Consider the following 140,209-nt stretch of genomic DNA (forward strand, 5'->3'; position numbering starts at 1 on the left):
GAGGGTTCCCTTGTAACTCACTCTTTTTCTCTTTATGACATAGGATTTTGAATGCTTTTTTCCCTAGAAGGCGTTTCATGTACAGCATATATGTGAGCTGATACTGGTTGTGGTATTTTAATGGGAAAGAATTTCCCTGCTGTTGTAGTTTAGAGGGAGGGAGGACAGTGACCCCTCCTGCTGTGTGGGTCACAGAAATGACTAGAGAACAGGAGGTGGCCCACCTGTGTGCCCGATCTGTCTTTTTGAATACTTTCCCTGGAGTACAGCCACGTCTGTTTGTCATTGTCAATGACTGCTTTTGTACTATGGACAGCAGAAATGTGCAGTGGTTGCCTCAGAGGGAGACCATGTAGACAGTGGAACTGGGAATCTTTGTACCTGGCCCTTTTCAGAAAATCCATGCCAGTCTCTGCTGCAGAATATGGGGAGCTTTCAGATAACCCAGAGATGCATGGAGGCAAGGAGGGAGGCTTGGTGGTCTGAGGAGTTGATGTGAGCATCTGCTGGTGGCTACATGCAGGAATACTTTAGCCTTCACCTTCAGCATTTGACAGGACGTATGAATCACGGAGAGAGAAAGAGAAAGAGAAAGAGAGAGAGAGAGAGAGAAAGGAGACACTAGATTATGAAATTACCAAATTATGAGTCGACAGGCAAATCATTTCCTCATGAGCCTAAGTCAGCTTTGAATGTGCAGCTTGAGAAAAACTTGGCTCAGAGGTGACTAAAAGGTCCCTAAAGGGATGCGTGAACCAGGCCAGCAAGTGCTGAGCAAGTCCAGTGAACTCCCCACCCTCACTCCCTGGGCGGGGCACCTCCCCAGGGATCTACACTGGGCTGGACCTACTCCCTGAGCCCCCGGCCTGAGGCATGTGGCCGTGGCGGTCGGTGCGGGGTGTCCAGCTCATCTCAGGCATTGCTCCGGACATCTGGGCCGGCTCGGTGGGAAGGCAGTGGAGGAGATGGGTCAGCAGGGCTCCGCCTGAGTCAGGGCCTCTCTGCCTCCTGGCTTGGTGGGGTCCTGGGGTGGCGTGGTTGGGGGGAGAGGAGAAGGAACCTTGGCTGCAGAGGAGGCATGTTGGGGAGCACACATTTCCCAGGAAATCCCCCAAACACCTGTGAGGTGTCCCTAGACAGTAGCCCCCAAATCCAAAAGCAGCTTTGTTTTCATATTTTAGAGCCGAGAAAGGGCTTTTCAGGCCTGTGATTAAACAGTGAGCAGACAGGGAGCTTCATGGGATTGAAGTGTCTAAATATCACCTACTCTTGCCCGATGCCTCCCAGCTCGGCCTCTGTCCCTTTGTGTCTCATGGGCCCAGGCCCTGCTTGTCTCCGCTGTCCTGCCTGGTCATGGACTTCACCCTATGGTAAATATTGGGATGGGTGGCTTTCTTTTTAAGACATTCAGATGGTAAAGTACAGCCTCTGAGCGCAGTTACCAAGTGTGAACGTCTTCCCCAGGCTGCCAGCTCACTGGTCAGAGCCTGGAGCTGTGAGCCTGAATGGTGGGCCCTGCAGGGCTGGGTCCCCACAGCTTGGGACCCTGTTTCTGGAACTGCCTGAGAAAGATCTTTGAGCAACAAAAACTTTATTTGGCAAGATCAGACTCCAGGCTGCACAGCCACAGGGGTGAGAGCAGGCGGTCATGGTGACAACCTGAGGCGGGGCACTGAGTGTCCACCCGCTGTGTCCACACCCCTTTCCTCCCTGTCATCTGTTTCTCCGCTGTTTCCAGACTGCTGAATCCTCAACTGTCCACGTCAGGCTGACCACTCACCAGGTGGGCCTTATCCTTGAATCCCAGGGACTGCTCGATTGCTGCCCCAAAGCCCACAATTTAAGTTCAGAACCTTTATCACGAGGGTCTACAAAGCACTGGCTATTCTGTGCCAACTTGCTAATGCACAGAAGGAAGAAAATTCAGGATGTGGAGAGAGCTCTCCCCAAAAGCTTCCTCTGTGAGATGGACACCTGCCACAGCCAGTCACCCCTCCTCATCCCCCTGGGATCCCTCTGAAGAGGTGCACAAACCAGCCTGTCTCTGGGGAGGAAGAGCCCACGTTGGGCCCTGTGCTGGGCATTTGACAAGTCCTGGGCATCTTGCTTGATCCTCCAATCATACCCATTTTACAGATGAAGAAATAGGCACAGAGAGGTTGGGGAACTTGGCCAATGCCACACAGCGGCGAACGGATAGCACAGAAGCCACAAGAGGTGGGACAGACCCAGCAGGGCAAGCATGGCGTCCTGTGCAGACAGGCCGCTGGCTCCTGCCCAAGGGCTGTGAGGTAACAGGAAGGCGCCCAGCCTGCCCAGAGGGGCCAAGCTGGGTGACATGGGTGGGCAAGACCAGGATGACGTTGACAAGACCCTGCTCGTGACCCCTCCCCGACTGTAACCGCCCCCTCTCCAGCTTGTGCTTCCACTAAAGCTACCAGCCGCCCCGAGGAGGCCGGGCCAGGCAGCTGGGGGACAGAACCCACCTGCTGGGCCAGCGCGCCTGCAGTGTGGGCAATGGCGCGATGTGGCCGGCCCCGAGGGCTGTGATGGGCGGGGTGCACCCCAGTCTTCTCGAGCTGAGTCACACGCTGGCCCCAGGAAGCCTGGCCACATGACCTCCAGAATGAGGCGATTTGGACTTGCTGTTGAATGTGAGCCAAGTCACTGCTGCTTCTGGAAGCAGAAGGGAGCTGAGCTTAACTGAGCATCCCCTCCCAAGAAGGGGCACCACCTCTGGGGCACATCCCGGGTCAGCGGGGGTGGTGCCCTGATGTCACACGAAGGGCGGGGCATCGCCTGCAGACGCTGCGCGGGGAAACGGCTTGGCCCTGTCTTGTGGGTGCATTTGTGAGACAACTTCTCTGAGGATCTTAGGCTGAGGAAGAGATCGTAACAGGCTCAGATAGACCCAGAAACCCCCCACACGCTCAGATACACACACACGCACCTCAAGACACACTCACCACAATTAAACACTCACAGACACTCAACAGCACTACACGAGCCTTCAGCCTGGTGGACGGCCTGAAGCCCAACAGCCCCAGGCAGACCTGCGACCCCAGGACTTGGGGAAGAAATGGCAGGAACCACCCAGTACAAGGCCCTGCAGGGCCCATGCTGACTGCCCACCTCAGCCCCTGCCTCACGTAGTCCTGCCTTATCCTGGGCCTGCCCTTTCCTGGACTTGCCTTCACATGGTCCTGCCCTCTCCTGAGCCTTCCCTCACCTAGGCCTGCCCTCTCCTGGGCCTGCCCTCTCCTTGTCCAGCCCTCTCCTGGTCCTAACCTCTCCTGGGCCTGCCTGCACCTAGGCCTGCCCTCACGTTGGCCTTCACTATCCCGATCTGCCCTCTCCTTAGCCTGCCCTCAGCTGGGCCTGCCCGTTTCTGGGTCTGCACACACCTGGGCCTGCCCTCTCCTGGTCCTGCCAAAAGCTCCAAAGTGCTGGGTTTTATTCCCTCTGCTTAAAAGTTAATCAGATGCAGACAAATGTGGTTTAGAATACTACATCAATTTTAATCATGCACATATAATATAAAATATTTTCCTTTAATAAACAGTGTCAATATCTTGACGGGAAGTAACTAAAATGTGAGGCAAACAGCCCAGCAGGTAAATGTTTACTTTTCATCTTGTAGATCAGACACTTTTTCTTCATCATCTCCACATGTTCTTCACGTGCTTTCGAAACCAGATCTTGACTTAGACTTGACTTGTCCATTAAGCCTACAAGAGAGTCTGTAGGACTTAGATTCAAGTTCAATAGCAGCTGGAAAGAAAGTGAAAGAATTAGATTCTTAAAATACTTCATAGGTAACTAAATGTCAGTTTATTTTTTAAGAAAAGCTGAGACTTTTCTAAGTTTTAAGAAGAATGAAAAATACCTATATACGATTACAACACAAAACCCAAGATTACTACTCTAGACTTTGCCCAGGGCTGCATGTTGAATTAACTGCTCCTGTGGCTAAGGATCAGAGCGCCTGGTTTTCTCACTCTTCATTCATTTACTCAGCAACCATGTGCTAAGGCACTGTGACAAGCACTGGAACCACAAGATGAAGATGACAGAGTCCACCCTGAAAGATCTTGTACCGTAAACTGGAGAAACAGATGAACAGGCAGTTTCGGTACAGAGACATAAATGCCATGACAGGTATAAAAGAGGGCAGAGTTGGAACACTCAGAAGGGACGTCCAGCTTTGTGTCAATATTGTCCCCTCTTTGGTGGCCGTGATGTGTAAGCAGATACCTGAAGGAGGAGGAGAAAGTGTGGGAGGGAGAGGCAGGAAGGGCGCCCGCGGAGCTGGGCGCAGTCTGACCAGCCGCTGGAGCACAGGGGCAGAGCAGGGGAGTAAAGAGATATGGCTGAAGACTTTGGCAAGAGCCAAATCGATGTGGGTGTTTTTCTTCCAAGCTAAGGAATTTGGAATTTTTCCTGAGGGCAAAATGTTAACCAGTGACAAAGTGAATGACAGGAAATTAATTGTCATCCACCAGGGGACAGGTACATGAACTGTGATTGCTTGAGTCTGGGTTTTTTGCCTCAGTCACTACCAGAAACTCGAGAAGCTGATGACCTCCATGCTTTCTGAGAACAGGTCTGTGCACAGGTGACAGGCCCACAGGGACAACAGGAGAGGAAGGGCACAGCCAAAAACATAGAACACAGACTTCTTGAGATTTTTTTAAAGCTATGGATCACGAGGAATAAATGAGGAATCAGTGTATTTATCATTATGAATGAAATTAAGCTTTGACAGTTTTCATTAGCTATGTGTAAGGAAAAAATTTAACATAGTATGTTATTCAAACAATAGAAACAGGTGCCATTTACTGTTTACAGTGTAGATCGGAAATCAATGTCTAAATTTAATTCAGAAATGTTGGCAACATACCTTCTTTTAATTCTCTAGCTATATTATTCTCCAACTTCTTCCGCATCTGAAATAAGTCAAATATGATTTTTAATGTTTAAGTTAAACAAGAAACACTATCATAGGAATGACAGCTAGCTTATGAAATGTGGCTTTTAAATAATACTTTGAGACTTGACCTAACTTGGGGGTTGCTTAAATAGAAAAACAATCACAGGAATAAAATAAATTCCTACTTACTTTCATTTTAGATAATAGAGAACATATATCTGTAAGGTTATTTAGATTCCCCTGATGGAAAGCACAGTAAACACTGCCCTGTTGGATACACATAATCTCAGAGGGCGATGCCTGATCTTATTAGCACAAATATTTAAACAATTCAAGTCATGTTCTACACTGAATACATTACTTTGCAGCTCTCAGAAAAACTGCCCTTTATAAAAGTTTAGTTTTTTTTAACGTTAATGGATTTTTCCTTAAAGTGAGCTTTCCATTCCTGCACTTTTAGAAAACTAAAATTTTAAGGTCTGTTCTATGCTAATGTTTTTAGCACAGAATCGTAGATGCATAAAATGAAAAAAGGGTTCTGTTATAATGTCAAGTGAAAATTCTACTGGCAAACAAGTTAAACAAATGTATTTTGCTCTCTGTACATGACTAAAATACTTATATCAGAAAATCTGCTTGAAGAAAAGAAAAGGAGAGGCTAGTGCCAGTTTTCAAAGTTGGTTTCTGATTCACAACTTCCTAGAGTCAGAAACAAGGAAAACAATACATAATTCTTTAACTGTAAATTTGTTTCCATTCTAGAAATTAGGGCCAACTTTTTGAAACTCGACTTAATTAGTTACGTATTTAGTTATGAAATGTGTGGGGACATTTCAAACTACAAGTGTCCCCATCTAGAGTGTTCTTTTAAAATCTTATAAAAGTCACCCGCTCACTAAACAGGGTCTAAAATAGTACATGAACATAATAAACACTGTGGTGATAACAGCGACACGAGAGCTGAGGCCTTTGTAAATGTTAGGTGCAAAGACAAGATTTTGGACTACCATTTGCCAGTATTTTCAGGGACTGTCTTCCATAACTGTCTGACAAGAGCATTCTGGAGAGGCCTTATGCCATCAACAACGTGACAACAGTGCCAGGCGGGTCCTGTGAAATGAAAAACGCCTAACAGATGAAGGGAGAAGCCTTTACCGAAATAATTTCATATAAACATTAATGTAGATCACACTTTTACATGAGTTGAATGTAAGATTACTACCTTTTCCTCTGCAAAGCTATTTTCCTAAGTAGGTACTTCTGAGACCCTTATGTTTATTTCTAGGTGAGGACCCCCATGTCCAGATGGTGGAAGTGGGCTGAAGTCCAACGTTAATAAGGAGAAGGCACCTGCAGTTTTACTTAAACTTTTCCATTTAACAAAAACACAGAAAGGTGAGAAAATCATACACAGGAAGACAATGTATCAGCCAGTTTCAACTCTAATGGTTTTTAATTAGGAGGATTCTCTCATAACTGGCAGTTTGCAGTCTATGTCCCATAGAAATGGAAGGTCCCACTGGGGACACTGCAGGATTGAGGTCAAAACTGAGGTCACAGGCTGGAAGATAATGCTGCCCTCTCTTTCCGAGATCAATTAGATAACAACACACTGGCTGCACACATATACACAGACGTTCATTTCCAAAGTGAATATATTTTCAGATTATTGATAACTTTAAGTTAAAATTTGGTATCATTCTTATTTTAAATGTTATAAAAATAAGTACAATTCCAGAAATGTAATAAAATCAAGTCATTTAACCACTTTGATTCATTATCCTGTTGTAAATAGGTTAATGTATGAAGGAAATGACACTTGTCAGTTTGTAACTATTAAATACATGTATTTTGCTGCAGAGAAAAGAAATGAGAAAGAATTTGTTGATCAAGGAGCTAAAAAATTAAGTACAGAGAAAAAAGTGAATGAAAGAAAAAGAACTGGAAGAAGTTGAGTGATTGTCTTTCAAAAGATAACACGCTTCCTCATTTGTCCATTCAGACAAAATGAAATGAGGGCAGGAGGGATTCCACAGAGCAGAGAACTGACACCAGAAACAAGGTTACTGAACTCTATCTCCGCCTTATGAGAAGTGAGCTTAACTAATGTGATAGTTTGATTCGAATTAAAATTCAGAGTGGACGTGCCCTGCCTTGGAAGCCTACTTTTAAAAGAAATGTGACCAGATTCTGCTGAGATGCAGTGCTGTGTCATGTAAAAAGTTAAAGTCTTAGGAATATTAATCGTTTTAGCTCTGGTGCACTGGTATAGTCCCATTAAGAAAAAGGGCTGCTAAACTGAATGGACATTTGAGAAGTTTAAAAATTACTTAAAATAAATCATTAGAAAAGTTTGAAAGTATCAGTAATGCACCAAAAGTCCAAAATCAGTGTAAAATTTAGTCTTCCAATTTAAAATAGATTTGAAGGACATTTATTAACTATTGTGGCCATGCTTCATGTTAGGCACACCAATACTTAAAAACTCTTGAACATAAAAAATCTTTAAAACAGAAATTTTGCCTGTTATAATATTGTCTGGAATCCATTTTTAAGTTTTCAGTTCTCAGAAAACAATTCTATGTGCAAGAAAATCTAACAGTGATGTATCTGCTCAGGCTAATTTTAACTTTTTGTATTTTATAGTAATATAATTAAATAACACAATTGAGTAAAACTGTAAAATTGCTTCTGACATGTAGGACAAAACATCCCAGAAATAAACTAGAATGTGAAATCTGAGGGTAAAAATTAGCAAAACAGATACCGGGTCCATCTGTTACCACTACAACGATATCAAGGGACAAGGCTGTACTTCATGCAGCAGTAAGAGAGGCAATAAACCCAAGTGTTATGAGCTGGAAAAAACTTGCTTCGACAACCAGCACGACTGAAATCACAGACTTAGAGCAACAGTTCTGTCAAGTTAGAAAAAAATGCAGAGTAAGCTGGAACTTCACAGTTAGTAACAGTCCAAAATGTTAAAACCTTGCAAATAAAGGAGAATGTTAAAGTCAATCCCAATGCCATTTTTAACATTTTGCTTTCTAGAACCATAGCTGAAAAGCTCTGCAAGTCTGTTCTTTTGTTAATCCCCATGCAAAAACCCATCCCTTCGTCATTTTAAACAGTATGTTCACACCTCTCATAGCATTACTTTATGTTTTCCCAGCAGAAATAATTACATCCCTAGCAATTCCAGAAGGCATCTTCTTTCTCTAAGTCTGACTAAGAAATCTGTAAACAGTAACTGTACAATAGCTCCTGTGAGGTGCCCGGTAGTGCTGAGGAAGCCGTGTCTCTGCACCCAGACAGAGCGGGGCTTGTTAACCTCCCTGCCAAACCTAGCATGATTCGGCCCCACGGCCCCACAGAAGAACTACATGTACCTTGGAACTACAACACTGAGTTTAAAATAAATCATTTTCCAGTGTACCTAGAAGTACTGAAAAATAGACACCTCTTTCCTCCAAAAACATCAAATGAAAAAACTGTCCTCAGGAGTCTTCTCCTGCATTGCTTTTGCACTCACACTCTTCCACCATCATCCTGTAAAGTGACCCACTGTCGACTTTTTGGTGACAACTAATGAAAACATTTCGAGTTTGCATCATGCTTAGCCGCTGACAGAAGTGTTAGCCATGCATTTTTTTTTAACACCACGCAGTCTGGTTTCATGACTCTGAAGCACTTAGACTCAATTTACCCACAACACTGTCTACGAAACCTGAGCTTTTTTCTTCTTTGATTTATTACGACATGAGCCAAGTGAGAAGAAACAGGTTGAGACCTCACTTAACAAGGGCCCGTGCTACCCTTCTCTGCATCAGGAAGATCATGAAAACACCATCAAACCATAAACCAAATCGCACCGATTTAAATGGCTATTTTAACAACGATACACAATGAAAACTACTTGTAATTTAAAGACTCCCTATCATTGCCACCTCGGTATTCCTAACAGGTGAGGGAAAGACAGAGACATAAGTGAACTTCATTTTAAAAATTTAAATATTTGCTTTACTTGACTACGTATTTAGAAATATTCTACAATTGCTCAGTAAGACATTTTATAACAATTAAAATAACTGCTATAAGTAAAATAGCAATTAAGGATGTACTCTTACAGAAGAAAATGATAAAAGTTTTAAACTTAAAAACAGAACTTAATGTTTTTAGTGTTACAAATTTATTGAATTCATAAAAAGAATTCATCTTGGATTACTTTAAATAAAAAACATCTGTATGTGGTTAAGTATCTCAATGCCAATTATTTACTTATGCTTAGGGGTAGAAAAACTGGGGTGTAACAAAACTTGAAAATGACTATGAACTAATGCCAAACCGAAATCAATCAGAAACTAAGCCAAACATTGGAAAGTGTATCTCTAGTTATTAGGCAATAATACTTAACTTCTAAAATAGAATTTAAAGTGGAGCTTTTTAAGAAATCTAAAATTTGTCAGGTTAGTTCCATTTATTGAATAAAGTTAATGACAGGTGTCTCCTGAAAATTACAAGTCCAGGGACTTTAAAAATAAAATTTCTGTCTCCTTTCTTTATTAGCACAATTAATTATGGCTTTTACTTAGTGTGCAGAAGTCAAATAAACAACTCAGAATTTCATCAAATTAAAAACAAGAATTGTATCAGAAATCTGAAACCCAAGGGAAAAAAGATAATATAACTAACCCTGAACAGATCGCTCATGCTAGTTGAAGGATCTGAAAAATTCCTGAAGTTCCTTCTTCGAGTAAGACTCCTTTCGGGCTCCAGGCTAGTACTAGAACTTTCATCAGAAGGCGGTCCGTCAACAGGCCGTGCAGGAACAGAGCCGAGGAGGGAGCTCTGGTGCTGCTGCTCCAGCTGAAGCTCAGTGCTCACTGCTGCCAGCCTCTCATTAGCCCTGCGAGGATCGCAAAGCACAGATTTCATTCGTTTCATTTTCTTCCTAAGTGATATGTATTTCTAAAGTTGCTATAATAGTAAACAGATTCTCCCATTAAACTGTTTTGACACCAAAAATACATCAGCGCAGACCTACTGTAAACAATTACAGTTTAAAACTGTCCTAAAGAAGGACGTATATGCCTGGGGGGCCCTTAACTAACAAGTACTTCAAAGTGGGGAGAATCAGAGATGGAGACGCCCCCCCAGAGGATCCCCGCTGCCTTCTGCACTGGCTGCATCTAGACATGTTCACCCTCAGGAAACCAGTTTAGAAATAAAAACTACACCATCCCTTAAAGCCATTTTCAAGCATTTGCTTTCACTCCCTCTTATATACACATTTCACTCACTACCTGGGAGACATTAAGCATGCGGCACTGAGGAACAGTTTAGAGCCACCACCTCTGGGGGGCACCAGGCGGCAGAGTCGATGGTGGGAAAGTACTACGACAGTGCCAGGGGCAATTTCAAGTGTCCCCCAATGTCCCAAAGCTCACTTTGTTACTTTGCTTTTACCAGGGGTCTACATCAGCACCTGTTTTCCATAACCAAAAAAAACCTCAAGTGGATTTTCACTTTTATAAAAAAAAAAAGCAAAAAGCCAGAATAGCACTGGGTGCTTGTTTTAGCCCGAGCCATCAGAGGGGCAATGAGCACCCCGACCAGCGAGAGGCCCCACCGAGCTCCTTCCCCAGAACCACACTCAGTATCCCGGCATCACGCCGCCACCGCTTTGGACTGTGTCTGTGAGCGCCTGTGCTTTATGCATATTTATTTCATGCATCCACCAGCAAGATGTGTCCTAAGGTAACTGCCCCTTTGCTTTACACCGACAGCTTTCATAGGAACACTCTACTTTTGGATAGCGGGGAGACGTGTAGCTTGTAACACTGTTACTCAGTCACCGGAGTTGGGACCTGCCCTTTCTGTCAACCACACACCCCCTCGGGCAGGCCACCATATTCTTTTTAGCCACTTTGTGAACCACTATACTACCCTTCACCCCGATGTTAATTTCCCTGTTTCCCAAGCATGCCTTGACGTAGCGGAGACAAACTTAGAAGGATACAGCAGTTCATCTCAGCGCCCACGAGCGGTGACACCAAATATCACAATCAAGAAAGTAAATTCACCAAACACCAGAATGGGGCCCCTTGGGTTTAAGTTGTACTCTTCCAAAATACAGTTAATTCTAAACTCATTAACATTTCTATTTATGGGAATTTCAGCTAGAAATTTTGTGATAATATGGCTGTCTAAATTACAAAGTTTGCAAAACCCCTAGCTTAAAGACTAGATCAGGTTAAATATATGCAAATATAAAACATAAAGTCATGTAAAAGCAACAAAAGGCAGCGAGATGCAAACTGCCCTGGACTGACATTTTAAAGGGGAGTTCATTTACTAACATTTTCCAAAATCACACTATCTATCTAGTCAGCTCTCACTTGCTGCTCACCTCAGGAACCTGGCTCAACAAGAATGATGCCTTAGAGGCAAATTAGTGACCTAAGTTATTTCCTATAATTCTACGTTTTGACTTACAAGTTTAGTTGACTTTCCAATGACATTCTATTTTCTAGCTCTGCCAGGTACAGCTGCCTGTATTTTTCCAATTCTTTTTCATTAGCAATTTTCAGTTCAGGCTCCAGACCTTTAACTTTGTGTTCCACTTGACCTACTGAAGCACGTTTATACTCTCTTAAGATTTCTTGAGAAACTGCTTGTGCCTACAGAGAATTAAAAGGATACAATTTTAAAAATAATTATAACCTGAGTAATTACACTATATTTCTTCCCTTTAGTTTTGAGTCAATGATTCAGAGAGCAATTTTAAGTGTGAAAAAAGCGCTGAACATTAAAATACCTATCATCAATGTCAAGTGAATTAAATCTGGATTATGAAATTAAAGTTGAATCACTCTTATATTACTACTCATGTAATGTGATAGTTCAAAGAATAATAGGATCAATCTAAACTTTTAAAAATTGAACAATACAACCTAAGAGTAATCCAAGAGTGTGGTACAGTATTTGAATCACAATATATTCTTTTCCTCCTAGTCATCTTGATTTACACCAATTGGTCTTAAAAGTGATTCTCTAGTGAGAGATGTTCTGAAAGATAAATTTAGTGATAGTAATGATGGAAACTGAATTTAAAGGGAGTAACAAATGCGGCCCTCCTTCCAGAAATCTACAAAACAAACTGATATCTGGGAAGTAGAGGAAACACATAAAATGTACACATCAGAACTGTAATTCTCAGCGAAGTGACTTAGAGCATGTTACAGATCAATGCTTCACCTGTAAGAACTGGCTGATTTCTTCCAATTTTTCTGCAATATCCTGTCTTGCTTGCTTTTCAGTCTCCTGTTTGTACCGCATGACTTGACTGAGTTCTTTCAGTTTTTCTACTACATCCCATCTTGCTCGCTCCTCAGTCTCCCGTTTGTACTGCTCCACTGGACTGCGTTCCACTGTGTTCACTTTTAGGTGATGCCTGAGGTGCACTACTTCTTCTTCCAACTTCTTTTTCTCCTCCTCTAGCGTGTCAGATTTCTTTTGCAATTCTTTCGTAGATAGTAACTCCTTTAGAAAAAGTTGAGTTTCTGCACTCAGATGGAGAAGTACTGGAGATGTAGATTTCACTTCTGCTGGAAGATCAGCATTCTGCATGAAGATAAAATTGTTTGGTAATGAGGTTAGCAGACTGAGAACAGCCTAACTCTAACCCAGCATCAAAGGTTGAAATAAATTCAGTTACAATAAAATGGTATCTGCCTTGTGGAATGGAGAAACACAAATTACTCAGAAAATCAAGAAAAAAGTTCAAACCACCAAGAGTCACAAAACAATACTGTTTACTGTCATCGTCTTTGTTATACATTTGTACTTGATTTCACTCTTCTCTGTAATTGGTTCATGTCTTTCCTACATAAAATGACACAAGGCACCTCTTAGTAGAAAATCTCTTACCCCTTCCTCCCCCAAGTCTAAACTCTCCATGATTTTTAAAGTTTTAGGGAGATCATATTGAGTTACTTAGGGCTGAATTAATAAATGCCTCCCAAAACAAGCCTTTCAAAAAATGACTGCAATTAATACATCTTACAAATATGGGTTCTCATGCCATAAGCCTTTCTCTGAACCACAAATATTTTATGCTTGTTTGAATTGCATTCCAAGCAGCAATGAATGATTTGCAGAGTTAAGGAGAAATCCATCTCCTAGTGTAGTGGTTTAGTAAGGTGATCCATACATTTTTCTAAAACAAACAAACAAAACAGCCTTAATTCTTGTAATCCTTTGTGGCTCTCCACAAAACAAGAGAATATACACAAAAATAAACAAAAAAAATTTGCTGGAATTTCAGTGACACTGACTTGGGAAGAACTACTTTCCTTCAGATAGAAGGATTATTTGGTAAGACAAGGCAGGCGGAGTTGGTGGTTGTAAAACATCTCTGACACTTCCCCTGTGAAATTCCCTCCCCTGAACTATGTACTGGCCTCAGTCAACTGGTTTCTAGGGGACAGAATGTGGGGGCACTGCTGTGTGATTTCTAAGACTACATAGCTTCTGACTTTCACTCTGTAGGGACGCTCACCCTTAGAACCCAGTCACCACGTTGTGAAGCCCAGGCCACCTACTGAGTCCCTGTACACACAGCTGTCCCAGCTGATGACCCCAGGGAATGTCCTTAACCAAAGCCAGCTCCAACTTCCAGATATGAGCATGAACAAGCCTTTAGATTATTCTAGTGCCCGCTTGATGCCAAGTGGAGAAGAAATGAGCTGGCTCCACTGAGCCTTGTCTAAACACAGATTTGTGAACCAAGCAGATGCTGTTTTGAGTCACCAGGTTTTGAGGCAGTTTATTATATAAGTTATTAGCAATAAATAACTGGCACAGACACTGATATTAAAAATGGGGCACAGCCATTAAAAAAGAACCCAAAATGTGAGGATGCCTTTGAACCTGGAGGTAGGTGAAACCTGAACAGATGTAGAGAAGAGTAAGAGTGAAAATCCAAAGTGTCCCCGAGACTGTTAGTGGAAGCCTGACGGCTCTTGAAGGGCTGAGACTGACGGCTTCTAGGCCAGGGAAGAAAATGACACTGAAACCGGAGGAAACGGGACTCGCTACCAAACAGCTGAAAGTAAAATTAATGAGAGATAAGCTAAAACAAACAAAAAGATTATTAAATATAAAGGAACCAGGATTCACTGGGTTCAAATATCTGTATCCCATTTAAAGCATCTCCACATGCCCAACTGTCACATAAATGGGTAAGCAGAGAAATGGCTTCCGGGCTAAGATCAAATCTAGGCTGCTGCCAGGAAAACAATCTAAAGATGAAGCCAAGACTTTGTTAAGACCTTGGAAAGATTTAAGGTGCCGCCTCAAATTCCTTTAAAGATCTTAAAAGCATAAGAATTTCAAAGGCATGGTCCCACAACAGCTTCACAGGAAGCCCAACGTGAAGTTTATCTCAAAAAGACATGAGAGTAGCTTTTCCAATGGCATGAACCCCAATAAAATTCACAGGAAACTCAAAAGTTTTAAAGAGAACTGTGGTAGCAAAAACACTGCTTGCTAGCTTGGACTGAAAGAGACAAAGACAGTGCAAAACAGGAAGAGGCCTTTGGGTTTTTCTTAGAAGGTCTACAAGGAGGAAGCTGGCTTGAGAGAACTACTCAGCTGCAAACACAGGTCACTGCTCATGAAAGGGACAGAACAAAGAGCTCAGAGAGGGCAGCGAAGGAGAACCCCTCCCAGGGTTAGGACTAAGTCCTAATCAAAGAGCCAGCATCAGGCTGCATTTCAGAACTGCTACGGACCAGTGTGCCTCCCATCTTGTATCTGTGAGTGAGGGAGTCCTTAGCAGTTTAGCAGAATGTTGGGTGTGTGGTGGCGAATAACCCGTGTCTCCTTATCCTCAAGCCTCAGCACTGAGAGGAGTGTACCCAAGGGGCTGTACTCCAGAAACCATGCCCAGGAACCTCACCCTACCTGAATCCGGTGAAGATGGGAAAGTAAGACCTTGGACTGGAGCCTGAGCCTACCACCACAGTGACCGAGACCTGCTCAGGGACTGAGTGGGGTAAACGGATTTCTCGTATGGAAGCAATAAGAAAACATTGTGGCTAGTGAGCAGATTATGCTGGTTTTTGAATGTCTCCATAAATTTTCAAAGTTAATTCCATAAAAAAGGTAGAATGGGGGCCAACCTTAAGTGCCCTCCTCGTAAAGAACAGAAAACGGTGAAAGGGGCACCGAGTGAACTGCAGGGCAGGTTTGAAAAGGCAGTTCAGCTTCTGCCTCGCTCTTAACCCTGGAACCCAGTCTCATGAGGGCAAGCTCAGGCCACAGAGACAGCTTCGGTGTTCCGGGGGAGGTGGTCCACCTGCCCGCCCCACCAAAGCCACAGTCCAACGCCAACATCAACCATCAGACATCAATGGATGAAACTGCATGCGATTCCAGCCCCCCGCCTTCGAGCTGCCCCACCTGAAGCTGAGAGGAATAGAGGCCAGCTGTCTTGGCCACACTTTTCCTAAGTGTAGGTTGTGAACAAAATAAATGCTTACTTAAGCCACTGAACTTTGGGGAGTTTGTTAGGCAAAAACAGATGAACAGAAAAGTGGATGAAAAACGATAGTAAGAAATGTAACTTGAATATAGTAGAAATTGGTTTCCCATAAACTGGAATATAACAAACGTTGAGATTAACTTACTAATGACAAAGTGCTGATGAGAAGCAGCAGGTAGCTGAAAGAAAGACCTCAGAACTAGTGAGAAGGAAGGTACTTCAGAGTTCCCCCCAATCACAGTTTCTTACAAATTGACATGTATTTCACAATTTCCCCTCAACTTTGAGGGTAAGGAAGACTGGTAAGCAAGGAGACATAGGATTTGAAGTCTAATAACTGAAAAATAACTAGAAACAGTCAGTTTACCAAAATCAGACTTTTTACCTCATTTCAATTAACTGAACTTCTAAGAGACAGGCAGCTTTGAGAATTTATTAATCTAGCACTCACTCTTCATTTTCCTTTCCTCAGAGAGAAAATAAAATATTATGGAACCATAAGTATAGTGTCCTTTAGCAGTATTTAAATTAAATACAATTTTTCCTTTACCTGACTTCAAAGCTGGTTGGTAAGGGAAGGTAGGACTGTCTCAGCTTCATGTTGTAGCACAATGCTTCTCCGTATCACACAGAGTGGCTTTGAACTTTTGAAATTCAAACTACTAGTCTGTTATCTGTTTCTGATAAACTGATTGAATATTATCTAATTTTTAACAGCTGTACTCTTGAAAAATTTTCCTTGGATGGGATGAAATACTTATTTCATTAATTATGCATTCAGCTATAGATTACAGCTAGGCATCTCTCTTTTTAAGTAAAAGGAGGTAGACACAGGGAGCTGAGAGTGCAGGATCTACACCAAGAACAAGATCGGCACCAGTGTTACACACAAGAACCAAGCCAAAAGAGGACTTGATCGTGAACCGCAAGATGATGGATTAGAGAGGCTTCCAAAGAGGAAAGTTGAATTAATCTTTTCCAGGCTTAATCTTTTGCCTCTAGATAGTGAAACCTATGGATGAGTCTATGAATTATAATGAGTGCAACATAATGAAGTATATTGCAGACTGAGTGAGCAGATCCTGTGACCATGATTTGATGGAAACTGGAGTGAAGTGGGAGGCAAGGGTGAGAAACTAAAGGTCTGAATGGGGGCGAGGGATGGACTTTATCTTTGCAAGCCTACTTTCTGTCAGAGTCATGTCAGAGTCAGCAAGGCATAAGCTGGCCACAGGCCCCTTCAGGAAGCAGCAGATCTCCACAGAAGTAGTTACAGATACCCCATGACACTGACTTTTTGTTATTATGTAAAACAACTGGTACTATGCAAGATGACTCGGAAAGAGTTCTCGTAACATCTGACTTGGTACCGGCATAGGACAGACATAGATCAAGGCATCACCACTGAGAATCTAAAAGAAACCCTCACATTTACGGTCATTTGACTTTCAATACGAGTGTCAAATAACTGAATGAGACAATAATAGTCTTTTTAACAAATGGTACTGGGACAACTGGATATCCACAAGCCAAAGAACAAAATTCGACCTCTACCTCATACAATACATACAAAATTAACTCAAAATGAAAGAGCTGAAACTACAAAATTCTTAGAAGAAAACACAGGTGTGTGTCTTCATGACTGGATCTGGCACTTGTTTCTTAGGTAGGACAGTAAAAGACAGAAATAGATTAACTGAACTACATCAGTATTAAAAACTTCTAGTCTTCAAAAGACACCATCAAGAAGGTAAGAAGGCAATCTCCTGAATAGGAGGAAATACTCGAAAATCCTACATCTGATCAAAGACTTGCACCCAGGATACAAAAAGAACTCTTACAATTCAATCATAAAAAGACAATCCAATTTTAAAATGAGCAAAAACCTGGACAGGCCTTCAAAGAAGATACACAAATGGATAAGCGCATGGAAAGATCCCCAACATTCTCAGTCATCAGAAAAATGCAAATCAAAACACAATGAGATGCCAGTTCACACCCACCAGGAGAGCTAATCACCAGTGTTGACAGGGATGCATAGAAACTGGGAGAATTACACACTGTGGATAAAAATGTTAAATGGTGCAGCCACCCTGGGAAACAGTATGGCAGTTCCTCAAAAGGTTAAACACAGTTACCGTATGACCCATATGACAGCATTTCCATTCTTAAGTCTATTCCCCAAAGAAATGAAAACATGCTTACATCAAAACTTGGACAGAAATGTTCGCAGCATTATTAACAATAGGCAAAAAGCAGAGGCAACCCAAAGGTCCATCAACTGATAAATAGATAAACGGTTCAGCCCCACAACCGAGTAATGTTCGACAATAAACAGAAATGGAAATACTGACAAGCGCTGTAACATGGATGAACCTTGAAGACGTTTTGTCAAATGAAAAAAGCTAATCATGAAGGACCACACAGCATGTGATTCCATCCATGGGAAACACGCAGAACAGGCACATCTATAGAGACAGAAGTCAGCCTGGTGGCTGCCGGGGGCTGAGGGGGATGGCGGGCTGGGGGTGATGGCCAAGGGATGCAGGCTTTCTTTTTAGGTTGATGGGAATGTTCTAAAATTGACTGTGGTGACAGCTGCACATCTCTGGATATACTAGGAGATACTAACTATGCATCCTAAATGGGTGACTTATATGATACGTGATTTTTTTTTTTTTTTTTTGGTGCAGGAAAGTAATCAGGTTTTACTTCTTTATTTTTAGAGGAGGTACAGGGGATCGAACTCAGGACCTTGTGTACGCTAAGCATGCACTCTACCACTTGAGTTATGCAATCCCCCCTATAATATGTGAATTATATCTCAATAAAGTTAAAAAAAATCCAAAGGCAGGATCTAGACAATTTTCTTAATTGTCTATTTTGGGTGTACATTCATGATCTGAACTCCTCCATGCTTTGACAACATGTCTAAAACGAAGAGAAAATGAAGGCAATGTCTAACTTCAACTGGTTAGTATAATGACCTTTCTGCACAAGGTATTCTGAAATCCATGAAGTAAATACACACAGATTCTATATCCATTCACAAAAGTGAAGATGCGTTATGACAATTTTCTGGAACATGCCATGAAACATTATCCTCTGATTTTATCTAGCTTGCCTCGTGGTGAGAGATCACTAAAAAATACTGTTTAGTAGGGAAAAAAAGTTAACTTCTGTGGGGAAAGGTGTGTAATTTTCAACTTCTCTAAGGGTAAATATCATAAGAAAAAATATATAAAGAAATGGCAGAATGAAAGTCAAAGTTTAAGAAACAAGTGCATTATAAAGATAATAAAAGTGTAATTATAATGAAGATACAAAAGAAAGCTGTCCCTGAGAAGCTAGTGTCCTGCAATGCTCTGCGCTGCACTCACGGCTGACGTGCTAGATTTCACACGTACTGGGTTCGCAGCTTGATGTGACCTCCTCTCTGAGTCCTGTGTCTCATTTTCTGAGTTAGTGTGATGATGTGCTGTCACCTCCAGGGAAGCTTCCAACATGGACACTTTCTTTCGGGTGTCAGTCAGCTCTTGCTGAAGCTGTCTCATACAGGCCTAAAGAGAGAACTCTGTTACTGATTTTTAAGTCACCTTATCATTAAGTTACATTAATAATATATAACTCCAACATATGGACTTTGAGAACTATCCCCACAGACATCAATTCACCTCCTTTTCCTCACAGGCACACATTCCTGTTTACTAAATTTCATTAAAGACACAGAAGGCATGACCCTCCTGCCTTACTGATAGTAAGTTAACTTAGACAATGGATGCAGCCCCACCAGCCATTCCCTGCCCCTCCCAGGAAGTGGCCAAGCTTTACCCCCACTGAAGTCTCAAACAGAAATGGGCGTGTGGGTGGGATGAGTGGTGGTAAGTTCCACACTGTGGAACACTCTCCCTCTTTCTCATTAGAGGCTAAGTTCAGAGTCCTTCACATGTTCAATCTGGTGTTTAAATCCTTCCAACAGACTCCTATCTCACAATAAAAATGAGGTTATTCCAATGGCCTCTGGGCACCCGCGACAACCTGGCCTCCCCTGCCTCCTGGACTGCAGCTCCTACAGCTCCCCCCACCCCTCCCACTCACTCCCTTCCTGCCACTCAGGACTCTTAGCTGCTCCTCCTCAGTCTGAAAATGGGACCCCAATGCCAAACTCGTACATCACAGAGCGCTCCAGTTCCTCTGTACTGGACAAACTTACATCCAAATGACAGTAACTGAGCCTTGAACTGAGAATTGTGAGCAGATTATTTAAAAAAATGTTCAAAGTAAATTATAAATAGAACAGGGGAGACTAAGTCAAACAGTTTTGCTAAAATTTACATTTGTCTCAAATTATGGCTGAATGAAAAGTAGATGCCTTTAAGGAGTGGCGAGGTCGTAACAATACATAATTTGAGATGGAAATATTTCAATTTAATTCCAGTTGACATGAATACAAATAAAATTATATCAAGTAAAAATATATGAAAAGCTACTGAACGAAAAGTACTGCAAGATACAGTGTTTACACATCAGTTCATCTGGGAAATCTGGATTTGACTGTCAAGGTAATCCACACAATTGAATCTTTTCTCTCTCTTTTTTTTCTTTTACTTTTTTTGTTCACCCAACTGAATCTTAATTTCAAAATACTCATTTTAGGTCTGAGCATTTCATTTATCTGCTTCATCACGACACTAAAATGTGGTGACAGGAAGATTAAAATGATTTGGGCAGTATAAGAGGAAATTACTAAGACCTGCCTGTATCTGTCAACAACTTACAGCTTAATCTCTTAGAATTTCAGGTGACACGGCATCTTTACTCTAAGTAAAGCACCTCTCAGGCCTAACTTTTGTTTGCTGGATACAAGGCATGCTTTTAGGCTGCTTTACAATGTACATATTTACAGCCCACACATTTTTTATATTCAACTAGTTTCAACACTCAGCTTTCATCGGATACTACTTTGAACTTTCTTTGAGGAAGTCTGAAAATCAGTTCCCTTTCTGGGTACTTACTTCCATTTCTGCTCTGTCCGTTACATACTGATACAGTCTGTCCTTTAAACATCTGGATTCATCGATTAACTCCTTGTTTCCTTCCTCCAGCATCAGAACTCGTCTGCTCATGGCTTCAAGTTTTCCCAGGTGATCCAGAAACGGCGCTGGGATATTAAGTATTGTCTTTTTACTTTTGGCCCCACTTTGAGCAGCTTCCAGTTGCTGTCGAAGCAACACGTTTTCGCTTTCTAGTTCACATACTCTCTCCTCCAAGAACGCCTGCTTTCCAATGTATCTGTTGCCTTCCCCTTGTTTGCTCTGAGACAAGGATTCAGTTTCCTTGTTTGAACGCTGGGCTTGGCCTCGGTCTCTATGCACACATTCAAATACCAACGTCGTTGGTCTAAGAGCATCTCTCCTGGGATGGAGCTCAATTTCTTGGCCACGGAATTGACGTTCAGCTTCAGGAAGTTGCTGAGGAAGCACCTCGCTGTTATCTTCTGGGTCAGACAGCTCAAAATCCTTTGTGTCCTGTAAGTGAAACCCCTTATCTCTTACTCTTTGAACTGTACTCAATAAACTGACATATCATAATTTCCTTTGAAGTGAAAGACTAATCTCTAAGTTTATACAACAAAAAGTTTGCAATATCTGGGTATCCAACTGGAAGAACTTAAGGTGGATACAAATCTCAAACTTTAAACAAGCAGAAATCCCCAAAAGTTTAAAAATTTAATTAAAGACAGTGAGTCCATGAAAGTAAAAAAGAAACCACAAAAGGATATTTAAGAAGCTCAGAACTGAGAAGGCCTTTCTCTGAAATACAACAAACCCAAAAGGCTTAAAATAAACAATGAATAAATCTGACTACACTTAAAAATTATATCTGACATTTAACCTTTACTGCTGCCCCCAAAGTAAGAGCCTTAGCTCTGTATATATTTGGACAGGTTAAATTTCCTAAAAAAATTTTTCCTGAGAATACTCCATAAATATTCTCCTTTTCTAACATTTTTAGAGCGAGTTATAAGAATTACATCTACAGATAAGTGATAAATCTAAGCACTGTACTAAGCACGTCTACAAACATCAGTTAACTCAGTTAGCTGTGACAATTCTGGAATAAAGGGTTAAAAACACAAGCAAGCTGCAGGGTTTCCCCCAGGTCTTCTGACTCTCTGACTCTTACACCAAACCAACACTACTTCTCTAGGACAAATATATAAACACAAGAGAAGCCTTCTACTTCCCTAATGGTGAATACACTAAAGGTAAAGAAGCTCAAATTTACAGAGCTCTTCTTAGAAAATCAGGAGACTATTTGCTTCTGCAATAATTTTTATTTCTTCTTCATGGTGTTTATAACAGTAATGGATGTGAAGTAGCAGGGAAATACAGTGAACTGTTTTATTAAAAATAAAATACTGATCAATAAATTATCACTAAGTATAGATTATGGTATGTCACTATATTCAAAAGCTCCTTGTACTGAAATCGCATACCACATGGAGCAGAGCATTACTTTTTATCACACGTAGGAGAACGACACCCAGACTATGGTTTCTGAACCGGCTATACTTTTTCCTCCTTACCATCAGTGGAAATGATAAAGTAACCTCTCCATTCATCTATCAAAGGAGTGAGATCACTGCTAGAAACTAGAATGCCTGCTGTTAGTAGCAACAGTTTTGAGATCATGGAAAGTTCATCAATTCCTATAGGAAATATGAACAGCCTCTCCTCGGATGAGGCCATCTTGAATGTCACTATGTCACTTTTGCAGGCAAATGGATTTGAATTCAAAATATTGCTTTATCCAATGAACCAGAAATGAAACCCCCAGAAAATATATTTACATATATAGGCTTTTAAAACCCTCTATACTTTCTATACCTATAGTATTGGTTTTTAAACTATGTAAGTATACAAATTCATACACACACGTGTTTGAAGATGACTAAAGAAAATACCTCAGCATTCATTTTCTTGTTAGTCTTTTCTGCCTCCTTTTGTTGGGAAAGATGACGGGCCAGGATTTCATCTTGTATTACTCTGGCATTCTGCTCTCGAGAAAGTTGTCTCTCAGCATCATTTTGCTCTTCTAAAACCTGGAGACATATTTCATTAGGTTTGGGGTTTTATACCATGAAAAAAAGTCAAAAAAAGGTCAGGAGGGGAATCTTAAACAAAAAATTTTTTAAACTGTTAAAAAGAAGTAGCCTTTTTAAGCACAGGGATCTTTACTGCACATAAATAACTCAAATTCTAATATATATGACAGCTAAATTTATCACAGAGCAAAAACACAAAGGATGCAGTATCATGAAAGAAAAAATTTTTTAACACTTTTTAAATTGAGTTATAGTCATTTGACAATGTGTCAAATTCCAGTGGAGAGCACAATTTTTAGTTGTACATGAACATATATATATTCATTGTGACATTTTTTTTGTTGTGAGCTACCATAAGATCTTGTATATATTTCCCTGTGCTATACAGTAAAATCTTGTTTATCTATTCTGCATATTCCTGTCGGTATCTACAAATTTTGAAATCCCAGTGAAAGAAAATTTCCTTATAAGGCATTTAACCAATTCCATCACAGTCTCAAGGCAATTCAGCCTGGATTTTAACTTCAAAAAGCCAGAATTAACACATGGATTTGAATTAGACTTGTTACTCTGTTGAATGGACCAAAACCGTCAATCCTTATGTTAATGACTAAGCTCAATTTAACTTTCATTCCTTCATTCAGAAAAGACACAGAGCATCTATTAGATGCCAAGAACATCAAGAAATTAGTAAGTTAAGCTCTAAATGTCATAGTTCATGTTTAGGATGAGATAACTTTTATTTGTTTTAAATGAAAATACAGATAAATTCAAAAGAATATTATAAATAATATTGATGAAACAGTGTTAGAGATACGCAATTTTCACCTAAGACTAATTTACCTGGTTTGGTTTATTCCTTATGCTCTTCCGTTTGCATTCTAGTGTCCGGGCAGTGCTTTCAAGTTCTTGGTTCGCGGAAACTTGCTCATTGCACTTTCTCTTTTCTTTTTAAGTCATCCTTAGTGTTTTCATATAATATATAAGCATTTTTCTTCTTCTTTGTTTCTTGTTCTAATGTTAATCTGCAGTGAAATATGCTTACCTTAAAATTTATTTTGTTAGAAAATAAAAAGTTCATTTTATGATCTGGTTCTTCACATGCTGATTTATTACCCCAATGGAATTTCTATGTTCTCAATTTTTTTTTTCATTTTTAAGTCTCACATTTTAAATTCCTCACTTCAATCTCTTCATAGACTATATATATGTATATATATATATATATATTTGAAAAGTAGCAATGAAAAGACATAATGCTACTGAGTTTCAGTCAAGAGTAACTCTGGTCAATAGTGTAGGAAAGAAAATTTGCAATTATTCAGTAAGGTTTGAATTGAAAATTACCCTTTCCCCCCCACATAGTCATAAATTACTCCTTCATTAGGACAGAGAATTTAGTTATTAATTAAAAGAGAAGTTGCTATTTAGAAACAGGTTTATAATTTCATGAGAAATAAAATTTCAACTTCATGAGATATTACAGGGACTCCTACATGATCTCCAGGGGAAGGTAACATCTGCAGATGTCTTTTCCAGAACACTGACCCACTAATTAGCATAATCCAAGGCGAGGCTGGGGAGTCTACTCCCTGATGCCCTACACTTTATGTTTCTTCTTTTGCAGCACTTTGAACTTACCTTGTTGAATATTATTTATTTTAGTAAATCATTTTTAAATCCCTTTTGGTACAAGGCAGGATCCCTATTAAGTAATTAAGAAATAAAGAGTAACCCGTGCTTTCAGCACAGACCTTTGAACTGATCTTATCTCTGCATGAGAGAGATGCTGAAGAAACTAACCAGTAATCACTTTCCACTTTACTTTTTAGTCCATCCATTCATATGTTAAGAGTCAAACTGCATAAATTTTTTTGAAGTTTCTGCCTTGAGAAAAATGGTCATTTCATAATTCTGCAAGTGGGAATGTAAAGTAACATAAACTTTCTGGAGGACAATTGAGAGATAAGGACCAAAGATTTTTTTAAAGAAATATAGAATGAGTGTGTGTGTATATATATATAGCTGTTATTTCCAAGAGTCTCATATTCCACAATATTAATGAAATTTTCTCCCCTGTAAAATCCCAAAAGGTAAGTTAGCAATTTTAAGACTTTTCCTACATACCTACAGTATTAAAGTAAATATAGAGTTCAAATATTTCTTTAAAACCAAGAAATTCAGTACCTCATGCTGCAGAGCTGTCGTTCCCACTCCACATTTTGAAGTTTTAACTGTGATTTTGCTTCTCTTGTTTTCAACAGCTCTGCTTGTAGCCAGTTCACCTTATTTTCCATTTCTTTAATTTTTCCTGTAAGTAGTGCACAGTCAGATTCTTTCAGTTCTATTGATCTGAATGAATGAACTGGATCCTCAATTTTCAATAACCTATCAGAATCTGCATTAGGAAGAAAACAAACATAGAAACAAAATATATGAGTAATTTTTGTGTATAAAGGACTGTGCATTTTCACATTCATTCATCCATATATTGAACAAATGGATATTGAGCATCTATAACATGGAAGACATTCTTCTAAGCTCTGCAGATATTAAAAGAATGACAAAATAATATTATGAACATTATGCAAATAAATTTGACAATTCAGATGAAGTGGGTAAAATTCCTTGAAAGAGAGAAATTACAAAAGCTCAATTAAGAAAGAACAAATAAGCTAAAAAGCCCTATATCTTAAAAACCAAAACAAAAGTCCTATTTAAAGACCTTACGACAAAGAAAATTCCAGTCCCAATGGTTACACTGGTGAATTCTACCATATATTTTAGGAAAATTTAATACCAATTCCACACAAAGTCTCCTCGAAAAACGAAGAGGAAGAACTATGTCCTCATTCTATAAAACTAACATTACCCTGAGTCCAAAACCAGACAAAGGTATTACAAGAAAGAAAACTAATGTTATGAAAATGGAGATAAAAATTCTAAACAAAACATTAGCAAATTAAATCCAACAATACAGGATAATTCATCATGGCCAAGTGGGGCGTATCCCAAGAATGCAGGGCTGTGTTAACACGTAAAAATCAATGTTATTCATCATATTAACAAACTAAAGAAGAAACCATATGATCATGTCAGCAGATAAAAAGAGGCACTTGCCAAACCTCAACATCTATTCCTGATAAAAAACTTCCAGCAAACTAGGAACCAAGGGAACGTCTTCACTATGACAAAGATCCGTGCTAACCCTACAGCTGACACCATACACAATGGTGAAAAACGGAATGCTCTTCCCAGAATGTGGTGAACCGGACAGGAGTGGCTTCTCTTACTCCTATTCAGCACTGTACTGGAGCCAGTGCAATCAGGCAAAATGAAGAACCAAAAGACATCTGGATGGGAAATGAAGAGGTAAAACTGTCTGCTAATCAGCGGGGAATGTGATTACATGGTGCGAGTCAGCTAACTCCAACCTGTGGGCTGGGTTGCTTGCTTTGGTAAATAAAGTGTTACTGAAATACAGCCACGTCCATTAACTTGTGTATTGTCTATGGCTACTCTTGTTGCAACAGTGACAGAGCTGATTAGCTGTGACAGAGAATGTATTTATTGGCTGCAAGTCTTAAGTGTGAACTATCTTTAGTAAGACAGTAGTTTAAAGAAGAAAAATCTTGACCACCTTTGGTTACGTAGAAAATCTGAGAGAATCCATAAAAAGGCTACTAGAACTAATAAATGTGTTCAGCCAGGTTGGAGGGCACAGACTCAGCATACAGAAATCAACTGTATTTCTATCATCAGAAACTAAAATTTAAAATATAGTATTTTAAAACAAACAAACAAATAAAAACACACTATTTACAACTGCACTGAAAAATAAGAAATACAGGTAAACATAAAAGATGGAAAGACCCAGACACTAAAAACTCTTAAAATATTACTGAGAAAATCAAGGAAGACCTATATAAATGGAGAAGTGAACTTTGTTCGGGGTTAAAAATTCCATTTTGTTAAGAAGTCAATTCTCCCCAAATTAATCTACAGATTCAACATAATCTACATCTCATTTCCAGGACACTAGCAGACTTTTTTTTTTTTTTACATTGACAAGATGATTCTAAAATTCATGTGGTAAGAAGGGTAATAAAAGGAAACAAGATGAAGCCAGAGGACTGTGGCCTTTAACCATGGAGCTACGAGAAGCAGGAGCTGGATTTTAGGCAAGGAGGTAACAAAGACCTGAATTTTAAGAACTATCTAGTAATCATGTTTGCGGTGTAGACCAAGGTTCCAGGAGGTGGAACGGCAGAGAAGAAAGTCCTGAGGTGATTTCAGCATTCTAGGAGGGAAGTAGTGATAACCTGACCTTGGGTGAAGGCGTAGGAGCAGCAGAGTCATAGAAAGCACAGGGAGTGGGAATGGTCACAGCCCCTGGCTGGCAGCGCAAAACACGTCTGCTTCTGCTTTAACACAAAGCAGGTTTCTAAGACCCAGCGGACTGTAACGTATCCGTGCTCCGTGGGGCAGTACTAGGTGTGCACAGGTTACCGCCAGATAACTTAAAAAGTCTGTGTAGTCATACGGGGGTCCTAACTTTACTCTCCGGGCCAAGTTGTTCGATTCGCCTCAGGGTATTCTTACAGTTAGGGTAAAGTGACTTGCGATCCTCAGAAGCTGTTTCCGGTGCCAGAGTTAAGTCATCGAGGTCATCCACAGAATTAAGCTGCTCTTTGACCTACAAATAAGTAATGCTATTTCACAGTGTCTCCAACATAGTTGTAAAATATGCTCAGTGCACAGAGGTGATAAATATCCATCTTTTTATCAGAGCAAAAACACAGACACTTGTCAAAAGAACTGATTTTTGTCAAAAGGCTAATTTTATCAATGTTTCTAAATTATTTTTAAGTAAATGTCTCTACAACAAAGAAGGATTTTCTGTTTTTCCACTCTTTTATAATTTTTTCTAACTACAGGAAAATATTTTTGATTCATATTTTACTATACCTTGTCCTTTTTAGTAGATATTTTCTTTGAAGACCTGGAAAAAAAAAAAAAAGCAATTCCTTTAAGCCAAATACTAAATATTGAAAATACAAGAAGTATGTAAATCTATTTTTTATATAAAATCTTTGCATTGATAATTTTCAATAAAAGGGATTAAACAAAAAATGGAAACAGTAACATTAAAGGACAAAGAGAGCATATCGATTATATTATTAACAAAGTATTAAATTTAAATCAAGCACACAAGGAAAGGAAAAGGAAGAACATAAAATTACTTGTATTATTTTATAGGAAAAAATATACCAGGATTTTCTTGTTGTCTTTTTCAACAAAAACTGGCTTTTATGGTAATAAAACCTATTTGGAAAGTATTACTTAAGTCCTTATACGAAAGAAACCGTTTTCTAATAACCATGACATCAGCTTTTTTGAGGACTTAGTGTGCAACTGCTGTGCATTATTATCAGCACTTTACGTGTCTTAAAGACATTTTAATCCTCAAAACAATCCAGAATTCAGTACATATTTTTTGAGTTCCATGTTCTTCTATTCCACCCTCTTGAAGCCCCTCCCATATGCTTATTTTCTTTCTACTTGTTGCACCAACTACTTAGAGAAGAATGTTGGAATCTCCAGCTATAATTGTGAAATTTTAAATTTATTCCTTCAGTTCTGTCTTCCCTTTGTGTATTTTGAAGCCCTGTTATTAAGTGAATATACATTTAGGATTGTTACATCTTCTGAAAGAAGTAATACAGCCAGCCCTACATTTTTATGATTAGTGTTTTCATGGTATATGTTTTTCTATCCTTTACTTTTAACTCAGGTTTGCTGTGTAGTGTGTTTCTCCAATAAAAAGCAAGTAATTAGGTCTTCCCCACCCCCACGCTGGAAATGTCTTTCAGTAATATAATGGCTTTTAGATTTTGTTAGGACTAGATTATAGAACATTCAAATTCAAGAAATTTTGCAATACTGAAGTGAGTTTTCTTTTTTGCCATTTGGATACTGGTGAAGGTATGTAGAAAAAGTTACTTTGAAAATAAATATAAAGTTTCCACTGATGTCTGTTTCTGCATTGGCTGATAATTTCTTCCACTGTAAGAATCTGATTTCTTCTTGCCTTCTGTTGTCAAAAAGAAAACTTAAGAAAATGAAGCTCTACTTGCTTTCTTCCAGCGTCAGTAGTTTTGAACGCAGTGTTCCCTCGTATATTACAGACTAGTGTCTCTAAGGAACATGCCAAGAAATGCAGACACACTGAAACTATGGAACAGCTGGTGTTGTCCTAATGCCATATCCCAGACATCATCTGCTGAACTATTTTCTAAATGCAACTTAATTGTAAAACACAAATAAATGAGTAAAGATGAATGAATGACAAATTCACTTGAAAGTCAATTTTTTCAAGGAAATTACCAGGTTACCATTCTACATGGATGTGTAGAATGATATCTATATTTAATTATATATGTATTATATATATTCATATAAAACAGATCAGCAAAACATGGCATATGATAAATACGGCTGAGTTAAGAATGGTTGTTACCGGGCGGGCCCCCGCGGGTGGCTGCCAGCGCTTCCCACAGCTGGCTGGCTGTCTGGCCCCGGGAGACAGACATGCCTGGTGCAGCACACCCAGGGATGGAGCCGGGCCCCTAGCGGCCCACAGGAGGAGAGCACGGAGCGGGGCATGAGGCGCGGGGGTGGGCCCGGCCCAGCCCGCCAGGACGGGCCACGGGCACTGGCCCCGGGGCGCCCGGGCTCAGGTGCCCGCCGAGCTAGGACAGAGTGCGCCAGCGCGTGGAGCCAAGGCGCCGGGACGTGCACCGCGCGGGAGGCGGCCGGTGCGGGCTCTGGGCGCCGGCGCAGCGCCTTTTCCCTTCGATGAGTGGCAGGGCGGCGAGCTGGGGGCGCCAGCTGCGCCGCAAACTTGGGGCTGGGCTCAGGCGCCCCCCGGCAACGAAAATGGAGGCAGACGCGGGACACCAGGGAGAATCTGGCCAGCGCAGCGACCCCGAGGAGGGGGCGGTCGGGGGACCGAGACTCTCGGGGTCTGGGCCTTGGGTTTGGACCGGGGCGGCCAGAGAGGAGGTGAAGAAGAGAGACCCAGGTGACAGGCACACGGCCCTCCAGCTCCTCCCGGCGACACGGCACCGCGGGGGAGGGGGCGGTGCTGGACGCGGGAGTCTGGGCTGCCGGCCCCGCAACCGTTGCTGCTGGAAGCCGGGGGGTTGGGGGTGGGTGTGGAGGGAACGGGGCTGTGAGCTGGGGCCATGGCCGGATTTGCCAGACAGAAGCGAGCTGGAGAGGGCACAGAGCAGAGAGGACGAAGAGGGCTGTCGGCGGCTCCAGAAGCCTGGTCCCCTGCTTCCAGAGGTTTGCTGAGCACCTACTGCGCACATCTGCCTTCACACCCCTGCCCTTTCACCCGCCGTGATTCCCCCCAGGTCCTCCCCTTCCAGCTCTTCCTTTTCTCCGCTGCTCCGCATACTGCTCCCTCCTCTGACCTCAGGTAATAAGCCTGGGCTTCACCTTTTGTGGGATCTTCCCAAGTGCTGACCTCGCTCCCAGGCGGACCCAGGCTCCGAGGATAGGAAATTACCGGTGGGCAAAGAGGACCCGGGAGAGCCGTGAGCCCCTGTGCTCTGGGCCCTGGCTGCCGCACCAGTGGGTTGGCTCTGGTCTGCCGGGTCTTCCATCAGGATCCCTGACGGCGGGGAAGGGAAACCCCGAGCCTCCTGCTGCGGAAGGCTGTTGGTGCCTAGGCCTAAGCGGGCAGGGCCAGGGCCATGAGAAGGCAAAGGCACCCAGCAACCAAAAAATTCCAAAAGGTGCGCACCACGATCCATCCAAAGATCCTGCTGGGTGAGCGAAGGGGAATCCCCACTGGGCCCTGAGTTCACCCCACTGGGCCCTGAGCTCACCCCACTAGCCCTAGCCCTGCTCACCCGATAGGACTTCTGGCTCGGGTCCCAGCCCTCCGATGGGGGCACTGCCCTGGCTTGGTCCTGATTCAGGCCATGGAGAAACTGAGGAACTTGGAGGGGACTCAGCAGATTCTAGTTTGGAACCCATGTAGTTTCTGGCTGTGCCAATACTAGAAACTCAAATAGCATTGTTCAGGGGATTGGGTCAGCAGGGGTCCAGACCCCTGGGTTTGCCCCAGGGCAGGCCCGGGGTGGTACCCGCCCACAGCTCTGCCTGTCAGGAGAGCTCCGCAACCCCCACCCTCGGGGCTTGGGGTGGCGACCAGCTTGGGGCAGTGGGGAAGGGGGCCTGGCAGCGAGGACACGCCCCCCCCGCAGAGGGTACCTGTGAGGCGAGGGGCGTGGAGTGCGTGGTGCCCAGCTTGGCCGCCAGGAGGCGTGGCGCGGGTCCCGTTACTCGGAGTCGCCACTGCTGCCTCTGCCGCAACGCCAGTGTCCCTGAGCCGCGGGTGATGGTGGCTCTCGCCGCACACACCCCTTCCTCACGTGGGGGTAGCCTGATGCCACTTTCCCTATGAATTATTTATCGCTGGCCTAAAAATACCCCGAACTTCACAGGCCAAGAGTAAGAGGTTCCCTGGGGGTTCGGCGGAATCAGCGGGGAGGGGGGAGTTAGTCTTGGAGGAGGGAGATCTCCGTGCCCGCGTCAGTGGGGTCATGATGGAGAAATGGTTGTCTCCCCTGACACCTGGGTTTGGGTTTTAGCTCAGCCAAAGGGAGGGAGGAAAACCCGACGGTAAAGCAGAGTCCGCTCACTCGGAGGGAAGTGGATCCAGAGGAGCCACCGAGCCTCGGTCCCTCGGCTCCCCCAGAGACAGCGTGGCTGGTGGGTGGGGCCAACTCCTGGGACCAAGGCTTCTGGCCTGGGAGAGGGGGCAGCCATCAGATGTCTGGAGTGTGAGTGTGTGTGCATGTCCGTGTGTGGGAGCCTGCCTGAGATTGGGCGAGCACATGGAGATGCTCAGGCGGTTCAAGGTGATGCTGAGGGTCCTGGAATACTGACCAATGCCATCCTCTCCCTGGACCCTTTTTGGGCCCGGGTGTTCATAAAATATTAACAGCTCACTTGTGAAAGGGGTGGACCCCAAGTGGGTGGGCAGAGGTCTGTAAGACAATAGTCCAGTGTGGGTCGGGGGCATCTTGGGCTGGCAAATAACCTGCCACGGAGCAAAATAAGGGAAACCCTGGCAGAGGAGCTCCCCAACCCAGGAGAAGTGGGGGTGTGGGGTGGGGGGAAGGGCAACCGGCCTAGAGCCAGACCCAGACCCTCTGTCTTCTCACGCGTGTTTCCAGAGCCTGGATGAACTAAGGCAGGTGCTCTGTGGGAGAGGGATTGAGGTTGGGCTCTGAAAATTCGGGGATCTGTTGTGCAGACAAGAGAGAGGTGGTGGGAAGAGGACATTCTAGCCTGAGGGAACAGCAGAGCAAAAGCCAAGAGACGAGGGTAGTAGGGTCACCCCTAAGTGACAAGAGTGTGTGGTCCACGGAAGGGAGGACAGTTGGTTGGGGTCAGAGTGTGTGGGGCTCTGTCCATGAGACCCAGTGTCTGGGCTTAATTTGTGGGCACCAGGGAGCAGCTGTGCTGTTTGAGGGTTGCAGTGGCCAGAGGAGTGTTTCAGGCCAGTGGGTCCCCCTCTCCTGCCTTTGTGGGAGGTTGGATGCCATGTGGTGCTAACATTCTGGAGTCTACATCTCTTTGAGTCTGCCCATTGCTATTTTAAGTTCAAAGACTTGCCTGATTGGGACCCCTCCCTCCAGAGGCATCCTGAGATCTGTTTCTGTGAGAGGCAAGACCTCCCTCAGCTTCCTCTCCTCAACTCCAGTCCTGGAGGACACATTCCCATCAGAGAGTCTCGGGGGACAGCGCCCCGTTGGAGCTGAGGGAGGACCTGGGACCTTCATCTACAGCCACGTTTTCCAAAAGAAACCACATGAGAGCTCACGAAGGCACAGTAGAAAAAGTAAAAAGAAAGGTGAAATGAATTCTAAGGCTATATTGTGTTTAACTCTATGTATCTAAAATGTTCTTTTGTCATGTAATCCATATAAAAATATTGAGATATTTTCCTTTTTGAACACTAAGTCTTCAATAGCCAGTGTGTATTTGACACGACACACCGCAATTCCGACGAGACACATTTAAGTGCCCGATAGTCACACGTGACTGGAGGCTGCTGTTCTGGGCAGCAGAGATCTGGAGCTCAGAGCTGGGAGGCAGAGGTGGGGGAAGCTTTGGGCTTCCCAGAGGGTGGGGAACCTACAGGTATGGGCAGAGAGGAGCACAGAGAGGCCTTGCAAAGTGTGGAACAAGCACGGCAGTGCCCTTTTCAGGTGTAATTTGAAACCTCTGGTTGGAGCTAGCTGTGGGCACAGCACGCTCAGGCTCGCACACAAGACGCACACGCGCCTCCAGGCTGACATTGGAAGTCAGTGTACGAGGAAATCACACACAGGGGGAGTTGCAAGGGCAGAAAAGTGAGCACAGTATTCCCTCACCCGCCAAAACACCAGTCTCCTCCTCCTGAATTCAACCAGGCCCGGCCTGGTCGCACTTCCACTCTCCCCTGTTCGGAAGTTTTTTGGGGATGTCATGGAGATGGAGAGGGGGTAAAGCTGTGGCTGATGGCCGGCTGGGAGGGAGAACTGCATGCATGGGCACCACTCACCAGTGTGGCTGTTGGTCCCAGTCCAAAGCCATGATGCTCATTTAGCAGGGATACACATCAGGCCCTTGGCTTATGGTAAAAATCCCCTCCCATCAGTGATGGCCTAGGGAGGCAGCTCATATGTGAGATACCTCAGGGTTTCAGGTGACTCTGAGCTCCGAACAAATCAACTGGGTCACACACCTGCTGTGGAAGAGCGGCTACTAACTGAGGCAATGGGGGGAGGGTAGGGATGTCCAGTGCCCAGGAGGAGGGGGCTCTGAGACAGGCAGGGTTATGCAGAGGAGGTTCCTTGAAGATGTTAGGTCCAGTTTAGGATGGAGAATGGTGTGTGTGTGTGTGTGTGTGTGTGTGTGTGTGTGTGAGACAGAGCTGCCTGCCTTCCCCTGGCTGTGGGGCTGTCACCTGTAGGATAAGGATGCTGATAAGAGCGGGCACCCCTCACACCATTGTGAAGTAGGTCCTGTGATTGTTGCAGGCAAGAAAACATGGCTCAGAGAGGCTAGGCAACTTCCCCAAGATCACACAATTAGTAAGTGGCAGAACTGGGACTTGAACTCAAGCCTCTCCACACAAATCCATGCACTTGGCACCAGATTAGCATTTGCTGTGTACCTTCCTGGGGCAGAACCCAGATGGATGAGTTTCCAAGCATGGTGTTCACCCATAAAACGGAAGTAATGAGCACCTAGCCTGGCATCTTCTTCCCAGCCCCCGCCCTCTGGGCTGCGCTTGGATGCTCAGCTAACCTCTGTCTCTTTTTCTTTGTCTGTCTGTGTCTGTCTGTCTCCCTCTCTCTCTGCCTCTCTTTGAGGAAGGAGGCTCCCCCCCTTCTCTTTCATCCTCTGGATGCGTGCCCCTGTGACGCTGGCCTTCGCCTCCTCTCTGTCTCTCTTTTCTCTTCGTGCCTCTGCCTCCCTCCCCATGCCTACCCTGGTCTCTCTGCAGGACCCTCTGGTGGACATGGTGGGGGGCTCTGGGGCCAGCCGTGCTGCTCACCTCACTCCTTGATGCATGCGCAGGGCTGGGCCCCGGGCAGGGCGAGCAGGCTGTGACGGTGGCCGTGGTGTTCGGCAGCTCAGGGCCATTGCAGGCCCAGGCCCATACCCGCCTCATCCCCCAGAGCTTCCTGGACCTGCTCCTAGAGATCCAACCACTCACCGTGGGGGTCAACACCACCAACCCCAGCAGTCTTCTCACCCAGATCTGCGGGCTGCTGGGTGCTGCCCGCGTCCAAGGCATCGTCTCTGAGGGCAACGTCGGCACTGAGGCTGTGGCCCAGATCCTGGACTTCATCTCCTCCCAGCCCCTCGTGCCTATCCTCAGCATCAGTGGGGGCTCTGCCGTGGTCCTCACCCCTAAGGTGCCTGTTCAGAATCATGTCCCCTCATCCCTGGAGCCTGGAGCCAGGCTGGGGCTGGGGGAGTGGGGCTGAGTCTGGGCCAGGGAGACACTCAGGTCCTGGGAAGCTGGGATTGGGTGGGATCAGCAAGGAGGTGGGGGCTCAGGGAGACACGGGTGAGGGAGGAGAAGGCTGTGGGGATGATGTTCCCATGCTCTAGAGGAGAAACTTCCTGGGCTGCTTTGAAATTCGTGTCTGGATGAGGGCTGGGCAGGTGGCAAACCCACCTTTGGTTCTGGGGGCAACCCTGGCCCACCTTCTCCCTGTTTCTCTGGCCTTCCTTGGTCAGGCTTCAGATCCGGGGCAAAGGGCCAGGCTGGGACCTGAATTAGATGACTGGCAGGGGAGAGCATTCCGGGACAGGCACTGCCTGAGGCCTGGGGGCGGCAGGCCCTCGCCGAACTGGCCGTCCTGTGGGGAGAAAGTTCCAAACACATTCCTGCCCTCACAGCTGGGATAAGCCTCCTGAAGGAAGAACACAGGATGCCGTGCCACAAGGAAGTCTAATGGGGCCCCCTGTGGTTTGGTGGTTGATAAAAGTGCCTTAAGAAATATGTCTAAGCTGAGACCTGGGGGGTGAGGGAGGGTTGATAAGGTGTGTTGATAAGGTGGTGGGGGGCTCCAGGTAGAGGGGGCAGGTGGCAGGTGATGCGAATGCCCAGCGGTGGGAAGGAGCTTGGGGTTTCTGAGGGACAGAGAGAAGCCTGCAGAAGGTGGTGGGGTCCCAACCACACAGGGAAATATTTGGATTTTACCCTAAGTAACTGCGGAGCTGAGGAAGCTTTTGAGGGGAGAGACTGATCTGATTTGCATTTTTTTATGATTATTTTTTATTGTAGGGAATTTTGAGCAGACACAAAAGTAGACAATTATAATAATCCCATGTGCCCCTGGCTAAGACGCCTCACCCTTACCCCCACCCACTTCCCCTCGTCTGTATTATTTTGAAGCAAAGCCCAGACATATTTATATCATCCATAAATACTTCAGTACACATATCTAGATGATAGGGCTTTAAAAATAAAACCACCATACATCATCACATTTAAAAAATAATAAAAATTCCTTATCCTCATTTACAAAAAGGATGTTTTTTATATTTTTGAAAGGGTGTTCAAAATAAAGAAATCAAAGAATATACCTGAAAAGCCACTGATAGGGATCAAAGAATACATCCATAAGTTAAAATTACATATTTTAATATAACAAAAACTGTGTCAATTACCTGCTCATAGTTTAAATGTTGAATTTCTGGCATTTCTTTTGGCTTTGTATCAAACATGTAATCTCCTATAAAGAGAAATTGTAAAATTGCCTTTTAGAAATGTTTTCTTTCTAATTACGAAGGTAATATATTTTAATGATAAATTATAGCAACATGCGACATACAAAAGTGACTCCTCAATCCCATTCAGAGAAAATCAATGTTAACCGTTAGTCACAGTCTCACATAAATTTTTCCAGTGTACATCCTACAATGCTTTGGAATTTTTTCTTACCCTTTACAATATATTTGAGCATCTTGCCATGTCACTACAATAAAGCTCTAAAAGGTTTAACCAAGTTTCATCAACAAGTATAAACATTACCTCCACACTTTTCCAAGAACAAGCGTTACCACTCTTCTAAATGTCTGCCATTCTTAGACATAAACAAACTTCTCCTTACATTAAAAAAACTGATATCTTAGCGATTACCTGTGGAGAGAGGGAAGGGGGAGGGGCAACACAGGGGTACGGAACTGAAAGATACAAACAATGATATACTGTATAGCACTTGGAATTATAACCATTATCTTGTAATAATTTTTAACAGAGGATAATCTATAAAAATACTGAATCACTATACTGTATATCTAAAACTAATATAATATTGTAAAGCAACTATACTTCAAAAAGTTTAATAGTTTTTATACATGTACTTTTATTGGTATCACCTTTTAATTAATTAATTAATTAATTTTATTTAAGTATAGTCAGTTTACACTGTGTCAATTTCTGGTGTATAGCATAATGTGCCAGTCATACATATACATACATATATTAATTTTCATATTTTTTATTATATATTACTACAAGATATTGAATATAGTTCCCTGTGCTGTACAGAAGAAACCTGTTCATCTATTTTATATATAGTAGTTAATATTTCCAAAGCACAAACTCCCAATTTATCACTTCCCACCTCCTATCCCCCAGTAACCATAAGTTTGTCATCTATGTCTGTAAGTCTGTTTCTGTTTTGTAAATAAGTTCATTTGTGTCTTTTTTCTTTTTTTAGATTCCACATATGAGTGATATCATATGGTATTTTTCTTTCTTTTTCTGGCTTACTTCACTTAGAATAACGACCTCCAAGTCCACTGATATTGCAAATTGCATTATTTTATTATTTTTTATGGCTGAGTAGTATTCCATTGTACAAATACATCACAGCTTCTTTTTCTAGTCATCTGTTGATGGACATTTAAGTTGTTTCCATGTCTTAGCTATTGTATATAGTGCTGCTATGAACATTGGAGTGCACGTATCTTTTAAAATCAGAGTTCCCTCTGGATATATGCTGAGTGGGATTGCTGGATCATAGGGTAAGTCTATGTTTAGTTTTTTGAGGAATCTCCATACTGTTTTCCATAATGGCAGCAGCAAACTACATTCCCACCAACAGTGTAGGAGGGTTCCCTTTTCTCCACATTCTCTCTAGCATTTATCATTTGTGGATCACATTTTTAATACATATATGACTTTTAGTGTATGTGGCACCTTTTAAACATATGTAGCACTATTTTAATATATGCAGTACCTTTTTAATCTATGTTTTGCCTTTTTAACTATGTATTAACTATATACACTTTTTTCTTTGAATCACTTGCCTATACAAGTTTTACTCTTTTCTTATTGAATTATAAAAGTTATTTTTCTATTAGACGAATTAGAACATTTCCTGTTATATGTGTGGTAAATATTTATTTTCCCCATTTTTTGCCTATTTTCACCATTCAGAAATAATTAGTTTTAATACAGTCAGTTCTCCTATAATGGCTTCTGGGTTGGATGTCATGTTTAGAAAGATATTCACCTTTTCAGAGTCTACAAACGTTTCCAAATGCATTCTTCATGTAATTTTATGTTTGCTTTTTTTAATGTTTAAATCTTTAACTTACCTGGAATTTATTTTGATATAAACAGTAACATATGGAACCAACTTCTCATCCAGCCTCCCAAGTCACTAACATGTTGATGAAACTGTTAATATAATCTTTATTTTCTAATTTAATATAAACTTCTAAAGACTGCATCAAGTATTCTCTTAATCTTTCCAACTCTGATAATGAAAGAATTCCTATGAGCATCAATATATTATTATTTATGCTTTTAATTAGAACTTTAAGAGCAAAATCTAGTAGTAATTTTATTCCACCATAGGCACAGGAACTCTAAAAGCACTAAATTAATTGATTCACAGAAATATATAGCCCTAACAGCATTAAATTAACTGATTCATAGAATTATATAGCCCTAAAAGCATTAAACTAATTGATTCATAGGAATATATATGATATACATACACACACACACACACACACACACACTTAACAAATATGTTTGTGTCCTTATCATACATGGCACATTATATATTTATATGTTGAGGTTTTAATACATTTAACTGAAAATTATGTTTTGAGTAAGTTTTATACATTATTTATTCAAATGATTGAGAGCATATTTGCTATACTTGTATCCTGTATTTCATTAAAGTTCTGTATTGATCCTGATAACAGACTGTAGTATATGCTTTCCTAACACGTTAGAAGGGTCAAGATGCAGAACACTATATTATTCAATATTAAAATGACTCTAGAAAGGCTATCATTGATTAAAAACTTAAGTGCTAAGAATAGAATAATTTTGGAAAAAAATCCAGTTAAGAACTCCTCTTTTTCTGATGTCAGAAAACCTCTGTGGACAAGAGAATAGCCTAGTTGATAGAGGCAGCCTCTTCAATGGACCTCAATCATCCCCATCTCCTGACAGTCATACCTTTTTATAACCCCCTTCCCTTGAGTGTGGATTGGACTCCCTTCTAGTGAATAAAATGACAGAATTAATGAGATACCACTTCCAAAATAAGAATACAAACTATTGTGGCTTTGGGCATGGTGCTCCCTCATTTGCTCCCTCTGAGGAATGCCAGCTGCCATATTTTGAGCTGTCCTGGAGAGACCTGCATGGAAAGGAGCTGAAGGAGGCCTCTGGGCACAGTGAGGAACTGAGGACCTCAATCCAACAACCTGTGAGGAGCTGAATCCTGCCAATAACCACATAAGCTTGAAAGCAGATCCTCCTGAGTTGGGCTGGAGATGAGACTGCATCCTAGCTGACACACTGAATGCAACTTCATGAGAGAGAGAGAGACCTTAAGCCAGAATCACTCACCTGCACCCAGCTTCCTGACCTACATGAGATAACAAAGGTTCATTATTTTAAGCAACCAAATTTTCAGCTGATATGTTATGCAGCAATAGATATCTATATTTTTAGGAAAACTTATAATAGAGAGTTAGATTTTTTACAAGACTGAGTTTGAGTTTCTAAGGGAGCAGCTTTCAGCTTCAGATATCTAAGTAAATCATCGCTTACGGATGCTGCTTTATCTCGCTTATCTAACCTTTCTATCACAATTGGTCAACAACACTATTTCAATCAAAAATATTGAGAATCTATTCTGTGTTTAGTAACAGGTTAAAGCAAATAACTTGTTTGGAAATGCCTGTTCCCTTAAAGAAGCTAATAATCCAGTTGGGCAAAGAACATACAGGAAACAGAGATTAAGATAATGATAAAGTATAATAAAGTGTAAAATGTAATAAATGCCTTAAAGCACCGAATGAGTTTGAAAAGAGATGTTGATAAATCCTGTAGCACTTAGAAATATCCTTTGGAGAGGATCATATCTAAACCAGATTCAGAAAAATGAACAGAACTTGCCAAGGTAGTGAGAGAAGCAGCATTCTCTGAGGGAGAACAAGTGATGGAAAAAACACACATAAGAAACATCGTGCCATATGGACAGATTATAAGAAGGTTTATACATAAGATTATGTTGCAGAGTGGTGGGAAATATGGCTGGATGGGCAAACTTGATCAGATTATAGAAAATCATAAATAATACATTAATAAGTTTGGCTATTTGTGAAAAATCATAAGGGATCTTTATGCTTTTAATAAAGCAGACAAGTGAAGGATGAAATTGGTGCTTAGGAAGGTAACAATGGTACATAAGCTAATTTGGAGAGGAGAGGAAACAAAAGAGTCTGCAGTAAACCCTGCTGTGAAGCACCAGCACACAGAGAGAGGAAAGGATTTCAGAGAAAGGATCCATCAGACTTTGCTACTAATGGGATATTCTAGACAAAGAGAAATCAAGGAACAAAAACCTGCAGCTAGCTACATTAAGCCAAAAATGGAAGAGAAGGCTTGGCAGAAGCCCCAGGTGAGCATTTGGAAAAAAGGAGAGACAGTCAACTCTGAACAAAATTAAAATGTTTCCACACTGACCTCCTTTTATTGTATTTGTTTTCAAAAGATGAACATAAGTTATCTTTTGAAAAGTCAGACAGCACCACCATCTCAATAACTATTTTCCTGACTGTGACACACAGTGCTAGTCTCACCATCACACAGACTGGCCTGCGTGGTTAAAGTCACGCTGCGCGTTCTAGTTTGTGCTATGCTTTTTTACTTTGTCTTCCTACCCATTTTCTGCTTTCCACCTTCACCTCCTCCTCACCTTATTACTGAGATCCCCCAGCGCTTCCTAGGTACCCCAGCTTGCCGTGTTCCTCTCCCCACGCTAGAGCCTCCAACAAGCTGTGCCCAGCTCTGGCCCTGCTCTAACACTCTAGGAACAGAAATTTCCAAATTAAAATTCACTCCTCCTCTAACCTTTGCCAGCCAAAATCCCCATTCCCTGTGGTTCCTCAGCTAGGTGCTAGGGAAACAATTAATTTTACAGTCTTTTGCAATCTTTCTTCTATTGTTTGCTTATTAATGCAAAAGTATCTCTGGTTTCTCCAGAGAACTGGAGTAAGCTCAAGAGGAGAAAATCCACAGAGCTTAGAAAATTAAACCATTTGTTCTGGCAGGATTGGCCTTGAATGAAGTTCACTTTTGGTGAGGCCGAATTTTCAGAATCTCTTTCCTCACATCATGCTGGCTCGCTCCTCCCCCCTCCCATTAGGATCATACTACTCTCACGACGTCCCTGGCAGCTGAGCCCCCTCATTAAGGATGTTCAGGCCTCTTTAGGTACCCCGGATCTGGATAGCCTTCATTGATTTTTCTTTTTCCCTAATTAAAAAAATTCTCTCTTATGTGTCCTATTTCCTCAGGACTTTGCTAGCTAGATAAATTTAATATACCAAGTTACTTTCTTTTCAAGAAAAATACCATGTTAACGTTTTCATTGTAAAGTACGTTTATGTAGTCGCACTGACTGTATTGCTGACACCTTCAAATAAGCTGTCCGCAGTACATAAGTCAGTGCTTGCTGGATAAGAAAAAAGGGAGAGGAGAAGAAAAAGAAAAGTATAGGAATTTAAAATATACTAAAAACACTTTTGAGGGGTGGAGAGGGAAAGGGGATATATTTTTGAGATTTTTAACAATCTGACAAGAAGGTGTCCAGATAGAGACAGCTCGTTATCTCACCTTTCTGAGTTCACCTCATCTGTAAATGATGAGGCATTACAACTGACAATGCTTTTATTTCCACTCCAGTCCTACCCTTTTCTACCATTAGTTCTTCCACTCAGACACCCTCTGCCTCTGCTCATGGGTCTCTGCCACTACGTGTTCTTTAGTTATGGGAACTAACAGCAAATGAGCTCATTTTCTCACCGGGCAGTGTAGACAAAGACAAGTAGATTGATGGCATTAACTAGCAGGGTGGAGGGCAGGTAGGTGGCATCAGCCTCTGACAGCACAGAGAGCAGAGCTAGAAAGCAGTTAGCAGCTGTGGCTTGGCAGCATGATTTAGGTTAGCGCTGTCCAGTAGGAATATAATGCAAACCACAAATGCGAGTCTATGTGTAACTTTAAATTTTTAGTAGCCACATTAAAAAAAGTAAAAAGAAACAGGTGAAATTAATAAATAACATTTTATTTAGCCTAGTATATTATAAATATTTAATTTCAACACATAATCATTTTAAATAATTATTGATATTTTATATTCTTTTTTGTGTGGGCTAAATCTTTGAAATCCAGGGTGTATTTTACACTTCGAGAACATCTCAGTTCACCCTGGCAATATTTCAAGCGCTCAATATCCACCCGTGGCTAGTGACTGCTATACTGGACAGTGCATATTTAGGTGACTATGGTCATGATATGAGAACCAAAAAAGTAGGGCAGACAGTGGTTGGATAATGGAAGAGATGAATAGGAAACTGGGCTCAAAAATACACATTTTCTATATAGAGTAGGCATTCAAAAATCTGTTAATATTTGACTACATGTGAACTACTGTTTCCTGTTTGGTCTCAACCAGACCACCCTAAACATTGCACTTAACATGTTATTTACTCCACGTAAGAAACTAAGATAAATTAAGCGGCCTACCATAGTAAACCCAAACTGTCCTGCTTAGCTCCCAAGACTCTTGAGTTTAGCTGCAGCCTACTAATACAGTCTCCATCCCTAAAACAGTGTGACACACAGCTACCAACCACAGGCAAATTGTACTCCTTCACCATTCTTCCAAATACGTCTTACATGTTTTCACCTCTAGCTTGAGCTTAAAATAGTTTCCACCTACCAAAACATTCTTTCTGCTTCTTTGTAAGGGTTTAGAGTCTAACTGTATCACACAACTGACAGCAAGGCTCATGTTCCCCATTAAGCCTCCTCCTGCTCTTCGCCGACTCCTCATACTCATCTACAGACAAGCTTCTCAAAGCCACCCTCACTTGAGCCTTCATTTACTCGCCTCTTAGATGCTCTTCACTCACCGCTGCATTTCTGGCCCGTCAGTGTGCTGACGCTGCTTCTGTGATGGTCACAGTAACCTCCACGTTGCCAAATCATGTGGAAAGTACTCTCCAGTATTCAGGACCTTTTCTTGTTCCTTCTCACACGCTCCTTCTCCTGGCTTCACTATGTCACCCTCTCCTGGCTTTTCTCCTGTCTTAGTGGTTACTCCTCCCCTCACTTCTCTATCCTGTGACCCATGCAGTTCAGTGGAGGCAACCTTGCCCCCAAAGGAGCAAAAAATGCTTCTTGGAAGGTGGGGGGAAATTATCTCAGATATTATAATGGTTTGTGGCCTTCAAAGGGTCACAGTACATGAAGAGACAAACAGTGTATCTGTGGTGTTAAAATTTCCTGGAGTGCATGATTAGGACACAAATGTCTACAAAGGCTCCTTGGGGAACAATGAAAAAAAAGGTGAGAAACACTGCTTTACCCAAATCTTGGCATGCTGGGAAGCTTCAGGGGACAATCCTGGGCCCACTTCTGTTCTCTCTCTATACTTCCTCTCTTCATGATCTCACCAATTTCCAAAGATTTAAATACTATTTTTATATGAATGACTCCTAAATTCTTATCTTGAATTTCAGTGTCCCCTGGAACTCATGGTCTCTCAACAACAAAATTTTCCAAGTATTTTGTTTTCTTAATTTGTCCTTTACCTTCTTGCCTAAATTAAATTTGTCCTTTGATGATACTCCCACCCTCTCTAGTGAAAGCTCTTTTCTCTCATACATTCTTACCAGTGAGCCTGGAGGTAGATCAGGTATCTATTGCTCCTCATTGTCATTCCTTCTCCCTCTTCTCCCTGAAATGCCGAGTTGCAATACCCGTGCCATCATCTAATACTACCCATTGTCCACCCACCTGACTATAGTCCTCCACCAACTTCTGACTGGTCTTGAGATGTTCTCACTGAATCTCCTCATTTCCAGCTCTCTTTCTGTCACAAACCTTGCCATAAATTTCAGTAATTTCAATATTCATAGAGATAACTCATCTGATACCCTGGCCTTTGTTAATTGACATCTTCTCCAACAAAAATCTTCTATTTCACCTTATCTCAGATCTTATGGTCACATGGGTTTGTTATTATCAGGTTCCAAAAATTCTTCAGCTCTATCAGAGCCTACCATCCATTAACCCAATCACATCTTCCTTCCACATATTTATAGCCTTATTGTCTCTTAATGCAACTTAAATTCTATGGCTCATGTTTATAATCACTCTCTACACATATCTTCAATTTTGTAGACTCTTCAACGTGCTCACTTGGCAAAAACCCAGCTCTGGTTAAATCTCGCTATTCAGACCTGCCCTTGTGCAGCGGAATGTGACTGGAGAAGCCCTGCTGGCTGGTCTCACCAACCTCACAGGTGATGCTGAGGAATCGTCCTGCACCTCCCTCCTCACTCGTCTGTGTTACACCTTCCTTCCCATCCTCAACAGCTCCTCTTTCATCCTCACTCTCAGCTGATGGTCTGGTTTCCCATTTCACTGAGAGAAAAAAAACCAGTCAAAAGACCTTCCAAAAAGCTACCACAACCACCATCTACCCACTTACCTGCATCTATTTTTAATACATCTTATCTTCCCTCCTGTTGCTAAGGATGAACTAGCTGTACTACCTAAGACTAATTCTTCTATTCGTCTCAAGTACTCTTGTCAATTCCTTACCTTTCTCTTTTTAAAAACAGCTTTATTGAAATACAATTCACATACCATATAATTAACCCATTTAAAGTATCAATGTTTTTAAAGTATATTAACAGGATTGTGAAATTAACATGATCTAATTTTAAAAATTTGTCTCCCCAACTAAAAGAAATTCTATACCTATTAGCAGTCAGTCTCTACTTCCCTCCTACCTCCCCCAGTTCTAAGCAACCACTGACCTACTCTCTGTCTGTATACATTTGCCCGTTCTGGACACTTCGTATAAATGGAATCACATAATATGTGGTCTTCTGTGACTTGGCTTCTTTGACTTATCATACCTTTAAAGCTTTTCCATACCTTAGCATGTATCAGTACATCCCTTTTTAAGGCTGAATAATGACTCAGTGTATGGCTACACCATGTTTGCTTACCCATTCATAAATTCATGGATAGCTGGGCTGTTTCTATGTTTTGGCTATTATGAATAATGTTGCTATGAATATTTCAGTACAGGATTTTGTATGGACATGTATTTTTACTTCTCTTGGGTGAAACTGTAGGTTCCTATGGTAATTCTGTATTTACCTTTTTTTTAACATTTTTTATTGATTTATAATCATTTTACAATGTTGTGTCAAATTCAAGTGTTCAGCACAATTTATCAGTTATTCATGGACATATACACACTCATTGTCACATTTTTTTCTCTGTGAGTTATCATAACATTTTGTGTATATTTCCCTGTGCTATACAGTGTAGTCTATTCTACAATTTTGAAATCCCAGTCTATCCCTTCCCATCCTCCACCCCCCTGGTAACCACAAGTCTGTATTCTCTGTGAGTCTATTTCTGTCCTTTATTTATGCTTTTGTTTTTGTTTGTTTGCTTTTCTTTTTGTTTTTTAGATTCCACATATGAGCAATCTCATATGGTATTTTTCTTTCTCTTTCTGGCTTACTTCGCTTAGAATGACATTCTCCAGGAGCATCCATGGTGCTGCAAATGGCATTATGTTGTCAGTTTTTAAGGCTGAGTAGTATTCCATTGTATAAATATACCACATCTTCTTTATCCAGTCACCTGTTGATGGACATTTAGGCTGTTTCCATGTTTTGGCTTGTATTTACCTTTTTAAGGAACTGATAAATCATTTCCCACAGTGGCTGCACTGTGTTGCATTACTGCTGGCTATGTCTGAGGGCTTCTGATTTTCTCTTGTGCCCATTCTAGTCAGGTACTCATCCCACGTACTTGTCAAGGTTACTGATTACTTCCCTACAGCTCGACCAATGGTCATTTTTTCAGTCTTCATCCTGCAAAACCTATTAGCAGCGTCTGATTCAGCTAATCTCTCACTTTTCTTTGAAACTCTTCATTTAGATTCTGGGCAATCAGTCTCCTGTTTGTCCTCGACAGAGCTGAACACCCCTATACTTCCTCTTCTTCAGCTTCTAATCACTGGCATGTCCCAGATTCAGTCCACTCATCTCCTCCCTCCTCTATCTACATTTATTCTATTCGTGATCTCACTCAGTCTAACTACCACTACAAAACTGGTGAGCACAGAAACAGAACATGTCCATCAACACAGGAAGTCTTATTGTACATTGATGATTTACACTTCTTTTCTGAACTCTACACCCCGCTGCATCCCTGGTATCTTCACTTGGATGTCAGTAAACATCTCAAAACCAAGCTCCTCAGGTTCCTCTCTAAACATGTTCCTTCCATTTTTTTCCTGTTTCAATTGATATTAACTCCAACTTTCTGGTTGTTCAAACCAAAAACTACAGGGTAACTAACCCTTGACTTCACTCACACTGCACATTCAACTGATCAGCAAATTCCGTCAGCCCTGTATCCAGAATCTGAGCACAGTTTATAATCACCACTTCTACCACCCTGTTTGAAGAACCACCACCTTTTGCCAGTGTAACAGCTTCCTGACTGATCTCCCTGCTTCTGTCTTTACCCCCTACCAACTTCTATTTTCAACATAACAGCCAGAGAATTCTAGTGAAACTCAAAGTCAGATCATGTCAATCCTCTGTCCAAAATCCTTGAATGGCTTCCCAGATCACTCACAGCAAAAGTCAAAGTTGCTACAATAGCCTAGCGCCCTATATGATATTACACTATTACCTCACTAATTTCATCTCCTAATACCTTCCCTTGGCATAGTCCTTGGCAGTCATACTGGCTGTTCCTCAAAAGCACCAAGCATATTTCAGCCTTCTCCATGAAATGTAATTCAGAAATCACAAAGTTTAAGAATCACCAAGAGGGGAGCAAGGGGCAGGTGTCATGGGAGGGAAGGAGTGAACCGGAGAACATCATCCTGAGAGGAGTGAAGGCGGCAAGAGGGCAGACTGCTTCTCCCACTTCAACAAGGACCAAGATTTTCAGGGTAATCACTTTGATCAGTATGAAGAAAGACATTTGGAAATTGAACAAGCATCACTTGACAAGCCTATAGAACTGGAGAGTATTGGACATCACTTACTCCAGACACATGGGTGGAAGCTGGGCCAGGCATTGGGGAAAATCTCTTCAGGGGAAAACTGATCCCATTCCGATTGTTGTCAAGTATGATGTCATGGGCATGGGTTTGCATGGAAATGGAGCTTGCTTATGCTGAAGATGCTGCGGTACGGCACCGTGTCCTAGAAGTGGAAAAAGAAGACACAGAAGAACTGAGACATAAGTACAGGGATTATGTTGACAAAGAAAAGGCTATTGCCAAAGCATTGGAAGATCTCAGAGCCAGCTTTTACTGTGAACTCCGTGATAAGCAATATCAGAAACACCAGGAATTTGACAACCATATCAACTCCTATGGTCATGCACACAAGCAGAGATGGAAGGATCTTAAGCAGAGAGAGTTTGCTTGAAATGTATCTTCAAAATCCCGCAAGGATGAGGGGAAACAGGAGAAAGCCCTACGGTGGCTCCATGAGCTGGCAGAGCAAAGAAAACAAGCTGAATGTGCACCTGGAAGTGGCCCGCTACTTGCGGCCTGGGATCTGAATTCTCCACAGATAAAGGAGGCCCTTTCACTGCAATACAAATCACTAATACCACTGGACTGGCACAGGCTCACTGGCTGGCATCTCAAGGCATCAGCTTTGGCATTAAGAATAATCTGGGGACCCCACTGCAAAAACTGGGGCTGTCATTTTCCTTTGCCAAGAAGGGTCCTGTCAAACTTGAATCAATAGCATCAGTTTTCAGTGACCAGGCAGAGGAAGGGACCTCTGAAGATGGAACAAAAGCTGCTGAGAAGGCTTCTGACTAAGGACTTCAGAAGGTGGGAGACTCTGATGGTGGCAGTAATCTTGATGGTAAAAAAGAGGATGAACACGCTCAGGATGGAGGGTCCCTTGTCTCAACATTATCTAAGTTGAAAAGAATGAAGTAAGAAGAAGGAGCTGGGGCTGCAGAGCCAGAATACTACCACTACATCCTCCCAGCACAGTGCGAAGTAAAACCTAATCTTCCTTTCCTACTCTTCATGACAGCCAGTGAACAAAGGGAAGGTGATAATAGTACACACCCAAAGAATCCCCCAGAGAGCAAAACAAGTAGTTCTCCCAAGCCTAAGGGCTGCGTCAATCTGGCAGCAAGCCAAGGATTAGAAAAGACCGACGGAAACCAGTGTGGCTGAGCCCACAGAGCGTAGGAGCAAAGCTGAAACAAAGACGACCTCAGGAGGGGATGAAAGTGAACAAAGCTTAGAAAGTCAGTCAGAAGGATTCAGAGAGTCTAACCCTTCTAAAGAACCCCCTCAGGCCCCTCCACCAGGGAAAGAAAGCCAGGAGGGGCCTAAACATCCTACTGGTCCCTTCTTTCCAGTTTTGAGCAAAGATGAAAGCACTGCCCTCCACTGACCATCAGAACTATTAATTTTCACGAAGGCAGAACCCTCCATTTCATACAGTTGTAACTCTTTGTACTTTGACTTTAAGCTTTCAAAGAACAACGATGCCAGAGCTAAAGGGACAGAAAAGCCAAAGGACATAGGAGGCTCCTCAAAGGACCGTCTCCAAGGCTGTGATCCTGGTGAGCCAAATAAAAGCAAGGAAGAGGGGCATAATGTAGAGCATTCTTCAGGAGGTGGATTGGATGCCCCTGCTTCAGGGTCTGCCTGTAGCAGCCTGAATAAGCAAGAATCCAGAGGCAGCCATGGGTCAGAGACAGAAGACACATGGAGAAGCCTTCCTAGCAAGAAAGAATGATCTGGTAAGTCCCACAGACACAAAATGAAAAAGCAACACAAAATGAAAAAGCAACACAAAAAATCCAGCAAACACAAATGGAAACACAAAGCTGACCCAGAAGAGAAAAGCTCTAAGGCAGAGTCTGGGGAGCAGTCTAAGAAGCGCAAGAAATGAAAACAAAAGAAAAATAAGTCATCAGCCCCAGAAGCTTCTGAGCCGGGGCCTAAACCAGAACCGCTGGGAGTGGTAGCCCTGCACCACCACGAAGACGCGGCGAGCTCAGGACGGTTCCCAGCGGAGACCCATTCTAGCTGAAGAAGGAAATAGCGGCAAGAAGGATGAAGGTGGGGCCGGTGGCACCTCCCAAGATCACGGTGAGAGGAAACACAAAGATGAACCTCCAGCTTCATCCTGCCAGCGAGGAGCTAGCACCAAACGGAGCAGCCGCTCCAGCCATCGGAGTCGACCCAGCAGAGATGAGGATAGTGATCGTGCTTCGTCACGCCGGCTGCACCTGAAGTCTCCACCCCAGTACAGTGAGGAGGAGGGAGGAGGGGGGAGCAGGGGGTGGAGGAGCCGGGCAGCGAGCACTCCCGCAGCCGCTCACGGCCTGGCCGGCGCCGCTCCTCACGCCGCTCCTCCCCGGCCTTCTTACTCAAGTAGCTCAGACGCGTCTTCAGACCAGAGCTGCCAGAGTAGGCCGCGCAGTTCCTCTGGTGACAGCTACAGTGGCTATAGTGACCGATCACAAAGGCACTCCAATAGCTCCCATGACTCGGATGACTCAGACTAAGCCAATTCCAAGCACCGGTCCAAAGCGCACAAATACTCATCTTCTGGTGATGACCACAGCCCCAGCTGCGGCCAGTCCCGGCGCCTGTCTCAGAGTCGCACGAGGGGGCGATCGAGGTCCCACAGCCGGCGGCGGAGCCGGAGCTGCAGCAGGGGCCGCGGCCGCACACCTGGAGCCCCTCCCAGAGGTCAGGCTCCAGGAAGGGATCATGGGGTCACGAGAGCCCCGAGGACAGGCGGTCTGGTTGTCGAGACTTCATTCGCTTTAAAATCTACCGCTCCCGGTCGCCCCACTGTTTTCGATCGGGTTGGGGAGGAGGCCCCGGGGAGAAGAAGAAGATGGCAGAGGGTTAGGCCCACCTTCCCAGAACAGCAACATCGGTGCAGGAAGAGGGTCAGAAGGTGACTGCAGCCCTGAAGACAAGAACTGTCACTGCCAAACTACTGGAGAAGATTCAGTCGAGGAAAGTGGAGAGGAAACCCAGTGTGAGTGAGGAGATGCTGGCCACCCCTAGTAAAGCTGGCTGAAGCTCAAGGACCCTCCACAAGGTCAGTTTGGGCCCAAGCTCCCACCTTCTCTTAGCAGTAAGCCTGTTCTTCCACCAATAGGAAAGCTCCCAGCTTCCTGAAAGCCTAGCCCCAAGAAATGTGAAGAGTCTGGCTGAGAAAGGGGGAAGAGCAAGAACAGTCAGACACAGGAGAAGGGCCTCCAGGGAGCAGAGATGCCCCATCTGGACATCAGCTCCCCTCAGAGGAAACAGCCAGCCCCTTATCAGACCTGCCCCCAGAAGAGCCAGAGTCTGAAGAAGCCACTGCTAATCACCCTGTGGCTCCGCTAGGCTCCCCAGTGCACTCTGACTGCTATCCTGGGGACCCAACCATCACCCATAACTGCTCCCTGATGCCAGTGCTGGGGACACCCTCGAGTCCTCGGAGAGTGGCAGCCAACCAGGCCCTGTGGAACCCGGCTTGCTGCCTACAGCGTCAGACCTGGAGCACTTCCCCAGTTATGCACCTCCGGGGTCGGGGGGAAGCCTAGGACTGACTCAGCTGATGGACCGAGGTGCTTCCCTAGCCCCCCAGGGGCTGGAGAAGCACAGCAAGCTCCAGCAGGCCACACAGCACACACCCAGAGCAGCTGCTGGCCCAGCGAGCAAATGCCTGCCCAGCCTCTGCTGCCCCGGCCCAGCCGCTCCAGCCTGGCAGCCCGTCCACACTCAGCAGCCAGCCACAGCCTCTGCCAACTCCGGCACAGCCACTCAGCCTGTGTCCTACAGCATCAAGCCGCAGCAGCTGCCGCCGCCATCGGCATCCACCCCTACCCTCACCCCAGCCCTTGCCCCAGTACATCATACTCCCCAGCCTCACCTGATCCTCATTTCCTTGTCCCACCTTACTCACGTAATCATCCCTGGCCAACCTGCCACCTTTCTCACTAGCCATCCCATCCACATCATTCCCGCCTCAGCGGTCCATCCTGGGCCTTTCACCTTCCACCCCGTCCCACATGCTGCCCTCTACCTGGCCCTGCTTGCCTCGTGGCCTGCCGCAGCAGCAGCCACCACCCCCGCCTTCACCCACTGCTTCACCCCATCTTCTCAGGTCAGGACCTGCAACATCACCACAGCCAGGGCACATGAGCTGAGGGATAGAAGTCCAGGTAGGGCCAGGGAAGGTGGCCCATAACTCTTCCTTTGGGAGTGTTGAGCCATTAATACCAGCAAGTAAAAGCTGGGATGGGCTGTCTGACAGCCAAAGAATTGAATTATGACTTGCAGGGGTGGTTTTAGATTTGAGGTTTGCTTTGGGTTTACTCTAAAGGGTTCGCTCTAAAATCTACTGCTATCCCCAAAAGGGATTTTGTTCCCTTTCCCCTTTCTGTTTGCCCCTCCCTCGCCTGTGTTCCTAAGCTACAGCGCACCAGGAAGTGCTACCCGCCCCTCTGCAGCAAAACCGCCCAACAGTCAAGTTGAAATATTCCCCTCCTCCATCTACTTTTTATACTCTGCACTTCTAGCTATACATTTTAAAACATTTTTCTCCTTTCTGGCTGGTGGGTTGTCTATCTTGTCCTGTCTTCTCAGTGTCTTTGACCTTGGTGACCTTATTTATCCAGAGTGAGGTGGAAAGGGGGTCTGACCTGGAATTAGATGCCACTCAGGCTGTCATTCGATCCACTTCCCACACAAAGAATCACACATTTGGCACTGTTGTCCTCGTGTCCGTCACCCCAGAAGAGACACCTGCATATCCCAGAAAAGAAGATCGTGTCATGAATAGAAGCTCTGCAGGACAGAGTCGCCCACGTGCTTCCCCAGAGAGGAGCTCGTGTGTCCAGCGGTTGTATTTTCTTCTGTCACGTTGTTGCCTTCTTAATTTACAGGATTTTTTAATGTAAACAATCGCACTGAACTCTATAAACATAAATGCTGCTTTCTGTAGTTCATATAAAAAGATTCCATATTTGTAGTATACTGCAATCATATTTTTTACATCCAGCTCTTTAAGTGATCCTTGTTCTGGTGGCTTTATGTAAATATGTTTGCCCTAGTTAAATTAAGAAACTTTAAAGGTTATAAACTGAAAACAAAAAAATAAATTATTTGTTTTCTGCTAGATGCAAAAAAGAAAGAAGAAAGAAAGAAAGAAAGAAAGAAAGAAAGAAAGAAAGAAAGAGAAAGAAAGAGAAAGAAAAGAAAGAAAGAAAGAAAGAAAGAAAGAAAGAAAGAAAGAAAGAAAGAAAGAAAGAAAAGAAAGAAAAGAAAAGAAAGAAAAGAAAAGAAAAGAAAGAAAAGAAAAGAAAGAAAAGAAAAAAGAAAAAAGGAAGGAAGGTAGGAAAGTAGGAAGGAAGGAAGGAAGGGAGAAAGAAAAAAGAATCACCACCAAGCTAGACTAAAAAGGTTATAAACAGAAATTCTATTTCCAGATATCTAGGTATTCAAAATAGTCAACAGTTAACTATGAGTTTCCCTGGCTGGTGAATGGGATTAAATGATATTACTTACATAAAGAAAAAGGCCTTTGAAAAGATGCAATCTTAATTACTTCACTAGACCTACGTCTCACAAAAAATCAGTTAGCTAGTTGTCTGGAATGGCACAGACAAACTAATCAACTAAAGAGATTTTTTTAAATAAAAATTTAATTACTAAAAAAGCTGTAAATATGGATTAAGCTTTCCTATTTGGTAACAGTATTAACATAAAAATTTTTATTTGCTAAATCATAAAATATTTCAGTGTGATATATAACTACCTGCTCCGTAAACAAGTTCTACTCAATGCAGCTGGTCTGCAAACTGTGCATTACTGGTCTGTTTTGAAATAAGAAGCTTTTGTAAGAATGCAATTTAATATACTGTTTCCTTCATCAAGAAATTTTGCTCTGAAAAAATTTCAGATGGACTAAACAGTGTGCTTACTAATTTAAATGCTTTACATTCTAATACAAGCCTCTGTCTCACTGCAGACTAGTAACTAGCATTTTATAGACAGGCAGAGATCAGTGAATTATATTCAGGGTAGCACTGTTCTAAAGTGCTTCCCGGGTTTTAATTCAAGTCTACTGAATATTTTTAAACACTTTCTGCATGAAGTGTTAGAGTTTCTGTGCCATTTTCCATTCTGCAATTTATTGAAATTAATACATATCTTGTTACTTTCCAGATGTCACCAGTCTCCATATTTACATTACAAAATTTTAATGCTGGTCAGAAAGAAGGCTTGAACATCCAAGACAGTAATATACTGATAAATTTTTTAAAGTAAGAGATTAAACATTATAATTTAAAAATAGCTCATATAATAGCACATCAAAAGGTGAAATTTGATAATATATTTGTAAGTTTTGAAAACTTTGTTTTATATTAAAAGATCTAAAAATCATTCACTTTTCAACACTAACCTAAATATTCCATCAGTTGCTCAGCAGTTATGATTTCCATTGTCGGTGGAAATTTCACATGAAAAACAAAATATTTTTTATGTAAAATCAAATGTTTTGGTGATTAAAGTGTTTCTTTAGTCAGAAACACAAGTTTGTACATGTGCTATGTGTATCTACTATATGTATACAACATTCACATTTTTAAGATCTTTATAACCAGTCTTTAACACAACAAAGTCAATCCTATCACCGTAAAACTTAGGGTGATAAAAGGTGAAAGGTGCGCCTTTCACCACCCACCCTGGTCATCATTAGGTGCCTGCAACAGCGTCCTGCATGGTAGAAAATGCAATTAAAGGGCAGGAAGAGACACCAACAATTTGACAGGTCACTCATGGGAGCAGTTCTACTGAACACAGCCTTGAACACAGCTCAGTATTTCATCATTTCAGTCTACCATGGCCATTTATATTGTTGAATAGCTAAAATGAATACAGTACAAAGGATTACTCATAAACTGAAGGATTCATACTATATGAGTCCAAATGTAAAATTTAAAAAGAGGCAAAATTAAACTATACTGTTTAGAGCTGTACACATATAAAGAAAAGGAAAGGGCTACTATAAAAATCACAACTGTAGTTAGCCCTAGGATTTAGGGAAGGAGTTATGGTTGGACTGGGGCATACAAGAAGTCTCTGAGACGGTGGCTATGCTCCATATCCTGACTTGCCTGCTAGTTCCACTGTTTGCTTCATGATAACTTGTTAAACTGGACATCTCTGTCTCATGCACATTTCTGTATGTGCTGTATGTCACAATAGAAAGGTTAAAAGTAAATACATATATTATAGTCATATTTAAGTTTCAAAAGTTAGTTCAGCTACAACACATTAGTTTAAATGAATTTTTCAAATTAATTGTCAAATGAGTTATCTAGGTATTACAGCCAATGACTGTAAATATTTTAGCTGACTTACTGAAACACATACTCCTTGCTATATTCATAGAATAGAAGAAAATAGATACTGTAGGGTCGAAACTCAAAGTAATTAACATATAAATGACTGGAGAATAGCAGTATAATTAAAAACTCTTCAGGAATGATTTTCTGTTCAACCAAGGACATATTTTAAATGATCAATTTCTCTAACAAGTCCCCCATGCATCAAAGAAGGTGCTCTGGGCATTGATGCTATGGTTCATAAGGAAACAGTATGTCACAATTTTTTGTTTATTTTAATCAATGAATAAAGTAAGTCCTAAAAATGATCCCTGTAAAACAGAATACTATGAGACCCTCTGAGAGCATATGTGCCAGTCAGGACTTGTGAGTTAATCATCCAGTAGATTATCATTCAGTGAAAACCAAGCAATGCCATGGAAGTTTTAATCTTGATTCCCAATTATTTTTATTTTCTGGGACTTTTTAAAAATAGTAATACTTTTTTTTTTGAGTAGTTTTAGCTTTACAGAAAAATTGAACAGAAAGTACAGAGTTCCCATATATAGTGTATTTTAAAACTGAAACTCATTGGCAAATTATAGTCTCTTGCTTGTTTTTCTAAATAAACTTTTATTGAGTGTCACTCTCATTTGTTTATGTACTGTCTTTGGCTGCTTTTGCACTATAATAGCACAGCTGGGTCTTTGCAACAGAGAGCGTATGGCCCACAATACCTAAAATATTTACTGTCTGATTCTTCACAGGAGAAGTCTGTTGATCCCTGAATTAGGTGATTTTAACTGCTATTTAATAATATTTTATCAAGGTGTTTGAGTACAACTTTGAAGGTCAAATATTTAAACAATTAATTTATATACACTGAATATTTATGTTCTGAACAACTGTCAAACCAATTGGAAAGTCCCATTTACACCTAACAGTGTTTTGTAAATAAAATGAGACCTATACATTCTTTTACTCTAGGCAGATTCACTGCAGAAGTATATTCACCAGAAAATCCCCCAAACAGCTTATTCTTTTCTGGTCAATGCAGTAGTCCTACTATAAAGTTGTCAAAATAAGGAACCAAGGCACTAACAAGTATATGTATTCGGGAAATACATTCTCAATTCTAGATTTCTGCAAAGAGATGATTTCAGGGCTTACTTTTGAAATTTCCAAATAACAAATGCCTACCATGTCTTGCTTCAAACATCTGAAATAGGAAATGACATCTGTTCAGATTTTTAGAAGTGGAACAACAAAAATGCAAATATTTTAACTGACTTATTCACAAGCAAACTCAGTTATATATTCATTTCTTGAATCTTAGCCAATAAAATATTTTGGTTGTTCATTAAAACTAGGGACAGAAGACTTAATAGTGAAGAAATGCCTGTTTCCCACTAACACTGAATCTTTGCAACAGAGACCAAATGACCCAAGGACAAAAATAAAAACAAAAGCTTCTGTTTAAAGTATAAATAATTTGACACAACATTGTAAAATGACTGTAACTCAATAAAAAAAAGTTAAAAATAAAATATTAATAATATCCTAAACAGGAATGTAAAACATTCCAAAAGTGATATGCCAAGATTTTGATACCTGTCATTTTGATATTCTGAGCAGGGAGAGAAATGCAGAAGACTCAGTAGTAACTAGGAAATAAAAGCAGCTTATACAACTGATGGTAAGTATAAAAATGACCAGCCAAAGAACATTGTTAATGTTTAATCAGAATGTCAATTAATAAGTACTCAAGAAATACAAAGTTTAAATTTTAACACCTCCTTAAAGCTGGGAATATATACTTGAGGAGATTAAAAATAATTTAGTATTTACAGAGCAGAAACAAAATAAAGACTAGAAAAATGGAAAAAAAATCAATGAAACTAAGAGCTGGTTCTTTGAGAAGATAAACAAAACTGATAAACCTTTAGCCAGAATTATCAAAAAAAAGAAAGAGAGAGAGAGAGAAAGAGGGAGCCCAAGTCAATAAAGTCAGAAATGAAAAGGAAATTACAACACCACAGAAATACAAAGGATCACAAGAAACTCCTGCCGACAACTATATACCAATAACATGGACAACCTAGAAGAAATGAAAACATTTCTAGAAATGTGCAATCTCCCAAAACTGAACCAGGAGAAAAATATGGACAGATCAATTATAACTAATGAAACTGAAATAGTAAAAAAAAAAAAAAAAAAAAAAAAAACCTGAAAAACAAAAACAAAAACAAAAACAAAAAACTCCTAACAAACAAAAGTCCAGGACCAAAAGGCTTTCACAAGTGAATTCTACCAAACATTTGGAGAGGTTAACACCTATCCTTTTCAAACCATTTCAGAACCTGCACAGGAAGGAACACTTCTGAACACATTCTAAGAAGCCAGCATCACCCTGACACAAAACTCAATGAAAATATCAGAAAAAAAAAAAACAGGTCAATATCACTGATGAAGACAGATGCAAAAATCCTCAACCAAATATTAAATACAGTAAAAAGATCAAACACCATGATCACGTGGGGTTTATCCAGGGATGCAAGGATGGTTGAGTATCTGCAAATCAGTCAATGTGATACACCATATTAACAACCTGATGAATAAAACACATAGTCATCTCAATAGATGCAGAAAAAGGTTTTGACAAAATTTAACATCCTTTTTATGATAAAAACTCTCAACAAAGTGGGTACAGAGGGAACACACCTCAACATAATGAAGACCATTTATGACAAGCCCACAGCTAGCATCATACTCAATCATGAAAAGCTAATAGCATTTCCTCTTAGATCAGGAACAAGACAAGGATGCCCAATCTCACTACTTTTATTTAACATACTATTTAAGCCCTAGCCACAGCAACCAGACAAGGAAAAGAATAAAAGGAATCCAAATTGGAAAGAAAGAAGTAAAACTGTCACTGTTGACAGATGACATAATATATACATAGAAAATCCTAAAAATACATTCAGAAAACTACCAGAACTCATCAATGAATTCAGAAAAGTTGCAGGATACAAAATCAACATATAGAAATCTGTTGTATTTCTATACACTAACAACAAACTATTAGAAAGAGAAATTAAGAAAACAATCTCCTTTAGAGTTGCAGCAAAAAGAATACCCAGGAATAAATCTCAGGCGGTAAAAGACCTGTACACAGAAAAGTGTAAGATGCTTATGAAAGAACCTGAAGACAATAGAAATAGTTGGAAAGATGTAACACACTCACGGACTGGAAGAATTAGTATTGTTATATTCCCACACCACTCAAGGTAATCTACAGATCCAGTGCAATCTCTATCAAAATACCAATAGCATTTTTCACAGAAATAGAACAAAAATTACAAAATTTGCTTGGAAACAGAAAAGATCTTTGTAGCCAAAAGTTTTGAGAAAGAAGAAAAAGCTGGAGGTATCATGCTCCCTGATTTCAAATCACACTACAAAGCTACAGCATAGTGCTGGCCCCAAACAGACACACAGATCAAAGGGACAGAGCAGAAAGCCCAGAAGTGAACCCACATTTACATGGGCAATTAGTCTACAACAAAGGAGGCAAGAATATACACTGGGCAATGGACGGCCTCTTCAATAAATGGTGCTGGGAAAACAGGACAGCTACATGCAAAAATAAATAAATAAATAAACTGGCCTATTTTCTCATGCCATGCAGAAAAATAAATTTAAAATGATTTAAAGACTTAAATGTAAGACTTGAAATCATAAAACTTCTAGAAGAAAACATAGGCAGTATCTCTTCGACATTAGTCTAATTAAAATTTTTCTAGATTATGTTTCCCCTGGCAAGGGAAACAAAAGCAAAAATAAACAATTGAGATTATATCAAACTGAAAAGCTTTTGCACAGCAAAGGAAACTATCAACAAAATTAAAAGCACACCTACTAAATGGGAGGAGATATTTGCAAATGCTATATCCAATTAAAGATTAATATCCAAAACATACTAAGAACTCACACAATTTAACATCAAAACAAACAAACAAACGAAAAACCCAATTAAAAAATGGGCAGAGGATATGAATAGATATTTTTCCCAAGGAAACATACAGATGGCCAATATCACATGAAAAGACTTCCAATATCACTAATCATCAGGGAAATGCAAATCAAAACCACAATGAGCTATTTATCTCACAACTGTCAGAATGGCTGTTGTCAAAGAGACAACAAATAACAAGTGTTGGCAAGCATGTGGAGGAAAGGGAACCCTCGAGCAGTGGTGAGAATGTATATTGGTGCAGTCACTAAGAAAAACATGGAGGTTCTTCAAAAATTAAAAAAAGAACTATCATAGGATCCAGTAATTCTATTCCTGGGTATTTATCTGAAGAAAACAGAAATACTAATTCAAAAAGATACATGCACCCCAACATTCATGGCAGCATTATTTATAATAGCCAAGATATGGGAGCAACCTAAATGGCCATCAATAGATGAATGGATAAAGAAGATGTGGCACATATGTGCAATGAAATACTACTCAGCTATAAAAAAGAATGAAATCTTGCCATTTGAGACAACATGGACGGACCTGAAAGGTATTAGGTTAGGTGAAATACATCAGAGAGAAAAAGACAAATACTATTTGATTTTACTTTCATGTGGAATCTAACAAACAAATGAATGAACATAACAAGACAGTAACAGAGTCATAGATACAAAGAACAAACAGAAGGTTACCAAAAGGGAGGGGGATAAAGGGAGGAGAGAAATAAGTGAGGGAGATTAAGAGGTACAAACTTGCAGTTGCAAAATAAATGAGTCATGGGTATGAAATGTACAGTGTGGCGAATATAGTCAGTAATTAGCTGATACCTGTTTGGTGACAGATGGAAACCAGACTTACCATGGTGATCATTTTGAAATATATAGAAATATTGAATCACTATGTTTTGCAACAGGAACTCACAAAGTGTTGTAGGTCAATTATACTTCAAAAACAAACTCATAGAAAAAAAGATCAGATTTATGGTTACCAGAGGTGGAGAGTGAGAAGAGGGGAAATTGGATAAAGGCATTCAAAAGGTATAAATGTCCAGTTATAGGTACTAGGGATGTAATGTACAACATGATAAGTATAATTAACACTGCTGTATGTTATATAATAAAAGTTGTTAAGAGAGTAAATCCTAAGAGTTCTCACAAGGAAAAAAATTTTTCTATTTCTTTAATTTTGTATCTATATGAGATAATACATGTTCACTAAACTTGCTGTGGTGATCACTTCATGATATATTGAAGTCAAATCATTATGCTGTACATATTAACCTTATATAGTGTAAATTATAACTCAATAAAACTGGAAGAAAAAAATGAGTATTTGCCAGTCTGTGCTCTTTAGGAAAGTCAGAACAAAAATTAAATATATTGAACTTCTACTAAATGCCATTCAATTTGCAAATTACCTTAATCCACAACAATGTTACAAAGAAGTTACCTTCATTTAAAGGATGAAGACATTAAAATATTAATTTGTCCAAAGTAGTAGAGCTATGATGTGCCTTGGAGGCTGACTCCAAAGCCAATCACCCCTTCTATTATACCACCATTTACAGACTTTTAAAAACAGCAACACTTAAGCTTTGCACAGTGGCAGTATCATAGCCGGTGAGGTTTATCCAAGGCATGATTATTGCTAATTGAAAAACAGCAACACTTTCTTTCAATGCAATCTTACATAAAACATAATCTGAAATATATTTTAAATGAAGAACTGACAGAACTTTGTGACCAATGAAAAGTGGAGTATCATGGAGAAAGAATAATTGAAGTTGACTCTAACGCTCAGAACACTCTAAAACTTAAGATCCATACAATTAATAAAAAATAAGAAGTTGGGTAAGGGAAGATAAGTTTATGGAAGAAAGTGATGTCAGCTTCATAAATGTGAAGTTTAGGGTCACACTCAAACAAAGTTGAGTTGGAACTCAGGAGACATTTTAAATTTGTCCATGAATTATCTCATTTCTGTGCTGTAGTCTATTTTTGCATTATTTATGGTAAAATGGACCACTATATAATATAATTTCTTCTCAGTTGAAGTTTCACTAATTTTGAATATGCTAGCAAAAATAAAATAAAATGCACATGGTTGAGAGCACGATCCAAAGCCCCCTTTCTTCCTCCCAGAGCTTGCTGGTCTCTCCTACCCAAGGCTGGGTCAGGGCTGGCCCACTGAGAGCTGCACAGTTTGAAGGCACTGGAGCAGCAGGCTTCAGGAGCTGAGACTTCCTGCATCCACCACCCTTGTGTGGGCTGAAGTTTATCCTGGGAGCCTGGAACTCTTTGCAGAGGGGGGCCAGTTTGTGTGCCAATCATTTGTGTTTTAGATTGTGCAGATGGATGACCAGAAGTATGTTGAGGTGAAGAATGGGGCAAACATTCAGCTATGACTTAGCTTATGAGCTGTTTGCCTTCATCAGAAAGATTATAAAATAAATCATTCCTACCATCTACCCATGAAAAAATGATGATACAGAAGGACTGCTTCCTCAAAATTGTTTTCTCCCTTGAGATGAGCTTGACTGGTGATACCATCATGTGACACATTTCCTGTCCTGTCTTTTTTCTTTTCTTTCGTTCTTTCTTTTTTCTTGTTATAATCAGTTTACAATGTTGTGTCAATTTCCAGGGTAGAGCACAATTTTTCAGTTATACGTGAACATACATATATTCATTGCTTTTGTTGTTGTTGTTCTATTTATTTATTTAGTGAGTTAGTTAGTTAGTTAGTTAGTTAGTTAGTTAGTTAGTTAGATACATGTCCTCAACTCTTCTTCAGATGAAAATAAACATACTTTACAGGTCTTTTTCCTCTTTTAATTGAAACCATTCTTCCACCACCATCCTTTGAGTCCCAGTCAAGCCAGATCCACGTCTTCACAAGCACCCCGGCCTCACTCTGCTCTTGGCAGTGGAATTCCAGACGGACGTCTCCCAGTCTCCCCAAAACACTCCGTCTGTGGCCTGAGGGCTACGTCTCCTCTTGTTCAAAGAATGTCAGAAACATTTCAAGATTCAGTTAAAATTCTACTGTTTTAAAAATCCTCCAGGGGCCAGTTATTCTGTTTTGAACTTGTGTACTTAATTTCTTTCCTACTGGCCCCTTGGTTTGTTTGAATTTTGCCTCCGACCTGTTTCCTAGGGGCTGTGGAAGTTATTGATCATTCTGGTCATGCCAAGCTGCTTTCTCTCATCTCGCTAATGTGTCAATTTTCTGGCTCAAAAAATGAAACCAACATAAAATACTGTTTTCTTCTCTTCTATTAATTAATTTATTTCTCTTCAAATGATATCACATCCAAAGCTTCTATATTATGGTTAATATCTTCCACATGAAATAGATGATAGAGAAAAAAAAGTGGAAAATAAAAAGGTAGTATGGTTTTAAAAAATTAAGTTTTAGAGACAAAGAGGAAAAGACAGGTAGAAAGAAGATGGAATAGCCTTAATACTTCCCTACAAAATGGCCTTAATAACAAATAGATCAAAGTAAGGCTAATAATAGCTACCCCAAAACAGAGGGGAAACAAAACCTAAAACTCAGTATTATTTTCATATATAATCATTGTTATCATCAAGCCACAGTAGGGTGGGAAATAAAATCCAGAATTCCTTTAAGCAATTAGTAATATTTCCAATTAATACATATATAAAAATAATGGAAGTAGAAAATCTTTTTTGGCATATACCACTGTAATAACTTCTGCAGGAAAAAAAGCATCAATGGATGCCAAAATTTGTGGCCAAAACTTCTGTATAATGGGAAGAAGGATATTTGCACATGTTTGTGTCTCCCCCCAAAATACTTTATAATTATAAATAGAAAAGCTAATTTTATAGTGAAAAAACCTACTGGATATAATTTTAGTCAAGTTTTCATTTAACACCACCAATAATGAGACATATTAATGTCATATACGCCTCAATATAAGGCACTGAGGAGGGCACAGAGCCATTTCTCTGGTGTTTTTGAAAAAAAAAAAAAAGACAATTTAAACATAAAACTGAGGAAAAGTCAGACAAACCCAAATGAGGGAAAATAGACAAAATGGCCTTTCTTATTCCAAAGTGTCAAGTTCGTGAAGGACAGGAGGGCTGGGAACTGCCACAGATTGGAGGACACGGAGGACAGCTGATGACTAAACCCAGTGTGTGTCCTGGACCAGAGAAGGGACACTGGTGGAATGAAGGGTGAAACTTGAATAAAGCCTGTAGGTTAGTTAGTGACGTCTTGTTACTGTTAACTTCCCAGGGCTTGATGACTGCACCATGACTTTATAAGACATTCGTCTTTGGAGGAGCTGGGTAAAGGCTATATGGACAATATTTGTAATATTTTACCCTTTTTGAAAGTCTAAAATTATTTCAAAGTAAAATTAAGGAGTGGAATAATGGAGAGTACAGGTGACCTCTAATTAAGAATGGAAGTTTAAAGATAAATTCAGGATCTCCAAATAAAACTTTCAGAAGTGGTCTCTTTCTTATTTTATTACTTACAAAGTAATAAAAGACTTGTCCAGTCAGCAAAGAATGAACTCTTTTGGTGTGTATTTAGCTAAAGAAGATTATATGGTTTATGGGGTGTCTCTGGAGCTGTAATGGTCTTGGATGACACTTGGTCAGCCTTCTATGTTTATTCTGAGGTTATTTTATTTTCTGCATCTAACACCAAATTAGAAGTCTAAAATTTCATTTTCATCCCAGAAGGAATGACACACTGATGTGCGACAACTCACCTGTCCTTTTAATCTCTTCCTAAACTAGAAATACACACAACATATACCCCAAACGTCCAGTTGCTTGGTATCCAAACTATATTATGAAAGGTGTGACCCTAGATTTTTTTTCACTCAGACTAACTCAAGAGGAAGATAACAGCCTATTTGTATTCAAAAGGACACTAAATATTTTTAAACTTTGGTAATTACTTCCAGAACCTAAAATTTAAATTGTGAAAAATCCTACAATGTAGATACAACCAATAGCTTAGCTTTTTATAAGTCATCTGTATCTAGGAAAACTCTCCAGGGTATTTCTTAAACCTGAGGTTTAAAATTTTATTTATTTACTTTTACAGTTTGAGCACTGTGATTCAGATTTCATAAGAGTGAGCACAAGGACCCTGCTGAGCCTCCCACCTGCAGGGCGGGTTTAGGATGGCCACGGTTGTCTGGCCATCCCTCCAGCAGGACGGGGCGTCTGTATGCCGTTTCTCCTCTCTTGCATTTGAAGGCTTGTCATGTCAGTTTCAAAGTCTGATTGCTAAGAGCCCGACAGTTTCCCCTTTTGCAAGGATCGCCCGCTCTGGGCGTCTAAGCCACCAGGTAGGAGAGCAGCTACCTGCCGGGGAGACTGTGTGGAGAAGCCCTGAGAATGCATGGGGAGGGACAGCACGCCCACTCAGCCAACCTTCGTATTGTGCCCACCAGAGTCTCGGGCACGTGGAAAAAGCCTTCTCAGACTAGGGACAGGCTGCTGCGAGCTGAATGCCACTGCGTGACCCCAGTCAAACCTAGGAGCAGAAGCATCACTCAGCTGAGTCCTAACTAAAGTCCTGACCCATAGATCCTGAACACAGAGAGGATTATTGCTTTGAGATGGTTTAACACGCAGCCATAGGTAACCAGAACATATGATGTAAGGAATGCTCTTTGCGGGGCGTGTTTAAGACTGCTCTTTCTGAACTAGTCTCACCTCACCTTTAGAATCTGAATCTCAAATACAAGTCTCAGTACACCCAGTTTAAGACAGAGAAAGACAAACACTATATGACAAATACTACATGATATCACTTACATGTGGAATCTAAAAAATAATAGAAATGAAACTATATACAAAACAGAAAGAGACTCACATAGAAAACAGATTTATGGTTACCAAAATGGGGGATGCAAATTAGGCATATGGGGTTAACAGACACAAACCACCAAACATAAAATGGATAAGCAATGAGAAATTACTGTGCAGCATGGGGAATTATACCCAATATCTTGTAATAACCCAGAATGAAATATAATCTGTAAGGAAAAAGCCCAGCAAACGGAATCACTATGCTGTATGCCTGAAACTAACACAATATTGTAAATCAACTCTACTTCAGTTTTAAAAAAAGAAATCATAATTTTCAGACTCCTTTGAAGGTCTCTGTATGTGGTCAAGTGACAAAAATTCCCCCAGAGATAGAAATGGAAACACCGTTTGCACACTCGGGAAAATGTCCTTAAACCATCCCTTCTCCCTTCTCCGGGAGGAGTGTGGATGGGATTATTGGTGTCGCAGCCTCGTCAGGAGTTCTGAAGAGGAGGACTTCACCCTCAAGGTGTGAGAACTTAGTGCTGCAAGGATCACGAAACTTGGCGAGTTCAAGAAGCTAGTGCAAGACGGGAAGCTCGGTGCCCCAGAGAGCTCAATGTGTCTTCAGATGAGCGGCTGCGCCAACCGCGAATGGATGTCTGCGGAGAAGGCACAGGCGATATCCCCGAGCTGAGAGCATCACCCGATCCCGAATCCTCCTTTCTTTCCTCTGTTTTTTTTTTTTCATTTCCCCCTTCCCCCTGCCTCCCCCTCCCCACTTCTTTCCTCCCCTTCCCCCCTCTCGTCCACGAGGACTGGCTGTTGACCCTGCTCAGGCCTGGGTGCGGATGCGGGTGGGACCGCAGCCCCGCAGCGGCCCAGCGGTGCCCTCTGGCGAGACGGCTGCCTTGCGCTCTGTGAAAGGGTGGCCCCAGGCTCCACAGCCCAGCCACACTGTTCTCCCCATCACTGATGGAGATGAAGGAGAAAGATAGTGTCCTTTTCCTGTAGTTGTTAGCTGAGACCACCGCCCAGGGACACAAGAGGAGCTCCGCAAGCGAGGGTAGACTCCGATGGAAAGCCAGCTCCCAGCTGTCGGGGGCAGCTGGCAGCGCGCACCTGTGACAAGGAGAAGCCGAGGGACAGCTGGCCCAGGCTGCAGGTTGAGGTGACTGTTGAGAAAAGCATTCAGGTGCTGGATGGGGTGTCCGTGCCCACCCTGCCTTTGTGAGTGGACTGTGCTCTTCCTCAGCCTTCCTGCCCCCAAGGGTGTTGTTCAAAGCCGGAACCGCCTGAGGTGGGGGTGAGTGGGTTGTGCTACCTGTCAGCTTAACCGGAAGAGACAAAAGTTGAGGGTTCCCCCTCACCCTGCCCTTTTCAGGGAGTCGAACAGAAACTTTAGAGAGGACAATCTCTGTCCTCAAGAGATTCGGGGAAGCACCACTAAAGAGGTGGGGATGAGGCCCCCCCTTCCTGATAACAAAGCTTCCTACTCCGCTACGTCCTTCTCGGGCAGCAAAGGAGAGGGGTCCTAAGCTTTTAGGTCACCCAGCGATCAGCTCCATACAGTTCTTGTCACCAAATTCCGTTCGGGACTGTGGAAGGACAGTCTCATTTTCTCCCAGCAATGGAAAAGCAGGCCTTGCTGCCGCTGCCGCCTCCAGTTTGAGACCCTTGACTTCCTGGCAGCTGCGACCCATCATTGGTCATTTCTCTCTGCACCAGCCAACCCCTGGTACCAGGTGTTTTGAGTGCTTGGGAAGTTAGGAGTGTTCAGGGACACACAGCAGTGACTAGCACGTGGGCTCTGTAAGTGAGCTTTTTGGGTTCTGTTCTTAGTTCTTCACAGGTGTGTTAACTTAGCAGGTGGCTTAACCTCTGTGTCTATTTCTTTATCCCTGCTTGTTGGGGGTGGATAAATGATAGTCTCTGACTCTCAGGTTTGTTCTGAGGATTAAATGAGCCAATCTATGAAAGATTTAGCAGTTCCTGGCACGTAGTAAACAATGGTCACTCAAACATTAGTAACCTTAGGAGCTTGGTTATTGAGACAAGAGTCGTTACAGCAAAAAGTCATGGTGTAACACTTCTATGTATAATTCCATTTTAGATTACTTTCTATGCTTAGTTTTAGAGACATTAAGGTATGGCTGTACTTTAAAAAGTTAGGTTTATTTCTGAAAGTTTTTAATGTCTTTTTATGAAGTCAGTGGATGGGGGAGCATTTCAAAGCAATGAAATTACCTGGGTAATAAACAGGACAAAAATATTAGTGTTTCTCTTATGCTAGGCATCTTCTACTTCACTCTTAAGATCGGCATTATGGTGAAGAAGAATTTGCACTGCCTGGCTATAAAATAAATTGTAAGGAATGGTCATCTAGGAGGTTTGTAGTTAGTTCTGCTTTTGCAGTGTCTGATTTTAATTTTTTCTCATTCTAGGCTTTTGGTTACTCCCCTTCCACCCTATCCCTTAATTTTATTTTTTGAAAGAGTCTGCATTTCAAGCTGCTAGGGCAAAGAGTGTGATTACAGAAGGAAAGACTCCTCATCCAGGTACCTTGCTCTCTAGCTGTCACTAGGAAAGCCAGAGTCAGGATCTAACATGAGGAGCCCGTGCTCACTCTGCAGCCAAATCATAAAGCTTAAATCAAAAGTAGCTATGTTTAGGCAGACCCTAAGTCTGAACGCCTAAACTTACAAAGCCAGCATTCTTTAGAGGTCCTAAAACTTGCATTACCTTTCCATTTAATTATGCTTTTTAAAAGCTATTCTATGAGGAATAAACCTATTAAAATGAGAGATTATGTTTTCATTAGGTCTTTGTTAAGCCTTCAGTAAAAAAAATAATGGGATGCAGAGTAATCAGTAAAATATATACAGTACTTTTAATGAGTCTTATTCTGTATACTGTAAATATTTACGTACTTTTAAGTCCAGAGAAGTAGTAACTAACTTTCAGTTTATAGTTTATTTTTCAATGTTAACACACAGTATTTGGGATACAGCAGAATTCTGTGTCTTGCAAAACCTTGAACTGTGTTTGTGTGTTTTTGACATAGCTCATCAAACAGTCTCTAGCCCTGAAAGCAGCTTTCAGATGTATAATGGTGTCAACAACGAGTGTGTCTAATGACAGCAGGCAGCAGAAAGCTAAAAGAGATTCCGGGATACTGTATCCATGAAAGGAGTTGGTAAATTTTAGCCCCATCCTAGTTTTGTAAATAGAGATACATTGGGACACACCTGTGCCCATTCTTTACCGTATTGCCTGTGGCTGCTGCCACAGCTACAAAACTGAGTGGTTGCAATACAGACCGTGTGGCCCCATAGAGTCAAAAATATTTACCGTGTGATCCTTTAGGGAAAAGTTTGCCAGCCCCTGCCATGGGACCTCGAAGTCCCTTCCTTAAAAATACACTTATGATCTCTTCATTATTTCTTAGTCCAACGGTTCCCAAACTGTCTTCTGCAGAATATTAATATTGTCTAAGTTAATAAGTGTTGTGGGAAAAAGATCCATGCTAACAGTAATTTTTTATTTGTAATTTATTTTAAAATAAAATTTAAGACTACCAAACTCATTGCTATGGCTTTTATTTTTATGTGATAACCTACCTTTAGGAAAAGGTGTCCCATGCCTGAGAGCACCAGGATGTCGAGTGAGAGATCACCTGATACATGAGCGTGCGATGCTCCACCTGCGCCTTGATGCCCAGGCAGCACTTAACACAGTCACTGATGAGATGCTTGGCATCATCTCTTTGATGATGGCTCATCTTCTGTGTCCTGACTTATAATTTCAACACATTTGTGATACTCAATGTTTATTCTAAATTAACCATGTTTTGTACCACAAACACATTGCCTGTGGATCTGTTGCTGAAACAAGGGAGACTTAAACAAGAAGTAGAATCTTTTTTGTTATCAAATTGTGTCTGAATCAAGTGATCAAAAGGTCAGAATATTACAAAGTAAAGATGAGCACTTGCAGCCTTCCGTTTCTAGAAATTCAGGAAGTGAGTTTTCCAGGGTCAAGTTTATGTCCAATTCCAACAAAATAACAACATTTAGTAAGAAACCACTAAGAAGAAAATATGAGGAAAGTTATTTGTTTTTTGGATTTACTTCCTTTGGAAATAGATTTGCACCTCATGCTCAGTGTGTGTTATGTAAGAAAATTTTATTGAAAAGCTCTTTGGCCCCTAGTAAGTTTTGAAGACATTTGGAAACTAAACATGCTGCATATAAAGACAAAGACATTATCTTTTTCAAGCAACATCTTGATTCACATGAAAACAATAAACCCCCAGCACCTAAAATTGTCAACACAGTTCATGGAAGCGCTAGAGAAGCATCATGCAGTGTAAGTTACAATGCAGCCCTGAGTGGAGGCTCATACATCAGAGAATTGCTCACCAAGCCTTGTGCAAAAGACGTTGTGATGTGGATGTGTGACGAACAGTATTGTAAAAGCAAATAGACGCCGTGCAGTTGTCAGTATGGCTGCTGGTCGAATTAAGGCTCTAGCTGCTGCCACTGAAGAAGGGCCTGTTTGTAGACGGGAAACTTGTGGCAGGTTCTCACTGCAGCTTCCAGATCCAGCCGACGTCTCAGGACTCGCTGTGCTGCTCGTGTTTGCTTGTTGCAGGTTTAACAAGTCCACTGAGGACAACCTGCTCTTACGTGAATCTTTGCAAAGAATGCCGTTGGTGAGGACATTTTCAACTGCGTCCACAGCTTTATGCAAAACTGTGAAATTGAATGGGGAAAATGTGCTGGTGTTTGTAGTGATGCTTCTAGGGGGGTGGACCGGAAAATTGCTGGGACTGTCACCTGGATAAAATATGTGGCTCCCGAAAGCACCAGGAATCACTGCCTATTACATAGACATGCACTTGCAGTTAAAATAATGCCTACATCTTTGGAAAACATGCTCGATCAGGCAGTCCAAATCATCAATTATATTGAAGCTTGGCTACATCAGCCCAGACTACTAAAAATTTTATGTGAAGAATTGGGTGCCCAGCACACAGCACTTCTAAATACAGAGGTGAGGCGGCTTTCCCGACGTAAAGATCTTGTAAGACTTTTTGAGCTTCGTTGTGAACGATTGGTTTTCATGGATTCTGCTTTTTGAAGATCTGATTGTTTAACAAATTCATCATGGCTGCTAAGACTTGTATATCTTGCAGATATTTTTACTAAATTAAATGAGGTTAATCTGTCAATGCAAGGGGAAAATGTGACAGTTTTTACAGTATTTGATGAAATGTCATCAAAAGAAAACTTTGTTTTCCTACACTCAGTGACTTGACTGAAATTAATCCTATGGTTGATGGAGATACTTTCAGGGCCGCTGTGCAGCTCCGCAGGGGTTTGCATCCTACTCTGTTAATATTTTCCTGTAACAAAAGGTAATAATGCTTGGGTTAGAAATTTATTTACAGTAACCTAACCCAACCTCATTAGTGTCATGGGACTATGAGAGCCTGATTGATTTAACATCTGATTCCCAGGTGAAGCAAAATTTCACTGAACTTTCATGAAATGATTTTGGAGCAGCCTGAGTCAGGAGTAGACAAGCGTTGCAAGGCGTGCAGGTTGTGTACTGCTTCGTTTACTACCATGCACCTGTGTGAAGCAGGATTTTCCTATTATGCTGGAAAAAAACAACTAGATGTGGATCTGACTTAGCAACACCACACCTAACATTAAGCAGATATGTGACAAAAAGACACAGAAGCACTGTTCTCATTAAAATCGGAGGGTTCTGCTTGCCTCTTGATAACCAAATATAAGATGCAAATTTAAAATGATTTACTTCAAAAAAAGGAAGCTAGTGCATTTATTTTTCATTAGTGAAAGCATATGATGTGGTATATTACTTTGCAGGTTTTTGTATCTGAGGCTGACTCACCAAAGCAGTGGGTAATTCAGTAAAGCAGGAACATGGGGAAGCAATCATTTATTCCAAAGAACATTAAGGTAGGAACATCACATGACTGGGCTTCAAGATGCTCACATTCACTTGTCACATCAGGGAATCCTTCATGTGTCCACTTCCATCATTAGCCAAGATCCAGGGGGTTCATGATGCACCCCAGTGTGTGTGTGTGTCACCTCTCAGCCATTTAACTTGCCTAATTGTCATGTTTTCTATTCAAAAAATAAATAAATTTCAGTACATAAAAATGAAGAGGAGCATAACAAATGATAATATATCCAACCTGACCAAAGAAACAAAAAGTACAAATGGAACAAACACACAGTGTGTACCTCTTCCCAACTGCCAGCTTGTGTCACCTGGTGGCCCCACATGGAGCATCCCCTACAAGGCACTCTACTGGGAGGGTGTGTGTGTGTGTACGCACGTGTGTCAGTGTGGGGTGGCACGTAGACCAGAGAGGTCCAGCAGTCATTCAGAAAGCACACAGCTGACCCAGGCAGGGGCCAAGCTTTAGACCTTCCTGGCTGAGCCTGTGCCCAGGGAGGTCTGCAACTCACACTGGCTAGGGGAGGCTGGGTCACACATGTCCCTCCATCCCCAGCCCAGCTGGAAGCCAGAAAGAGGCCCAGGTCAGCCTGTGGCCCATTTTTAACCCTGCCCCACCCTGGCCTGTCCAAATGCCACAGGGCCACGTCACACATCTGGCTGACAAGCGTTCCTTGGGCTAGAGCAGCTATCCCCTCTTTTCCACATTCGCCCCTTGCCTGGTGCCCCTCTGTAGCTGCCCTCCCGCTCCTCCAGCCTCTCAGCACCATCTCGCCTCCTCCTCCCCATAGTGTCTCAGCGTTTTCTTGCCTTTGGTGAGATGGGGCCATTTCTCTCAAGGGTCGTTTTAAATGTTCAGGTTTTTAAATTTTTATTTTATTGACGTATAGTCAGTTTACAATGTTGTGTCAATTTCTGGTGTACAGCACAATGCTTCAGTCATACATGGACATACGAATATTCATTTCATGTCCTTTCTCACCATGAGCTACTACAAGATACTGACTATGGTTCCCTGTGCTGTGTAGTATAAACTTGTTGCTCTATTTTATATTTACCAGTCACTAACTGCAAATCTCAAACTCCCAGTTTATCCCTTCCCACCCTGTTCCCCTCTGGTAACCATAAGTTTGTTTTCTATGTCTGTTTAATTTTAGATTCCACATGAGTGTTGTCATATTGTGTTTTTCTTTCTTTCTGGCTTACTTCACTTAGAATGACGTTTTCCAGGGCCATCCATGTTGCTGCAAATGGCATGAAATTATTTTTTTGGCTGAGTAGTATTCCATTGTATACATGACACGGCTTCTGTATCCAGTCATCTGTTGGTGGACATTTAAGCTGTCTCCATGTCTTGGCTATTGTAAATAGTGCTATGAACATTGGGGTGCAGGTGTCTTTCTGTATTAAGGCTCCCTTTGGACATATGCCCAGGAGTGGGATTGTTGTATCATATAGTAAGTGTATTTTTAGTTTTTTGAGGAATCTCCATACCATTTTCCATAACTGCAGGACCAAACTGCATTCCCACCAGCAGTGCACAAGGGTTCAGTTTTCCACACCCTCTCCAGCATTTCCCGTTTGAATATTCATGTTTTAATTATTTTATTGCAGCAGCGACATGTAGGATAATGAAAAAGTGGCATCCTGGCGGCTGGGGGATGAGCCTGTGTGTGTGTCCCCATGCATGTGTGTGTGTTCCTGTATGTGTGTGCATGTCCCTGTGTGTGCATGTGTGCCCTCCATGTGCCTGCATGGGGGTGGGGAGTGGGGCTGGAGCCTGCGTGTGTGACTGAGTGACATCTCAGGCACGTGGGCCTGGAGGGGTGTGCGAGGCTGTGATGCTGGGCTGAGAGGCTGTGACCTGACCAAGGCCACACAGCCCGTCTTGGGGCTCAGGGCCCCACCCTTGCTTCCAGGCCTGCCACCAATCAGCTGGGGTGTTCCCTGCCGTGACACAGGGCTTGAAGTCCTGACCCTAAGGGCCCCACAACTTCCCTCAGGAGGAGGGGTCGCTGGGGCAGGAGGAGGCTGGGCTTGGCATGGGGAGGGGGAGCAGGGAATCCAAGGGGGCGAACATGGCCCTGGAGTTTGGGTGTGACCAGCAGCAGTGAGGTGAGGGGAGTAAGAAGGGCCTCCTCACCAGGACTGAGTTTGTCATCCCGGCCAGGGGAGCTGCTCTTCTGCACAAGGACCAATTTAGAAAAATGTGGAAAACCAAGTTTCAGGCTCCATGGTAGATAAGTCCCATTCCAGACGGAAATAGCAGGATGTGACCCCATAAAAAGTGGTGAGCGCACATGAGCCATCGCCCCGCCCAGAAAGGAATTCCCCCGAGAGCCAGAGCTCACCCCACACCCAACCAGGGCCCTGGTAGGCCTGGAGTGATGGCCCTGCTGGGGTCCCACTTCCCAGGAAAATGGGGAGAAGGTCCGCTGGTCATACAGTCGAGGCCCAAGGAGGGGAAGAGACCTGCCCAGGTCACCCAGCACAGGAGGGCAGTCGGGTGGGACCCAGGCCTTCGGGCTTGTCACAGCCCCCCTTCTTAGGACAGGGGCACAGGCCTGCCTGGGAAAGAAGCATCGGGAAAGTGAATAACCCTGCAGACAGGGCCAAGTTGGCTGGCTGGCCGAGCCTCAGTTTCCCTTCTGTGGAACGGGGGACGGGACGGTGCCTGATCACAGGGTCTCTGTGAAGCTAGAGATGGTGCTGCTGTGGTGCTGGGGAGAGCCCTCCTGGTCCTCCTTACCTGGGAAGTGGCCGGAGGGCCCTGGGCGCGGCTGTCAGCCCCGTCCTGAGGGCCGATGGTTCCTGTCTAGCTGGGCGGGCTGCTGGTCCCTGCGGCCCTGACGGTGGCAGCTGCACGGCTTGGTGAAGGATGGGCCAACTCCCCTTCCCAGTCACCCTGGCCCATTGTCCCCCACTATGCACCCTGGGCTGGCTCCCTCTTTCCTTCCTGCCTCCTCTTGTCTCTGCTTCCCCCTACCCGGTGTCCCTCTCTTGTCACCTCCTGTCCCTCTCTAGGACTTGACCCCCACCTTTCTCTCACTCACACACTGTCTCTCCCTGCGTGTCTTTCTCTATCTCTCCCCCAGGCCCTCAGGCCCTGAGCTCAGGTCTAGCCCTGTCCAGGGCCACAGGGCCACATCTCTCCCAGCCCTCCCACCCTCACAGTGATGTTCCAGCCCCAGCTCTGCTCACAGTGGAGGCCGGTTACAGAGCTGCTCCTGCTGGCATTTACTGCTGCATCGCTGTTCCCCCCACTTCCCAGGCAGCGCAGCAGTCTCACCTTGACCTGTTTGTGGCCCAGCCTGGACCCCAGAGCTGCTGCAGGGCTGGCTGCCTCCCCCACCTGGAAGGAGGGAGGGCCCCGTGGGCTCCAGGGACAGCTGGCGCAGAGTAGAGTGGACTCTTTTTATACCCAACACCTTCTCCCTGGCAGTGGTGGCGTCCCACCCACTGACCCTGCCCCGCCCACCTCAGAGTCAGGAGGCTGTGGGAGGATGAGGGGTGCTCACGGGGCTCACTGAGAGCACTGCCGCCCTCAGCCCGCCTCAGGGCCTGCCTGGAGCCGGGGCTGCCGGGCAGCTGACATGGGGCGGGGGCATGGGCCTGGTCAGTGCAGGGCCTCTCGCTGGACGCCCATGGCCCCCTCCTGCACCTCATCCGTTCCTCACCATGAGACACGGCCACTTCATTCTGGTCATCTAGCTCACGACCGGACACCCCTGTGACTGACAGGCCCCACATGCCCAGTGAGTGTTTACAGACTGAAGCAACACAGCCATCACTAGATCTAGATACAGGCTGTACCCACCACCCAGGAGGAGCCCCGGGGCCCCTGCGGTCACTGCTGCCCTGAAGGGGTAATCTTGCGTCTGCCCTGTCATCTTAGTTCCTGCTGGTTTGGGAGTTGTGTGCCCGTAAATCACTGCATGCCCTCAAGAGGGTGTGACCACTGGTCCTCCAGGAAGCAGACACTGACACAGAGAGAACTGTGACAATTTCATTAGGGGTGACAATAGGAGAGAACAGCAGAGGGGGCAGGTTGGAGCAGGGAAACATTCGGCCATAATGCACCTCTGACATCTTCTCTAAACACATCATTGCCACAGCTGAGGGGCCCCTTCAGTTGGCAGACTGTGCTGTAAGGCAAAAAGAGTTATTTATTTTAATAGGATCTTATTTTTTCCCAATTTTGTCTTCTCTAATGTATGTAAGGCCTCTGACGGACACTGTAGTCTGTGTGTGCATCTCCGTGTCTATACAGAATGAAAATAATTGTTTTCACATCTCAGACACAGATGTCAAAATGTGCACATTCTCATTATTATATTTCCTTCTTTAACTAGTAAGACCTAATATTTAATAGAAGAAAGGGACCTTTCGCCTTATCTTTAAAGCAGAGAGTGGTAAGCTCTGGGCCTGAGCTCTTATATCTTCAGTTTAATTTAATGTACTTCCTGAGGTCTCTTTTGATGATACTGTGTGCAGACACTTTCTTTTAAACTATGAGAATGCTGAGTGAGAAATATGTCCCAGTCATTTTGCAAAACAATATGTGTGCTTGACCCAACCCTCCTCACAATGACGTCAGGGAACAGCGTTATCCCCCGGCTCACAGACAACAACGCTGAGACCCTGTGGGGGCCCCACTGAGTCTTGGTGTTAGGGGATGAACTGCAAGAACTCAAAGAATCAGAAATTGGATCTTGTGACATAAATGTGGAGATGCCAAGCTGACAGTGGGCGTGGTGATGAGGGAGCAGGGGTGTGGGGACAGGGGTCCTACAGGGGGTCTCCTGATCACCCCTGACTTCCCCCAAAGAACCTGCCTCATGCTGAAGGGCAAGGCACCTGCTCAGCTGATCTAAATCCTGCCTGCACTTTTCAAATCAAAAGAAAACTTCAGCCACACAAATACCCTGAAAAAAACAAGCTAAACTTCAGTTTCTCTGATATCCACAGATTTCATCCAGACCCAGAACTTTCAGAAACCCAAGAGAACAATTATCTTTATATGAGGTTGTGAACTGAGGGCTTTCTGGAGGCAGTGGGTTCTGAAGGGGATACGTGCATGGCTGCACTGAGTCCCCTGCACACACACGTGGCTCTGAGTGGACCTCACGCTGCATTCACACGGCCCACCTGAACTGCCCACCCTGCCGGGAGTGACCTTCCAGCTCCATCTGAGTGAACCCAACAAACGCCCACTGGGCAGCCCCTCAATTTCTTTCTTGCCCTCCACACCCTCCTATTCACTCCTGTGTGGCTCACGTGTCCTTCTTCTGCACTCTGAGGCCCTGCACGGGCACATCTGCTATGGTGACAAGCTGTCTGCTGTGAATGTCTCTCTCCCTCACTCGCTCCCTCACCCCTCGAGGCAACCCCGTGAGCCCCTGAAGTTAGGGGTGTGCTTCACCCCTCACAGAGCACATCACATGGTCCATGCAAGAGGCACATCGGCCAAACTGGGACTTCAAATTCACTTGATATTCTGTCAAAAGTCTCTTCTGTTCTATACAAGAGACGCCTGCTTCCCAGGTCAGGACGGGGAAATGACACAGTCCATCAGATGTGTGTGCTGGGAAGCTAGACAGACGTCACAATGTCCCAAGTCAGATTTCCTCAGGCATCGCAAGGCCCTGGAGTGCCATCTCCCCTTCTGCAAAGACTCGACAAGGGAGCAGAAGCACATGCTCTCATCTTAACGAGTGCTGTAACTGGTGGTGGGGGGGGTGGCGGTGGCTGAGACCGCATAGGCCACAAGGGAGGTGGGGGTGGCGGTGACGAATAGCCTCTGAGAAGTGACACTGGGTGTCCCATCGGGCGAGGCACACCAAGTGGTCCTGGACAAGTACTGGGACCTCTGGAATCCACAGTGACTTGCAGAAGAGAGAGCTGTGTTGGATGACAGACAAAAGGAACAACACCTACAGAACCTGAAACCCAATGCAGCAGCTGTCAGCACCGGGCACCCTCCCCTCCACCGGGTGCCCAGACAGCAGCACAGGGCCACACACTCGACCTTGGGGATAAAACACTGTTTCCACACGACACCGCCAGTGTCTGTAAGTGGAGGAAGGCGAGAGTCCTGCCTGAGATGATGTACAGAGGTTCCAGCAAATTGATAAACTAGGGCCTCCCAAACAGGAAGCCTCTCTGTGCAGGACAACCCACCCTGACACCTTCCCCAGCTCCACAGAAGCATGGTCTGCATGAACCAGAAACACAGAGAAAGAAAGGAACCGAAGGCCTGGTTTCCCACACATAGAATGAGAGCCGCACCTGGGTACTTGCTCTGTCTGCAGAACCCTGCCAGACCCTCTCTACTCCCTGCTCACAAAGGGCCCTCCTCCGCCAGCAGGAGCTGCCCCTGGGCGCAATGAGCTCTGAGGAGCTGGGCACCCCGCAGTCCTGTGGGGGAGCTGGCAATGTGCTTCTGAGGGGACAAGGCTGTCCTCAGAAGGGAGTCGGGCTCCGCTACAATCATCCTTATTCTCAGGGATGTCTGGATTTTAAGTTCGCTAGGAAAATCACACTACATTTGTCCTATGGGAAAGGGAAGGGGGAAGTTTCAATCCTGCAAATAACACGAATGGGATTTTAGCGCATGTGGAAAATCCCATGGTGTGTGATGAGACAGAGAAGCAGCTCTGAGAGCTTCCAGGGCAGAATCGACCCAGCGCGGGATGAAGAACATGATGACAGGACTTTGGTGCGAATTGGTCCTGCAGGGAAGGAGGCATTTTCACTGCGGGCTCTTTCCATTCCATCCTCTATTCCCTACTACAAATGCACCATCTCTGAGAGTCAGACTTTTCTGCCCAAAAGTACAACTGATGGCAGAGGGGAAGGCACCTTTACCTCCCCAGAAAAGACAGTGACGGGCTGTGATATTTACCACACACAGGAAGACTCAAAAGTTGCACGAACCACACGGTGTAAGGATGGAGGGGTGGCTTTGCTCAGTTATCAGTTACGAGTAATTGAATGGGCATTCTACAAAGGAGAATCCCCCAGCCTGAGCAAGGAAACCATTCAAAGAATGACAACAGGAAACAGTCTCAGTGACCCAGGAGCAATCCCAAGTGAAGGAGGTAAAAAGGAGTCAGCCGAGCCAGGAAAAGTCAGTATGGAGCAAGGGCTCACCATTCTTATGCTATTTTAAGAAACAAACAGTCAAAGCTGAGGTTCTCAGCCCTCATGTACTCCATTGCTAATGGCTTCTGCAAGCAACACTCAGGTGACTAACTGAGAGGAAAAGCCAATGGACCCTGGGCAAGAGTTTCAATTTGAAAACAAAATGAGATGCCAGACACGAAACAGAACATAAAGTCTGCAGACAGGGCAGAAGAGGCTGCTGCTACAAAATAAAAAAAAAAAAGAATACATATCCCAGAAAGACTTCCACCGAAAATGACATCCCAATTTAACTGGGCCTCCGTGGTCGCCTAACGCAGGCAGGAGCTACCGGGGAACACTGGAGACGCAGAGGTTCTGCATCAGAAAAAAACTAAACAAAGGATGCAGGATTAGGCATTTCTGAGTAGAAATTATCAAAAGAAACAAAACTATGAGCCCTGTTTACCCGTATGACACTCGGTCTCATATCACACACACTAGGAGACAGGTCTCAGGACCCTTGACTGAAGAGACAACAGGCCCCGGGTTCGGGTGTTTCTTCCATAACCGATCATCATCGGCTGTGGAAGGTCAGGGCTCCACTCGCTGCAGACAGTGACAGGGGCGGGCTTCTCCTCCAGGGAGCCCGGAACGTGGTCTCTGTTGAAGGCCCGTGTGCAGAACCGACACGTCTGCCCTCCGTCAGAGGACCCTCTTTCCCTCCACAAGAGACACCTCCCTCCCCAGGGCAGGACGGGGAAGACGCGGCCCATCAAGTGCGTCTGCTAAGGGACCAGAGGGACACGGCCGTGAGCCCGGTCAGGGCGGCCCGTGCACGGGGAAGCACTGGAGAGCGATCTGCCCTTCTTCTGCAGTGACTCAAGGAAGAAACAGAGGACTATGCTTTCCTCTTACCGAGCGGAGCAGCTGGCGGTGGGGGGCGAGGCTGCACAGGGCTCAAGGGGGGCCCAGGTGCAGGTGGCCCGCTGGACGACGACGGGCCGCTCTCGGGGCAGGCCACGCGGGCTGGTCCTCGGAAAGGTTGGGGCCCTCCGGCCCACGGGGTGGCCTGCGGGACAGAAGGGAGAGCTGGGTTGGATGACAGACAAAAGCGCCAACACCGACAAAAGCCGAAACCCAACGCAGCAGCTGTCGGCACCGGGCACCCTCCCCTCCACCGGGTGCCCAGAGAGCAGCACGGCGCCACACGCTCCGCCCAGCCCTCTGGGGCCTGCCTGCAGCCTGGGCCGCACAGGAGGACACGGGGATAGGACCCTGACGCCGCACGTCGCCGCCGCTGTCTCCAAGTGGAGGAAGCCAAGGGTCCTCCTGCCCGAGAGGCTGCACACAGAGCTTCCAGCACACGGGCAAACTAGCGCCTTCCCAAGAGCCAGCCGCTCTGCTCTGGGCGGGCGGGACGGCCCTCCCCGCCACCTTCCCCAGCTCCACGCAAGCTTGCCCGGCGCGGACCAGGAACACGGAGACGGGACGGGCGTGAAGAGCTCATTCTCCACCGGGGTCGCCGCTCTGCCTGCAGGGCTCTGCCTGCAGGGCCCTGCCAGGCCCTCTCTGCCCCCTCCTCACAAAGGGCCACTCCTCCGCCCCGCAGGGGCTGCCCCTGGGCGCAAAGAGCCCTGGGGAGCTGGGCATCCCGGAGTCCTGCGGCGGAGCTGCCCAAGGGCTCCTGAGGGGACAAGGCTGTCCTCAGAAGGGAGTCAGGCTCCGCTACAATCCTCCCTACCTTCAGGGACGTCTGGATTTTACGTTCGCTACAGAACGCACCCTACCCGCGTCCAAGGGAGACTGACGTGGGGAGTCTCAATCCCACACCTGACACCAAAGGGACTGTCCTAGCTCGTGCGCAAGGCCCCACGGTGTGCGATGAGGCCGAAGAGCAGCTCTGACAGCTTCCAGGGCAGGCCCGACCCGGCGCAGGGTGGGGAACACAACGTAGGCACTCTGGTGCGCATCGGAATTCCCCCGCAGGGGAGGAGGCATTTTCACGGCGGGCTCTTTCCCTTCCAGCCTCTACTCCCTGCTACAAATGCACCACCTCGGAGAGTCAGGCTTTTCTGCCCAGAGTACAACTGGAGGCAGCGGCCAAGACACACTTACCTCCCGAGAACAGACAGTGACGGGCTGTGATTTCAGTTACCAGGATCTGAATGGACATTCTAAACAGGAGTATCACCTGGCCTGAGCCGGGAAACCAGTCAGAAGAGTGACGACACAGAAATCCGTCTCAGTGACCCAGGAGCAACCCCAGGTGCAGGAGGACAGGAAGGAGTCAGCCGAGCCGGGAGAAGTCAGTGTGGAGCGCGGGCTCACCCTCCTCACGCTGCTTCGAGAAACCCGCAGTCAAAGTCTGCGGGCCCCGGCTTCTAAGCACTCCCTCGTGGCTCCTGCAGGCACCAGCCAAGGCGACGGGCTCCCGGGAGAAACAGCCCACTAACCCTGGGCAAGAGTTGGAGTCTGAAAGGCAGCGACACGCCACGCCACGCCAGACCCGTCACAGAACACACAGTCTGGAGACGAGGCCAGGAACGGCTGCCGGGAAAACAGGAAGATCACCTTTCCCAGAACGACGTCCAACAGAGCACGACCACCTCACTTACCTGGGCCTCCGGGGTCGCCGCAGGCGGCAGGGAGCTGCCGGGCCGCACCGGAGCCGCGCCAGGTCCCGCGTCGGCTAAAAACCACAGAAAAGGATGGAGGATTAGGCTTTCCTGCGAAGACACTGCTGAAGCAAAACGAAACCTTTGTGCCTTCCTTCCTTACCCGTATCACACTCGTTTATTGGAGGACCTGGATACTGACCCCAGGAACTCCTGCACGCTAAGCATACATTCTGTCTACTGCTGAGCTATATGTACCCTTCTCCCCAGAGCACACTTGTTTCTAGGCACAGAGAAAAACAAATGCCATCCACGTTCACTAACTTACCCAGTGTATAAGCTCTGTTGGCTCCACCAACAGAGGTCCGTGTGTTATGATCTCTTAGCTCCCCTGGAGCAAATTCCACCGTCCCAGTAACGTATTCTGGTTTTCCTTTGTTTTTCTTTCTTTTGTTTTTCTTTTTGCATTCTGGGTTCTTAATTTCGGGCTCAGTCGCCCCTTCCTAGGAACACAAAACAACGTAAAACAAGAACCGAACTTCAGAAACCATCAAGTTCATACACTAGGTCATTCAGTCAGTCAGTCAGTCAGGAAGACAACAGTTATTTACTGTATCTATCAGATCATAAGCCCTATCCTGGGAGAAGCTGGCAGTACAAGTAAAAGGCAGATTCCTCTCTCTGTTCTGCCAGAGGCACAGGATCCATGAAAACAAATCAGCACAGAAAAGTCTCAACAGCTCTACAACTGAGGTGAACGGGTACAGTAACGCCACAAAGGACAGGAGAGTCTGCTGCACGTGGACAGCTCAGGGAATGCTGGGAACACCGCACTGTTTCGTAAAAGAGAGATCCAGTGCAGACGGGGGATGTGGAGGGGCTTTGGGGAAGGGCAGCCTGAGTGAAAGGAGCAGGTGGGAAAGAGCGCAAGGCATTAAGGAAACTAGAACACTGTTACTGGCGGTGGAATGGGAAGACAAAACATGCTGCCTTCAAAATGAAACATCACTTAATTAATTTCAAGTGAGGACGGCTAAAACAAGAACCAACTCCAAGATACACCTAACTTTCCCAGGGATGAATTTCTTTTCCATATCCTCTAATAAACTGTAACGGAAAGACCCTGAAAAAAAGAATTCACATACAGACACTGGTTTCACTAGGTGAGTCTGGAAAATTAACACAAGTGCATTATCCAGTCCTACGGCATTAAGCACAGTATCACATCCTAAATTGTAAGTTAAAAGTATAAGTCCAAAGTTCTCATCAGCAGGTGCAAACGTGAAAATGCACACTCACACCAACCCCCGGCTTATGTCTCAGAATCCCCTGGTACTTACATAGTCACACAAGGACATTAACAACAAGAGACAGTACCTCATCCCAGGAAGATCCTCTTCCTTTCTCTTCTGCAACGTGGCGCACTGTCATACCATCTGTAAAATGTAGTTACATGTACGTTAATGAGAATAATCACGAATGTAAATTAGAACCACCATGTGCGTCTATCTCCGTTTGTGGATTTGTGAAAATAAAAGTGGCAGAAAATTATTTCAAGGAGTTAGAGCATTTAAAAAAATAAGTGCTTAAGTCACGGTTGGGATATATTTCAAACCAAGTAGTAAGAGGAAAACACGTAAAAAGAATGGATATCGAAGTTGTGTTTGCGCACTATGTATTTCTAACATTTGAAGTTTGCTCTTGTTTTTGTTTTTCCTTTTCTTCTTCTTTTAAATGGAGGTACTGGGAATGAGCACACGGAATTCTGCATGCTAAGCAAGCGTTCTATTTACCACTAACCTATATCCTTCCCCAAGTCAGCTAGCTTCTCGGCAGAGATAAAATAAAATACAAAAAACGTTCACCGTTCACTACCTTACAAAACATGTTAGTTTGCTCAAGCACAAAAGATCTTTGTGGCTTTCTTCCCCGTATCACACTAAGCCTCACATCAGACAGAATGGGAGGCAGGTCTCAGGACCCTGAGGGAGAGACCGCAGGCCCCGGGTTCGGGTGTTTCTTCCATAACCGATCATCGGCTGTGGAAGGTCAGGGCTCCACTCGCTGCAGACAGTGACAGGGGCGGGCTTCTCCTCCAGGGAGCCCGGAACGTGGTCTCTGTTGAAGGCCCGTGTGCAGAACCGACACGTCTGCCCTCCGTCAGAGGACCCTCTTTCCCTCCACAAGAGACACCTCCCTCCCCAGGGCAGGACGGGGAAGACGCGGCCCATCAAGTGCGTCTGCTAAGGGACCAGAGGGACACGGCCGTGAGCCCGGTCAGGGCGGCCCGTGCACGGGGAAGCACTGGAGAGCGATCTGCCCTTCTTCTGCAGTGACTCAAGGAAGAAACAGAGGACTATGCTTTCCTCTTACCGAGCGGAGCAGCTGGCGGTGGGGGGCGAGGCTGCACAGGGCTCAAGGGGGGCCCAGGTGCAGGTGGCCCGCTGGACGACGACGGGCCGCTCTCGGGGCAGGCCACGCGGGCTGGTCCTCGGAAAGGTTGGGGCCCTCCGGCCCACGGGGTGGCCTGCGGGACAGAAGGGAGAGCTGGGTTGGATGACAGACAAAAGCGCCAACACTGACAAAAGCCGAAACCCAACGCAGCAGTTGTCGTCACCTATCACCCTCCCCTGCACTGGGTGCCCAGTTGGCAGCTACGCGCCATGCCCTTCATCAACCCTGGGGCCTGCCTGCAGCCTGGGCTGCACAGGAGGCCTTCGGGATAAAACTCTGTTGCCACACGTCTCTGTGATGACAGGGCATACTTATCCCGGAATACCCAATCCATCGGCAAGGCCAAGAATAATTTGTTCAAAATTGAAATGGTAGTTCTAGGGATTATTTCAATACAAAATGACCACTGGAACACAGCTGAAATAAATTACTTACCTGGGTTTCCTCTGCCTCCTGAGCCGGAAATGTGGTGCCATTCCTAACAGGGGCGCCACCCAGCCCTGAATCTGTAAAGGGAGAGCAGAACTGATGGTGGATTATATCTGACCGAGGCCTTGCGGGGGAAGCACGAGCCGAGCCCTCCCTGCCCTCCTCCAGGAGCTCTCACTCCCGACCGCGCCCCTGGCTCTTCACAGAAGCCGCAGGTCTCCCTCCCGCCTCAGGTGACCCCGAGGACGAGGGGAGACTGGACCCCTGTCCCATGACGAGGACACCACAGTGCCTTTATTCAGGTGTTTTCGTAGCTAATCACCCTGGATGGGGGCTCAGTGCTCAGATCCCTGGCAACCAACACTGACACTCGGGACTCACAGCACACTTCAGGGCAAATCAGTCTGTATACAGATTATACATTAAAGTAAGAAGGGTCTTTCATAGGAAGAGTATCAACAAGCCCTGACTGTGAGCTCCACCTCTTCCTCCTCAGCCTGTTGGTAAACTGTTATAAGCCTTCTCTCTGACAGCGCATGTCTTGTATAAGTGACCAGATGTCACATAAACATTTATGAAAGAAGTGGCCTCAATGACTCATGTTGTAATAAGCGGCAAAAGAATGGTGAGTTACATGGAGTAGCTGCTGGGAGACTTTAGAGTTACACGTTAACTCTGGGAGAGGGGGGCGACGTAGTCATGTCACTTACTAACTGGCTACTCTAAGTCACTGTGCAAGCTTTTTTATAAGAACGAAGGGACCTGAAAATTAGTGAAGAAATGCCTGCTGTCTTAAAGCAGATCTTGAATAGAATATTTATCCACCAAGGCAAATGAAGAAAAATGTTTTTCTCGTTATGACATACTGCCTTCATTCTAAAACGTCATCCATGTTATTTTCCTGAAATGAGAAGAAAATTCAGCCTTCAAAACCGTGTCCAGGCGGGAAGAGAGGGCTGACTCTCACGTCTTCTAGCGCACAGAAACCAGCCATGCCAGCCACGCCAGCCAACCAAGAGTCTGGGGGGTGGCCCGCAGTCCCTGGAGGGGCTCGAGCTCCACTGCTCACAGGGGACAGAGCCCTGCTGGCTGGTGGCATGTAAAGAAAACAGCATCTTGTCACCCAGCTGTGAACCTGTTCCCCACAGTAAGTGTGTGGTGTGGTGTCCAGGAAACCCGACAACTACCCATGGGGACAAGCAGCCCACTGGGCGGCTCCTGCTGCAGAAATGGAGCTGCCGCACTTCACATTGTGCTCCTTACCTCTCAGGGGAGGGTGCAGCCTGTACTGTCCTCCTGGGGTGGGATCCTGCCTCATGTATTCCTCTGCCTGCCTCCGTCTGCAGATTGCATCCAATCTTAAAGATAAAGAATGACTTCAATACAAATTACACCACGAATTCCTCTACTAGGCACAAAACAACCAGTCCTTAAAAATCTCAAAACACCCGTAAAAATGTGTCAAAATTCTGTACCTCTGTTTCAGGTGGGCAACTTCCCTTCTCAGCTCAGAGGAGTTTTCCCTTCTCAGGTCAGAATTTACCCTTCTCAGGTCAGAGTTTTCACTTCTCAATTCAGAGATTTCCCTCTCCAGCTCCTGAGACCTGAGCTGTGGGAGAAAAACATCCACGTTCAGTTGTGGCCGACTGTGCACAAAGGGAAGGAAGGAAACAAATTCTTACCGAGCTGTCTTGGGCCTTCTTCTCGGCAAGAGTGACCTGAAAAAGTCAACACATCAAGAAACACCCCATGGCAAGGGGTTCTCAGGGCCAAAATAACTGTCTGCATTAGGTGCTGAGGACTCGGTGTGTCAGGAGGAAGGCAGGTTACCTGGTGTCTCCAAGTGACCTCTGCTTCCCGCATTTGCCCATGACATTCTTCAAGTCTTATCCTATGAGTTACAAATTGTTGCATCAGAGAAGACACAATGCTGGGTATGCTGTTAAATAACCTGCCCCAGTCCACGTTATCTGCACTGCACACTCACACACATCATCTCACCGCTCAAGACACACTGCACACGGCTGCAGAAGCACAGCAGGTGCAAAGCTGTCGCTGCAGCCAATCCTTCCGTCACTGTTACTGAACGCCTGCCCGGTTCTGGGCGGACACAACTCCCCCTCCCGTTCTCAGCATTTCCCTCACGTGTCCTGTGCTGAGCATCTTTCATCACAAAGCTTGATTCTTCCTTTCCTTACATCCTGACCCTACTTCTTACACCTGGGTCTCCCCAGCAGCACGGGAATGTGTATTGGTCCGACTGACGCTACACTAAACTGCTATCTTCAGGGTGACAACGGTTTATAGCACCTTCAGAAACATCTCTGTGAACCGTCTCTCCTCTCAGTCTGGCCAGCACTGGGGACCAGGAAATTCTTAGTAACTTAATACTTTTTAAAGTTAAACGTTTAACTTAACATGTGTAAAACTTAACACTTTTCCTCCTGTGTGAAGCCATGTATACAAATGTCTTTTGTTTGGGTCGGTTTATGATATTGTGTCTAAACATTTTAGAAAAGTTTTCAAAAAATCCAACAGGTGTTTTCAAAGCCGCATGTGCGGAGGAGCTGAACTCACTTGTACCATCTTGTCTCCTCTTCAGCCAATTCTGCCTCCTCCTTTGCTGCCAACAGCTGCTGCTTTCCCACTAGCTCACTTCCGTTCATGTCCACCTTCCTGAGAGGGGAAAGAAACTGTGAAATTCTGCCAGTTTCCCTCCCAGAAACTGGAAGGGAAGAATTCCATGTTCCTTTCACCCTTCCCTATAAATGCTCAGGCTGATAAACACACAGGAAAGAATTGAAGTACCCCCACTAATAAATATGAAAAAACTACACTCAGGCCTCTGGCAAGTGTTTGGTATCTGGGCTTCCCTTCAGCGTCCCCACCCCTACTCATTTGTGCATAAAATAAACACACAGGAAAAGCCCACGTGAGGTGTGCTCTGCGCCCCCTCCCCCCCACCAGGCTCACGATCCTGTGCCTGGGACAGCGCGAGCTCACTGTGTTTCAACGTGGGAATCAGGGTCTGACCAAGTCACCACAACCAAACACATTAGGGTAAAGCAAGCGTTCATGACTTGTTTGATTTCTCCCACAGAGAGCCCAGATTTCAGTCAAAACCTGGAGCAAAACCTGATCCTTTAGGAAATATAAGGCAATGTTTTTTTTTGAAAGCGGGTTAATGGGTGTGATGTCCATGACCTCTCCCTGAGAATGAAAGGAAACTCTGGACAAATTATGAAATCCATGATCAAATGTACCAACTTGCTAACAATCCAGAAAGGGACATGAGGCCAAGATGGAGAAGAAGAAAGCCCAGGACTGGGCCCACCTTCCCCGGGGGTCACCCGGTAACTGCAGAGGAAACCACTGAGATGCAGAGCAGCCCGGCAGCCGGTGCCCCCTACGCACGGGCACCGCAGTCAGGCAGCTGGAGCTCATGGTCCGTCAGCGAAGGTGATCCCTAGAAAGACCTGCAGGACTTAGCTGGGATCCGTGAGAGCTACATGCCAGAAACAAAGGTGGACAGGAGACACACGGGCCTCACGAGGGCTGGCTGCACTGACTGATCTCAGCTGCTAACCGGGTTAACAGGATGTAGCGCTGCTGGCGCCCTGACCACCTGCCAGCTGTAATGCCCACCTTCTCTGCAGCAAGTTAACTTCACACGAGGCCTCAAGTTTTCTCTATTTTCTACCCAATGTCTAGAGTTTATTAAAAATGATAGACACATGGCAGGTCATGACACTTTGATGTGGTTGAAACCTAAGGACAATAGAAATGGACCTAGAGGGATCCAGAAAATGAAGTGACTAAATCTGGTCCAAGAACCCGCTAAAATCTCAAACTAAATACAAACAAGACTCTGGTAACCAGTTAGAATGAACAGAAGCAGCAGATTACAGAAATCAAGGTTGAAAAATAAATGCACATCTGTACTGATCGAATATGGTAACAAAAATATGGTGGTAAGTATTCTGAAACATATTACAATATCCACATAACTCCTCACATTCATTCACACATTGTCATAATTAACACGGGAACGTCTTACCCTTCAGTGTCCATAGTTCTCTGTCCACTGATTTCATCAAGGACGCGTACTTTCTTCACCTGCCTTTGGAAACCGTCTTCCTCACGTTCTTTCAGAGATCCCGATGCAGCATGGTGGTCTTGCATTTTCTTTTTACCCTCTATAAACATAAAACAATTGGCTTTGTGTGTGCACGTGTGCACTCAAGAGCTTGGCTGTGCTGGGGAGTGGAGAAAGGAGAGAATTCTGAAGGCAGGAACCCCCTTTTTACCTTCCCAGTGCAAATTCATTGCTATTACAGGCATGTTTCATTTTATTGCCCTCCCTGGTAATGCATATTTTTAAACAATTGAAGATTTGTAACAACCCTGAGTACAACAATTCCATTGGTGACATTTTTTTCTGGCAGCATTTGCTCATTTCTTATCTCTGTGTCACATTTTGGTAGTTTCTGAAATATTTCGTTCTTTATCATTTTAATTAAAACAGGCATGACATTCCTTTAAGGCAAAGCCTAATCCAGCGGAAGTCCCTAATTCTCAGCAATTCTATAAACCCTGAGAGAGGTGAAGAGGCTTCAGAAGAAAAGTGTGAAGCCAGCAGGGGTTGGCCAATGAAGTTTAAGGCAAGATTCCATCTCCACTGCATACCTGTGCAAGGTAAGGTGGGAAGAGCTGACCCAGAGGCTGCTGCAAGTGCTCCAGGAGATGAAGCTAAGACAGCTAATGAAGGTGGCTGCACTAAACAACAGGTTTTCAATGCAGAGAAGTGCAAGGGGAGGCCACCCAGCACCATCACAGCTGTAGAGAAGTCAGCGCCTGGCATCAAGGCTTCAATGGACAGGCTGACTTTCCCGTTAGCGGCTAACGAAGCCAATATTCATTTAACATTATGAAAATCCTATGTCCCATGAGAATCAAGTGACATCTACTCTGTGTTCTATAAATAGAACAAAGCGTGAATGACAGCACATCTATTTACAACATGAATATTTTAGCCCATTGTTGAGACCTACTGCTCAGAAAACAAAACAAAACAAAACACACAAAAAAAATTTCTTTCAAAATATTACTGCTCATGGACAATGCACAAGTCATCCAGGAGCTCTGATGGAGATGCATGAGATGAATGCTGTTTCCATGCTTAACACGACATCTATTCTGCAGCCCATGGATCAGGAGTAATTATGACTTTCAAGTCTTATTATTTAAGAAATACATTTTGGAAGGCTTTAGCTGCCATAGACAGTGACACCAATGATGGGTCTGGGCAAATGAATGGAAAATTTTCTGGAAAGGATTCACCATTTTACATGCCATTAAGAACATTCGTTATTCATGGGAAGAAGTCAAAATATCAACATGAACTGGGGTTTGGAAGGAATTGATTCCAATCCTGATGTGTGACTTTGAGGGGCTCAAGAGTTCAGTGCAGGATGGAGCTGCAGATGTGCTGAAAATAGCAGAACTAGAGTTACAAGTGGAGCCTGAAGATATGACTGATTGGCTGCAACCTCATGATAAAATGTGCATGAATGAGGAGCTGCTTCTTATGGACAAGCAAAGAAATTGGTTTCTTGAGATGGAATCTACTGGTGAAGATGCTGTGAAGAAGGTTGAAATAACAAAGGACTTAGAAGAGCGTATGAACTTAGCTGATAAATTACCGCAGGGATTGAGAGGACTGACTCCAATTTGGAAAGAAGTTCTACTGTGTGTAAAATGTGTCAAATTGCCTGCGACAGAGGACTTGTTCCTGAAAGGAAGAGAGAATCCTGTCACAAACTTCACTGTGGTCTTATGTTAAGAAATTGCAAAAGCCACACCGATCTTCAGCAACTGCCACAATGACCAGTCAGCAGCCACCAACATTAATTCAAAACCATCCACCAAAATGACTGTAACTCAATAAAAAAAAAAAAAGTTAAAAAAAAAAGACCATCCACCAACAAAAAGATTACACCTCACTAAAGGCTCCAATGATGGCTAGCAGTTTTTAGTAATAAAGAGTATTTTCATTAAGTTATGAACATTGGGGTTTTTAGACACAGTGGTATTGCTCACTTAATAGACTACAGTATAGTGTAAACTTAACTGTTATTTGCAGTGGAAAACAACAAAAAAAAAACCCAATAAATTATTTGACTCTCTTAATTATATTTATTTTATTCTAGGGGTCTAGAACTGAAGCCACAACATCTCCCAGGAAGCCTGTATGTAAGGTTTTCTTCCCAACAAGCAACATACCTTCCAGGCTGCAGTCTCCAGTTGTCATAGCTCGCTGCATCGAACCCTCAGATCTGGTCTTCGAAACACCTGGCTGTAAGATAGATATGAGAAGACATTCAAGAAGTACTGATCTACAGCAATGTGAACATACTTAACACGAGAGGAATCGTACGCTTGGAATCAGCTAAGACGGGCCATCTGCTTTCCGTGCGTTACAGCACAATTAAACTCTGACACACTGATGCTCGGTTCTCTGAGCTAAGCATCTCTGGGGGTGAGTAACATTCCTTACTCTCTTCTTGCTGCTGAGCTGAACGTCCTCCTGCACATGCATTTCTTCAGACTTCACTGTGGCTTCACAGACGTGAGATTTATTAAGGGCAATTTCAACCTAAAACATTCTCATTGATGACTAAATTCCCAAGAAAAATAATTTGAATAGATATCAACATTTAATCTTCTAAAACATGAGATTGTTGTTCCTTGTGAAAGCTAATGTGTACAGTGGAAATCCTGCTGCAACTGGAGGCATTTACCTCAAATTCCTGAAGTGTTCATTGAAACAGTACCTTTCAAGTTCTCTGGAGATGTTCCTTTTTCCAGTATCTTCACACAGGACACAAATAAAGTATGTACTAAGATTTCAATGAAAACTCAGGGTGATATGCTTAAAAAGTGTAACTTTTTTTTCCCCAAAAACAAAGTATTTTGTTAACTGCAAAACAAACAATGGAAAATAAATATATTAGCCCTGGTGCATGTCCAAAGACTTTGGTGAGCATTCTCTCCAGAAGATATTAAGGCAGTGAAATGATTCTCAACATACACATTTTACAAAGAAAGGTAAGCAAGTGTTATACGTTCCCTTACACATGCTTGAAAGCATCTGGGACTTTCCCTGAATTTTGGTTTGGGGCTGAAGACAGTGCTCCATTTTAGAGTTTACAGCAGACAGTGCCTCTTCCTTCAAGTTCTAGCACTGGGCGTCCTAGCAGCTCGTTCTGACCCCCTGCGTCTTGCATTTCCTACTTCAGCTGGTCCTCTTCCCCTGCCAGCCTGCCAATCTCTTCCAGAAAGTCTTGGATTGTTCTGATGGGCAGTTGCTTCTCTTCAACCCTTTTGGAATCCTGTCCCTTCTCAGCCAGTATCCACAACTACCCCTAAGTTTCCTGTGATGGCAGCTGATCCAGGTTGAGCCCAGGACAAATGTCAAGCCCATAAAGAAATGCAGAAAAACGAGACCTCCAGGCGCAGATATTTCCTCGCCTCCACAGGATTCCTCCTCACTGGACAATGGAGGGCACGACTGGATGACAGGGGGAAGCAAGGGTGGGAAACTGCTCATGTCAAAGAGCTCACAAATGAGTGTCCCTGGTAAAATATAAACAAAGTTTACCCAAATTCACATGGAAAGTTCTCTGTTTAACATCAACAGGGCAAGGAGCTGTGCACCTAGTCTAGTAACTTCCTTCACCTCTCCGGTATTTCCTGGCATCTTCTGTGTATCTTGGAGGGCAGTGTGAGTGGTGAGAAAACTCTCTAAGTTGTGAAAATAAGACATATTTCCTAGTCTCTGAAATAGGAAAAGTCACGAAGGTTTTAGTCCATAAAATTCTGGGTCATTGTTCACAGAGAGGTTCCGCTCCTGGGCTCTCACACTCTGCTGTGGCCAAAAGCAGGAGAAGCGGGAGCGCGCAGCTCGCCCAGGGCACAAAAAGCCTCAGAAGCCCGGCTATGGTCAATGTGGCAGCTCTTAACAAGTGTGGACTCTTGGCGTTCTGCTCCCTCACTGCCTGCAGCTTAGCTCGAGCAATCTGAACGTCATTCAAATGTTCATTCACCCTCTCAATGGTTTTCAAGTTCTCCTTCAAGGAAACATTGTATTCGTAACAATTACTCATTACTTTCATTTCTGTTTTCAGAATGTGATCTAACAAGAGAAGAGGTTCGTACCTTAAAATTCAGTGTTTTCTCAGAGGGCATCTTCTTTTGCCTGATGGTCTCCTCTAAGCATTTCATTGCATTGTTGGTCTATGCAAAAATGTAATGAAGGAAACAGAATTACAAATACTAATTACACTGCTAGCTGAATCTATCTTGTGTGTGACCCCTTCCACTAATACAGAAAGTGGTGCTTTACAACTACGACACTTGCTTTTTTTTTTACTGAAATATAATCAGTTACAATGTGTCAATTTTCTGGTGTACAGCATGTTTCAGTCACACATATATATATACACCTATGTTTGTCTTCACATTCTTTTTCATTATAGATTACAAGACATCAAGTAGAGTTCCCTGTGCTCTACAGAAGAAATTTGTTTTTTGGTTTTTTTTTCTTTTTTTTTTTTTGGTTTTACTTTTTTTATCTAGGACACTTGCTTTGAGCCTAGACCTCTTATGGAACATATGGAACAGGACAGTAGGATGAAGGAAAAGAGAGCCAAATAACTGAACTACCAGAGGGGGGAGGAACTGAAGGTGAAATCACAAAAAAAAAAAAAAAAAAAGCAAAAGGACCAGGATACCTTCTGCACACAAGCAGATATATTTTCTGCAAGTTCTCTCTTTTCGTTCTCCAAATTCTTGATCTGCTCAGTCATCTGCTTTAAAGTAACTAAAAGGAGATAAAGCAATTTCTCATATTGGCAAGAAAACCCAGTAGAATAGAATTATCATGATTTATTAGCAGTAGAGACATATCTGGCTGGCACTATGAGTATAATTAACTTTTTAGCTTTACTACTGTGCCTAAAGGAAGCAAATCTTAGTGGCATTCTAAATGTGAGATCATTGAGATTCCTAGTTTAATTTTTTTCAAAGATGCAGAAACACAATAAAAAGTCTTCCCCTAAATTCCCTCCCAGCTATAAGCACCATTCTTAGAAAATTCATTCAAATACTTCTGACATCACCAGAGATGAAAAAGAAAAACCAAGCATCCTGTCCCCTTAACATTCTCCCCTCCAAATACTAAGGTAAGTAAACATGCCCCTGCTTTAAAAAAAAAAAATCGAACCCTTATCCCATGCAGGTTCACCCCACAGCCAGGCCCTATCTGCAGCACCACAGAAGGCAAGTTCAAAACGTCGCCTTGACTGGGCCTGCACAGGCCTCCAGTGTCTTCCTGCTGCCTGGCAGATCGTCTTTCATGAAAACCATGCTGGGGGCCCTGAAGGACAAGGTCACTGGAATTAAAAGCTTTGGTACCATGTGGGCTTCCCCACCTAGTCACTGGAGGACCTGGATAAGACACAGGCCCTAAATGACAAGCTTTTCCGTCGCCAGGATGAGAATGTTACCATCACTGCTTCAGGAAAGCAGTACATGTGAAACAGCCAGTCACAGGCGACTCCACGTGTGAAGCTCTAGAACGCAGCCCTCAGAACCAGACTCCTCTCTCGGGCATCTAAGTCCCTCATCTGACCACACAGCGCACACGTGTCTTCTCTCTGCCCAGTGGGGACGCTCTGATGCTGAGATCCCTCTTCTCAGCACCAGCCCTTCTGCATCAACTGTCACCAACAGCAGCCCTTGAGGGCCTACTGAGCACCAGGCAGCCACCCTGCCCACCACGCACAGCCCCACTCAGTCAGCAGAGTCTGTGAAGCCTGCACAGAAAGCATCATCCTCAGGCTGAATCACCTCCATTAAGTCCCCACTGCCATGAATGGCTCCCTTCACGTCGAAGTCACAGCCCATGGTTTCCCCTCTGCTGTGACACACACCGCCTGGCTACATCTGCATCCCTCCCTCAGCCTGGAGGGTCCTGACAGGCTCAAGTAGTGTTTCAGCATCTTTACTTTTCACCAAGAGCCAGCTCATGTTAGGGACTCACTCCGAACATTAGACTTCTCTTCACCTGCTTCCTAAAGGTTGCTATGCAAAATTAAACTCATCCTAGTCTCCCTACTCCTGTGACCCTCCTGGCCTCTTAGCTCAATAGATGCCAACTTCCTCTACGATGTCATTTAGACACCATCGCAGGAGTAAAATTTTCAAGAGTTGAGAAGTCAGTTAGACATCAGAAGTCATTGTGTTTACTCTTAGTTGAATTAAAATCCATATCGAATCCTTGTATTGAGAAAATATTACACAGGAAACTAAACCCTAATATCTTACCTTGAGATGCAGGAGGCTTTACCTAGGAGAGGAAGAAACAATAAATCTGAAGTCAAAACATATAATTAGTAAATCTATAATTTCTAATAAACTATCAAAACAGTAATCATTGAAATCACAATTATCATTTTGGTTCAGTGTAACAGTATGATTAAAAATCAGGAAAAATCAGAATTTCCTACTTAAGGCATGGTCTTTCACTCACCATTTCTCATAGCACAATGGTAAATAACTTATTTTAGAACAAAAGATCTGTTTACATTCTATTAAATAATCACCACTCTATTCAATTTTCATAATGCATATTCATATTTAACAACACTGAACTATATTATTTTCATAATATGTTGTTGTAATGCATCATTTATCTAATTTTTTTTTTGTCAAACCAATCATCCACACTTAAGTCCAGAACATGGATTGTTGTATAATCTTCAAAAGAGAGAGAGAGAGACAGAGAGGAGAAAACTAAAAGAAAAATAAAGGCAAAATCTTTATACTAAGGTTAAGATGCACCCCTTTCATTCACTGAAAGGTTTTCTGAAATCTTTTACAGAGTTGACTGTTGAATTGATAAGCAATTGTAACATATGAGGTCGTAAGATTTGTCAAGACCACTAAAAACAAATGGACATCAGATGAGACATCAGATGAGAATGAAAGTGAGCAATGGCTGTAGTAAAAGCACATGCAGCAGCAGGACGGACAGCGACCATTTTCAAGAAGCGAACGTGCTTCTTGACTCAGACACAAGTCATCATCTGAGGAGTAATAACTCAGTAAAACCCAGGCAGGACTCCACTGTAATACCATGTAGACACATTTCCCTGACCCTTAACACATATTTTCTTCATTCAAAACTTTAAGTGATGATCAGAGACTGAGGCCAGCCCCTAACCTTGCCAAGATATTGGAGCATCATCACAGTGTCGAAGCTCCAGTGGCAATAATGTGGCAATAGAAGAATGCATACATGGAGGGCAAACAGAAAACCACAGATGTTCCCTTAACTTCACACTTGCTCAGGAACACTGAGCTTCCCTGTCCCCTGTCACCCAACACACAGGCAGGGGCAGGTGGAGAGATAGATGGGCTCACCAAATACTTAACCTTCCTGTTTTGTTATTGAAGAGAAGATTTTATGAATTGCCATTGTCTCATTGAGAATATACTGTTGTCTTGCTCAATGAGTTCTTACTATAAAGATTTTGCAACAAATTTCCATTTCAAAACTAATTTCTGTTCAAGTTAGTAATCTAAAAGGAAACAAAGAAAAGACTCCTGGATTCTGGCCCAGGCAGGCAAATAAAATGTCCAGTGACTATAAAAATTCCTGTTAGGTGTGATTAAAAGGACACTGTCAGGTACTTTAGTAATACTCACAGAACGGATGGTCCTCCAGACAAACAAGAGGAAACTGGAAACATCCCAGGCGACAACAAGAAGAAGAAGCTTCCACAGAAGTTCATAAACATCAGACCCAGGATGGATAAGGAGAATCAGAGTGTGGAGGATCTGAAAAGATATTGGAGATAATGAAGAACCTCAAAGACATTAGCAGTTTATCTGTCACAGGGAATCATCTTTAGAAACCCTCAACCACATCCTCAAATAGCTCCACCGAGAGGCGAGAAGGGACACTTGAGTTCAAAGGAGCTCTTGGGAGTGTGGACATGTTTACTGCCTTCATTTGGTAATAGTTTCACTGCTGCACACATTTGTCAAATACCTGATAAACAAAATGTTAGAGATTTGACTTTGCTGACAGGCACATTGCAAATATTTTTAAAATAGTTAACAGAACTTAACTTATGAATGTAGAAGCCAACTTGAAATTGAAAATAAACAAACACAAACCTACATGGCATGGGACACCTCCATCTTCTATTGGATGTTCATGAAGTACCTGGACAAACCCCTATGTAGTGTCCCCAAAAATACACCCAACATGTATGGGGAAAGAGCAATGAAGGTATGTGTTAAAATACAGAGAGATGTACAGAGATGTATTTCTACATTTATAGACTGGACATGAGTGAGAAAGCAGACCAGCTCTTAGAATAATGTCAAAATTACTATTCCAGCAAAAATTAATGATATATTTTAGCCCAACTATCTAAAAACCATGGAGGTTTTCTTCAATATTCACTTTGGTTCTGAACCAGAGCACGTAATGTCAGACTTCTGAAATAAAAAAGGATTTGTATAATAAGAGTTTTAATCATATTGTACAAGATTACTCAAAGAATGAAGTTATATAAAAAGAGAACTCAAAATAATCAGTACAAATAATTTACATGCATATTTCACAGTACTGTACCTACATCCATTAACAGCCACCAAGAAAATTAATTTGTATTTCTGGAATGTACCAAAAACAAAAGTGTACCAAAACAAAAGTCAAACACATAGTTTTGTAAAAACTAGATTTATAAGTATTATAGGAGGGAATAAATGCGCAATGTAATTTGTACTTATCTAGATACCAAGTTTCAGTCTTGTGCAAATAAAGTCTCTCTAGAAAGCAGCCTCTGAATCAGTAACACTGTCATTGTCAGCTCTCACAGTTGGGGTCAGTAAAATGTGTGCTGGTGGAAAACGTGCACCGTCTTTGCATAGCTGCCGTCTGAGAGAGCAGTGGGTCTCAGCACAAAGGAGAGACACGCAGATCAAACACACAAAAACAAACACCATCTAGTTGCTAACTGGTAAAACCCCCTCCACCGTGGGCATGCTTGTTACACACGGCACTGTCTGAGCGCTGACTTCAGCAGCTGCCTCCTACCTAGAGTCTATCCACCAGGGCCGATGGACTCAGGTTCTGTCAGCGGCCGTGAGCAATGGTGGAGACGGACAAGTTAGTTTATCCAAATGCTCAAAGATGTGGTAGGGAAAGAGGGCTGACTAACCTGTGAGAACTCAGCCTCATTCCCTTTGAGGGAAAAAATCCAAACAAAGATGACCTATAAATGCCCTACTTAGTAGGCTCAAAAGAAACAGAACAGACTCTTCTTTGGGTGGAGTGTTCATGTGGCGTTGATTCTGCTTCAGTGCAAAGATTGTTCCTGACACTCGGTTTTTCCAGGTCTGTAAGAATCTGGTGGAAGCCTATCACAACAAACCCACTTAAATCCATGAGGTGTTCTCAGTCTTTCTTTTTTAGGGTGTGGAGGTGATTTCTCCTGACACAGTAAAAATTTTACAACATGTATCTGAATTTTCTTTATATTTGGACAATTCTAAGGACATGAAGGACACTTTCTGCTTTGGGAAAATCAACATTCTTCACAAGGACACGTCACTAAAAAAAAAAAAAGACAACTCGTCCACTTCCTGGTCACATCCCTCCTGAGTATTTCCTCATTATAAACATCACAGCAGGTTGCAGCCACTGATTTTCACATCAGCTCAGTTCTCAGGGCTCCTCCATCAACCTAGCTGGACACAGAGTCCCTGGGGGCAGCCTCCAAGATGAAAAGGAAAGTGATAACTAAGAATTTGCTAGAAGTCCAATAAAAATAAAAGCAAAAATAAACAAATGGGACCTAATTAAACTTAGAAGCTTTTGCATAGCAATGGAAACCATAAGCAAAACAAAAAGACAACCTACAGAATGGGAGAAAATCTTTGCAAAAGATGAAACTGATGAGGGCTTAATTGCCAGAATATATAAACAGCTCATACAACTAAATAAGAAAAAAAAACCTCAATCCAAAAATGGGCAGAAGACCTAAACAAGCAACTGTCCAGTGAAGACATACAAATGGCTAACAGGCACATGAAAAAATGCTCATTATCACTAATTGTCAGAGAAATGCAAATCAAAACTACAATGAGGTACAAAACTACAAATCAAAACTACCTCACACCAGTCAGAATGGCCACCATTCAAAAGTCCACAAATGACAAATGTTGGAGAGGCTGTGTAGAAAAGGGAACTCTCCTACACTGCTGGTGGGAATGCAGTTTGGTGCAGCCACTGTGCAAAACAGTTTGGAGATTCCTCAAAAGACTAGGAATAGATTTACCATATGACCTACTAATCCCACTCCTGGGCATATGTCCAGAAGGAACCCCACTTCAAAAAGACACCTGCACCCCAATGTTCATAGCAGCACTATTTACAATAGCCAAGACATGGAAACAGCCTAAATGTCCATCAACAGATGACTGGATATAGAAGAGGTGGTATATTTATACAATGCAATACTATTCGGCCATAAAAAAACAATATAATGCCATTTGCAGCAACATGGATGTCCCTAGAGAATGTCATTCTAAGTGAAGTAAGCCAAAAAGAGAAAGAAAAATACCATGAGATTGCTCATATGTGAAATCCAAACAAAAAAAAAAAAAGAGCATAAATACAAAACAGAAACAGACTCACAGACATAGAATACAAACTTGTGGTTGCCAAGGGGCTGGGGGGTGGGAAGGGACAGACTGGGAGTTTGAAATTTGTAGATACCAACAGGCATATGCAGAATAGATAAACAAGATTATACTGTATAGCACAGGGAAATATATACAAGATCTGGTGGTAGTTCACAGAGAAAAAAAATTGTGATAATGAATATATGTATGTTCATATATAACTGAAAAACTGTGCTCTACACTAGAATTTGACACAATATTGTAAAATGACTATAACTCAATAAAAAATGTAAAAAAAAAGCAGCTGTGTTATATTTCATACAATGGACTACTACTCAGCCATAAAAATGGTAAAATGATGCCATTTGCAGTAACAGGGAATGGATGGACCTGGAGAATGTCATTCTAAGTGAAGTAGTCAGAAAGCAAAAGAAAAATACCATATGATATCACTTATATGTGGAATCAAAAAAAAAAAGACAAACTTATTTACAAAATGGAAACAGACTTACAGCATAGAAAACAAACTTATGGATACCAGAGGAGAAGGGAGTGGGAAGAGAAAAATTGGAAGTTTGAGATGCATGGATACTAATCTATATAAAGCAGACAACAACTAGTTTACACTGTACAGCACAAGGAACTCTATTTAATATCTTGTAGTAATTTATGGTAAAAAAATATGGAAATGAATATATGTATTTTCCCATATGACTGAAGCATTCTGTTGTACACGAGAAATGGACAACATGGTAAACTGACTATACTTCAGTAAAAATATTTTAAAATTTATAGGGCTATTGAGTATTTTTGTTACATTAAAATTTCTGAAAAGAATACACTTCAAAGAAAACAAAGTTGCTGTAAGTTAACAAACCAGAAAGCACAGAGCACAGATGACATTTCCCTGTTTAACAGACCAGCACCAATCTAGTGCTGAGACCCCACTGCTCCCAGGACTGCCAGACGTCACCACCAGGAAGGGCGCACGCACAGGAGAGCGCACCACACGGGGACGGCACCAGAACACGCACAACTTGAAGCAGGATCCTGACAAGCTTTCCAGGAGCCAGTCTCACTATGACTTCTAGTAAATAGGAGTTTCTCGCTTTTTAAAAAACTGCTTTACTGAGATATAATTCCCCCATTCCCCCATTTGAGGCATACAACTCAATGGCTTTTAGGATGTTCACACTTCCTTCTTTGATGCAATAAAGTAACTATTTCAGGTTTCATCCTGTCAACCTGCTGTTTGGTCCAAGAGGTCCTGACAGGACTCAGATCTTGAGGACGCCGGTGGCCAGGGCCGCTCTAGGCTGGTCAAGAAACCTGTCCTGAGAGCCTCGGGCTTCACCAACGATGCGTTCCCATCAAGGACCCCATGAGAAAGCAGCTAGTTAACCGCAGTGTGAAAGAGCCCAGGAAAAAGGAGGACACCTGATGCCCGATGTTTACTCACATTTGAATTTTCATATCCAGTACACCCCAGCATGTGGGACCAGAACATCCTCATCACCTCCATGTCCTGGTCCTCTCAGGGCCTTGAGGTCCCCAGGCAGGAGGAGGGGAGGGGAGGGGATGGGAGGGTTGGGAAGGGGAGGGGAGGGGGTGGGGGATGGGGTGGGGAGGGAGTGTGACAGGTAGAGGGGTTGGGCACTTGAGAGGAGAAGAAGGGGGGTCACAGAAAGGATGAGGGCCAATCAAGCTCTTGAGGGGAGGAAGGAGGGTTCAGTCAGGTCAGGAGGTCAGCAGGTCAGGAAAACAAACAGCAGGCAAGCCGACTCTCAGGAGCAGCTGGAGGGGACGAGACGCCTCCCTCCAAGCCTTCTCCTGTCTGAACTCTGCCTTAGCAACGCCAGTGCTTTATGACCTCTCTTGACCAATCAACTGCCTTTGCCCCTGGCACCTCACAGTGGACATTTTGTGTGACCTCACTTTTACAATGCGCCCTGCCTAACTGATCCCCCACCACCAACTGCCAGCCAACCCTGGGTCCTCTCTGAAAACTTTTCTGACCATATGCTTTCTGGTCCTGCACAACCGATGTCCCCTGCCCTCTACTTCCGGGCTGCTCCCTCCTCCTTTTCCAAATTCCCAGGATTTCCCTTGGGCAGTGGCTGAAAAACATATTAGGTAAACAATGACAGAACCAAGAGGAATCAAATATACAGGCAGGGTGGGAGGTCCTCACTCCCCTTCGCTCAGCACTGCACACAAAGTGCAGAGAGAACGTCCACAAGACGGAGAAGATCTTAACAGCACACCATCTTAATCACATCGCCACACCCATGTGGCCGTCCTCATCTGTAGTACACCTGTAGGTGACACATTAATTTTAAGTACATATGTTACATGCATAAAAATAAGCCCTATGATTTTTGCCAAAAATATATAAAACTATAAAAAATAATTATATATTGTCACACGCCCTACACTGCATTTGGGTGATTCACATACACCCAGGTTCAAGGAGGCAAAAACTACCCTTGTGGGACAGAAGCAAAGTTGTGTTTTGGGGCAGTACTGGCTGTGAGGGGGCCTGAGAAAACCTTTTGGGGTGGTGGGAAGACTTGGTGTCTAGATATGGGGGGTGGTTGTGTTCACTCAATCAAGAAATACTGAGCATATGGGGCCTGCCAGTCTCAAGAGTCGGAGAGACCCTCGTGTCTGTCCCCGTGAAGTGGCCAACTGCTGACAGTGAGGAAGGGATGAGGTGCCTGCAGTGGCCACCAGAGTCCAGTGAGAGGGCCCCGCACTCATCCAGGCTTTGGGCCCCAGCCCTGCCAGCTGCCCCCAGGAGCCCCAATTCCAGGCAAACTCTGAGAGGGGCCGAGGGCAGCAGCTCGCTCCTAAGTCTCAGGAGCTCCCACAGTCTGCCCAGTGCTCTAAGTGAGAAAAGGGCAGGGGGGCAGTCAGTGGTTTGGGACGCTCTGCCATTGACAAAGAGGAGTTGGGTGAAAATACCTGGCTCCTTACACGTCCCTCAATCCAATCCCCCAGGAGCCCCTTAAGCCCACAGGGCCCTCCCTCCTTCCAGCTGGGGCAAGTGGCCAGCTCTGCAGCAGCTCTGGGGCCCAGGCTGGGCCAACTGGTCAAGGGCCACCAACAGGTCAAGGTATGACTGTGCTGCCCAGGAAGAGGGGGGACAGCAGTGAAGCAGTAAGTACCAGCAGGAGCAGCCTCTGTAACCGGGCTCCTCCACTGTGAGCAGGGCCGGGGCCAAAATGTGGCAGTGAGGGTGGGAGGGCTGGGAGAGGTGCGGCCCTATGGCCCTGGACAGGGCTGGACCAGAGCCCAGGGCCTGAGGGCCTGGGGGAGAGACAGAGAGAGACGGGCAGGGAGAGAGACAGTGCATGACAGAGAGAGGTGGGAGTCAAGTCCTAGAGAGTGACAGACAGTGACGGGGGGAACAGGGTAGGGAGAGCAGATAAAAGACAAGGCAAGAAGGAAAGAGGGAGCCAGCCCACAGTGCATGGTGGGGGACAAAGGGCCAGGGTGGCCTGACTCTGGGAAGGGGCCCAGAGTGGAGGGGGCAGAAAAGGCAGGAATCCTGGCATCACAGTCTCTCCCACGCTAAGGCTCTCACCTCCCTGGAGCTGAGCTCCCCAGGGGTCACTGTACTTGCAAAGACTGGTACGTCCCATTTTCCTTGGGACTGCTGGTACCAGCCTCTGTGTCTGTCCCTGTCGGGGCTGACATCCAGGAGAATGGGCTGACCCTTGGGAGGAAACTCCAGAGCCTGCCCTGTGGGGAGTTGACCCCGACTCCTCACAGACCCAGTGGGGCTGCGTTTCCAACCGCACTGCTGGGCCTTCCTGGTCCCACAGCCAGGCTTCAGGTGCTATGCTGGCTCCAGGATCCCCTGGCCTAGAGGGACTGAGTCCCATCCAGGGTGAGCAGGCTTCAGGGACCCTGGGTCTTCTCCTACTGTCAACCAGAATTCCTTCCAACTCTCAGGAGTCAGGACCCCCTATAAATCAATTAACATCAGGTCAAAGGTATTGAGGTCTCAAACTAAGCAATAAAATGTGCCATCTGACCAAATTCAAAGTGCAGTGTTCCAACTACACAATATTCTCAATAATCCATTTTATGGATGAGAAAACAGAAGGGATGTGAATCACCTAAGGGTCTCGGGGCTGGAAAGCACTGTAACTTTACCCTAAACCAAGGTCTACCTTGGAAAGGGATCCACCTGGAGCCCATCCTGTGACCTGCTCCCTGAGGTTCTGAGGAAGACTGTTGGCTTTTCCTTGGGAAATTCCTCTTGCAATGACATTAAGTCATGCATCAGTCAGGACAAACGGTGAGGATGTGTTCACGAGGGATCCTGACTCTTAACAGCAAGTCAATTTTGTCTCAGGAAATGGGTCTTCTATCATTAATTCAGGCACCAAGGTAAATAAGAGTAAAAACATAAAATCCATTATACATGTGAGTATTTAATTTAAAATATAAATAACTTAATGAACTATATAAATGGATGCACTGCATTGGTCCATGACAAACAGGACATTACGTACATTCATTACAAAGAAGTGCTGTCATGGGTGGGGATGTGGTGACAAGAGCAGGGTCATTTTTAGCAGGGAAGGGGGTCCTACAGCTCTCAGTACAGGGTGGGTAAGTTCACAGTGCTTCTCCTCATGACCAAAATCTCAACACACACACACATCACACACATGCACACACACACACGCACAAAGGCAAATAAATGCACATAGATCCTAAAATGACCATCTTACCTTCTGATCAGAAAAAAAGACAAAGATATGTGCTCACACCACCTAACAACACACTGAGCACACACACAGTCCCATAATAACTTCTTAATACTTCAGTTCTATGAGCCTCTGAAGTTCCCCTCACTTGTGCTCACCATCATCTAACAGAAAGAAATCATAAACAATACTTCAAGTCTGATTCATTACAATTTTTCTAGGAACTTATATTATTGCAAGTGTCAGAAGAATATACAATTCACAATTTCAGATGGAATTTTTGGCTCAGTAGTTTTCATGGTTAAATGCTTCCACTGACTACACAAAATTATTGGCTCTACTTTTCTTGTTCTGTGCTTTCTATGCCAACTAAAATTTCCCTATACATCTATTTTGGATTTCAGTCAGTGGCCTGATAGTGCATTTTGTAGGTAAGGTAAAGTGTGATTTTATTCCTATAGATCGCTATCTATCGATGAGCATTTTATTCTTTTAGTATTAAGTAGAACAACTGACTTCCAATCTACAGCTTTTCCTGTAACTGGAGAAACAATAAAGCTTATACTGACGTCACTCACCAATACACTACCAGACTCACAGCTTGTCCTGACCTCACTCTGACCTCCTCTAGTAAGTGTCCAGAAAAATCAAGCCCACACACGTGTGGATGTGACTCTGTAGGGACAGCACGCCCACCTTCTCCATTTACTTAACTCTCAGTTGTCACTACTTTCCTATTATTTGACCTAAAAGTTGCCCTCCTCCTACCCTTACCCTGAGCATCTCAAGAGTAACCTAAAAACTAAACTCTTCACATGGCACAAACTGTAATCGCATTACTAGTAGCCATAAGGTTAGCCTATGAATGAATTTAAAAGGATTAGAATGAACATATGATAATTACTTTAAACAAAAACATTTTGACTCATAAAACTATAATTAACTTCATAATTATCAAATGGCACTAGTCTACATTACTATCCCTTTTGCATTTACAGTACCCTATATGGCCACTAATATATAAATTACACTTAACATCCCCATTACTATGCTCAGATAGCACAATATCATCATTTTTCATTACAGCCGCTGTCACCACACTCAGCACCCATTCTACGTGAGCTGGCTAAACACCTGCCATCAGTGCTCCCCGCCTGTGCGGCTGCACCGGGACCGTCACTAACAGCTGTGGGATCCAGCGCCTGCAGTACTGATTATGTACAAAATCTTAACCTTCTTCAAGGCTAAAACTCATTATTCCAAACATTATAGTAATACAATTAACATGATTATCAAAAATTATATCCTCTGAATTAACACTAAACCTTATGGCCTATTAACCAGACTTATCAGCTTATTGTTCCTGAATCAACTGACACAGCCTCTACTTTTCACTAGCCTCCTCTCTGTTAGTGCCTCCACTTGCATCAACAACGTCTCTTCTTCCACCAGCACACACAGCCAGCCGATTTCATCCATCCCAGCAATCATTAACCCCCGAAACTGTATCATCACAAGTACCCTTACTACAAACATCCTTAGACTTTCACACTTCACAACTGACCACATTCTAGAGTTTTAATCAAAACAACATGAGTCAAAACCCTAATTATTTACTACCCACTGAGAAAATCAGACAAGATGATTAAATTCAGGACTCTGTTTCTTACTGTATGTACTCCTTGGATCACTTCCACTTGTCACTGCACTAATTTTTACCCAGAATCTTGTAGGTTCCTTAACACTTTATAATAATTCAACACTAAACTCAGGCAGCATCCATTTCCTAATCTGGTGTTTCCCTATGACTGACACGTGTAAGAACATTTACAGTAAGCAGACCCCTTTAGGACCTGCTCCTTTGGTTCCCAAGGGCATAACTGGAGTTTGCATTCCTGGACCCAGAGCACCTGCGGTCATGCTGCTCACACTAGGCAGCTGGGGCACATCACACATTATAATATTCAATCCCTTGGAAAACCAGATGGTATATCCTGTCCTTATACTATCTTTATGAGGAATGATCATAACAAGCCCCATCTGTCTGTGCCGGACAGACGTACAGCCGCTCCCTGCAGGGCTCCCCACCAGCCACACACAGCAGGAGCTGTGGGCATCTGTGCTCAGACAGCATGGTGTCACAGCGGTGCTCCAGCCCTGACAACCACCCATGCCTTACGTCATGGTCTGAACCACGTGTCAGGAACACAGGCACAGGTTTCAGCACCGGGACGAGGAGCCCCCTCATCTGGGGTGAAAACCAGCGACCTTGCTGGGGCGCTGTAAGAGCCCCTGCTCTTGAAGAGCCTGTGCAGAGACCCGCTGACTCCCCGTCACGGCAGGGACACAGCAGGCTGAACACTGCCTGGGGCTCCAGTCGGCTGGCAGGGGTGGCTCAGGGGGACCCCCGGACTCCCCCAGGCTCCTGCTCCCGCCCTCCGTGTTCTGGTGCTGCTCCCCACGCAGGCGGAGGCCTCCACTGCCAGTGAGTGTGCACACCGTGGGAGAAAGTGGCGCTGGCGTGGGTATGGCCCTGCCTCTGAAAAGGCGGCCGGCAGTCACGGCCAGCTAGTGTCCCCGCACACCCTCTGCAGGGAACAGCAACAGCACCAGGGCAGGGCCTGCCATCCCCAGAACTCACTTTCCTGTGCACGCCTTACGGGGTGGGGCCAGCTCAGTGGTGCGGCCCCAATCTCTCTGGCCCCGACCCACCCTCTAGCCAAGGTGTGCACACTGGGGAAAAGGTAAAACCAGTACAGAAGGGCTGCTGCAAGCCCTCAGGCCTCAGCCACATCCCAAACCAGAGACTGCCACCACACCCAGGAGAACCCCACTCCCACAGAGATCCTGCTCCAGCCCCACAGGACTCCGTGCCACCCCTGATAGGGCTGGAACAGTCACTGAGCAGAGGAGAAGCCTCTGCTTCAACCTGGAACTGGCTCCAGTCCCTCTGACTCCAGCCCTGCCGCCCCCACTGCAGTGGCTGCCAGCACGTCCCGGGGGAAGAGGGCAGCCCAGGATCACTTCAGGTCCAGCTCTTCCCAACAAACCCGCTGGGCACAGAAGACTGCACAGGAATGCTCTCTCACAAGGACACCTTTCATTCTGGGGCAGGCAACTGTTTCACCTAATTTCGCAGAAATACAGAAAGTTAAAATGAGAAGACACAAGAACACATTTTAAATGAAAGAATAACAAAATAACCATAATGAAAAGAAATAAATACTTTACCTGACAAAGAGGTCAAAGCAATAGCAACAAGAATGATAACTGAACTGGGGAAAAGAAGAGATGGACACCGGGAGAACTGTCGAAAGAACTAGAAAATATAAAAAAGAACCAGTCAGAGCAGAACTGCAGGTAGTACAGAAGATTAGGCAATGCAGATGATCCATTAGCAATCCGGAAGACAGAATGAAAAACACCCAATCAAAAAAGCAAGAAGAAAAGGCCTGCTACATGAGTTTAAAGCACTTCTGAGACAGCAGCAAGCACAGTAACACTCACATTACAGGGGTCTCTGCAGGGAAAGAGGAAAAGGCTGAGAAAACATTGGATAAAATTAAGGCTGAAAACTTCCCTAATCTGAAGAAGGAAACGAGTATCAAGGCACAGGAATCAGAGAGTCTCAAACAGGATCAGCTGAGACAGACTCACATCAAGACATATCATCATTCAAAAAGCAAAATTTAAAGACAATGATAGAATTCTAAAGGCAGCAAGAAAAAAGGAAAGTGTCACAGAAAAGGAAATCCCTCATGAGTCTATCAGCTGTCTTTACTGCACATATTTTTTAAATTTACATGTATGCACTGTTCATTGTCTCTAAGAACGTTTAGAGTTTTAGCTTTTTAAACTTATGTAGTTATTAAAGGAATAAAACCAAACACAATAAAAATTCAAAAAGATACTCGCATCCCACTATTAACAGCAACACTATTTACAATTGCCAAGACATGAAATCATCCCAAGTACACATCAACAGATGAGTGGATAAAGGAGATTCACCATATGTAGGTAAAGGAATACAATTCACCCATAAGAGAGAAGTGTATTTTTCCTTTTTTGGCCTTCATTCATTTTTAACTTCAAAACCCAGAATTTTAGAACTGGCATAAACATTTCCATTGCATCAAAACCAACAAAATACCTAGAAATAAACTTAACCAAGGAGGTTACTTATATTCTGAAAACTGTAAAACACTGATGAAGGAAATTGAGGATGATACAAAGAAATGGAAATATATCTTATGCTCTTGGGTTGGAAGCAACAACAATATCAAAATGGCCATCTACCCAAAGGAATCTACAGATCCAATGCAACCCCTGTCAACACTCATGGCATTTTTCACAGAACTAGAACAAACAATTCCAAAATTTATATGGAACAATAAAAGACCCCTAACAGCCAAAGCAATTTTTTATACTTCTTCCCCTCCCCCGCTCTCTTCTTTTTTGTTGCCTTTTTTTGCAGTTTGATGACTAGAGAAGTTCCTTGAACATTTGCTGTAAAGCTGGTTTGGAAGTGCTGAATTCTTTTAGCTTTTGTCTATTTGTGAAGCTTTTGATTTCTGCATCAAGTCTGAACATGAGCCTTTCTGGATAGAGTATTCTTCATTGTACATTTTTTTCTTTTATCACTTTAAGTATGTCGTGCTTCTCCCTTCTGGTCTGTAGATTTTCTGCTGAGGAATCAGCTGATAACCTTATGTGAGTTCCCTTGTGTGTTGTTTTGTTGCTTTTCTCATGCTGATTTTAACATTTTCTCCTTATTTTAAATTTTTGTCACTTTGATGACTATGTGCCTTGGTGTGTTCCTCTCTGTGTTGATCCAGGACTTGGGTGACTGTTTCTTTTCCCAAGCTGGGAAAGTTTTTGGTTATTATCTCATAAAAATCTTTCTCAGGTACTTTCTCTCTCTCTTCTCTTTCAGGGAACCCTATAATGCAAATATTAGTGTGCTCCATGTTGTCCCAGAGTTCTCTTAAACTGTCTTCATTCCTTTTCTTTTTTTTTTTTTTCTGCAAGGCAGTAGTGATTTCCACTAATCTGTCTTCTAGCTCACTGATCAGTTCTGCTTCATTTAGTCTATTCTTGATTCCTTCTAGTGTGTTAGATCATTAAAATCATTTCAGTGACTTTATTCTTCAACTGTTTGGGTATTCTTTATATTTTCCAACTTTTTGCTAAAAATTTTGCTCTGTGCATCTGTACTTCTCTACAGTTCTCTAAACAACTTCACCATCATCACTTTAAAACTTTCTCAGATAACTTGCCTATCTCCTCATCACATTTCTTCTTCGGGGATTTTATCTTGTGCCTTGGACTGGGAGTTATTGTATGCTGCCTCATTCTGTATTTCTATATGTATTTTTAGGTAGGTTAGTTACATTTCTTGACCTTGAAGAAGCAGAGCTCTGTGGCATATGTCCTATGTGTCCCAGCAGTATGCTCCTCTCTTGTCACCCAAGGGCCAAGGTCCAGCCAGTCCCAGTGCAGAATCTGGCTTGTGTGTGGACTCCTACCACAGGTTTTGGGATTGTTGTTTTCTTCTTTCTGGTATCTGCTCCTTGTTGGATGAGGCTGGACTAGACGCTTATAGTCAGGATCCCTGGCTGGAGGAGCCAGTGCCTGCCCACTGCTGGGTGAAGCTTGGTCCTGGACCTCTGAGCAGGCGGCGCGGCTCCAGAGGCCTGGAGCCCTGCTCACGACCGCGCGTGGCCTCTCGGCCGGGTGAACAGATTCTGATGGGCCGGGGCCAGCGTGCAGGCTGCCCATGCTGCGGACTCTGGATGTTGGGTGGAGACAACCAGACAGCAGACGAGGGTAAAGGGCTGCTCAGAAATCAGTTGGGTTCCTAGATCTTCGATGAGGAAGGAGGCTCACTGCTCATCCCCGATCCCTTTGCTGGTGGCTAAAAGTAAAAGGGACCAAGGCCCACGAGAGCGCTTCTGGGAGCTGCCAGCCAAAACCTGGAAGGGGACCGCTCATGAATGACTCTGCAGCAGGAGCAGAGGTAGGAAACGTCGCCACCTGGTGGACATCCATGCTAGTGGCAGTAGGAAGCCTAGCAGCCTTGGTATAGGGGTGGAAGGACGAGGTCCTAGTGGATGATGTTTTTCACGTGTCTTAAAAATCATTGCTTCATATATTTTATCCATTTTGGGGTTTATTGTAGGGTGGTAAAAATGGTCTCCGTTACTTCATCTTAGCTGGATTGATTCATTGTTTTATTGTTAATTTTCCCTTCAATGATTTGGAAGCTCTATTGTCTTTGAATGAAAATTCTCTCTAAATGTTTATAAATCAACACTAAGTTCACAAGTTTACATGTAATTGGGCCAGTATTCCTATAACAGTCCCAAGAATGAAATAATCGATTAGATCTTGTTCCTCAGTAATGAGAAATTTAGCATATTTTACCTCTTTGCTATTCCAAATTTTGTGTGTGTGTGTGTGTGTCAGCGCTCGCGCGCGATACAGTTACTACTTTTTAGACAGTTGCTCTAAGATTTTTACATTAACAATGAAAATATAGGTATAAACTTCTTGGATTTAATTGCTCACTACCACTATTTAATCCCATGTCTTTCCCATTTTTGAGTTATTTACTTCTTTCTCAATCAAAGGGACAAATGATTGTCTAATTTATTTTCAAGCGGTGGGCTTGGAACCCTTACCTGTCTATATGCAGCTTTATTTTCTCCCCATCAACAACCCTCAGCCTCAACACTCAACTCTCCGTATCTAGGGCCCCAAGCCTTGTTTGAAAATATGACATTGTTTCCATCACCAAAAAAAAAAAAAATTCTATATTTAAAGTGCTGCCTTTTTATGACTGGCTAGTCTTCTCTGATAAATGGATATTAATAAAGAATTCCTTAACCTTCCTCCTGCTTTTTGCCATAACTCGGCTTCAATGAGAAGCTTTTATTTTTACCGTTTCTCAGACGGGCTTCCGCTTTGAACCACTAAACCATCACCGCACTCTTTGTCTCCATGCTTATTCCTGAAAAAGTGAGCTCTCTACCGGAGTAAAGATGCTTCCCGTCAGAGATGTGTGGCTTCCTGTACCAAGGTCCAAAAGAAGAGAAAAGGAATGATGCCTGGTTCCGATGGTTCCATTTTATCAGCTTAGAGATCTGGTTATCCGTGTGGCTGCCGTGGAATCTGCAATATCTTGCCTCAGAGTTTCCTTTTTCTGGCATAGTAGGGGAGCCGCATTAGCTGAGGTCACGGTGCTCTGGCCCGTGTCAGGATCCCGGTGCTGAGGCAGCCCCTTCCCCCCACCCCCACTCCTTGTCATTTTGATCGTGCAAACTGGGTGCCAGCTGTGTGAACCGTGCAGCTGGCGGCCAGGATTGCACCCCCATGCGACTTGTGCCCAGTCCCTCGGCGTCCCTCACTGCTACCAGCTAGCTCCAGGAAGGGTGCGAGCTGGCTTCCACTGCCGTCCTTCCCCCTTCCTGTGCAGGCAGGCCCTCCTTTTGCGCTAGTCGGACCGAAACCTTCTCTCGTACGCTGCATACGCTGAAGAAATTCCTCAGCGTTTCCAGGCGCTAGAGGGCGCTCTTCTCCTCTCTTTGGTCCCCTGCAGCGCTTACAGTGGAAATTTAGGAGGTGGGAAGGGCTTGAGGCTTCTCCGTAACTAGGGGCTCCCGATACAGCAGATTCAACCAACTATGGGTTGAAAATATTCGGGAAAAAACAGAAAGTTTCAAAAAGCAGCACTTGAATTTGCCACACACCGGCAACTGCTTACGTAGCATTCACGTTGCCTTACATACCACGCGTCCTCTAGAGATGATTTAAAGTACACAGGAGGACACAGCGAAAGAGAATGTGACAATGAATGTATGCGTATGTTTATGTATAACTGAAAGATTGTGCTCTACGCTGGAATTCGACACAACATTGTAAAATGACTATAACTCGAAAAAAAATGTTTGTATGTAAAAAATAAAGTACATGGGAGGATGCATGTAATTCCATGTCAGTCCTGTGTCATTTTATAAAAGAGGCGTCAGCATCCATGGATGTTGGCATCTGTGGGGAGTCCTGGAGCCAGAGCCCCATGGTTACCAAGGGAGGACATGAAGCCCAGGCTTCTAATCCCAGCCTGTCATGTCCCCACGTGGTCTGAATCCTGCCTGTACCACACTCCCCTGGTCACTCTCCTCCAGTCCTTAAAGACTGCCCTCTTCTTCTGGAACAGGCCAAGCTCACTGTACTTCATATCTGACCTCTAGAAATATCCGTTACATTCTGAGCATGGCTCTGCTTCAGTAAGATGGGCTGCATTGCCACTAGAGAAGACAGGATGGAGGTTCCTTCAAAAACTACAAATGGACTTACCTTATGATCCAGCCTTCCCATGCCTGGGGACATGTCAGGAGAAAAGTCTAATTCAAACAGTCACATGCACATCAATGCTCACAGCAGCCCTATTTATAATCACCAGGACATGGAACCAACCCAAATGTCCATCGACTGGTGACTGGATAAAGAAGTAGTGGTCTATTTATGCCATGGAATACTACTCAGCCATGAAAAAGGATAACCCGTTGCCATTTGCGGCAACATGGATGGACACAGAGATAGTCATTCTGAGTGAAGTAAGTAAGCCAGAAGAGAGAAAAATGCCATATGATACCACTTGCATGTGGAATCTAAAAAATAGACAGAAATGAACTTAACAACAAAAGAGGAACACACCCACAGACATAGAGAAACAAACTTATGGTTACCAGGGAGAGAAGCGGGTGGGAAGGGGTAAATATGGGAACTGGAAAATTGCCCCTCTTGGGGAGTGATGGAAATGGAAGCTACCTTGATTGTGGTGATGGATTTCTGGGTGTAGACGTGTATGAAAATTCATCAATTATTACATGTGAGATGTGTCTAGTTTACGGAACAGAAATCGTACCACAATCAAGGTGTTTTAAAAAAAAAAGAGATGGGCTGCATTGTGTCCTATGTTTCTATGTGTCTTCAGGGAGGCCTTAATAGGGAGGTGCTGGCCTTCCCGCCAACACGATGACATGAAGCCCGAACAATCCATCGTTGGGAAGAAGATAAGAGCCATGGTCCCATCTGGACCCCAAGCTTAGACATGGTGCATGGGTGACATTTATCGACAATCCAGCGAGGTTGCGGCCAGAGCTAGAGCCCGGGGCAGCAAATCGGGAGTGGCACTAAGGAGCATCGTGGCGCAGAGGCTGGACTGGGGGCCCGCAGGCTCCTCCCAGGAGGAGCCTCAGGGTTTGGGAAGTGGCTAACGTGCCTGCTTCGTGTCACCATCAAGTGATGCCGCCTGCGGAAAATCAGCTGGAATCCTGAGCCGGGTCAGCCCTGGGTGATGCACTAAAGGCTCCTACCAGAGGTGGCGCCAGACAGACAGTGACCCAAGCAACAGGCTGCTGAGTTTCCGGCCTGTGTTTATCGTGCTTTCTGTGTCTCACTGCATTTCAGTGTCACCCGGAGGAATTCGGGCGGTGTTTAGAGGCTGATGGCCTCTTGGTTCCTCATCAGCCTGGCAAGCACCCCAGCCCTCTATGGCCAGACCCTGGCGAGCGCCTTCCCTTGTTCTAACAAAACCCTTCCCACCCTCGCCTGCAGTGAGCTTTTGCTATTTTAATTGATGGGAATGAGGATACCTTACAGCCTCCTCAGGCCCTTCCTTAGGGCTTCTGCCCTTAGACCCCGCCATGACCACCCCCCACCCTGGGTCCTGCACTACAGAGGGTCCCTCTGGTCCTGACACTCCCTCTGGCCAAGCCCTCCATGGGGTGGAGTCAGCAGGGCCAAGGGGACACGCCCATTGGCTCCACCCCTTGCTCTGGAAACCCAGTACCCCAAATGCCCTGCCCCAGCAGCCCTTGACCCACTTCTAGTGTCTGTACCGGCTCTCCCCGGAGTTCAGGTTCCCAGGGCTCACAGAGAGGCCAATGGGTGGCTGTTGGCATGGAGGTTATGGACAGAGCCCGGATGGGAAGTCTGAGTGTCCCCCTGTGCACATCCAAGGCCCCTTGGGGCATGGGATGGAGCCAGCATTGGGAAGAAAAGGGTCAGGCTAGTGACCAGAGACTGGGAATCGGCTCTCTCAACACTGGCACTTTCTTTGCGGGACTCCCCTGAGTCTGGGAATCCTAAAGTTGAGCCTGGCCTTCCCCCTTAGAATGAATGTGTATTTGTAAAGGCAGGAGTTTAGAACCTACCGCACTTAAAATGTTTACATATGTAGGGTGGGAACTCCCAGGTATGCTCTGGCCCTGCACTTCCAAAGGTACAGAGCAGTTATGTTGGCTCTGCTGAGACTGCAAGAGGCAAAGACCATCTCCAGAGAGGAGGGGCTCCTGCTTCATGCTCCGAAGTCAGGAGCTTCTGAGCGGATGAAACAATGGACACTGAGACCCTCGACTGTAAGGACAAGTCATGCTCGGGTAAATGGTAGCATTTTGGTTCCTTTAAGTTTGCTACTGAAGGGCTGGGACATTTCATTGTGCCTTGAAACTCCAGACCTCTTTACTCACATAGGCAGGCAAGTTAGTTGAGCCAGCTCAGCCTTTATTCCAAGTTCCTAACCAGAAGGCTATGAGGTTGAAAGTATATTTCTCAGACTCTTCTGCAGCAAGGGTTCCAGAATTGGCTTTAAAAATGCCCATCAGATATTGAGATTTGCAAATATTAACTACTATATATAAAAATAGCTTAAAAAACTAAATTTCTTCTGTATAGAACAGGGAACTATTTTTAATATCTTGTAATAACCTTTAATGAAAAATAATATGAAAAGGAATTCATATATATATACGTGTATATGAATGACTGGAACATTGTGCTGTACATCAGAAATTGACACATTGTAGCTGAGTATACTTGAATTAAAAAATATATATATATATATATATATATAGTGCCCATCAGCAGCATCTGAGTGTCACTGAAAGCAGAAACCCAGGTGAATGGAGGCAGAACTGGGTGGAGGAGCTACGTTAATTTGCTGGGGTGAATGCAGCCGGCATAGCAGAGATGTAGAAGTAATGCTCAAAACTGCACCTCACTGATCTGCAAGTGAGTTAGGGTAACAGCTTCCTGAAATCCTCCCTGCCCCTTCTGATGAACCAGCTGTCTGGCTTTTCTCTGGAAATCACTAGGCGCAGCCTGGAACTCAAAGGTAAAAATTAAAAACTGCAGTCAGGCAGCGAAGAGAGTGGCAGGACGCATTGGACAAAAGTAGGTCAGAATCAACAAGGAATGGGGAGGGGATAGAATGTGTGCTGAGGACCCTGACTTCAGTGGTGGATTGTCTGTGTTGAGGACTCTGAGTCAGTATGAGTAGATGGATTGGTGTGGACTAAAATCATGGCCATTGTTCAGATAAGTGTGTGATTTGGAATATATTTATTAGAGGAGGGTTTTTCTTTCCCCTTCAACATTGATCATTTCTAGGGAGCAGAAAAATACTCTGCCACACAACATCTAAGTGCAAAAGAGATGCTACGGGATGATGGTGGTATGAAAAATTTCAGTTCTGCAGTTCCAAGATTTCCATAATGAGGTTCACAGCAGTAGGTACTTAAAATAAAATAAGGTACTTAAAATAAAGACATCATCATATGTACATATCCTTAAAGATACACATATGGTGCTATAAGTGGTCCTGAAATGTGTTCTGCATTCTAAAATCCAATGAAATAAAATCAGTAGCTCAATATGCCTGTCGGCTCTATAAACATGATGTAGCTAATGAGCACAGAATGCAAGATCAGCTAGGAAATTTGAGATTTGTCTTTTCCAGTGTCAAAGTTAATATTTTTTTGCTTTACTAAAAAGCTTTTTTTTAATTAAGGCTGTCAGCATCCATTGGTATACGGGGTTCAGTAGATGTGTTCAGATGTTCTAGACAGTGAATCAGAGCAAAGACTGAGGTTTAGACAGTAGTTAAATGCCTCACCCATGTGATCAGCATCCACATATTGCTAAACTGAAAATCCTTAAAAGTGAGAACTTCATCAAAGCAACGAAAAGAGAGGGAAAATAAGAGCCACAGACTAGTGGAAGTTTTGTAACGTGTAAATATGACAAAGGGCTATTCATGAGCATATTTTTAAAAACCCCTACACTTTAATAAGAAAAACAACAAACTGACAACAGGTTGCACACTGCTCCCTGTAGGAGAAGCCATGCAGATGGACTCTTATGTGAATGGGGCTGGAGCTGTAGAATTAGTTAGTCTTGCAAGTAACTCAGTTAAAAACAAATGCAAATGGGATACACTTCTAGAATATCTGAGTAAAAATCTTGGAAATCTTACTCCTCTATGAAGCAATGACAATGGCAAAATTTGTCAAAATTAACCTCTGCAGAACTCTGGAAATTAAACAAAGGTTTCCAGCAATCCGGGGAGTGTTTATTTAAAGAAAAAAAAAGATAAATCTCCATAAAGATAGTGAGTTTTGTGGCATTGTAACTTGATCTACCCCCATCTCCGTATCCTCACCTTAAATGGTGGCCTTTAAAAGCAACAGTCTCACAATCAAGGTAGGGGCAGAAGTGATTTGAAGTTACCCAAAAAATCCATCCCCAGAGAGCTGTCACTATTTGACCTATCTGAAACTCATGCTGTGCAAACAGCCTGTCCCCGGAGTGTGTGTGGAAAACAATCAGCAGTGAGTATTTAACATTACAACTGCCTGAGGCAGTGGTACCAGTCGAAGCTAACTAGATGCTGACTAGGAAACTTAGAAAGCAAAATTGAGTAATGAGATGTTCTGGGGGTGGAGGTAGGGTTAAAAACTCCAAAAAATTCTGAGAATTGTAGAAGGCCGTACACATGTGTGGCACATGGCAAGGAAAGATCTGAGAAAATCTTAAGCCTTCAACTCTGGCTGAACTTGAGGTTCTGCATAAGCAAGTACTAAAAGCTACAGAAGAGCTGCAGACTGCCTGCCGGTGCTGAGGGCATCCCTCAGCATGCAGACACACAGCCACCTGGCAACAGCTCAAACGATTGGCTCCAGGCTTTGAAAGAAATCACTGTCCAATCATTATTACAGTGATGACAACTAGCCTTTCTGCACACACACTGATCTCATGGCCATGCATGATAAAGAATACAGACTTTACAGAATTTGTTCAGAAAAGTAACTAAATAAATAGCTGCAGCAGCAATGACAATGGAAGCAATGATAAACCCTGGAGATGAGGAAAGTCTGGCTTTCAGATCTGCCACGTTGTAATATTTTAAATGTCCAGATTTCAACAGAAAAATTACAAGATGTACAAAGAAACAGAAAAGTCTGGCCATAACACAGGGGAAAAAGTAGTCAATAGAAACTCCCTGAGGAAGCCCAGACACTGGACTTACTAGACAAAGACATAAATAAGGAATTACCCATATGTTCAAAGAGCTAACAGAAACCATGCCTAAAGAATTAAATTACGTGAAGATCTCATTGTACAGAGAATATCAATAGATAAAATTTATACTAAAAACCAACTAGAAATTCTAGAGATACAAATATAATAACTGAAATGAAAAATTCAGTAAGAGGTTTCTCTGTAGATATGAACTTGTTGAAGAAAAAGTCAGTTAACTTAAAACTACTGAGATTATCCAGTCTGTGGAACAGAAAGAAAAAGGAATAAAAAAAAATGAACACTGTGTCAGAGATAGGTGGGACACCATCAACAATACCAATACACACATAATGGGAGCGCCAGAAGGAAGGAGACAAAAAAAGGGGTAGAAAGAATATATAAAGAAATAATGGCTGAAAACTTCCAAAATTTGATGAAAACATTAATTTGTACATCCCAGCAGCTCAACAAACTACACATGGTATAAATGTAGAGACATCTAAAATAGGCACATCAGACTCAGTGTGTCAAAAGACAAGAACAAAGAATCTTGACAGCAGAAAGAGAAAAGTGGCTCAACATATACAAAAGCTCCTCAGTAAGACAGTTGATTTCTCATCAAAAACCATGGAGACCAGAAGGCAGTGGGATGGTATCATCAAAGTGATAAAAGGAAGACTGTCACCAAGTATTTTATAGCCAGCAAAATGATTCTCCAAAAAAATTAAAGGAGAAATTAAGACACAACTACAAAAACAAAATCTGAAAGAATCCATTGCTAGCAGGCCTGCCCTACAAGAAATATTAAGGATAGTCCAGCAGGTGTAAATGAAAGGACACTCACCTGAAAAATAAAGAACACTATTAGAGGTAACTACATGAGTAAAAAACTAGTATAAATAGAGTATTACATGTAAGTGCTTTCTTCTATTTGATGTAAAAGACAACTGCATAAAACAATACTTATGAAACTGTGTAGATGCACTTATAAATGCATAAAGGTGTAATTTGTATGACAGTGACAGCATGAGGAGGGGGAGGGAAAAGATTGATACCAAAGCAAAGTTTTTGTGTACTATTGAAATTAATTTGGCATTCATGTGAACTAGATTGCTTTAAAACAAGATGTTAATTATAATCTCCAGGGCAATGGAGGAGAAGGAGGAGGAGGAAGAGGAGGAGGAGAAGAAAAAGATAAAATAAACAACAAATTATAATGGCACACTTGAAAATGCCTACTTTGTACAAAAAAGTGTAGTAATAGACGAATGGGGAAAAAAAGACATATAGAAATCAGATAGCAGATGTAACTTCAACCTGATAAGAAATTACATTAATGTAAATGAATTAAACATTGTAATCAAAATACTAAAGGCAGAAATAAATGGAATAGACAATAGATGAACAACAGAGAATAATCAACAAAAAGAAAAGTTGGTTCTTTGAAAAGATCAACAAAATTGACAAATTTTTAGCTAGTACTGAAGAAAAAAAGAGAGAAGATTCAAATTACTAAAATGAGAAATGAAAGGAAGGATGTCACTACTGCCCTTACAAAAATAACAAGGAATATAAGGGAATACCATGAATAATTATATAGCTAATAAATGAGATAATGTAGACGAAATGGATAAATTTCTAGAAGGACATAAATGACTGAAGCTAATTCAAGGAGAAATAGAAAACTCAAATAATCCTACAGTAAGTAGTGACTGAAATAGTAATCCAAAACATTCCCACAAGGAAATGCTAGGCCCGTATGGCTTTGCTGGTGAATTCCATCAACTACTTAAAGAGGAAACAAAAACAAAAACAAAAACAAACAAACAAAAAAACAATGCTTCACAAACTCATCTAAAAATAAAGAGGTGGGCACACTTCCCAATTCATTCAATGAGACTAGTATCACACTGATACCAAAACCAGACAAAGGCATCAGAAGAAAACTAAACACTATCTCTTATGAATATAAATGCAAAAGTCCCCAACAAAATACAACAAATCCAATCCAGTAACATATAAAATAGACCACAATTAAGTGGGATATATCCAGGTATACAAAGGCAGTTCAACATACAAAAGTCAATTCATGTAATACACCATATTAATAGAATAATGGATTAAAAACTAGGAATAGAAGAGAACTTCCTCAACTTGACAGACAACATCTATGAAAAACCTGGAGCAAAGATCATACAGAATGGTGAAAGACTGAATGATTTCCTCCCAAAATCAACGTTGTACTAGAGGTTCTAGTCAAAGCAACCAGACAAAGAAAATAAAGCCTCTAGATTAGAAAGAAAGAAATAAAACTATTTCGATTCCAGATGACATGATATTATATATTGAAATCACAAGGCATCCACAAAGAAAAAAAAAGAGAGAGAAAAGAAAAAAAAAACTTATTAGAATTAATAACCAAGTCTGACCAAAGTTGTAAGACACAAATCAATATATAAAAAAGTAATTATATTTCTATACAACAGCAGTGATTAATCTAAAAATAAAATGAAGGAAACATTTTCATTTACAATAGCATCAAAAAGAATAAAATACTTAGGAATATTAAGAAAAATATGTGGAATACTGAGAAAAATGTCTGAAACTTGTATATTGAAAAATGAAATACTACTGATAGAAGTTATAAATGACCTAAAATAAATGGAAAGCTCTTCTGTGTTCATGGATCAGAAGCCTTATTATTGTTAGGATGGTAATTGTCCTAAAAATGACCTACAGATTCAATGCAACTCTGGCTTTTTGGCAGAAATGAACAAGCTGATCCTAAAACTAATATGGAAATGCAAGATACCCAGAATAGTCAAAACAATCTTGAAAAAGAACAAAGTTTTGAAGTTTCCTAATTCAAAACTCACTAACAAAACTGTAATCCATGCAGTGTGGTACTTGCATAAAGGACAGACAAATAGATTGAGAGAAAAGAACTGAGAGTCCATTAACAAACTCTTACACGTAGCCAGTTAATTTTTGACAAAGGTTCCATAACAATCCAATGGGGAAAAAATAATCTTTACCAAAATGATGCTGGGACACCTGAACATACATCTGGAAAGAAAGAAACTGAATTTTTATCTTAACACCATTTATGAAAATTAACTCAAAATAATTCACAGACCTGAAACTATAAAACTTTTAGAAAATGAACAATGAGAAAATCTTCAGGACTTTGGATTACAAATACTTCTAAGATATGACACCAAAAGTACAAACAACAAAAGAAAAAAAATGAAGTAAACTGGACTTCAGTAAAATTAAACACTTCTGTGCTTCAAAGGACTTCATCAAGAAAGTAAGAAGACAATCCACAGGATGGGTGAAAATATTTCCAATATTTTCCCTGATAAGGGATTTTATCGAGAATAGACAAAAAAGACTTAAAACGTGACAATACAAAGACAAATACAATTAAAATGGGCAAAGAATTTGAATAGATGTTTCTCCAAAGAAGACATATGAATGGGAAATAAGCAGATAAAAAGATGTTCAACATCAGTAGGCATTAGGGAAACAGAAATCAAAAGCACAATGACATGCCACTTCATACCAACTAGGATGACAAATATATATGATATATGATATATAAATATGTATCTATAAACCCAGTAATAAAAAGTGTTGATGAGGATGTGGAGAAACTGGACTCCTCATACATTACTACTGGAAATATAAAATGGTGCAGTCACTTTAAAAGGTACTTTAGCAATTCCTGAAAATATTAAAAGTAGAATACATCCCAGCAATTCCATTTTTTGATATATCCTCAAAAGAACTGAAAATATGTGTTCGCACAAAAACTTGTCCATGAGCATTTACAGCAGAATTATTCATCATCAAATGATAAGCAATGTGGAATATTTATAACAATGGCATATTATTTGAACACAAAAAGGAATTTGGGTACTAATATATATGCTACACCATGGATGAGCCTTGACAACGCTGCACTAAATGAAAGATGACAATCAAAAAAGGCAGAATACTGTATGGTTCTAGTTATATGATATGCCCAGAACAGGCAAATCCGTAGAGGCAGAAAGTAGAGTGGTGATTGCTGGGGGCTAAGGGAAAGGAAGGTTAGGGAGTGACTTACTAAAGGGTACTGGTTCCTTTTGGAAGTGATGGCTACAGAACCCTGAAATGTACTTAAAACCCTAATGCACACTTTCAAAGTCTGCATTTTTATGGTATGTGAATTATATCTCCACAAAGATGTTATTCTTGAAGCTGAGCCCACCTATGGAGCAACTGGCACAGCACTGACTGCGGCATCCAGAGGGGGAGTGACCCACCCACCCACTGTGAAGGAGAGCAGCACCTGACCCAGTGTTGGAGGGGCGCGATCTTCTTGCCGACGGACACTGTGAGCAGCACAGACGAGGGGGCCAACAGAGCAAGCTGAGTCCGTGAAACAGGGCAAAGACACAAAGACCTCTCAGTAAAACCATTAAGAGCGCACAGTCTCTAGGAGAACACATCTCTTTTTTTTTTTTAATCTTTTTATATCTGTTTTGTTTTCTATTACATTTTATAGCTTTACTTTTTAAACAGTTCTATATGTTTACAGTTCTCATTTCATTTTTAATTCTCTTGGTTTTGATCTGTTATTGATTATTCACAGGTTTCAAATATTGTGTTTTGATTTTTTTCTTCTTTTTATTAAGGTTTTTAAAAGACATCTCAGCTCGATTCCTAATCTGCTTCAACTTGCTCTTCTATTATAGATTATACACTGTTTTCAAACCTTCTTTTCCTCCATTCTTTTAAAATTCTTTCTCTCTCTCTTGTTTTTAAACTTTATTCCCACATAGGCTTTAGATAGATAAATAAATAAACTCCTTTAAGGACCACAATAGATAACTGATACTCCTTAAGTCACAGTGCCAGAGAGGTATGAGCAGTATGAAGAAGCAGAGGCAGTACTCCCAATTAAAAGAGCAAGAGAAATCCCCTGAAAGAATGACCAATGAAATAGACATTGATGGCCTACTAGATCAAGATTTCAAAAAAGAAGTGATCAAATTACTGAAGGAACTAAAAGAGATAGTGTTTAGAGACATAAAATATGTCAAAAACAAAATAGAAGCTATAAAGAAGAGCCAAGTAGAATTGGTAAATTCATTGGCTGAATTGAGATCTGACCTAAAGGCTGTACAAAGCAGGCTAGATAATGCAGAGGAACGAATAAGTGACCTAGAATACAGGACAACAGAAAGCACCCAATCAGAACAGCTGAGAAAAACAAATAAAAAAACAATGAAAACAATATAAGGAACCTATGGGATAATATAAACATGCCAATCAATGCATAATAGGGGTTCCAGAAGGAGAAGAAAGAACAAAGGGGATGGAAAAGGTATTTAAAGAAATCATGACTGAAAACGTCCCAAACCTAAAGAAGGAATCAGACACCCAAGTACAGGAGGCTCAGAGGTTCCCAAACAGGAAGAGCCCAAAGAGACCCACACCAATACATATCATAATCAAGATGGCCAGACTGAAGGATAAAGAAATGATCCTAAAGACAGCAAGAGAAAAACAAAGAGTGAGTTACAAGAGAAGGCTCTCAGCTGATTTCTCTACAGAAACACTACAGGCCAGAAGGGAGTGGCAAGATATATTCAAAGTCCTCAATGGAAAAAAAGATGCAGCCTAGGATACTTTCTGCAGCAAGGCTATCCTTTAGGATAGAAGGAGAGATAAAAAATTTCACAGAGAAGCAAAATCTAAAAGACTTTAGCAACATTAAACCCATCTTAAAAGAAATATGGAAAGGTCAACTGTAAATAGAAAAGAAGCAGGTTGCTAGAGAAAAGAGAACTCATAACTGGAAAGGTGATAACTACCATGAATTACAAATAGAATAAACATGAAATTGTAAAAGAAGACATCTAAATCATTGAGTGGGAGAGGGAAGCAAGAAAATATAGAGTATTTGTTCTTTCTTCTTCTTTTTTTTAAATGTTTTGTTCTCGGTAGGATGGGTTTAAGATTACATTACTATCTGTTTAGTACACACAGTTACAGTAATTGGTTAACAGACTTACAAAAAAGTGTAACCACAAGTCAAAAACTTACAAGTGAGTCACAAAAACTAAATACAATCCAAGATAATATGAAGGAAAATTACCATAACACAAAAGGAAGAAGAAAGGAACAAAGAAGAAATACCAAATCAACTGCAAAAATAAGTTCAAAATAGCAATAAACACTCATCTATCATTAATTACTGTAAATGTTAATGGACTACATGCTCCAGTCAAAAGACAGAGTGGCAGACTGGATAACAAAGCAAGAACCTTCAATACGCTGCATACAAAAGACACACTGTAGGGAGAAGGACACATATAGATTGAGAGTGAATGGACGGTAAAGGATATTCCATGCAAATGGAAACACCAAAAAAGCAGGTGTAACAGTACTGATTTCAGACAAAATAAACTTTAAAACAAGGGCCATAAAGAAAGATAAATAAAGACATTTTATAATGATTAAAGGAGCAATACAAGATGTGGATATTACAATCATTAATATATATGCACCCAACATGAGCACCTAAGTACATAAAACAACTACTAACAGAGATAAAGGAGGAAATTGATGGGAATACAATCATTGTCAGAAATTTTAACACCACATTAACATCACTAGACAGATCTTCCACACAGAAAATAAATAAGGCAACAGAGAAATTAAATGATATAATAGAAAAATTAGATTTAGTGGATATTTTCAGAGCATTACAACCGCCCAAAATAGGATATACATTCTTTTCAAGTGCACATGGAACATTTTCTAGGATTGATCATGTACTTGGTCACAAAAGAAGCCTCAACAATTTTAAGAGGATAGAAATTATCTCAAGCATCTTTACTGACCACAATGCCATTGAAACTAGAAAGCAACTACAGAGAAACAAAGGAGGAAAAAAAAGGAAAGCATAGAGATTAAACAACATGCTATTAAAAAACCAATGGGTCAATGATGAAGTCAAAGTTGAAATTAAAGTATACTTTGAGACAAATGAAAATGAAAACACAACCACACAATACTTATGGAACGCAGCAAAAGCAGTGCTAAGAGGAAAGTTTAGGGCGATACAGGCCTTCCTCAAAAAAGAAGAACAATATCAAATAAACAATCTAACCCACCAGCTAAAAGAACTAGAAACAGAAGAGCAAAAACACCCAAAAGTCAGCAGAAAGAAGGAAATAATAAAGATCAGGGAGGAAATAAATAAAATAGAGATTAAAAAAATAAGGAAAATAATCAATGAAACCAAAAGCTAGATTTTTGAAAGAATAAATAAAATCGACAAACCTCTGGCAAAACTCACAAAGAAGAAAAAGAGAGAGCACAAATAAGCAAAATAAGAAAGGAAAATGGAGAAATTACAACAAATAACATAGAAATACAGAATATCATATGAGAATATCATGAAAAACTACATGGAAAAAAATGGATAACCTAGAGGAGATGGACAAGTTTCTGGAAACATATAGTCCACCAAGACCGAATCAAGAAGACACTGACCACTTGAACAAACAGATCACTAGGAATGAAATCGAATTAACAATAAAAAAAACCTCCCTACAGATAAAAGTCCAGGACCGGACAGCTTCACCAGGGAATTCTACCTCACATAGAAAGAAGAACTCATACCAGTCCTTCTCAAACTCTTCAAGAAGATTGAAAAGAAGGAATATTCCCAAACTCATTCTATGAAGCCACCATCAACCTGATACCCAAACCAGGCAAAGACACCACCAGAAAAGAGAATTATAGACCAATATCACTGATGAACACAGATGGAAAAAGTCCTTACCAAAATACTAGCAAATAGAATCGTACAGCACATAAAAAAGATTATACATCATGCTCAAATGGGGTTCATCTCAGGGACACAAGGGTGGTTAAACATACGCAAATCAATGTCATAGTTCACATCAACAAGAGAAAGGGCAAAAACCACATGATCATCTCAATAGATGCAGAAAAGCTTTTGATAAAATTCAACAACCATTTATGATAAAAATTCTCACCCAAGTGGGTATTGAGGGAACATATCTCAGCATCATAAAAGCTATATATGACAAACCTACAGCCAGCATAGCACTCAACAGTGAAAAACTCAAAAGCTTCCCACTAAAATCTGGGACAAGACAAGGACGCCCACTATCACCACTCCTATTCAACATATTCTTGGAAGTCCTAGCCACAGCAATCAGGCAAGTAAGAGAAGTAAAATGGGTCTAAATTGGAAAACAAGAGGTAAAAGTGTCACTATATGCAGATGACACGATACTATATATAGAAAACCCTAAAAGGTCCACACAAAAACTACTAAAGCTGATTGAAGAATTTACCAAGGTAGCAGGTTATAAGATTAATGTTCAAAAATCAGTTGCATTTCTTTACACTAATGATGAATCAACAGAAAAAGAAAGTAAAGAAACAATCCCCTTTAAAATAGCACCCAAATTCATAAAATATCTAGGAATAAATCTAACCACAGAGGTGAGAGAATTATACACAGAAAACTATAAGCCATTGGTGAAGGAAATTAAACAAGAATGTAAAAAATGGAAAGGTATCCCATGCTCTTGGATTGCAAGAATCAAAATTGTTAAAATGGTCACACTGCCCAAGGCCATCTACAGATTTAATGCAATTCCTATCCAATTACCCAGGACATATTTCACAGAACTAGAACAAATCACAATAAAATTTATATGGAACCATCAAAGACATAGAATTTCCAGGGCATTACTGAAGAAAAAAAGAAAGAGTTTGGAGGAATAACTCTCCCAGACTTCAGACAATACTAAAGAGCTACAGTCATCAAGACAGCATGGTATTGGTACGAAAACAGACTATAGACCAATGGAACAGAATAGAGAGCCCAGAAATGAACCCACAAACTTTTGGTCAACTAATCTTCGACAAAGGAGGCAAGAATATACAATGGAATAAAGACAGTCTCTTCAGCAAGATAAACATAAGGCAAGATACAATAAATCTCCTAGAAGAAAATACTGGCAAAATATCTGACATATATCTCAGAAATGTTCCCCTAGGGCAGTCTACACAAGCAATAGAAATAAAAGCAAGAATAAACAAATGGGACCTAATGAAACTTACAAGCTTCTGCACAGCAAAGGACACCATAAGTAAAACAAAAAGACAACCTACAGAATGGGAGAACATTTTTGCAAATGAAACTGACAAAGGCTTGATCTGCAGAATATATAAGCAGCTCATATGACTTATTAAGAAACAACCAAATAACCCAATCCAAAAATAGGCAGAAGAGTTAAACAAGCAATTCTCCAAGGAAGACATACAAATGATCAATGGGCACATGAAAAAATGCTCAATATCACTAATTGTCAGAGAAATGCAAATCAAAACTACGATGAGGTATCACCTCAAACCAATCAGAATGGCCATCATTCAAAAATCCACAAATGACAAATGCTAGATTGGCTGTGGAGAAAGGGGCATCTCCTACACTTCTGGTGGGAATGCAGTTTGGTGCAGCCACTGTGGAAAACAGTATTGAGTTTCCCCAAAAGACTAGGAATAGAATTGCCATATGACCCAGGAATCCCACTCCTGGGCATATATCCTGAAGGAACCCTACTTCAGGATGACACCTGCACCCCAATGTTCATAGCAGCACTATTTACAATAGCCAAGACATGGAGACAGCCTAAATGTCCATCAACGGATCACTAAAGAAGTGGTATATTTATACAATGGAATACTACTCAGCCATAAATACTGGCAATATAGGGCCACTTGCAGCAACATGGATGCTCCTGGAGAATGTCATTCTAAGTTAAGTAAGCACGGTAACAAGGAATAAAGAGAAGTTACCTCCAGGTACAGTTATTTTGATTAAAATATCCATACAGAAAGCAAGTCACCCCCACGACTGCTGCCAGGAGGAGCATCTGAGTGTAAAAGCCCAGCCAAGGAAAGTAGATTCAGACTTTCTCTCCGTAGAATTTCCTGCAGAAAGACAGAAGGTAGTTTCAGAAGACAAACATAATCAATCTGTAGCTTCATCCTCATGTTAATTTCTTTTTTCTTTGTTTTTTTGGGGGGCATAATAAGGTTTATTTATTTGTTTTTTAAATGGAGGCATTGGGGATTGAACCCAGGACCTCATGCATGCTAGGCATGCACTCTACCACTGAGCCATACCCTCTTTCCTTCATATTAATTTCTGATTCTAAATCAAGGGGGCTTTAAGTTTAAACCTCTGACTCAATTCACACTTAAAACATATGCGTTTTCATAGCAGCCCCCAAATTCTACCGTGAAATAAGAAGTATTTTACGTATCATAGAAGTACAGATCACTGGTTCACCTGCTGAAGAGAGATAAATGAGACCAGAGCAAAGGAGGGGACGAGGCCGACTCCGGAGCAGATGCAGGGGATCATCACCACCCACTGGACAGTCTGGCACATTCAGCAAATCCCCCCAAAGATCATTCTTAACAGGCTTGACACAAGTGGACATCAACAACTGGCTCAGTCATCTTCTCCTGCCTTATCTCGGGAACGTCCCTGGAGCAAATGCATCGTAAACCACAGATAATAAGGAAATGGCTGATAATGATAACAACTGGGAGTGCAATGTCTCTCTGACAAAATATTTACAAAACTCATTGTGGCAATGGGAGAGGGCAGGAGAGATGTGACTGAGGAAGGCACTGCACTGTATTCTTTGTATCTAGCATGCCTGTTGTTCTTAGGTTTTAAAAACTCTTCAATGTTTCTCAGTTAATCTGGAGTAGATGGAACAGGCCAGGGAGGCAAGATTAGAAGAAAGGAGGCAGGGCACGAAGCGGTGCCAGGCTGGTCCTGAAAGGGAGACAGACACAGACAGGCAGACGCAGAGGGCTTAGGAATGAGGCGGAACAATGAGACGGCGGCTCAGGTGTGTTTGCTGTCGCTGATACTTCCCTCAGCTGGCTCACTGCTGACTCGGCAGTGCTGGGTAAAACCTGTGGATTTTCTCAGCTCTGAGTTCTCTCTGAGGCTTCTGGCTCAGTCTGGAGCTGGGCTGAGCTCTGTGGGCTTAGTCTAGAGGGGACTCAGCTCTGAGAACAGCCTGGAGTCCTGGGAAAATTCACGCAGGAACCCCCTTGGGCTGGACCAGCGCTCACAGGGCTGCTGTGAGACCAGCTCCATCGTCAGAGACCTGGGCGTGGACCATTCCATGGGGAAAAGGGCTGAGCCCGATGCCAAATCAGATAGGAGGGGCAAAGTGTGTTCATTCTCATGTGACTGGGCTTTGCGGCCTGGCTCACGGATGGCAGGCTCAGGATGGTGTCTGGCAGAGAAAACCCTGGCAATGGGTTTGAGATGTCTTGGACTCTTTCTTGTTAAGTTTTTTGTAATATATTCTAATCAACTATCCGTCCTGAAAATGCCACATTCAAAACTGAAAGAATGTTAGAAGTTGCCTGCTTCAACTGCCCAATGGTAAACACACCCTGCTACAGTTAGAGAGCTGGTCAGGCAGCCTCTGCCTGCATATTTACAGTGACGGGGAGTTCATTACTTCCAAAGGTTACATGTCGGCAAGAAGGTCAGAAAGAATTTTTGAACCTTAAACAGATGTCTACCCCCTAGTCCTTGCTGAAATGCTAGGAATAACGAGGATCCCTTCAAATGTAGTTTTGTCTGATTGTTATCTCTCTCTGTGAAAAACACCCCAATTCTTAACATCAATTTTTTCAAAATTCAGCTTTGATTTCTTTTTATCAAAGTTATACCATACATTCATTAAAGAGTCAAACAGTTCTCGAACACCAATTGTAAAAAGAAGCAGTTTCCAACAACAGCCCCATTTCCTGGCCAGAAGCAACCACGTTCAGCTCCTACTGCTGACTCTTGAAATAATTACTCCCTTTCTCTGACTAATGTCCTTGTAACACAGCCTACTGACTTTTTCAGCTTTATGTATCACCTATTTAACCTTCTATTTTGGAAAATGAGGATTAAGCTCTCTTTCAAACCCCATCTCATCTACACACGCAAACCTTCATTCTTCCAAGCTTTTGATACAATTACATTATAATTTTGATCAGCTCAGTATCCTTGCTTTACATTATTATGACTCTGTACAGACTGTTCACAGCTGTAGCAAGTTGTCTGCTAGGCTTACTTTTTTCTTCCCTACTTTGTTTTTCCTGGAGTTAATAATTGTCTTGGTGGCTCATAGCTTAGATTTCTGTGCACTTAGCAATTCAACCCCAGAACTTCTCCTAATGAATAAATTTCTCAATACTTTCCAATACATTGTCTACAAATTTCATCTCCTTGAATAAATCTCTTCAGATCTCCTTCAACCTGGATTAACGACATGCTAGTCTTGTCACAGAGCTCAAGGGGCCACTAGTGGGAAGCAACAAAGGGAACACATGGACCAGGAGCAGGGAACAGATCAACATATTTTCCTTAGCAAAACATACTCAAAATAATGGGAAAATTGTTTTCTTTAGAAACACAAACACACACACAAACCCCAAAACCCATAAAGAATGATTAAAGAGCCTTCAGACCCATAGCCCTGCCATCAAATACTGTATAATATAAAATAAAAATAACAAAAGGAAAATACCATATAAATATGAATCTCAAGGGTGATGGGGTACACTCAGTGGCACAGTGTGTGCTCAGCATGCATAAGGACATAGATTCAATCTTCAGTACCCTCACTAGAAAAAAAATTAAAAAGAAAAGAAAAATGTATCAACTTTAAATATTTACATATATACAAACATCCTCTTTTAAAACTGTGTTCTACAGGATAACCCGGGTTAATGAGAAAGTGCCTCTTCATGACTGTGATCCTGCTGATAATTGAGGGAGAAAATTAGAGTATGACCACATCAAATAAAATCCCTTATGAAATAATGATCCCGGGTGACAATCATTATTGGCTGCTGTCATCACAAAAAAGAGAGTCAACTGGACAAAATGTACCTTGTGACAGGAGTACAAAACTTCACATAACAAGTATTCTTGCACAGAGTTGAACCTCAGTCAGATCAAGCTTTTAGGGGAGGATCAAATCACTTAGCTAAAGCCAATACATAGGATGGAGAAACAAGCCTAACACCACAGGGGAGAATGAAATCAGCCACACAGTAAATAGAGAAACCCCTCAGCAATTTCAAGGAAAATGAGAAACAGGAAAATTATAGATTAGAACCCACTTGAGAGATATGCTAGCTGCAATGTGTGAACCTAGTCTGGATCCTGATTTCAACCCCCAAACTACTTAAAAGTGTACTTTTGTGACAATCAGGGAATTATTTTGTAGCCCTAAAAAAAACGGAATATTCCAATTGTATTTGAAAGAGACCTTGTCATTTCACTATTGAAAGGTTAAGCTATGTAGGATTGCCTTCAAAATGATCCCATAGTGGGGGAGGGGAGGAGGTGGCGATGAAAGATGCAACAACAGTGACTCTGAGTTGATAATTCTGGAGCTGGGTGACTGATACAGGCAGGCTGGCTGTGCTGTTCTCTCTACTTCTGTACATGTTGAATCTTTCCATAAAATATGAAACAAACAAAAAGACGTCAGTGTTTTAAAACCCTCACTTTCAAGGTTAAGAGGTTTGCCCAAGTAGGTGGGCACCTGCATGGGGCACTGAGATTAGAAGCAACAGGCACCTGGCTCCAGGCCGACCTGGGGCTACCTTGACCCTCCTCTTCTCCTCACCATCCACAGCCAGCCCATAACTGCATCCTGTCAGCCCCACTCCCCAAACGCATTCCTCCCTGGCTCCCACCATCTCTCATCTGGCCCAGTCCAAGGGCCTCGGACCCGGCCTCCCTGCTTCCTGGGTCCCTGCAATTCATTCTCCACAGTATCTTTGCAAAATGTGAGTGAGAGAAAATTACTTTAGTGCTTAAACTATCATGACTGCTTCTCACTGCACTTAGAGTCTACACTCCTTTCCGTGCTCCTGACGCCCTTCTAAACCTCGCGTCTCGTCACTCTCACCAGCGCTGGCTCCAGTATCTCCTCAAACCTGCTGAGCACATTTGTGCCTCGGGGCCAATGGACAAGCTGCCTCTATTCCTGGGGTGACTTATCCCAGATCCTCAAAGTCCAGCCTCCTTATCGCCATCTCAGCTCACATGTAACCTACTCAAAGATAGCTTTCTTGACTCATTTCCCCCCAAGTCTCCCATCTCAACACTGTGTTATTTCCTTCATTTCAATCTGACATTGTTTCCTTATTCACCCGATTATTTTTATTTGCTCGGTTGTCCTTGGCCTCCCTCCCCCCAGCAGCCTTGCCCAAACACCATAAGCTCCCGGGAAGCAGCCGGCAGTGGTGCTCTGAGAAGACACATGCTGAGCGCGACATTACACTCACCTGGTGTAGTGAAACGGTGTCAAACAGCAGATACAGCAAAGCAGTGAGAATTTCTCTCTTATTTTATTTATTTATTTATTTTTTAGTTGTACAGCATCAAAGTTTTCTTTTTTTAACATTTTTAATGATTTATAATCATTTTACAATGTTGTGTCAAATTCCAGTGTTCAGCACAATTTTTCAGTCATTCATGGACATATACACACCCATTGTCACATTTTTTTCTCTGTGACTTATCATAAAATTTGTGTATATTTCCCTGTGCTATAGAGTGTAATCTTTTTTATCTATTCTACAATTTTGAAATCCCAGTCTATCCCTTCCCACCCTCCACCCCCCTGGTAACCACAAGTCTGTATTCTCTGTCTGTGAGTCTATTTATGTCCAGTATTTATGCTTTGTTTTTGTTTGTTTCTTTTTGTTTTTGTTTTTTAGACTCCACATATGAACAATATCATATGGTACTTTTCTTTCTCTTTCTGGCTTACTTCACTTAGACTGACATTCTCCAGGAGCAACCATGCTGCTGCAAATGGCATTATGTTGTTGGTTTTTATGGCTGAGTAGTACTCCATTGTATAAATATACCACATCTTCTTTATCCAGTGCCCTGTTGATGGACATTTAGGCTGTTTCCATGTCTGGCTATTGTAAATAGTGCTGCTATGAACATTGGGGTGCAGGTGTCATCCTGAAATAGATTTCCTTCTGGATACAAGCCCAGGAGTGGGATTCCTGGGTCATATGGTAAGTCTATTCCTAGTCTTTTGAGGAATCTCCACACTGTTTTCCATAGTGGCTGCACCAAACTGCATTCCCACCAGCAGTGTAAGAGGGTTCTCCTTTCCCCACAACCTCTCCAGCATTTGTCACTTCTGGATTTTTGAATGACGGCCATTCTGACTAGTGTGAGGTGATAACCTCATTGTAGTTTTGATTGGCATTTCTCTGATAATTAGTGATATTGAGCATTTTTTCATGTGCCTTTTGATCATTTGGATGTCTTCCTTGCAGAATTGCTTGTTTAGGTCTTCTGCCCATTTTTGGATTGGGTTGTTTATTTTTTCCTTATTGAGTCGTATGAGCTGCTTATATATTCTGGAGATCAAGCCTTTGTCGGTTTCACTTTCAAAAATTTTCTCCCATTCCGTTTTACTTCTGGTTTCCTTTGCTGTGTAGAAGCTTGTAAGTTTCATTAGGTCCCATTTGTTTATTCTTGCTTTTATTTCTTCTAGGAGAAAATTTTTGAAATGTATGTCAGATAATGTTTTGCCTATGTTTTCCTCTAGGAGGTTTATTGTATCTTGTCTTATGTTTAAGTCTTTAATCCATTTTGAGTTGATTTTTGTATATGGTGTAAGGGAGTGTTCTAGCTTCATTGTTTTACATGCTGCTGTCCAGTTTTCCCAACACCATTTGCTGAAGAGACTGTCTTTATTCCATTGTATATTCTTGCCTCCTTTGTCGAAGATGAGTTGACCAAAAATTTGTGGGTTCATTTCTGGGCTCTCTATTCTGTTCCATTGGTCTATAGTCTGTTTTTGTACCAATACCATGCTGTCTTGATGACTGTAGCTCTTTAGTATTGTCTGAAGTCTGGGAGAGTTATTCCTCCAGCCTCTTTCTTTCTCTTCAGTAAAGTTTTGGCAATTCTAGGTCTTTGATGGTTCCATATAAATTTTATTATGATTTTTTCTAGTTCTGTGAAATATGTCCTGGGTAATTGGATAGGGATTGCATTAAATCTGTAGATTGCCTTGGGCAGTGTGACCATTTTAACAATATTGATTCTTCCAATCCAAGAGCATGGAATATCTTTCCATGTTTTAAAGTCTTTTTTAATTTCCTTCATCAGTGGTATATGGTTTGCTGTGTATAATCTTTCACCTCCTTGGTTAGACTTATTCCCAGATATTTTATTACTTTGGGTGCTATTTTAAAGGGGATTGTTTCTTTACTTTCTTTTTCTGTTGATTTATCATTAGTGTAAAGAAATGCAACTGATTTTTGAACGTTAATTTTGTAACCTACTACCTTGCTGAATTCTTCAATCAGCTCTAGTAGCTTTTGTGTGGACCTTTTAGGGTTTTCTATATATAGAAACATGTCATCAGCATATAATGATACTTTAACCTCTTCTTTTCCAATTTGGATCCCTTTTATTTCTTTCTCTTGCCTGACTGCTGTGGCTAGGACTTCCAGGACTATGTTGAATAGGAGTGGTGATAGTGGGCATCCTTGTCTTGTCCCAGATTTTAGTGGGAAGCTTTTGAGTTTTTCACCATTGAGTACTATGCTGGCTGTATGTTTGTCATATATAGCTTTTATGATGCTGAGATATGTTCCCTCTATACCCACTTTGGCGAGAGTTTTTATCATAAATGGGTGTTGAATTTTATCAAATGCTTTTTCTGCATCGATTAAGATCATGTGGTTTTTGTCCTTTCTCTAGTTGATGTGATGTATTAAATTGATTGATTTGCATATGTTTAACCAGCCTTGTGTCCCTGGGATGAACCCCACTTGGTCATGATGTATAATCTTTTTTATGTGTTGTTGGATTCTATTTGCTAAAATTTTGGTGAGGATTTTGGCATCTATGTTCATCAGTGATATTGGCCTATAATTCTCTTTTTTTGTAGTGTCTTTGCCTGGTTTTGGTATCAGGGTGATGGTGGCTTCATAGAATGAGTTTGGGAGTATTCCCTCCTTTTCAATCGTCTGGAAGAGTTTGAGAAGTACTGGTATGAGTTCTTTGTATGTTTGGTAGAATTCCCCGGTGAAGCCGTTCGGTCCTGGACTTTTATTTGTAGGGAAGTTTTTAATTGCTATTTCTATTTCTTTTCTAGTGATTGGAATGTTCAAGTGTTCAGTTTCTTCTTGATTCAGTTTTGGTGGACAGTATGTTTCCAGAAACTTGTCCATCTCCTCTAGGTTATCCAGTTTGGTTCCATATAGTTTTTCATAATAATCTCGTATGATATTCTGCATTTCTATTTTGTTTGTTGTAATTTCTCCATTTTCCTTTCTTATTTTGCTAATTTGTGCTCTCTCTTTTTTCTTCTTTGTGAGTTTGGCCAGAGGTTTGTCGATTTTACTTACTTTTTCAGAAAACCAGCTTTTGGTTTGGTTGATTTTTTTCTATGGTCTTGTTAATCTGTATTGTATTTAATTCCTCTCTGATCTTTATTATTTCCTTCCTTCTGCTGCTTTTTGGGGCTTTTTGTTCTTCTTTTTCTAATTCATTCAGGTGGTCGGTTAACTTGTTTATTTGAGATTGTTCTTCTTTTTTGAGGAAGGCCTGTATCACTATAAACTTCCCTCTTAGCACTGCCTTTGCTGTGTCCCATAGGTTTTGAGTGGTTGTGCTTTCATTACCATTTGTCTCAAGGTATTTTTTAATTATAGCTTTGATTTCCTCATTGATCCATTGTTTTTTTAATAACATATTGTTTAATCTCCATGTTTTCCTTTTTTTCTCCTTTGTTTCTCTGTTGTTGATTTCCAGTTTCATGGCATTGTGGTCAGTAAAGGTGCTTGAGATAATTTCTATCTTCTTAAAATTGTTGAGGTTTCTTTTGTGCCCAAGTACATGATGAATCCTGGAAAATGTTCCATGTGCACTTGAAAAGAATGTATATCCTATTTTGGGGGGGGTGTAATGCTCTGAAAATATCCACCAAATCTAGTTTTTCTATTGTAGTATTTAATTTCTCTATTGCCTTGTTTATTTTCTGTCTGGAAGATCTGTCTAGTGATGTTAATGCAGTGTTAAAATCTCCAACTATGATTGTATTCTCATCATTAGCCCCCTTTATCTCTGTTAGTAATTCTTGTATGTACTTAGGTGCTCCTATATTGGGTGCATATACATTAACAAGTGTAATATCCTCATCTTGTAACATTCCTTTAATCGTTATAAAATGTCCTTCTTTATCTTTCTTTATGGCCTTTGTTTTAAAGTCTATTTTGTCTGAAATCAGTACTGCAACACCTGCTTTTTTGGCTTTTCCATTTGCATGGAATATCTTTTCCATCCTTTCACTCTCAATCTATATGTGTCCTTCTCCCTAAAGTGGGTCTCTTGTATGCAGCATATTGAAGGTTCTTGCTTTATTATCCAGTCTGCCACTCTATGTCTTTTGACTGGAACATTTAGTCCATTAACATTTACAGTAATTAATGATAGATGTGTGTTTATTGTCATTTTGAACTTATCTTTGCAGTTGAATTGGTATATCCTCTTTGTTCCTTTCTTCTTCCTTTTGTGGTTTGGTAATTTTCCTTTGTATTATCATGGATTTTATTTAATTTTTGTGATTCCCTTGTAAATTTTTGGCTTGTGGTTACCCTTTTTTGTAAATCTATTAACCCATTACTATAACTGTTTTTATTAAACTGATATTAACATGATCTCAAACCCATCCTACTGTTAAAAATTTTTTTAAAAGAAAGAAAAATATATTCTATATTTCCCTGCCTCCCTCTCCCACTCTCAGTGATTTGTATGTCTTCTTTTATAATTTCGTGTTTACTTTATTTGTAATTCATGAGTTATCACCTTTCTAGTTGTGAGTTTCTCATTTCTGTAGCATCCTGCTGCTTTTCTATTTAGAAAAGCCCTTTCAATACTTCTTTTAGCATGGGTTTAGTGTTGCTAAATTCCTGCAGCTTTTTTTTTGTCTGTGAAACTATTTCTCCTTCTATCCTCAAGGATAGCCTTGCTAGATAAAGGATCCTAGGCTGCATCTTTTTTTCATTCAGGGCTTTGAATATATCTTGCCACTCCCTTCTGGCCTGTAGTGTTTGTGTAGAGAAATCAGCTGAGAGCCTTATGGGGGTTCCCTTGTAAATTACTCTTTGCTTTTCTCTTGCTGCTTTTAGAATCATTTCTTTATCCTTGACTCTGGCCATATTGATTATGATATGTCTTGATGTGGGTCTATTTGGGTTCTTCCTGTTTGGGACCCTCTGAGCTTCCTGTACTTGGATATCTGATTCCTTCTTTAAGTTTGGGAAGTTTTCAGTCATGATTTCTTCAAAAACCTTTTCAATCCCCTTTGATCTTTCTTCCCCTTCTGGGACCCCTATTATGCGAAGATTGGGATGCTTTACATTATCCCATAGGTCCCTTATGCTATTTTCATTATTTTTTATTTGCTTATCTTGTAGTTTTTCTGAATGGGTGCTTTCTATTACCCTGTCTTCTAGATCACTAATTCGTTCCTCTGCATTATCTAGTCGGTTTGCACAGCTATTAGATCATTCCTCATCTCTGTCAATGAGTTTACCCATTCTACTTGGCTCTTCTTTATAGCTTCAATTTCATTTTTGACATATTTTATATCTCTAAACACTATCTCTTTTAATTCCTTCAGCAATTTGATCACTCCTTTTTTGAAATCTTGATCTAGTAGGCTATCGATATCTATTTCATTGATCTTTCTTTCAGGGGATTTCTTTCGTTCTTTTAATTGGGAAAGGTTTTTCTGCTTCTTCATCTTGCTCATACCTCTCTGGCACTGTGGTTTATGGAGTATCAGTTGTCTATTATGGTCCTTAAGGATTTTATCTATCTAATGCCTACTTAGGAATAGAACTTAGGAAAAAGAGAAAAAAATAAGAGAGAAAGAATTTTAAAAGAAGGGAGAAAGAGGGTTTGAAAACAGTGTATAATGAATAATAGAAGAGCGATTTGAAGCAGAGTATTAATCGGGTTGAGACGTCCTTTTAAAACCCTTAAAAAAGGGGGGGAGAGATGAATAGATGTATTTGAAACCTGTGTCTAATCAATAACAGGATATCAAAACCCAAGAGAAATAGAAATGAATTAAGAAGTAAAAATTAAGAGAGTAATAGAAAATAGAACAGGTAAAAACAGATTTAAAAAAAAAAGGGGGGGGGGTTGTCGGTGTTCTCCTGGAGTCTGTGTGCTTTTAATGTGAAGTCTTTTTGAATTCATCCTGTTTTGGAAGCTCAGCTTGCTGTTTTCAGAGGCCCTCCGTTGGCGCCCTCTTCTGTGCTGCTCCCAGCACCTGTCTGCAAGCAGATCGCACCTCCTCCTAACACTGGGTCAGGTGCAGCTCTCTGCTGTGGGCAGGCGGGTCACTGCCCCTCCGGATGCCACAGTCAGATGTTGCAGACTGGCCGGGTAGGAGGGAGGGTCGTGCCCCCTCCCAGCACCTCGGTCAGGGGCTGTGTTCCTGCCTGAAAGGCGGGAGGGGCGCTCTCCCTCTACCTGCACCGCCGCCGGTAGCTCCGCTGCTCTGTGCGGCTGCGGGCTCCGCCCTGGTCGGCGCTCCGCCCAGGTCGGCGCTCCGCAGGTGGGCTCGGGGAAGACCGAGGGACAGCCTTGTCCCTGCTCCGAGCCAAAACCCAGCTCCTTGTTTGTTTTTGCGGAGTAAGTTCTCTGAGGGACCAGGATGGAAGGATCCTATCTGCCCCGGGCTGCAGGCCAGTCTCAGTCTGGCCTTTGAGGCTGCTAAGCCCTTCCGTGCGGATGCAGGTTTCGCCCCCGCCCCCGCCTGGGTTCTCAGCACGGAGGATATAGCGATATGGCGGCTGTGCCTGAGCCCCGCCTCTCTTCCCCCGAAAACTTTCCGCGGGTTTTCAGAGATGGGGGTGTGCACCCTTCCCCCGAGAGCACATCAACCTTTCTGTTTTATGGCCGGCCCAGGTTGTTCTGCCCTGTGCACCCACAGCCACGGCGCGCAGCCCCTTGTAGTCCCCCAGGGCTGCCTCCGTGCAGCCGCCCCCGTCCTCCGCCCGGCTTGGGCAGCCTGGCCCTGCCCGCCGCTGCCGGCCCGCGTGTCAGGCTGGGTGTCGGGGGGACGCTCTGTGCCCGTTTAACATAGTTCTGTCAGACAAGGGCTGCTCTGTACAGATCCGAGCCTCGGAGGCTCCCCCTCCATCCCGCTGGCCTCTCAGTTGGAGAGGGGAAACCCGGCGAGCGAGCGCCAGTTCTCCTTTGCCGCTCCCTCCCCTCGGGACCCGTCCCATGCTGCTTTGCCTTTTGTTCTTTCTTTTTTCCTTTTCTCCTAACAGATTTTTGGCGTCTTTATCTTTTGAAAAGGGCGATGTTCTGTTGGAGTTCCGCAGGTGCTCTGGTTGGCTGAGTGGGTCTGTAGATGTGGGTCTTGGTGTATTTGTGGGAGAGGGTGAGCTACGAGCGTCCTTCTACTCCGCCATCTTCTCCGTCGGGAGCATCTTTTCATGTGCAGTTTAAAAAATAGTGACAATAACAAATACTGGTGATGTAATAGAAAAGAACAAATCTGACTCCACATTAGATCTGTTCCTTTTCCTTCAACCCTGTGCCCTGTTCTCTAGGCTTAGTCTTGCTGGCTCTGCACCTTTTGGGAAACAATGTTACCTGTAGCCTGAAATAGGAGAGCCTGTTCTCGGGGCTCTGACCTTTAAGGCTGTCAGCACTTCTGCACTACTATAACAACAAGCTGCAGACTAGAAAGTAACATTTGTTTTGTTGGAGGTTTTGGAGGAGCACCATGACCTGGCGCACGTGGACAGCTGCGGGAACAAAGAATTCCTACAGCGAGAAGTTTACAACAACTAACACGCACCCCACCCTTTTTTTTTTTTTTTATAAAATGGGCCTGTATTCTGACTGGGGGATGATGGTTCTCCAAGGCATTAGTCTGCCATCCTCTCAGTCGGCTGGCTTTCCAAATAAAGTTGCCATTCTTTGCCCCAACACCTCATCTTTTGATTTATTGGCCTGTCCTGCAGTGAGCAGAGTTTGGACTCGGTAACAGTTACACACATACAGCAAAGTGATTCAGTTATACATATAAATATGTATATATTTCTTCTCCAGGTTTTTCTCCATTATATGTCATTATAAGAAATTGAATATCATTCTTTGTGCTCTACAGTAGGACCTTATTGTTTATATATTTTATATAAAGTCATGTGTGTCTGTTAATCCCAAACTCCTAATTTATCCCTCCCCCACCCTGTGCCTTTGGTAACCATGTTTTGTTTTCTGTGTGCAGGAAGCATTTTTAGAAGCAGATTTCAGTGAGTTATAGGTGATATACATTTAAAATTCTGGTAGATATTGCCAAATGGCTCTTCAGAAAAGACCATACAACTTTATACACCCACTAACAGCATTTGGTGAGAGTGCCTTGCCAACACTGTACATTATCAACCATTTTTCATTTTTGACAATCTGAGAGGTCAGATTCTCACTGTTGCTTTAATTTGCCTTCCTTTTGTTAGGATTGAGGCTAGGTATCTCTCTGCCTCCCCCTCCCAGAACACATACACATCCTTGTTCACTGGAAAATACACATACAGAAAAAACAAATTTCTACTGTAGAGCACAGGGAACTATATTCAATATCTGGTAGTAACTTATAATGAAAAAATATGAAAAGGAATATACGTATGTACATGTATGACTGAAACATTAGGCTGTGCACCAGAAATTGACACATTATAACTGATTATACTTCAATTAAAATTTTTTTTAATTAAAAAAAGAAAATACACATACAGAAATGTGCACAAAGCTTTACTTTACGTGTGTGTATGTGCGTGCATACACACACATTAATGAATAGATACCAAGAAAACACTTGTGCAACCATCACTCAGGTCAAGAAACAGAACACGGAATGTGACCAGCTCCCCAAATCACACCCTGCCACCAAGCTCCTCTCTGATCATAAGCCCCTCCCTCTCGCAGAGGTAACCACTATCTTGTGGTCACACCCAAATAATACAGTCTATTTTGGCCTATATTTGAATTCTCTATGGATGGAATCATATTACACACGTCCTTTTGCCCCATGTTGTGTTTGTGAGATTCATGCCCTGTTGCATGGTGATAGGGTGTCATTTCACACGATTAAAAATCATCTCAAATTCTCTCTGTACTGGGGGCTGGGGATCTTCTCTCTCCCTTCAGTGTCTCATTGGTGTTGTAAAATCTCCCCACATTTCTAGGGAGAAAGATTAAGAAGGTGGGAAGTGGGCTGGGAATTGGGAAGAAGCTGAGGCTCAGAGAAGCCACACAGACAGCAGGTGCCAGCCCAGATTCACATCCACGACTGACACCGGAGTCCAGCTCACTGCCCCATCTCAAGGAGATGAAGCAGCTTCACACAGACCAAGGGCGTCCAGGGTGATCCGGGCTCCATACAGGGCACACCCCAGTGAGGACTGTAGGGATGCAGAAGAGAGTGAGTTCAGGGAAGACTTCCTGGAGGGGGCAGCAGTTGACCTTTGCTCTGACCCTTCTTCCTCCCCAAGGCCCCTGTGCCCCTAGCCCAGTATGGGGGGGCTCCAGATGCTCTCACCTCTGGGCAGTGTCTTCTTGGAAATGACTTGTCTGGCCCCAGATGGGTCCTGAGACACGTTAGAAGGTGGAGGCCATGGGCCTGTGCTAGGCTTCTGGGAACCCTGTGGTGACTTACCCTCTGCCCTCCCCTTGCAGACACAGCCCTGGACTGCGACCTGAGCTGTGAAGTCAGGCAGGATAGGGGATTTGTGGACAAGGTAGGGGGTTTTCTGGCTGGGCCCAGAATGGGGGATGGAGTTTGGAGCTGCTCTAGGCTGGGTTAAGAGGGATGAGGCCCCTCAGGTGTCCCCCTGCCTCCCGGCTGATGCCGAGGTCGGGGGGGCCAAAGAGGAACCAGGCATGGCTGGGGGCCATTCACTGGGAGAAAAATCATCACCAAGAATTTTCAGGCACACAGGTGCCCAAACCTTCCTTTGAAGGGAAAACTCCTTCTGGATTTTCAGTCTAGACAGGGTCAGCAAACATTTTCTGCAAGAACAAGCTAGTAAATATTTGAGGCTTTGAGAGCCATGGTGACTCTGCTGAATTACTTGGTTCTGCCACTGTGGGATGACAGCCGCAGGCAACACGGAAACAAAGGGATGTGACAGTGTTCCAATAAAACTCCACTTAGAAAAAGAGGCAGTGGCTGAGCCAAATGTGGCCCTTGGGCAGTAGTATGTCAAGCCCCTGATGTAGGTGAAAAGGGAAACCTACCAAGGATGAAACTACGAGCTTTGGGCTGGACTGTGCTGGCACTTAATGCCCTGGGAGCTCAGAGAAGGGTCAGGATGGGTTTTGTGAGCAAGGACTCACTTGAAGTCCACTTAAGCTGGGCTCCAGAGCGATGCCAGAAGGACGACATTCCAGGTGCGGGGACAGCAAGGAACAAGACCTGGAAGGAGGAATGGATCTTACAGTCAGGAAGTTGCCTAGGGAAAGAGGATGTTGGCTGGAGACGTAACACGGACATCCATGAAAGACAGCTGTGTAGTTAGACTTGACTGTGTGGGCACTAGGGAGCCATTTCCATTTCTTGAGC

At 42.9% G+C, this 140,209-nt stretch overlaps 3 protein-coding genes and 3 pseudogenes across 3 annotated transcripts; 3 read left to right on the plus strand and 3 right to left on the minus strand.

Annotated features, from left to right (window-relative positions):
• Nucleotides 1-3,492: 3,492 nt before the first annotated feature.
• On the minus strand, nt 3,493-25,006 carry LOC141575408 (ankyrin repeat domain-containing protein 26-like). The gene is made up of 10 exons (XM_074354482.1): nt 24,772-25,006; nt 23,428-23,609; nt 22,444-22,581; nt 20,492-21,004; nt 18,884-19,036; nt 12,188-12,553; nt 11,426-11,610; nt 9,623-9,836; nt 4,901-4,946; nt 3,493-3,771 (listed from the first exon to the last, which is right to left on the minus strand). The coding sequence occupies exons 3-10, from the start codon at nt 22,453-22,455 to the stop codon at nt 3,677-3,679; spliced, it is 1,584 nt and encodes a 527-aa protein (XP_074210583.1). The 5' UTR covers nt 22,456-22,581; nt 23,428-23,609; nt 24,772-25,006; the 3' UTR covers nt 3,493-3,676.
• Nucleotides 25,007-33,629: 8,623 nt separating this feature from the next.
• LOC141575397 (glutamate receptor ionotropic, NMDA 2C pseudogene) lies at nt 33,630-34,646 on the plus strand (annotated as a pseudogene).
• A 6,896-nt stretch (nt 34,647-41,542) lies between these two features.
• On the plus strand, nt 41,543-50,951 carry LOC141575398 (G patch domain-containing protein 8 pseudogene; annotated as a pseudogene).
• An 8,805-nt stretch (nt 50,952-59,756) lies between these two features.
• Nucleotides 59,757-59,889, plus strand: LOC141575502 (U4 spliceosomal RNA; annotated as a pseudogene).
• Nucleotides 59,890-73,959: 14,070 nt separating this feature from the next.
• LOC141575399 (uncharacterized) lies at nt 73,960-81,594 on the minus strand. The gene is made up of 3 exons (XM_074354468.1): nt 81,588-81,594; nt 78,008-78,668; nt 73,960-74,112 (listed from the first exon to the last, which is right to left on the minus strand). The coding sequence occupies exons 1-3, from the start codon at nt 81,592-81,594 to the stop codon at nt 73,977-73,979; spliced, it is 804 nt and encodes a 267-aa protein (XP_074210569.1). The 3' UTR covers nt 73,960-73,976.
• A 1,294-nt stretch (nt 81,595-82,888) lies between these two features.
• On the minus strand, nt 82,889-89,564 carry LOC141575400 (transport and Golgi organization protein 1 homolog). Its single transcript, XM_074354469.1, has 9 exons — nt 89,391-89,564; nt 88,873-88,945; nt 86,648-86,786; nt 85,168-85,266; nt 84,421-84,481; nt 84,273-84,308; nt 84,066-84,199; nt 83,854-83,948; nt 82,889-82,977 (listed from the first exon to the last, which is right to left on the minus strand). Exons 2-9 carry the CDS (start codon nt 88,910-88,912, stop codon nt 82,889-82,891), a joined length of 693 nt encoding a protein of 230 aa, XP_074210570.1. The 5' UTR covers nt 88,913-88,945; nt 89,391-89,564.
• Between the last annotated feature and the right edge of the window lie 50,645 nt (nt 89,565-140,209).

The sequence above is a fragment of the Camelus bactrianus genome, chromosome 28, assembly GCF_048773025.1.
Source record: "Camelus bactrianus isolate YW-2024 breed Bactrian camel chromosome 28, ASM4877302v1, whole genome shotgun sequence".
In the NCBI taxonomy this organism is placed as follows: domain Eukaryota; kingdom Metazoa; phylum Chordata; class Mammalia; order Artiodactyla; family Camelidae; genus Camelus; species Camelus bactrianus.

Coding starts and splice junctions, on each gene's coding strand:
- LOC141575408 (XM_074354482.1), bottom strand. Junction 19,037..20,491: donor CGGACAGAGCAGAAATGGAA/GTAAGTACCCAG, acceptor TTCTCTCTTTAG/GCCTGTATGAGACAGCTTCA. Junction 12,554..18,883: donor CACATCAAGCTGCGAACCCA/GTACGTGTGAAA, acceptor ATCTTCATGCAG/AATGCTGATCTTCCAGCAGA.
- LOC141575399 (XM_074354468.1), bottom strand. Junction 74,113..78,007: donor ACCGCCAGCTGCTCCGCTCG/GTAAGAGGAAAG, acceptor TTTGCCTTACAG/CACAGTCTGCCAACTGAAGG.
- LOC141575400 (XM_074354469.1), bottom strand. CDS start 88,912: ATGCAGCGAGCTATGACAACTGGAGACTGCAGCCTGGAAG. Junction 84,482..85,167: donor GAGGAGACAAGATGGTACAA/GTGAGTTCAGCT, acceptor TGTAACTCATAG/GATAAGACTTGAAGAATGTC. Junction 84,309..84,420: donor AGGTCACTTGGAGACACCAG/GTAACCTGCCTT, acceptor TGACTTTTTCAG/GTCACTCTTGCCGAGAAGAA.